Source organism: Vulpes vulpes, chromosome 4 (assembly GCF_048418805.1).
Source record: "Vulpes vulpes isolate BD-2025 chromosome 4, VulVul3, whole genome shotgun sequence".
NCBI lineage: Eukaryota > Metazoa > Chordata > Mammalia > Carnivora > Canidae > Vulpes > Vulpes vulpes.
The window spans coordinates 93011897-93137930 of record NC_132783.1 but is presented as its reverse complement, the minus strand read 5'-3'; the positions used below and the strand labels follow the sequence as shown (position 1 = coordinate 93137930).

The following is a 126034-nucleotide window of genomic DNA, read 5'->3' as shown; positions in this document are numbered from 1 at the left end:
CAGGTGCGCGGAGACGGACGCGGGTAAATGATTACACAGCCCCGGCCACGCGCTTTAGAAAGGCGGCTTTGGGGGCGCCCGGGCGGCTCAGCGGTTAGCGCCGCCCTCGGCCCAGGGCGTGACCCCGGGTCCGGGATGGAGTCCCGCGTCGGGTCCCCGCAGGGAGCCTGCTGCTCCCTCTGCCCGGGTCTCCGCCTCTCTCTGGGTCTCTCATGAGTAAATAAGAATCTTAAAAAAAAAAAAGCCGCTTTGTGCACCGACCCCAGGGCTTGGTGAAGTTCTCCCCACGCGAAGGCCCGGATTTGCACCCTCCAGCCCAGGGCCCGGGGGCGCCGCCCTCCGCTCGCGCCGGCGCAGAGGACCCGCGTGGCAGGTGGACGCGCGGCGCTCGGGGGGAGCCAAGGCCGGCCCGCCCAGGTGTCCCCCCGCCCCGATGACCCCCCACCGCCCCGCCCAGGTGTCCCCCAGGCCCCGCCCCGATGTCCCCCCGCCCCGCCCAGGTGTCCCCTCCCCTCCCCTCCCGCTCCCCCCCCCCGCCCGCAGCCCCGCAGCCCCGCAGCCCCGCAGCCCCGCAGCCCCACCGCCCGCGGCCGCCAGGGCTCCGGCCTCCCGCGGACCCCGACCCCGGCCACCGCGAGGCTGGATGTCTTGGACACGCAGGGCTGTCCAAGCAGGTGCTTCCCAAAAGTCTAGGCGTGCGTTTCCGTGTCCACAGGCGATAGTTTGTCGGGCTTCTTGCCCCAATACCGTGCAGTCGGATCGGCTGCCCAGCCCGCGCTGGCGGTGGCCACAGTCCCGGGCCCCGTGGGGCGCCCGCACCCGCGCGCAGCGTCCGCAGCCCACCAGGAGCAACCCGTGATGCCCAAGTCAGCGACGTGCTGCTCTCCAGAACCGGGGCATCGCGCGCTCTCCCCCTGTCCTCGCAGAGTGCAAGCAGACGGGATTTGGGGTCCCGGTTGTACAAGTAGGACGCCACGTGCCGCGGGCTCTGCTGGGCGGCCGGGGGCGCGGAGGTGACCTGGGCACCATCGTGGTCCTGGAACGCGGCCGGTGTCTGCACAATTCCCCAACTTCCGTACTTAATCCACTAAATCCTCCTCCCAGGCACAGCCTGGTCTTCCAAAAGCTTTTGCCCCAAGCTGGGAAAACCCAATAAAGGAATGATCATTTTTCAGCCAGGGGAGCCAGCCTCGCTCATACATAATGAAGCAAGTCACACAAAGGAAAGAATTCTTTCCCATTCTCCTGGGAGAGGCCCCTCAGCCCAGGGAATCTTCGGAGCTGCCCAATCACCCAAACTATGGGCCAGCCCCGGGGGCTAGAGGGGGGTGGAGGTTCACGGAGGAGCCCTCTTACCCCCTGCCCCCAAGACGGAGTTGTCACCTGAAGAAATGCCAGCCCAGGTTATTCATGAACATTTCTTACAAATCCCGATTCCTGCATTTTCTCTGCCCCAAGTGCCAGTTTCGGATTCCCTGGGCCAGCTGAGTGACACAAAGAAGGGACAAAGAACAGCTTAGAGGACCACCCCTCTGGATAACACCTGGATGCCGTCAGAGGACCTAGTGGACAGGGTGGGAAGAGGTTGCACATCAACCCCTTTGGCCTCGGACTGGTAAATAAGCCTGGCCTTGTACACACCCCTCTGCCCCTCTGCCCTCAGTGCTCACAGATACATGGTCTCCCAGGCTAGTTAGACCTTCCTGCAGGCACTAGACCATTCTAACTCCAACCCGGTCTCTTCCACTAAACACCCCTGGAGGCTCAACCAGATCCTTACTCCTCCAGGACCTCTGGCTGGAAAGGACAGCAAAAGAACAGGGTGGTGGTAAGCACCCAGGGGAGCTTCTGCTTCATGCCTGTGACCTGTGGAGGAAACCAGTCACCTATTAAGTAGCTGAGTGATCATGGGCAAGTCATTGATCTTTGTTCAGTATTCTTTGAGTTTCCCATTGGCAAAGTGGCCAGAAATAGAACATTCCTGGGATGTCTGGGTGGCCCAGTTGGTTAAGTGTCTGAGTCTTGATCTCAGGGTCATGAGTTGAAGCCCATGTTGGGCTCCACACTGGTCTTGGAACCTACTTTAAAAAATGATAATAATAAAATAAAAGGAAAGGAAAGAAATAGGAGCACCTGGGTGGCTCAGTGGTTGAGCATCTGCCTTTGGCTCAAGTCATGATCCCGGGGTCCAGGAATGGAGTCCTGCATCGGGTTCCCCACGGAGAGCCTGCTTCTCCCTCTGCCTCTCTCTCTCTCTGTCTCTCATGAGTAAATAAAATCTTAAAAAGAGAGAAAGAATAGAAGAGTCCTGGGAAGAAGGAGATGTGGGGAAACCTGCATTGTAAGCTCAGCATCTGGAAGCCTTCTCACACATTCTCCTGAGGCTCCACTATATGATGGTAGAGAGGGAACTGTCACCACCACACTGTCATCTGCCCTGGAAGTGAAATGCCTGAAACTAAATCACCTTGGCATCCTGACTTGGGTGAGCTGCAGTCACAGGCAGATTGGCTTTCAGAGCAGGTGACAGCCCAGGGGCCTTTCTCCTATCACTGGAGGCAGGCAGTCAGCTAACACTGCCTCACTGCTGGGATGGATCCTACTCCCAGCATGGCACCCCACGGCCGTCTGCCTGGGAGATGAACCCAAGCCGATCTTCACTGACATTAAATAGCCTTGTTCTGCTCCCACTGTTTCCATCTCAAGGATATCAATCCCTAGCCTGCCCGTGGCTATCAGACTTCTTTTTCAACATTTCCGTATCCATTTTCCAAACTTAGAAAGAGGCACAAAGCTCCAAGACGACTACTTTTATTTATTTAACTGACAGAGAGAGGGAGTGCGCGTATGGCTACAAGCTGGGAGGAGGGGCAGAGGGAGAAGGAGAGGGAGAAGCAGGAGCTGGGCAAAGTAGGGAGCCCAACGTGGGGCTCGATCCCAGGACCCTGGATCATGACCTGAGCTGAAGTCAGATGCTTAACCAACTGAGCCACCCAGTGCCCCTGTATCTACTTTTTAGATTTTTTTTTTAAGATTTTATTTATTTGAGATAGAGTCTGTGAGAGAGAGCATAAGCAGGGGAAGAGGCAGGTGAGGAGGGAGAGGAAGACTCCCACTGAGCAAGCCCAATGTGGGGCTCTATCCCAAGACCCTGAGATCATGACCTGAGCCGACAGTTCACTGGCAGAGCCACCCAGGTGCCCCTTAATTTAGAATTTATAGAAACAAGGAAAGGAGAATGATTGACTTACGTGGGAGGGGGTGTATGACTCACTGGGTTCCACAAAGTGGAGAGGGAGAAGGACTTTCCAGGTTGAGGGGGCTGCATGAGTCCAGCAGTGGAGGCCTAAGCCCATTGGCTAGTCTGGTACAGCTGGAGGGGAGATGGCATTGCCTACAGGGTGGAGGGGAAGTGGTAACAACTACAAACACCAAAGCCCATCCCAGTGGATGTGAAGTATCCCATAGATAGTGGGGAGTCACCAGACTTGTTTTAAAAGAGGAAACTGGTTTGCTGAATTTATGCTTTAAATCATTTTGGTAGCTGTGCAAGGGTGAAGTAATTTTTTAAAATAGATTTTTTAATAATAGTTTGAGGTTCACAGAAAAATTGAGCATATAATACAGAGAATTCCTATATACTTCCCTCCCCTTCCCATAGTTTATTATTTTTGTCTTGAATTAGTGTGGTATATTTGCTACAGTCAAAGAAGCAAGACTATGCATTAACTCAAGTCCATAGTTTATATTAGGCTTCACTCTTGTACACTTTTTTTTTTTTAAGATTTTATTTATTCATGAGAGACACAGAGAGAGAGGCAGAGACACAGGCAGAGGGAGAGGCAGGCTCCCTGCAGGGGGCTCAATGTGGGACTCGATCCCAGGACCCTAGGACCACGCCCTGAGCCAAAGGTAGACGCTAAACCGCTGAGCCCCCCTGGGGGCCCCTGTCTTGTACACTTCTATGGGTTTTGACAAATATGTAATATCATGTACCCACAATTATAGTATTAGAATCATTTCAAACCCCCTAAAAGTTCCCCCGCATTCCACTCCTGTTATTCCCAGTTGCGCCCTGTAAGCCCTTGGCAACCACCTACTGCGACACTGTTGCCTTTTCCAGAACACCATATGGTACATGGACTTTCCAGACTGGCTCCTTTCTCTTAGTCATATGTATTTAAGGTTCTTCTGTGTCTTTATGTGCCTTAATAGAGCAGTTCTTTCAGTAAGCCTTTAAAAAGTCTTTTCCTTTGATAAATATTTACTGTACTTCTGTATCAGTACTGATAGAAATATAATACGGGTCACAAACTTGCTTTTTCTAGTAGCCACTTTAAAAAGGCTAAAAAGAGGGCTCCCTGGGTGGCTCAGTGGTTGAGCATCTGCCTTTGGCTCAGGTCGTAATCCCCGGGTCCTGGGATCGAGTCCTGCATTGGGCTCCTGCAGGGAGTCTACTTCTCCCTCTGCCTGTGTCTCTGTTTCTGTGTCTCTCATGAATAAATAAAATCTTAAAAAACCTAAAGAGCAGAGCAGATGAAATTAATTTTAATAACACATTCTACTTAATATATTAAAAATACTGTCATTTCAGGATTTAATCAGTGTAAAAAGTATTGAGATATTTTATACATATATCTTTTGTACTCAGCCTTTTATTTTTTTATTTTTAAAGATTTTATTTATTTATTTATTTATTTATTTATTTATTTATTTATTTATTTATTTATGATAGACAGAAAGAGAGAGAGAGAGGGGCAGGGACACAGGCAGAAGGAGAAGCAGGCTCCATGCAGGGAGCCCGACATAGGACTCGATCCTGGGGCTCCAGGATCGCGCCCTGGGCCAAAGGCAGGTGCCATCCAGGGATCCCCTGCTCAGCCTTTTAGTATAAAATTCAGTGTGTTCTATTTTCAGCACGTCCCCACTTGGACGGGCCACATTTCCAGCGCTTAGCAGACACACGCAGCAGGACACAGCAGCACTGTGCTGGGTACTGAAGACAGAGCAGGGGACAAAAGGACAACGTCTCTGTCCTCACATAGTTGACAGTCTAGTCAATGATAGAGAAGTAAACACACCATTTTGGAGAGCGAGGTGTCCGTCTGTGGTATCATAGGCTGGGAAGCTGACTTAGTTTGCCGGGGCAGTCAGGGAGGCTTTTCCCAGGCTGGGAACCGAGGAGGAGGCATTAACCATCAATTATCTATTGCCACAATAATGTAGTATAACGAACCACTCCAAAATGCACAGGCTTAGCGTAATAACTATTCATCATCACTCCCGAGTCTAAAGTCACCTGGGCAGCTCGTCTGGCCCCGGGTGGGCTTGCACACGCGTCTGTGGGCAGCAGTGGGTCAGGTAGGTAGCGATGCCAATCCTGGCTTGGCTTGAGTGTTTGAGGCCTGCTGGCTGGACTGGCGTAGGATGACCTCAGCTCTTTTCCATGTGGCTTCTCAGGCTCCAGCAGGCTAGCCCAGGCCTGTTCTTACGGTAGAGGCGGGGACCCAAGAGAGAATGTGCAAGCGTTCAAGGTTTCCCAAGACTCCAGCTCAGAACTGTGTCACTTGGGCACGTTCCTCGGGCCGCGCCAAGCTACCAGGCCAGCCCGGATCCCGCGAGGAGCTGCGAAGTCCCATTACAAACGGTGTGCATTCGGGAGGGATGGAAAACTTAGGCGATTTCTGTCTTCCATCCTCTGTATTACTTAAAAGGCTTTCAATTCCACCAGGAAGTTATATGTAAAAAAGAATATTCTAAATTTGTATGTGACCAATAAAATGTCCTCAAAATATATAAACATGAAAATAGAACTACAGGAAGAAATGTACACGCTTGCTCCTGACGGTGGCTGGTTTCATGGGACCTTTCGCCATTATTGACAGGTCCAGCACACACAGACAGTTAGTGAGGACATAGAAGGGCCGAGCACATTCCCGAGGAATCCAGCGGACACATACAGCAGACGTTGTGTGTGAGGCTCCATTCTAGGTGTGCTGGGCATCTGGCAGTGAACAAGTCAACAATCCCTGTCCTCCTAGAGTTTATAGGCTGGTGGAAGCAAACAAATTATAAGCCAGTTAATAGGTAAGACAACTGTGAAGACTACCATCAAGAAAAACAAAGGGGGAAGGGGAGATGAATGCCAGGCTGGCAGGGAGAGGGACTTAATTTAAACGGCACAGTCAGGGTAGATACTACCGAGGAGACACCTGAGGCCTAAAAGCAGTGAGTCAGGTAGGTGCTTATCTCCAGGACTAGAGGAGGGAACAGCAGCACAGAGGCCCTGAGGAGGAGCTGGTTTGGCAGGTTCTAGCAGTAGGCACAGGCAGGCCTGGTAAGGTGTGTGCTCTGCCAGGAGTGCTCAGGGGCCCAATCACCCGTGGCTTCATAGTTCACAAGACTATTTTGGATTTTAGTCTTGGTGATGGGAAGCTCCAGGAGGGCTTTTGTTGGGAGTGGGGTGGGGAGGAAGGACATCGGGAGCATTGGGGTGAGAAGATGGCTGTTTGAAGACAATGGTCAGGTCGCCAGACCTTCAGAGGTTGCTGGGTACCAATCCTCGTCAGGCAACGCGTTCCCAGGGACCTTTCCTTGCTTTGCCTTTCAACTACTTAGACAGCAGTTTATTCCCCAAAGGATGTCACCATCTCAGGAGAAACATATTCCAATTATTCTGGAAAACAAGGTAATTGTGACTACAGTAGTGTTCATTTTCTCAATTCTCAGAATGAAAACCGATCCAAGGTGAGAACAAAGGGTAGCTGCAGGTAGCACTCCTCTTCCCCTTGGGAAAACCTAGTCAACTATTTATGGAGCTACAGGTTATGTGAAACTATTGTCAGTTCCAAGTCACTTTCAAGATACAATCTTACAACAAAGACAGAAGTAAATGGGGGAGCATTTAAGCAAATACTTACTGAGCACCTACTATGTGCTGATTTAGCAGGACAAAGATCCTTCCCCTCATTGGGAAGATAAACATGTAACATAAACACAAAAATATGTGATATGTTAGATGAGATGAAAATATAAAGTAGTGAGCATTAAGACTGGGGTGTTACAATTCAAAATGGCCTGCTTGGGAGGGGAGACTACTTGAAAAGTCCTTTCTACCTCCTATGGGCAGAACAAAGAGTAGGGTTGGGGAGTGTCAGGGAGGTAGGGGTAGGGCCTGGCCCTTACACAACCACTATAACATGCAAGGGTGGGATTTGTAATTTATAATTTTATTCCCCTTCCTAAGACAAGGAAACATTTCCTGTAACCAGTGTGATCATCTCTGACTTCTGGTTCTCTGAAGTGAATCGTGTAAATTGTGATACATTTTACTACGCACTATCAGAAAAAGTTTATAGGGCTCTATTTAGCAACTCCGGTTCTGACAGTTCCCATGCCTGGGCTAGAACAGAGACCCAACAATGGCAGAACAGATTGTTCTATTAGTTTTCTTTGCAGGATTTTATTTTTTCAGCCGAAACAAAGTATGAGTCCACCTGCGTGGCCCTGCCTGAAGAAGGCCCAGGGTTTGAATTTCCTCCAGGAGGGGCCTTAGAATATGCAGTCTTTATTTTTTTATTTTAAATATTTTATTTCTTTATTCATGAGACACACAGAGAAAGGGAGGCAGAGACACAGGCGGAGGGAGAAGCAGGCTCCATGCAGGGAGCCCGATGTGGGACTCCATCCTGGGTCTCCAGGATCACGCCCTGGGCTGAAGGCAGACGCTCCACCGCTGAGCCCCCTGGGCTTCCCAAATAGGCAGTCTTCAGTGTGAGATGCAGGAGAGCAGAGAGCCCTAGCACAGCTCCGTTCAGAATAGACTAAGCTTCCACAGACTAAACACACACGTATCATTTTGTATTAGATTCAACAGTGTCTGTAAGTAGTAATGGGTATCCCACGACCGGTACGAAAAGATTTGATTTCCTCATTAGCTACCAAGGGAGTAGCAAATGCCAACCTCTCAATTTCCTCACTTGTAAAACAGGGATAACAGGCAGGGATGCAAATGAAAAGCCTGGCATCATAGCTGTTGTATAATAGGTTCTCTCTCTCCCTTCCCCCATCTTAACAAAGATCAGAGATCAGGCATATCTATAGGCATCCTTTAAAAACTAGGGCTTCTCGATCCTTAATGTGTAGACCAGTTCCCTGGGGCATCCTGTTGAAAGTGCAGATTCTTTTTTTTTTTTTTTTTTAAGATTTTATTTATTCAGTTATAATAGACACAAAGCGGGGGGGGGGGGGGTGCAGAGGGAGAAGCAGGCTCCATGCTGGGAACCTGACATGGGACTTGACCCTGGGGCTCCAGAATCATACCCTGGGCCAAAGACAGGCGCTAAACCGCTGAGCCACCCAGGGATCCCCAAAAGTGCAGATTCTGCTTCAGTGGAGTTGGGGCCCGGGGTTCTGTATTCCCGACAAGCTTCCAGGGTAATGACATGCTGCTGAGCTGGGATCACTCTTTGAGTAGCAAGAATTTAACACAATGCAAATTCCAAAAACACAGTTACTGCACAAAAAGCCCCTCAGTGGGCTCCATGGTTTGTCTCTTTCTATAAAAAAATTAACTCTTCTACTGAATGCCTCATGTGGAATCACTTCCCCAACCAAGTAACCAGGCCAGGTCATAAAGAACACATCTTTTGGCGCAGGAGGGTTCACAGCACTACTTCTGCGGGAAGATCTTGCAATGGTCTCTCCACCGCTTCTGGCTTTTTGATCTTAGCCTTTTTCTCTGATGATAATTACCCCTTAATTAGCACCCACCACTCTGTCATCTGAGTAATTATAGTAAGTGCAGCTTGCACCTCTGCTGGCAATCTCTAAACGAAAAAATGATAAAATAAGATCCTGTATGCTGATGTTTTTTAAAAAGGCCCAAACTGACCCAAATACAAGTTCCTGCACACACTGCCCAACACAGACCCGCTATAATCCTGTAAGCCATCGAGAGCTGGTTTATTTTGAAACAACCAGGAGAAAGTATGGTCATGATATTTTGGAAAACTGTAGATGTCAGAATACAAATTTTGCCAGCTGCTGCAGCAGCAGCAACAGTGCAAAAGCAAAAACAATTCAGGCATTATAAAATCCACCTTAAATTCCTAGTGGGAAGGGCCGCAGGATCTCAGAAATTACTTTTTTTTCTTTATTCGGAGTTTCCCCGAATCTATTGGAGGAATCCGGTTAACTCAAAGCAGATTACCCACATTGGAGGGAGAAGGGGCGGGGTTTTCACTAGAAGCAATTAGTTTTCTAATTTCCCAGGTGCACTCTTCCATTCACCACCCACCCAACAGCAGGGCCGTCCAGGCCCGATGAATCATGCGCCTCTCTCAGCACGAACTGCCTGTACTACTTTCGAGAACGCTGTTTTCCCCACTGCAGTCTTAAAAGAAAAAAAAAAAAAAGACAGAAATCCTCCCCAAATTTCCAATTTCTGCATCGGGGATACACTGACACGGAAAAAAAAAAAAAAAAAAAAGAGCCCCAAGAGCACGGAGGAGCGCCCGGTGTAAGGGACATCCGAGGGGCTGGGGCCGCGGGCCGCGCAGGGATGGGAGGCGCGCCGCTGGCCTGCCTTGCCCCCTCGCCCCGCACCTGCAGGAGCCCTTTGCAAGTGCATCTCGGACTCCAAACGATCTTACAAAGCTGGCGAAACTTTTTTTTTTCCCTTTTTTTTTTTTTTAGTTCTTACGTAACCGCATCACCGTTATCACACCGCGCAAGGTCAACGGTGGTTCGTGTCGCCGGGGTCAGAGCCGGGGCGGCCCGGGCCGCAGCGGGAGCATCACCCGGCCGGGGTGACGTCACCCGCGGCCCCCGCCGTCGGGCCGCCGCCCGCCCGGCTCCCGAGCTCCCTGCTCCCGGGCAGGCCTGGCGCAGCTGCACCGCCCGCCGTCCCCAGGCTCCGGCGGGTCCCTGGGGGGGAAGCGATTGACACAGCTGCCTGCGCCGCGCCCCCGGGGCCTCTCCCGCAGCACCTGCGTCTGCCCGCGGGGGGCCGGGCGCTGCGAGCGGGCTGCGAGCCGCCTCCCGAGCCGCCGCCGCCCGCGCCTCCCGCGCCTCCCGCGCCTCCCGCCGCCGCCGCCGCCCGCGCCTCCCGTCGCCCGCTCCCGCGCCCCGCGCGCGCGCGCGCGCGGCGGCCTCGCGAACGCGGACTACAACTCCCGTCGGGTCCCGCGGCCGGGCCAATGGCGGGCGCCGGCGCATGCGGGGAGCGGCGCCTGCGCGGCGGGTTGAGTAAGCGGCCGCGTGATTGGCTGCGCGGCGCGCCGGCCGCGCGGGGCCTGTGGGAAGCGGAGTGACGGAGCGAGCGGCTGTTGGAGGAAGGAGGTGGGGGCCGGGAGCGCAAATGGCGTTGAGATGGTCCAGGGCCGCGTTCAAACTCCAGCGCTGACCACCCCCCGGCGGAAGCGGCGGCGCGGGAGGCGGCGGCGGCCTCGCGGGGGCCCGTAGCCGGCGCGGCGGCGGCCAGGGAGGCCTAGGCCCGGCGCGGCCGGCGGCGCTCGAGGCGGGGAGGGAAGTTGCGGGGCCGCCGCTCCCCCCCCCGCCGGGCTTCCTATTTACCCCGAGCCGCGGCGCGGGCTCCGACGGCGGCCGAGCGGCGCGCGGGCCGGGCTGCTCTGCCGCGCGGGGCCGCGGGGAGCGGGAGAGGCGGCGGCGGCCCGAGGCCCGAGCACCCGCCCGGCGCCGGGGTAAGTGGGGGGGCGCGGCGGGGCGGGCGGGGGCGGCCGTCGCTCGGGTGCCCGCGTTCCGAGTTGCTTCCGGGCCGGCGCTGCCCGCGGGGCCCGGCGGCGGGGGCTTCCGGGGCGCCGGGGGCCGCATCCAGGTCCCGGCGGGGCGCGGCGGGGGGGGCGCGGGGGGCGGGGAGGAAAGTTACGGCCCGGGGCGCCGGCCCCTCCGCGGCAACCCGGAGCCCGTGGGGGCCGCTGCGGACGCGGCCCTGCGCTGCGGGCGGACCTCGGCTGCCCCCCCCCCCCCCCCCCCGCCCTGCGGCCGCCGCCGCCGCCGCACTTGCCTGCACCTCGGACCCGGCCTGGGTCGGAAGCAAGGGCCCAGCGACCTGGGAAGACTTGGCCGCGAGTCCTGCGCCCCTCCCCGGGGCGGCGGAGCCTTGGGCGCCGTGCTCGGGTGCGGGCTCGCTCCACCCCCCCCCCCCCCGGGCTTGCACGCGCGCGGCCCGCCGGGCTCCCGCACATGCCATCAGCGCCGTCCCCGGAAAGACGGGGAGCCCTGGAGGGGGACCCGGGAGGACGGGGTGTTATGTAACGGGCGCCCGTGGCTCACGCTCAGCTCGGCGGCCGCCGGGTGCTCACCGAGCGTCGCCCCTGCGCGCCCTGCCCGTGTCCCCCCCCCCCCGCCCCCCTGCCTTTCCAAGCCGAAGCACCGCAGGCGCTGCTCTGTCCGCCTCCGAGCATCCAGGGCGCGCACAGGACGTGGAGTCTTAGGGGGACGGACGCGCGGTTGCTGCCACCTTCCACCGCCGTATGCCCAGGGCTGGTTTGCAGGCTCTGAACTCGCAGCAGGGCCGGTCCCGTGGCTCCTGGACCTCCCCCCCGCCCCCCTCCCCGGGCCCGAAGGAGCTTCAGTCTAGGTTTTTGGTCTGGCCTCTAGTCGACGTTTTTAGGCGATGACTGCTGTGTGAGCGTCTGCGAAAGGTTCCGGCTCCCGTGGTGTCTGCGCGCGGTGTGCGCGCCGGGGCCCCGCGCTCCCGCAGGACCGAGACGACCCGACTGCGTGGCCCCCACATGACCCCGGGTCCCCGGGCGGGTGGGGGCCGCACCCAACAGGCCATGCAGGCATCCCCCAGCCTGAGTCTGCCTTCTCTCAGGAAAAGGGTTTGCCACCTGCCTGAAAGGCCTGCACCACTGTTCTCGCTCCGCGCAGGTCTGTAGGACGACTCAACGGTCACTTTGTCAAGTTAGTTGGTCTCTCAAAAAAGGAGAGGGAAAGTCCTCCGCTGCACGCGTAGGAAACTCAGTTCACCAGCGACGGATGTTGTAAGAATTTAAGTTAGCAAAGGAAAAATGGGTTTACAGACCGAAATGTATTCCGTGTCATTCCTAGTGCTGTGTTTTAGATTTCAGAGTATGAAGAAGGTTGGCTTTTCAAGACCTACACAATGGTTTATTTTTCTCCCTAGATGATATTTAATATATGGATATTTAAACTTCAGAAGGTTGCAGTGTAGGAGATAGACAAGAATGGAGTGTTTAAAATGTACTGCAACTTGCTTTGAAAATGTTTTGCTCTTAATTTACTGTCCTGAAGTTTGTCATAGATGGGTTACTGTTCTGTAGACGCATCAGATGAGTACAATTTATCTTTTATAAAGCCGAGAGGGAAATAAACCTCTGCGTTTCTGTTGCTTCCTTTAATAGTCGGCAGGCCAGTGTAATTATGCTGCAGTTCACCAGCTTCAGTAACTCAGCAAGTGAGCACAGCACTAGAGGGACAAGGGAGACAGAACAAGTAGGGGTTCTTACCACAGGGAGAGGACCAGCTGGGGAATATTTTTCAAGTCACAGTTCAGACCACATGAGACAAAGAATCAGAATCTTTACGATTGTGTTAAAAAACTTCAGGTTCTAATAAATGAAAAATAATACATTTTTCTGGCTCCCCCCCCCCTTTTTTTTTTCCTTTATATGAATAAATGCTCTAAAGTTTCAAAGACCTGATTTAGTCAGTTATTTGATGTTTCTGAGATCCTGGAAAAAAATTTACATTTCGTGCTTAAGATTTTATGAGTAATAACCCTAGTCATATTATTATTTTTTTAAGGTAACAGTGATATTTATGAGAATTGTGCATAGATTAATTTTAAACTTAAAAAAATTGATGCTCTGTTACTAAGTTGGTACTGGGGATAAGTTGGTTAGTCATTATACTTGCTTACTTTGTCAATAGCATATGAATGTGTACTCTTTGAGATAAGGAGATTAAGATCTGGAAATCTATAGGATAAAAAAAATGAGTCCCTTTCTTTATATGCCCTTCCATATTTATTCAAGCATTTTTAAATGTTTGTATCTTGCATGTTGAAAAGCCCCATGGGGAGAATCCCTGGGTTCTTATTTTTACATTCAGTGTTAACATTTGTTAAGTATTTGGTGATTATATATATTCTTACTTTTTTTTTTCCCCCCCACAGAGAATATGAAACAGGTGTCAAAATGACATCCAGATTTGGGAAAACATACAGTAGGAAAGGAGGAAATGGCAGTTCAAAATTCGATGAAGTCTTTTCCAATAAACGGACCACCCTTAGCACAAAATGGGGAGAGACCACATTTATGGCTAAATTAGGGCAGAAGAGGCCCAATTTCAAACCAGATATCCAAGAAATTCCGAAGAAACCTAAGGTGGAAGAAGAAAATACTGGAGATCCTTTTGGATTTGATAGTGATGATGAGTCTCTACCAGTTTCTTCAAAGAATTTAGCCCAGGGTAAGGGTTCCTCTTACTCAGAATCTAGTGAAGCTGCTCAGCTGGAAGAGGTCACTTCTGTACTTGAAGCTAATAGCAAAATTAGTCATGCAGTGGGCGAAGACAGTGTTGTATCTGATAAATGCTTACTTTTGGAAGAAACTTTGGTTGGGAAAGAAAGGAGCACAAACCGAATCTTAGAAGATGATGCAAGCAGAAGTAGCTGTGCTAAATTAGCGACTTCAGGTAAGTTTTGAATTTCTTTATCCTGAGCCAGAAGAGCTTTGTGTAAGCTGTTTTGGTAAATGCTTTAAATTCTAAAATACCGTGCTTCTTGGGTTCTCTTTTTGCATTTATGATTAATGGGGACTATAGACACTCTTGTAGAAGAGACCTAAGAACTTTAAAGAAACCAATTGGGGGTTGAAATTTTACTTAAGCAACTTGGATATGAATATGAATCCAGACTGTTTACTCACCACATTTTGGGAACAGTTTTTCCTATGTCTCCAACTCTATTTCCATTAAGAAGCATCTCTTTTTGTTGTGTTAGCGTGACACAGTATCTCGTTTCTGCTACTGTGGAGGGTTTGTATTGTTACTGATAATGGAAATAAGATGAGCATTTACAATGAGGATTAAGTTTAGGAGTGTTAGGCTTTCCTTCAAACCTAGTTTGGAAAGATTAAGGGGGTATTGTGGAAACATTGAAGAATTGAACTTCATTGCAATTTGAGATTTATTTGGAGTCTGGTGCTGGTAGCAACTTGTATTAATAGATTTTAATCCACAAGATCAGTTGTAGTTTTAAAGTGTTAATTTGTAAATCCGGCATCTAGCGTTCATTCAAAAAAAAAAAAACCAGTATGTTTTGTCTGTTGTACCTCTACTCCTTTTGTAAAAGATTTGAGACTTAGAGTAAATGGTAAAAGTGCAATTAATTAAAAGACCGAAGAGCTAAGATCAGAGATAGCAGGAGAGATAGCCTGCTTGGTTTATTAGCAACAGGACAAGGATGGCACTGTAGTTGCAAACAGACCTTAGTTTTTGACTTCCTGGCAAAGTTTGGTGATACAAAAAGTTATGTAGATCTCCTATTTTGAAAGGAAGGAAGAACAAAACTTTCCTAGTACTGAATTCTCAGGAGTTTGCTCCCCTGAGGCTTAATGTAAGTGCTTCAAACAGTATAATAAAAGATGTTGCCTTGCATAGTTTTACGAAAAATGCTGAATGTTTTTCACTCTTTTTCTCACCCTTGGATGAGAGGATGAGCCAGCTGTTATTGTCATTCCCTTGATCCTCCCGGTTAATTTCGATTTGGCTGTCCTTATGCTTTGTCACAGTTCTTCTGAAACATTGTTCAAAACTTAAGGTTAGAATAAACTTTATTGAAAAAACAGATTAAAAACTGTTTCCCAGATCAGCTCCTAAAAACGTATCACAATCGTAGGACTGTTGAACCTAAATAAACTAACGCAGGTCTCCTTACTTTATAGATGAGGCTCAAAGAGGTCGAGTGACTCTCCAAGATTGGCTAGTGGCAGAATTGGAATGAGGTTCATTTATCGATTTTTAACGTGTTAAGCGCGTACTGCGTACCCTCCACTGTGATAGGCTGTGGGAGTGCCGTTGCACTTCAGTTATCCAGCGTTCCTACTGCTTGCTGTACCTTGTCCTCTGATAGTTAATCCACAGTGCGGGGCACGTAACCTGGAGGAAGGAAGGTGAGGGTGAGATAGTGGCGAAACTGGTCAAGGAAGGCAGACCCAGCTTCCTCAAGTGCGTTTTTTGAGAACAGGGTATCCCTGGCAGGCAGGGGGTCACAACAGCAGGATGAACATTTGGGTAGAGGGACAATACGAACTTAGAAGTTAAAAATACCTAGACAGCAGTTGCTTATGCGGTTTTGCCGATGTTACATCTGTACTGTGTCCCCACCGCCGTTTGAAGTTGTTTGGTGGGAACTGGAAACAGTTTTCTGTAGAAATGAGATATTAGATTCCCAGTCTGATATAGCTACCTTGTAGTTTTGCTGCTGATACCGTGGACTGAAGGGGAGCCCAAACTCCCGTTATAATAGTTTTGTGAGGAGAAAATGTGTGCTAGAGTACAGATAAATAGATATTTAAGAACATCTTGTCCCTCTTCCTCCTTCATGAGGTATATGTAGTGGAAAGGGCGTGGAGCAGCACTATGAATATTTTTTTGCCCTCTCTTTTCCCTTGACCACCTAGAGCTGCAGCAACCCACTTGTAGCATAAGAGGGAACTTTGAAGGAATGCTTTTAGTTCTCATGGTAGTCTTATTCTTTTTTTTTTTAATTTTTTATTTATTTATTTATGATAGTCACACACACACAGAGAGAGAGAGAGAGGGGGGGGGGGGAAGAGACACAGGTAGAGGGAGAAGCAGGCTCCATGCACCAGGAGCCCGACGTGGGATTCGATTCCGGGTCTCTAGGATCGCGCCCTGGGCCAAAGGCAGGCGCCAAATCGCTGCGCCACCCAGGGATCCCCCTGGTAGTCTTATTCTAAGTTCTTAAAAACCATTTATATGGGCAGCCCCGGGTGGCTCAGCGGTTTAGTGCTGCCTTCGGCCCAGGGCGTGATCTGGGGACCTGAGATTGAGTCCCACGTCGGGTTCCCTGCATGGAGCCTGCTTCTCCCTCTGCCTGCCTGCCTGCCTGTCTGTCTCTGTCTCTAAAAACAAACAAACAAAACAAAACAAAAAACAACACACATTTATAGATTTGTGTGTTTATAAGTTGGTTATAGTTTTGGAAATATTTCTGTATGTTATGGCTTTCCTTTTTTTTGCCCCTACTCTCTAACATCTGGGCATTTCCCTGTATCTAGACTCTTCTTGAATACGACTGTCAGCTTGTCATTGCCTTTACTCTCATTCAGAAAGCCTTCTGGTTTTAGTTGAAGTTTAGAAATCCAAATTTAAATTTCTGATAAAGGCGGTTTTCATAAATCTAAAGTGGTTCCTAACCTTTTTTGAGTTAAAGATCCTTTGAGAGTGATAAAATTTTGGACTTAGAAAAAAAAACGCTTGTATGTGTAATGTTTCAAATCTTTTGCAGGTCATTTTTGCACACTTTATTCAAGAGCCTTTGAGAAATTTTATGTTAACGTTTGTTCAAAGTGCACAAGCTAAATTCTGTAATAGCCTTTGAGAAATTTTATGTTAACGTTTGTTCAAAGTGCACAAGCTAAATTCTGTAATATCCTTTCAGTGGAATGTTCCTGCTCATTCAGATCATTTTCACTGTAGAATTATATCACATCAGTGAGAAGGGCTTATCCAAATTCAAATTTGCTGTATTATTTCTCCTGGTATTAAGTTTAAAGTGCATCTCTTTCTCTGTGCAGGAATATGTGGTTAATTTTTAACTACTATTAAGATTTTTTCATAAAAATGTATTATGTTTTATACCTGGTAGTACTTTTATTTTATTTTTTTTAAGATCGAGCCCAATCCCGGGACTCAATTCCACGACCCCAGAATCAAGAGTCAGATAGATGCTCAACCAACTGAGCCACCCAGGTGCCCATCAACTCACTTGATTCTTAAAACAACCTCACAAGATAGGTGCTATTATCATCTACATTTTTATTTTACTTATTTCTTAACGATTTTATTTATTTATTCATGAGAGACACAGAGAGAGGGAAAGAGGCAGAGGCACAGCCACAGGCAGAGGGAGAAGCAGGCTCCACGCAGGGAGCCCGACGTGGGACTCTGGGACTCGATCCCGGGTCTCCAGGATCACGCCCCGGGCTGAAGGCGGTGCTAAACCACTGAGCCACTAGGGCTGCCCTAACTTTGATTTTTAAAAAACAGAAAACTTAGGGGCACCTAGGTGGCTCAGTCAATTAAGCATCTGCCTTTGGCTCAGGTCATGATCTCAGAGTCCTGGAATGGAGCCCTGTGTGGGACTCCCTGCTCAGTGGGGAGTCTGCTTCTCTCTCTCCCTTGGCGCCCCCTTCCCTTGTGTGTGCACATACGCACTTTCTCTCTCTCTGATAAATAAAGTATTAAAAAAAACTTATACCAGCTTCAGCAGTTGTCAGTATATGAGAAATCTTGTTTCATTTGCTCTATACTCTACTTCCCATCCTCTACTCCCTGGATTATTTTAAAGATTTATTTATTTATTTATTTATTTGAGAAAGAGATTTGGAAAGGGAGGGAGAGAAAATGTGTGTATAGGTAGAGGGAGAGAAGCAGGCTTCCCTCTGAGAATGAAGCCCAATACAGGGCTTGGGGCTGATCTCCTGACCTTGAGGTCAAAATTCAAGCCAAAATCAAGAGTCAGATACTCAGCCTACTAAACTACCTGGGCACTCCTCCCTGGATGATGATGATGGTGATTATTATTATTATTATTAGAGATTTTATTTCTTTATCTGAGAGAGCACAACACGCAACAGAGGGAAGGAGCAAGAGAGAGAAGGAGACTCACTGCTGAGCCTGATGTAGGGCTTGATCTCAGGACCCTGAGATCATGACCCGAGCCAAAGGTAGATGGTTAACTAACTGAGCTATCCAGGCACCCCTCCCTGAATTATCTTTTTTTTAAAAGATTTTATTTATTTATTCATGAGACACACACAGAGAGAGAGAGGCAAGGACACAGGCAGAGACACAGGCAGAGGGAGAAGCAGGCTCCATGCAGGGAGCCCGATGTGGGACTTGATCCCAGGACCCCAGGACCACGCCCTGGGCCGAAGGCATGCGCCAAGCTGCTGAGCCACTCAGGCGTCCCTGCTCCCTGAATTATCTTACTGCAGATTCAGGACTTATATTTTTATCTGCAAGTACTTTAGTTGTAATTGCTGTTGAAGTGAGTTCTCAAAACAGGTGTGCCACTTAAAACTGACTGTTAGCAGGACCTAAAGGATTGCCTTTTTAAGAGGTCTTGGAATATTCTTTAAAGTGTGGAATCCAGGGCTGTGTGCATTAGGGGCAAAAGAAGGCTTCTCTTGCCTTTTGTATGAGGCTACTTCCATTTTCCATGTTTGTGCTTTCTGCTATACGTTTTTAATCTGGACTCTAGAATAAAGTATGCAAAGACTTATATTTCTACTTGGCACACTTTCCTTGCCAGCCAGCTGGGATTCAGTCTACACATCCTGCCAAATATTGAGATAACTACTGCATAGGCTCTTAATTTGCATGACTGGTTTTGTAGCCAATACATTTTTTCCATTTGCTTAAAGCTGTACTAAGTGTTTGTATGTTAGAGGGCTGTTATTGTCAGGAATTTAAGAACTTTGATTTGGAACTGAAGATGATTTTTAGCAAGGGATGCATTGTTCTATTCCTGAAAGCTTAAAGTAGGCCAGGAACTTGTGATGTGAGATGAGATTGTCATCTGCTTATTGGATAAAGTGGAGGTGATTAATTAGGATTATTAATTCTGAAAGTATAGTATCACCAATAATTCCTAGCCTTCATTTAGGTATTGAATGCATTTGTTTAGAATATAATCGAGTCATAACTGAAATCCTTTTAAGAGAAATAGATAAGAGACCTATTACTTATTTAGCTCCTACTTTATGTCGAACCCTGTATATATCAATTGATTCTTAATCACAACTATGTAAGTCAGGCTTTATTTCCATTTTATAGAGGTAGAGCACATTTCAGTGAATAATTTGAATTACTAATAGAAGATCTGAGAAACATCCAAAGTGTTCTTTTCATGAATGAACATAATTTTGTCATATTAAAAGACTTCTATTTAAAATAACAATGTTACTGGGGCACCTGGGTGGCAGAGTTGCTTAAGCGACTCTTGATTTTAGCTTAGGCTCGCTCAGGTCATGATCTCAGAGTCTCAGAGCAAGCCTGAGTCAGACTCTATGCTCAGTGGGGAGTCTGCTGGAGATTCCCCGCCCCCCACACCTTGTGTGTGTGCTCTCTCAAATCCTCTTAAAGTTTTTTTTTTTTTTTTTTTTTAGATTTTATTTATTTGACAGAGTGAGTGAGCAAGAGAGCGCAAGCAGAGGCAGAGGCAGAGAAACAGACTCCCCTCTGAGCAGGGCCTGGTGCGGGCTTAATCCCAGGACCTGATCATGACCTGACCTGAAGGCAGATGCTTAAGTGACTGAGCCATCCAGGCGCCTCGATAAAGAAATCTTTAAAAAAATATCAGTGTCACTGTATAATCAGTTTTATCTTGATGTTGGAAATGACTGATGGGAATGGATTCCCTCTTGCCGTTATTTAAATAGTTTTCTTTTTAATAGGAATTGTATCCTAAGTAATTATAACAGTGAATAAAACTGACCTTATTCCCAAAAAAAAAAAAAAAAAAAAAAACTGACCTTATTTTTATAAGTAATAAGTTTTTTTTTATTTTTTGTGTTGTGTACAAATGGAAATTCAATATGCAAATTCTGAAAGACTGTAATTTTAAGTTTCGTTTGTTTTAAAGTAGAATTTTTTTTTTTAAAACTTTATTTATTTAGGGATGCCTGGGTGTGGTTCAGCGGTTGAGCGTCTGCCTTCTGCTCAGGGCCTGCCTTCTGCTCGGGGCGTGATCCTGGAGTCCCGGGATCAAGTCCCACATTGGGCTCCCCGCAGGGAGCCTGGTTCTCCCTCTGCCTGTGTCTCTGCCCCTCTCTCTCTCTCTGTGTGTCTCTCATGACTAAATAAATAAAATACTAAAAAAAAAAACAAAACAAAACCAGATTTATTTATTTTTTTTTTCTAGTAATTTCTGTACCCAACATGGGGCTTGAACTCATAACCCTGAGATCAAGAGTTGCATGCTCTTCCACCTTAGTCAGTTAGGTGCCCCAGAACTTTAATTTCTTGTAAAATGTTTTTTAGTAAAAAAGAGAGTTAGTTTCAAGGTCTAAGTAATAACAAAAGTGCAGTTGGCCACTAACAAATTTCTTTTGGATCCAGGTTGAATATCAGCCAGGAGAGGGTAGGTAGTACATAGAAACTATAAGCATAGTCTCTGCCCTTTAGGAATGGAGCTGTTGATTTCTCCTGGTAATAATAAATAACTGTTTTTAAAAACAGTTACAGTACATTTGTATAATACTTGATACTTTTTAGAGATTTTCCATATGCCATATTTTTAAAATTTAAAGCCAGCCGATACATCCATTGTTTTGGTCCAATATCTGACTCCAGGAAGCGGTCTACAACTTTTCCAGATCCCTGATGGAGAGGAGAGTGGATTTGTTCATAAGAGGACCTAGGGGATGCCTTCTTTCCAACCATTCAGCAGTTATTTTAATGCCTCTGTATGCTGAGTACTCATGTATGTCAGTGAACAAGATCTTGTCTGATTCACATTTTTTTAAAAAATATTATATTTATTTACTCATGAGAGAGACACACACACACAAAGGCAGAGACACAGGCAGAGGGAGAAGCAGGCTCCATGCAGGGAGCCTGACGTGGGACTCGATCCCGGGTCCCCAAGACCACGTCCCATACTGAAGGTGGCGCTAAACCGCTGAGCTACTCGGGCTGCCCATGATTCACATTTTAGTAGGCAAGACAGTGATTGAATAGAGAATAAGAAGTATATGGGTTCTGAGGTCCCTGGCTGGCACGGTTGAAAGAGCCATGTGACTCTTGATTTCGGGGTTGTGAGTTGAAGCTCCATGTTGGGTGTAGAAATTACTTAAGTAAATAAACTTTTTTAAGAAGAAAATAGAGTCCTATGATAGTGTATAGTGGGCTGTTTGCCTGGTCTGAGTGAGGGGTAAGGGCAAGGCTAACATTTAACTTGGGGCCTTCTGCCGTACTGAGCAGGGATGAAAGTGGCAGAGCTTAGTGGCGTAGGTAGTAAGGAAAAAGGATACATTAAAAATGATTCTCAGGTATTTAATGTGAGCACCTGAGCAAATGGGTAGTATTACTCATTGAGATAAAGGGATATTTTGTGGGCAGCTTCATCAGTTCAGGTTTGGGCACATTGGATTTGAGGTGTTTGTGAAGGGTAGGATATACTAGTATGGAACTTAGATAAGAAACCTTGGTTGAAGATAATACTTTTGAGATTCAGCATGTAAGTGTTATTTGAGGGGTGCCTGGCTGGCTTAGTCAGTTGAGTGTCCAACTCTTGATCTTAGCTCAGGTCTTGATTTCAGGGTTATGAGTTCAAGCCCCGTGTTGGGCTCCGTGCTGGGTGTGGAGCCTACCTAAAATAAATGAATGAATGAGCAAGTGAATGAATGAATGAATAAGTAAATGCTATTTGAAATTACAGGATTAGATGAAGTCATTAAGGAGAATGTTATAGGAAAAAGCACTGAGCTATGAAGAACTTGCATTACTTAGTTGACAGAGAGAAGAGGAAGAAAAACTAGATGAGGAAATTGAATAAGAGCAGCTAGAGCACTAAGTAGGAACATTGAGCCAGTGCTGTGTTATAGAAGCCAGCAGAAAGGAGCTCATGAAGGATCAACTGAACTGTAATGCTATTACAAAGTTCATCAGAATGAGGATTGCAAAGCTGGTATTGGAGTGTGCAGCTTGGGTTGGAACAGTCTAAATAGTACATAGTGAGGATGTGAGGGTGGCAAGTATACACAACTCTTTAAAGATGTTTGAAGGAGAGGAGAGGTTCTGAAAAGTTACGAGGTGATGAGGAGTTTTGGAAGGTTTGATTGCATGGGAGAGCTTTGGAGCATAGGCTTCAAATCACAGAGGGAAAGTGGTCTTGGGAGAAGGGATGCCACATTTTCTGGACAGAGGAAAGGTGGATGAGAATGTGAGCTTACTGAGAGGTGGAAGATAAGGTGGTTTATGGAGGAAAGCATTATTTCCCCCCATGAAGTGATAGAAGAGGTTATCTCGGAAAGGGAGAAAGAAGGGTAAGGAAATGCAAGGGCTGGAATGAAGGAACAAGGGATTCAAACTGATGCAGGAAATGTTAGGAAGGAGCCATGTAGAGAGATTTTCTGAACATTAATGAGACCTTAGTAAAGTTTTATCGTAAAAACTCATGGTTATTTACTTCATTGTGTGAGTGGCCTCCCCTCCCCTTAGTAGGTCCTGTTAGCCAGAACCTGCACAGAATATAGAATAATTGGATAGTAAAATTGGATTATCTTGGATTGTCGTTTTTGTCTGACAAGATGTAGAGTGAACAGATAGAAAAGAAAGAATTTAGGGTATTGTCTAGAGAATGATTGAAATGATGGACTATGGAATTTAAAATGTTTAGGAACTGGACAAGGCTGGTGGATAGGAAAAAGAGAAGGGTCAGTATACTGAGTCTTATTAAATAGGTTAAGAGTGGGGGCACAGATGGGATATTTGGTAGGTTGTGATTGAGAAATGGGTTATCTCATTTTAATATTCAAGAGGTGAAGCCTTCTAGGACATGACAGGCTTCTGCATGAAACAGATTTGGTGTCTGAGCTGGAATGTAGAAGACTATGGATGAGAGAACGTTAAAGAACCGTGAGGTCAGGGGATTGGGATTTGGTGGAATTCAGCATGATAGGAAGACTGGCATGAAGGGTAGATTGTAAGTCCTGTGTAAAAACCCTTAAATGAAGAATAAGGTTGTTAAGAGACAGGTATGGGGAAGATTAGAAGGTAACTAGCTAAGTGGCACAAACCTCAAAAGAATGGGCTTTTATAAGAGGATGGAATAATAATAGTTTTATAAACAGGCTCTGGAGAGCCAGCATACCAGTGACCCCAAAGCATCCTTCTCTCAGATACTAAAAGGGGCTGCAGGAGAATAGGCACATGTAGTCAGGGTCCAGCTAGGGCATGGAAGTGGTAGAGGGAATGAACCCCCAGGTATATGTGAGTGTCTTGATCACTGAAGCCTGTGTACTTTGGATTTAAGGGTTTGGGTGGTGGTGGCGGCACTCAGTTGTTGGATTATGAGGTTGGAAAGAAGTACAGATACATTTTGAGTATTAGAGTTCAGGAGAAGGTAAATGGCAAGATGTGTTTACATTTTGGATCATGACCCAGAGGAACAGATGAGAAGCATGGTGGCTTTATTTATTTTTAATTTATTTTTAAAGATTTTATTTATTCATGAGAGACACAGAGAGAGAGAGAGAGAGAAGCAGACACATAGGCAGAGGGAGAAGCAGGCTCTCCATGGGGAACACAATGCGGAACTTGATCCCAGGACCCCAGGATCACAGCCCGAGCCTAGGGCAGACATCCAACTACTGAACCACCCAGGTGTCCTCCATGGTGGCTTTATTTTATTTTTATTTTTATTTTTATTTTTTAAAAAGATATTACTTATTCATGAGAGACAGAGAGGCTGAGACATAGGCAGAGGGAGAAGCAGGCTCCGTACAAGGAGCTGGATGCAGAACTTGATCCCAGGACCCCCGGGGTCACGACCTGAGCCAAGGACAGATGCTCAACCACTGAGCCACGCAGGTGCCCTATAGCATAATGCTTTTAAAGAGTATTCCATGTAATAGTAGTTAATTCCTTTTTGATTGCTGAGTAGTATTCTATTATACATGTACCATAATTCATTTATTAGTTGAAGGACATTTGGATTGTTTGCAGTTTGGGGCAATTATGAATGAAGCTGCTATCAACATTCACATTTAGGTTTTTGTTAGACATATGTCCTTATTTCTTTTAAGTACTTAGGTGTGGGATTGCTGGTCATGATAACATTGATCTTAAATTTATATGCTTGCAAAGGATATAATTTCCCATAAAATAATATAATTTTAAAATAAAACTAACATTTTTAACTGTTTTATTGTAAAATAAAACACAGATATAGAAAACCATGGAATATAATGTATAAAAATATGTTTAATGAATTATTTATATAACTAACACCCACATTAAGAAATAGCATTTTGGCAACCACTCTAGAATCTTTCCATCTGTCCCTTCCTTCACCCCAAGAATAACTGGTTTCCTATCTTTTATCATAATCCCCTTCTTACGTGCAAGTGCTGTAATTAGTGTTCACCTTCATATATTAAAAAAATTAATAAAAGAACAAATTGTTCTTTAACAGAAGATTTACAATACCTTTTTTTTAAGATTTATATATTAATGAGAGACACAGAGAGAGAGGCAGAGACATAGGCGGAGTAGGCTTCCTGTGGGGAGCCCGATGTGGGACTTGATCCCAAGATCACGACCTGAGCCAAAAGCAGATGCTCAACCACTGAGCCACCCAGTTGCCTCTCCCTTTTTCTTTTTGAGTTTGTGTTTCTTTTTTCTTTTTATTTTTAAAGATTTTTATTTATTTATTCATGAGAGATGCAGAGGCACAGACACAGGCAGAAGGAGAAGCAGGCTCCATTCCATGCAGGGAGCTGGACGTGGGACTGGATTCCAGGTCTCCAGGACCACACCGTGGGCTGAAGGTGGCACTAAACCACTGAGCCACCGGGCTGTCCTGAATTTGTATTTCTATTCCACTCCCCTTTCAGAATTTTATCCTAATGAACATATTTATGCTTAGTTTTTTAATGATCATCCTTTTCATAATTCTTTGTTCAAAAATGTGTGCGTGTATATATCTATCTATTTATTTGTTTAAGCTTAAGCTTCTACGAACTTTCTGTGATTGTAATACCCTGAGTATTTAAAAATTCTTCTAGATTATTATGAACACAGTTATTAGTGTGTATTTGATCAAATATGAATGCTATACATTTTAAAGGCAAATTTATTGGAAATGTAGGTTTGAATGATGATGGGTGGGGCTTTTTCCAGTTCATGTGTATGACTGTCATTGCTAGGCTAAGAAAAAGCTTTGGCATCAGTCTGTTCTAGGTTTTTTTTTTCTCTCTCTCTTTTTAAAAATATTTTATTTATTTATTCATGAGAGACACAGAGAGGCAGAGATACAGGCAGAGGGAGAATTAGGCTCCATGTAGGGAGCCTGATTTAGAAATGAATTTCCTTAAACCTCAGTTGTGCCTATGTATGTTTTGGAAGTTTTTAGTGTAACTCTAGGGGTCTGTATATTTAATTTGAAGAGTTAATTGTCATCTGGAAGGGAGGACCACTGCTTGAGGAGTGACTGGAGTATATAGTACATTTCCAGTTTCCTGGTGGTCAAGATGGCCAGCTTGAGCAGGAGCCATGGTAGGAAATAAGCTCCTTGACTTGCTGGTGGGTTGTCACAGTTAACACAGGCTGTTGATTTGGGGATGTGGGAGGTTGAGTTGATGTGGACTGCTCTGTGATTTAGACTGTGTAGTGGGCCCAGCAGAATAGGACTTTTTTTTTTTTTTTTTTTAAGATTTTTGTTTATTCATAGAGACAGAGAGAGAGGCAGAGACACAGGCAGAGGGAGAAGCAGGCTCCATGTAGGGAGCCCGACGCGGGACTTGGTCCCTGGTCTCCAGGATCACACCCTGGGCTGTAGTCGGCACTAAACCGCTGTGCCACCGGGGCTGCCCAGAATAGCACTTTTGAAGTTATTTTATGTTTACTGATTTGTTTGTTTTTTACTGTTTAAATTATATATAAATTTGGTATTTGATTGGTATGCAAAATATAAAAATGTTTTAAATTATTAAGAAAAGTTTTTCTTTTTTCCTTTTTTTTAAGTACCTTTTACCGTTCAAATCTTTGAGTAGAATTGAACCACTGAAGATGTGGCATCTTTTTTCCTTTGGCTTTTTGGGTGCCTCTGATAAATAGCCACATATTCTTGTTACAGTGAAAAAAATCCACTCCCTTCCACAGAAGCAAATGCTGTTGACAGTTCATTTCTTTCTCTCTCTCTCTCTCTCTCTCTTGATTTTGTTTATTTATTCATGAGAGACAGAAGCAGAGACGTAGGCAGAGGGAGAAGCAGGCTCCATGCTGGGAGCCTGATGTGGGACTTGATCCCAGGAGCCTGGGATCATGACCTGAGCTGAAGGCAGATGCTCAACCACTGAGCCACCCAGGCGCCCCTGTTGACAATTTCTTATATAGCTTTTCACAGTCTTCAGTATGCATAGCATATAAATCTATCTATCTATATATATTTAATTTATTCATGAGAGACACACACAGAGAGGCAGAGACACAGAGGGGGAAGCAGGCTCCTTGCGGGGAGTCTGATAAGGGACTCGATCCCTGGACCAGGATCATGCCCTGAGCTGAAGGCAGATGCTCAAACACTGAGCCCCCCAGGCATCCCAAAAATCTATATATTCTTAAACACACAGGCACATACAAATGATAATGCAATATAGATATAGATATATGTATGAATGTATGTATGGCATATTGTGCCTTAAAAAACTTAAATCTTTTAAGATGCACACTTACTAGTATTTATAGATCTACTTGTTTTTTTGTAGCAGTTCATGGTTTTCCATTGTATGAACATACCATACTTTAAAACTAGTCTGTTAGGATTATTTTGACTGTTTTCAGTCCTTTGTTGTTACAAATAATGGCTATATTGAACATCTCCACTTGTGTTTTTGATCATGTCTCAGTATAGTGGTCAAAGATGTTTCTAGAAGTAGAATGAAAGGGCGTATACATTTCAATTTTCAGTTGATCTTGCCAAATTTCCCATTACCAGTGTGGCGGCTTTTTTTTTTTCCTCCTCTTCCTATCAAACTTTGGACTTGGCCTAACTGAAAGAATACTGTTTATTTTGCAGGGGGGCGGGGGGGTGTTAAATTTTTTTCATTTTATAATAGAAATGGTTGAAAGCTTCCTAGCTCTTTTTCCCAGTCACCCCAGTTCTCCTTGGAGTGGCCATTTTTTGTTTGTTTCAGCCTTTCTGACATATACTGTACACATACAGTCAACACAAGTAGTGACGTGTATTTAAATCCACAAATGTTAACATGCTGTTTTGTACCTTGCTCTTTCTCTTAATGTATCTTGGGTGGTCGTGATGTGGGGATAATTCTTTTTTTTTTTTTTAATTTTTATTTATTTATGATAGTCACACACACACACACACACACAGAGGCAGAGACACAGGCAGAGGGAGAAGCAGGCTCCATGCACCAGGAGCCCGACGTGGGACTCGATCCCGGGTCTCCAGGATCGCACCCTGGGCCAAAGGCAGGCGCCAAACTGCTGCGCCACCCAGGGATCCCTGGGATAATTCTATTGTAATACATTAAAGGGTTCTTTCTGGCCTCTCTACCTTTTTTATTTAAAATACTGCTGCATGGTGGAGGGGTGCCTGGTTGGCTCAGTTGTTTGAGCGTCCGCCTGTCCGGCTCTTGATCTCAGCTCAGCTCTTGATCTCAGGGTCATGAGTTTGGGCCCTGCTTTGGGCTTGGCACTGGGCATGGAGCCTACTTAAGAAAAAAAAAGTACTGCTGCATGGTTATGTCAGTATCTGTGTGCTCTAAATTCCTTAAATGGTTCCTCGTTGATGTGAGACTTTGGTTTGCTTTTTGTCATCTAAGTTGCCTTATTTTTCAAATACCACTCTGTGACTGTCAACCAGTAACATATCTATTACGTTTCATCTGCAAAATGAGGTACAGTTTCACATTTCCTTATCTGAAACCTTAGGGGCCAGATTTGTCTTGGAATTTAGGATTATTTTGGAATAGAGAAAATATATATTTTACATTAATAACCCATCAAAGTCTGAGGTGGCACTCTACTCAAAGACAGTGTTTAGAAAAAGAAAATGCATTCCTAAGTAGGATAAATATTCTAAATAGCTTCATTTAGGTGAGGTCAGGTTTTGCTTCAGAATGTATTATGAAAAAAATTTAGTTTTCAGAGCTTCTTGGGTGTTGGAATTGTAGATAAAGGCTTATGAACTTCTAATAGTACCTACTTCACGTGGTTGCTATGAGATCAAATGAATTAATATGTGGAAAGTATTTAGAAGCCATTGGGGCACATACTGAGGGCTTAGTAAGTATAAATATTGTTCAGCTTTGTTTTACTTTTTTTTTCTCAACTTTATTGAGATGTAGTTAAACTATAACATTGTGTGCTTTTTTTGTTTTAAGATGCTGCAGGGCAGGGGTGTGGGAGGGGAGGGCAAAAGAAGAGGGAGAGAGAATTGCAAGCGGACTCCACACCCAGCATGGAGCCACACATTGGACTGGTCTGATCTCAGGACCATGAAATCATGACCTGGGCCAAAATCAGGAGCCCGGCTCTTAACTGACTGAGCTACCCAGGTGTCCCATGTACTTTATTAGTTTTTGATATTTTTTTAAAGATTTCATTTTTAAGTAATCTCTACATCCAACGTGGGAATTGAACTCACAACCCCAAGATCAAGAGTTGCATGCTCGTTGCTTGACTGACTGAGCCAGCCAGATGCCCTGTACTTGACTTTTTTTTCCTTTTTTTTTTTACTTTTGATATTTAATTGTGAATGAAATAAAGTTTCTTTTCATAAGTTATTTATTTATATTTCTTTTTCTATAAATTGCCTCTTTATGTCTCTAGCTTTTTTTTTTTTTTTTTTTTACTGAGATGATGGACTTACTGATGTGTAGGATTTTTTTTTAATTAAAAATTTTATTTATTTTTCGAGAGAGAGAGAGAGAGAGAGAGGCAGAGACCCATGCAGGGAGTCTGATGTGGGACTTGATCCCAGAACTCTGGGATCATGCCCTGAGCTGAAGGCAGACACTCAACCACTGAGCCACCCAGGCATCCCATAAGTTAACTAATTTTAATGAAGTACCATTTTATCAAATATTTCTTTTTATTTTTTTTATTTTTTTAATTTTTTTTTAATTTTTTTTATTTAATTATGATAGTCACAGAGAGAGAGAGAGAGGCAGAGACACAGGCAGAGGGAGAAGCAGGCTCCATGCACCGGGAGCCCGATGTGGGATTCGATCCCGGGTCTCCAGGATCGCGCCCCGGGCCAAAGGCAGGCGCCAAACCGCTGCGCGACCCAGGGATCCCAAATATTTCTTTTATAACAAAGGAATACACACTCTTCCCTAGGCATTCTTTTTGTTTGACAGTTCTAATTTAACTTTAATATTCTTGCTCTTAGCCCTTATAGTTTGTATAAATTGAATGATTTCTACATATCGAGTAAGTTTGTTCCCTTTCCTCATGACAACCACTCCAATATTTAAAGGCAGCTTGCATGTAATGGAAGTTCCTCCTTACCCTATAAATTAATTTTTTTAGTTACCTCCCTGTTATTTAATGAGTAATGATCTCCAGAAGCTGCTTCTGTATCTGTACAGTCAGTCTCCTTAGTCAGAAGTCAAAGGTTTTGTTTGTTTGTTTGTTTATTTATTTAAAAGATTTATTTGTTCGTGAGAAACACAGAGAGAGAGAGGGAGAGAGAGAAAGAGAGGCAGAGGGAGAAGCAGGCTTCATGCAGGGAGCCTGTCGTGGGACTCGATCCCAGGTCTCCAGGATCAGGCCCTGGACTGAAGGCGGCGCTAAACTGCTGAGCCACCCGGGCTGCGCAAAGGTTTTGTTTAAATTAAGGCCTCAGCACATCACGTGATAAATTTGTTGAAAATATTCAATATTTAACCTCTTCATCTGGACCTTTCTATTAATGTGTATTAAGATGATTTACCTGCTTTTAATATTTCAGTTTTTAGCAGCTATTACTATAGGTAGTATAATGTAATAGAGCTCAGTATGGGCCTTTTTATGAGGTCTTTTGGACATTGATTTAATTGGTAACTGTTGCTGTCATTGGCCTCTCTGGGCCTGTTTTTCCACATCTGTTGTTAACAGTAGGCTTGGTGAAAGTAAAAATATCTTCACTTTTTTTTTTTACAAGAAGGATGAAGGAAGTATATATGTTAGTATATACAGACTAGCATGCAATTGCACAGATGGGTATATCTGTATGTCTCTAGCTTGAGTAAACAATAATTCATAATCTTGTTTCATGTCTATCCCTACCTTCTTTTTTTATAATGTATTATTTTAAAGCAGATTCCACACATTGTATTTCATATGTAAATATAGTTCTTTAACTCACCTGAGATCATGACCTAAGCAGAAATCAAGACTCTGGCACTTAACCAATTGAGCCACCCAGGCACCCTGTACCATTGTTGTTACTCTTTAAGGTACTTAATATGTATCCTTGTCAGATTTTATAAGCTTTTGAACAGACTATTTTTTAAACAGTATTTAATCCAAGAGATAGGAAAGTCTTTTTTATCAACTCCATCCCTCTGTACATAATATAGACCTGCCTCATTCTTGAATAGCTACATAGTATTTACATATGTAGCTGTATGATAATTTAAGTAGTTTTTTGTTTTTTTTTAAGATTTTACTTTTTATTTGACAGAGCTACAGAGCAACAAGCAGGGGGGGGCCAGGGAGGGAGAGGGAGAAGTAGAAGTAGGCTCCCTGCACAGCAGGGAGCCCAGTGCGGGGCTCAATCCCAGGACTCTGGGATGATGACCTGAGCCAAAGGCAGATACTTAACCGACTAAGCCACCCAGGCATCACTAAGTAGTTTTTTTTTTTTTTTTTAAGATTTTATTTATTTATGAGATAGAGAGGCAGAGACACAAGCAGAGGGAGAAGCAGGCTCCATGAAGGGACCCTGACGTGGGACTCGATCCCGGGTCTCCAGGATCAGGCCCTGGGCTGAAGGCAGCACTAAACCGCTGAGCCACCGGGCTGCCCTAAGTAGTTCTTTACTGATAGGTGTTTTATTGTTTATAAAGGCAAAACCCAGGAAATTATAGTGAGTTTTCTTGTTTCTTACGTTATTTCACATTTATTGTTTGTAGAGTAAGTACATATAAAGCTGCTTGCTTCAAAAGGGTAAGTTCATTTCTTTGACATGGACATTTTTAATTGTGGAAGATACTACCCAAACGCTCTTTGTTAGTGGTTATAAGATATGCTCCTATAGAAAGGTAGTTTTTAAAATTTATTTTATTTATTTATTTTTAAAGATTTTATTTATTAGAGAGAGAGAAAGGCAGAGACACAGGTAGAGGAAGAATCAGGCTCCATGCAGGGAGCCTGACGTGGGACTCGATCCCAGGTCCCCAGGATCACGCCTTGGGCTGAAGGCGGCGCTAAACCGCTAAGCCCTCCGGGCTCCCCTGTAGTTTTATTTTTATTGCTCTGAAGTATTTCTTTGACCAGACCACTTTATTGACTGTCCCATTAATGAATATTTAGATTTCATTGGTTTGGAATGATGTTGCTATGAGCATACTTCTCATGCTGAACCATTTGGAATTGCCAATATTCAATTATTTTTATTTTTATTTACTTGAAATATTTATTTATTTTAGAGAGAGAGAACACACACAAGCGGGAGGGGGAGAGGGAGAGAGAATCCCAAGCAGATTCTGTGCTGAGTGTGGAGCCTGACTTAGGGCTCGAATCCATGACCATGAAATGATGACCTGAGCTGAAACCAAAAGTTGGACACTGAACTGACTGAGCCACCCAGGCACCTCTGTCTGTCTGTCTGTCTATCTATCTATATCTATCTATCAAATGCATGATTGGGGGTAAGGGAGAGGGAGAGAGAGAATCTTAAGCAGACCCCACACCCAGTGCAGAGCCCAGTGTGCTATGCTTGAACTCATGACCCTGACCTCAAGATCTGAACTGATATCAAGAGCCTGCCAGGTACCCTTATTGAATATCCTTTCTTATTAAGTGAATGGTCAAGTCTCTTGATCATTTTTTTATTGGGCATCTTTTTACTAGTGAGTTATATGCATTATTTATGTAGTGTCAGTACTTAGTGTTTTATGGACAGACTTAATTTTTGATGAAATTTCTTTTCGTTTATGGTTAATGGTTTTTGTATCTCTTTGAAGTAAACTTTCCCTCCCTGAGGTCATAAAGATATACTCAGATATTCTAAAAACGTTATATTTTTTCCATACTTAGGTTCTCTTAACTCATCTGGATGTGTAGGAGTTCTTTTAATGAAGGGAATTGACCTCTTTTTTGGTAATATTAATTGCAATTATGTTTTTTACATTTTATTGTTCCTTTAACTTGCTGAAATTTTAGATTTTATGTAAATTAATATGGATTGGGGATCCCTGGGTGGCGCAGTGGTTTGGCGACTGCCTTTGGCCCAGGGCACGATCCTGGAGACCCAGGATTGAATCCCACATCAGGCTCCCGGTGCATGGAGCCTACTTCTCCCTCTGCCTATGTCTCTGCCTCTCTCTCTCTCTCTCTCTCTCTCTGTGACTATCATAAAAATAAATAATAAATAAATAAATTAATTAATTAAAAAATAAATTAACATGGATTATGGGCTTTGTATTAGAGAACTTCCCCATTCCAGAGTAATGTATTTTTTTTTAAGATTTTATTTATTTATTCATGAGAGACACAGGGAGAGAGAGAGGCAGACACACAGGCAGAGGGAGAAGCAGGCTCCGTGCAGGGAACCTAATATGGGACTTGATCCTGGGACTCCAGGATCATGCCCTGGGCCGAAGGCAGGCACCAAACCACTGAGCCTCCCAGGGATCCCCCTAATGTATTTTTTAAAATTCTCTTTTATTTTATAATATGTATATAGTTTCATTTTCCATATGCAAGTCTTTGTTTAATCTAGAATATATTTTATTTTATTTTAAATTTATTTATTCATGAGAGACAGGCAGAGACCCAGGCAGAGGGAGAAGCAGGCTCCATGCAGGGAGCCTGATGTGGGACTTGATTCCGGGTCCTCAGGATCACGCCCTGGGCTGAAGGCAGCGCTAAACCGCTGAGCCACCCAGGCCGTCCTAGAATATATTTTAATATTCGGTTTATTTCCCTCAGATGTTTCACTACCCTTGATTGAATAATCCATTTTTCCCATAGACATTTGAAATTCTAGTCAATATACACTGATATCCTACATATATTTTCCTCCTTCTGTTTTTCCTTTAAACCAATAAAAGTATATTTTAGTTTGAAAACTTGCTGAAACTATACATACTATCCCTGAAAAATGTGTGCACATTTTCATACAGTTTCACAAAATATGAAGAACCTGTGAAACCCATTAATAAATCTCTGCTCACAAACTTACCTTTAAAATAAAAAAGATTTTATTTATTTATTTATTCATGTGAGAGAGAGAGAGAGAGAGAGAGAGAGAGAGAGGCAGATACACAGGCAGTGGGAGAAACAGGCTCCATGCAGGGAGCCTGATGTGGGACTCGATCCTGGGTCTCCAGGATCACGCCCTGAGCCGAAGGCAGGCGCTAAACCACTGAGCCACTGGGGCTGCCCTCAAAACATTTTTTTAAAATAAAGTTATATCTATAAGTTTCTTTAGCGGATATAATTTACTCATCTATTCAATTATATGGCAAAAATGGTCTTACAGATGAATGATTAAAGTACATTATGTATTTTTAAGTTTCTGAAATACATTACATAGATAAAAGCCAACGTAACCAATAGTTCTGCCTATGATGTCCAAGTTCTTTATAACCATATTCTAATACACAAAATAAACACTTTCCATAGTCCTTCATCATTTAGCTCTGAAACAAATATTTATAACTATACCTTCAGAAGAGAAAACAATACCTTACCCTGAAATGCAGAACTACTTTCAGCTGTCCTCCTCCCTCAAATACCCCAGCCTCTCTGTCACATAAATCCATTTAGCTTCTTAAAACATCAAGTAGCAAAGAACAAGGTTATTTTTTTGTAATTTTAAAAGATGTTATTTATTTATTCATGAGAGACACAGAGAGAGCCAGAGACCTAGGAGAGGGAAACAGACTCCTCGCAGGGAGCCTGATGTGGGACTCGATCCCGGGACCCCGGGATCACACCCTGAGCCGAAGACAGATACTCAACCACTGCTGAGCCTCCCAGGTATCCCATAAACTTTTTAAGTTAGAAGGAGGGACGCCTGGGGGCTCAACGGTTAAGCACCTGCCTTCAGCTCAGGGCGTGATCCTGGAGTCCTGGGATCGAGTCCCACTTCGGGCTCCCTGCATGGAGCCTGCTTCTCCCTCTGCCTGTGTCTCTGCCTCTCTCTCTTTGGGCCTCTCATGAATAAATAAATAAAATCTTTAAAAAAAAAAAGGATATTTATTACATAAAACAATTAGAAACAGCCTAAATTAGTTTTGTAACATTAAGACAATAGAATGCTCTACAATTATAAAAGTGATGTGTAGGGGTGACAGGGTGACTCAGTCGGTGAAGCATCCAAATCCAACTCTTGATTTCCACTCAGGTTGTGATCTCAGGACTGTGAGACTGAGCCAGCGCTCTGGCTGGTAATGGAGCCTGCTTAGTATTCTCTCTCTCCCTCTCCCTCTGTTCCACCTCTGTCTCTTAAAAAAAAGGAGGGGGGTAATACAATGTTTAATGACCTCCCAGAGACCTTCGTGTAGCTAAGCATACTAAGTACTCCCACAAGCTATTTATTAGGAAATAATTCCTTCAGTAATGCTGTAAAGTAGTCTAGGTCAGTGGCTTCCCTTTTGAACAGATGAGGAAGTTGAAGCCCTCAGGAAAACTCCCAAAGTTAGGGGTCTTGCCTGAGCTCTGATGAGCTCTGAAGAGCCAGGGCAACATAAGTCTCCAGACTCAGCTACCATGCTCTCTCTCCACTTGTTAGTAAAAGCAGTGGTGATATTTTTTCTGGTTTGGTTTTAGCCTTGGTTTTGTTTCTATCCCTTTTAAGATATCAGATGTCAGAGTTAGCTTTTAATTTTTAGCTTTTCAGTATTTTAGGCTTAGCAAATGGTACTTCTGAGATTATGAAAACTATAGATCTTTGCCTTCTGCTGGGGACTGTTTAAGAATAAAACAGGTCAGGTATTAGATGCCTTCTCTAAAGGTAAGTAAATATAAGTCTAACAAGTTAAATTATGTTTAAACCCATTGGGTAGCATTAACAGCTGTGCATTGAATTTATGTTATCATTCCTTTGCCTATACTTGATGGCTTGTTAGTTGAGATCTGTAATTGGCTTTTCTTAAATATAAGTGCACTTTTTAAGTACTTTTACTGCTTGGCATAAACGTTTTGCTAGTGTTTTTCTACCACTCAATGCTGGGAGAATTAATCATAATACCAATTCAAATCCTATTTTCATCTCTCATTTAGAAAGGTTAACGAAAATGTTTCTGATGATAAAAATTAAAGATAGCAGAAATGAATTCCTCAAGTTCAAAATGAATAGGAAGTTTAAGGTTTACTAAATTGCTGGGGTAGCCAGTTATCCACGAGAGCCACTGTTAAAAAAAGAAAAAAAAAATCTTTGAAGTTACATGGCATATAGGATTAGGAGAAAGACTGGAAAGCAGAAATAGTGAAAGAAATCTGACCCAGAGATGGGTTTCTTGACAGAGTGGCATGCCTTATGGGAGTTCTTACTCCAGAGAGATACATTGCCAGAATATTATAATTTATTGTGTTATACTGTTTATTATTATTATTTTTTTAATTTTATTTGAGAGAGAGCACAAGCAGAGGGAAGGGCAAAGGGAGAGGGAGAAAGAAGCAGACCTCTCCGCTGAGCAGGGAGCCCAATGCAGGGCTCCTGGGATCACGACCAGAGCCGAAGGCAGATGCTTAACTGACTGAGCTACCCAGGCACCCCTGTGTTATACTCTTTAGATTCTACTAAGTAAATTTCAATTTAAGCATTATTATTTGCAAAACCTCAGAAGATTTGGCTTAGTCATTTCTGAATTGATCTAGTTGCTTAACAATGTTGAAATCTCTTGAGTTAAGGGTCACAATTTTAAGGGACTTGAATGTCTAGGGAGAGTTCACTAAAAGGAGAGCTCTGTGCTTTAAAAAAAAAAAAAAAAAAAAAAGCCTGGGTGGCTCAGTCAGTTAAGCGTCCCAACTCTTGATTTCAGCTCAGGTCTTGATCTCAAGGTCCTGGAGATGGAGCCCTGTGTAGGCCTCCCGTGCTAGGCGTGGAGCCTGCTTAGGATTCTTTCCCTCTTCCTCGCGCCCCTCCCCCCCCTTAAAAATAAAAAAGGTGGAAGGGGAAATGTCAGATATGTAAATATCCATTAATTTCTTCATAATTTAATGTAACTGCCGTTATTTCAAGATTGATTCTGTACTGTGAAGTAGCCAGATATTCCTATTTGTTAACTTTGACATTGGTGTCACTTATGTTTTTACCCTTGACTTATTTTTAATTTTTATAGATAAAGTGGAGAATTTTAGTGAAGAATATGAAAAGAATAGTCACCATATTTACAAAAATGCTGAAGACAGTACTAAGAAACCCAGTGCAGAAACAACAGTAGCTTCTGTATACAAAGCTGATGAAATCAAGGAAACAAATGACACTTGGAACTCTCAACTTGGAAAAAGGTCAGAATCTCCATCAGAAACATCTCCCATTAAGGGATCTGTAAGAACTGGTTTGTATGAATGGGATAATGATTTTGAAGATATCAGATCAGAAGATTGTATTTTAAGTTTGGATAGTGATCCTCTTTTGGAGATGAAGGATGAGGATTTTAAAAACCGGTTGGAAAATCTAAATGAAGCCATTGAGGAAGACATCATGCAAAGTGTTCTTAGGCCAAGCAACTGTAGGACGTACTGTAGGGCCAATAAAGCAAAATCCTCACAAGGAGCTTCAAATTTTGATAAGCTAATGGACGGAACCAGTCAGGCCTTAGCCAAAGCAAACAGTGAATCAAGTAAGGATGGCCTGAATCAGGCAAAGAAAGGCAGTGTAAGTTCTGGGACCAGTTTTAGAGGGACAGTTGGACGGACTAGAGATTACACTGTTTTACATCCATCTTGCTTGTCAGTTTGTAATGTTACCATACAGGATACTATGGAACGGAGCATGGATGAATTCACTGCATCAACCCCTGCAGATTTGGGCGAAGCTGGCCGCCTAAGAAAAAAGGCAGATATTGCGACTTCTAAGACCACTACTAGATTTCGACCTAGTAATACTAAATCTAAAAAGGATGTTAAACTTGAATTTTTTGGTTTTGAAGATCATGATGAGACAGGAGGTGATGAAGGAGGTTCTGGAAGTTCTAATTACAAAATTAAGTATTTTGGTTTTGATGATCTCAGTGAAAGTGAAGATGATGATGAAGATGACTGTCCAGTGGAAAGAAAGACAAGCAAAAAAAGAACTAAAACAGCTCCATCCCCCTCCTTGCAGCCTCCTCCTGAAAGCATTGATAATTCCCAGGACAGTCAGTCTAGTGCTAACAATGCAGGTAAGACTTTAAAAAAAAAAAAAATTTAAGTAAATGCCTTTTAGGTTTAAATCAGCAGCTGCTTAGTTTCTACTTAGACACTTAATTTTAACTTATGTTCAATTTTAGTAGAAGTACTCTTTAGGACTACAGATTACCTTATCCAGATTTACAGCATTTTAAATGTTAATTCCACATTGTAAGGATCAATTTATAGATTTATAACTGATCCTTATATAATTGTGTTTTAATTTCATATTTGTGTTTTAATTCCCATTAGAGAATTTTAAGAGTGTGTGTGTATAGGAGTATTAGAGAACTTGATGTTTCCACTTTGAAAATCCAAATGCAGTGGAGACTTAAAGGTAGATTTTGGCAGTTTAGAACTACACTGATAGTGGAATGTAATAATGGAAAAATTGGAAAATTAAAATTGATAAAAGGCTTTGTATTTGGCTCAAAACTAATGAACTAATAAATGTTTAAAACATTCTCAAATCTTAAGTCTTAATCTTAAAAATTATCCTCTTGAGTTGATTTAATAAAATTGAAAAGTGCTAGTTAAGTATTTATTCACTCTTAACAGTGAAGTTTGTCTCTTAAAATAGGACGGCCAGTAATGACTAGAGGCTCTCAAAGAGTTGATAATCTACTGTGAGAGACAAACAAAAGAAGTAGGTTAGCTTTGCTGCAATTAAGTCATTACCTGACAAGGGCTTTGTGAGGAAGAGTAAGTGAAAGCCTCTGGGATATAGGAGCTATACTTATATATATTTAACCAAGTACATAGTTTCTTTGTATTGGTTTACTTGCTACATAAAGTTTTTGTACTGTGAAGTCATTATGGTGAATTAGAATTCTGATAGTATTCTTATGTATAGATTCTCTTGTACATCATCATACTTGAGACTACTCTACCATTTTGTTATATTTAGCCTAAAAATAGTTTTGTTAGAGTCGCTCTTCAAAACTAGAATTATATAGGAATAGTGCCTAAGGGCTCACTCCTTATTCCCAAAATAAATAGAAGCAATAAATAAAGGGTATTGTCAGAATTCATCCAGTGTTGTCTTGAATCTCTTCTGGAGCACTGAAGTTTGCAGCAGCCTTGCTAGTCACATGAGATCTGACTGGGCAGACAGTTTTACAGTTGGTTTCTTGGGAGGATGATAAAATAATGATGTATGAAACCTGAGTTTCTGTCTTCCCGCAGTTTACTTAGCTCTTATCATTTATTAACTTTGATAGCAAGTTATCTTAATCAGCAATTGAAAATCTCTGGCTGAAATTTACACTTTGGGGTAATATAACTTTTAAGCTTTGAAATGTGAAATCATCAGGTTCAGAAACTTCATGGTGATACCAAATAAAATTTAAAAATTAGACACCATTTGATAGATATAGCCAAAGTTGGAATTTGGGTCTTCATCTGATATATAAAATAGCAAACATTTTTAGGGATTGGGCTAGCAAAAGTCTTCCTGTTTTTCTTTTTTGTGTTTAGGCTAGAAAAAAAGTCATTTAGGAATTAATCTAATTCTTTGCTTATTTTTTGTATGAAGACCAACAAATCATTGAGCTACATTGTACTAGGTCATTTTCTATCTTTTGCTAAGGATAGCTTCTTTTTTCTTTTCTTTTCTTCTCTTTTCTTTTCTTTTCTTTTCTTTTCTTTCTTTTCTTTTCTTTTCTCTGTTTTTGTAGATGTAAGCAGACATACTTTGAAGGCCAGCATGATTCAGTTTTACTTAAGTTCTAGGAAAATGTTAAAGGTAGATACCACCTAATATAGTGTGTATGTGTTTAAATTAGACCATCCTAATGTCATTGTCCATAGATATTCAGTTATTTTACAGAAGAATTAATTTTTCCATTTACATAACATAAAACTGAAGCACGTACACTGTAACTAGATTTCTGATTTTCTCCTAGAGTAGGGATCTGATTTTTCTCCTAGAGCAGGGAGCAAACAGGAGGGTGAGAATGGCAAAATGGGACTTAATATTGTTAGGAATATTTTGTCAACTGAGTGGTGCTTTTATTCCTTTTATTCTTTTCCCTCCCAATAAATCACTCCCCCAAATGTTCATAGTTTGTTTGGTAGTTAATTTGAAGTATTAGAAAGCTAGCTAGTTTTGATTACCATTTCAGAAAACTTGGATTTTACAGAGGACTTGCCTGGTGTGCCTGAAAGTGTGAAGAAGCCCCCAAATAAACAAGGAGATAAATCAAAAGAAAACACCAGAAAGATTTTTAGTGGTCCCAAACGGGTAAGTAAAGCATTATCAGTGATGTGTGTTATTTATTATTACACTAGGGCACAGTTTTTACTTTTTCTATTTGAAAATTACTAACAAATTTCATCTTTTGAGGATGTAAGTCAATTTTTCAAACATTTTAAACCATTTTTTAAGTGTGAAAGATATACCTATTAAAATTTTTAGTATATATATAGTTCAGTAACATTAAATACATTCACAGTGTTTTGTAACCATCCCATTATCTATATCCAAAACATTTCATCATCACCAGCAAAAACTCTGTACCCATTAAACAATAATAACTCACCCTTTGTCCTTCCAGCCCCAGCTCCTGGTAAACACTGTTTTACTTTTTGTCTCTATGAATTTGCCTCTTCTGGTTAACTCCTGTAAGTGGAATCATACAATACTTACCTATCTGTGTCTTTATTTCACTAAGCATAGCGTGGTCAGGGTCCATCTGTATCATAGCACATATCAAAATTTCATTCCTTTTTTTATGGCTGAAAAACATTGTATTGTTGGTATATACTATATTTATTGTTGTTCAAGGGTATTCTGTTGATGAGAAGACCCTGCTCTGCCATCCACTGGTACAACTCCTCTATTAGCTGATACTTCAAAAAATACTGTTTGTATTAGTTTAAGCCCTAAACTGGCTGATTTAAAAACGTATTTATTCTCTTACAGTTCAACATGCCAGAGGTCCAAAATCAAGATGCTGGGAGGGCTATGCTTTTTCAAAGACTATAGGGGGAAATCCTTCCTTACCTCTTCCAGCTTCTAGTGACTCTGGGTATTTGGTTTGTGCTGCATAACTGCAGTGTATCCCTCTGTCACATGGCCTTCTCGTCCTTTTCCCTGTGTCGTCTTTTAGAAGAACATTTTGTATATACCACATTTTGTTTATTCATCATTAGAGTTGTTTTCACCTTTTGGCTATTTGAGTCCCTGCCTTCAATACTTTTGGATATATATACCTAAGAGTAGAATTTCTGTTTTAAGTGTCAAACTCTTTTCCACCGTGACTGAACCATTTTACATTTCCACCAGCAGTGCTCAAGGGTTCCATTTTCTCTATCTTCACCAGCACTTATTTTCTGTTTTTGTTTTGTTTTTAAAGATTTATCTATTTGAGAGAACATGGGGGAAGGGGCAGAAAGAGGGGGATAAGCAGACTCCCTGCCAACATAAGGGTTGAACTCATGACCCTGAGAGCAAGACCTGAGTTGGCATCAAGTTGGAGCCTAACCAGTTGAGCCACTGAGGAGCCCCTGTGGGGTTTTTTGTTTATTTTTTTAATAATAGCTATTCTAATGGGTATGAAATGGTATTTTATTTCCCTAGCTAGAGATATTTAGCATCTTTTTTTGTACTTATTGGTTATTCATATATCTTTTTTTGGATAAACAGCTATTCGAGTCCTTTGTGCATATTTGAATCAAGTCATTTATCTTTTTGTTGTTGAGTTATAGGGATTCTTTACATATTAATCCCGTATTAGAGAAATAATTTGCACATTGATACCTCATTCTGTGACTTGTCTCTTCATTCTCTCTCTCTCTCTTTTTTTTTTTTAAAAAAAAACATTTTATTTATTTATTCATGAGGGACACACAGAGAGGCAGAGACACAGGCAGAGGGAAAAGCAGGCTCCATGCAAGGAGCCTGATGCGGGACTCGATCCTGGAAATCCGGGATCACACCCTGAGCCAAAGGCAGATGCTCAACTGCTGAGCCACCCAGGCATCCCAGATTGAATGTTTATAAACAGCAAAAGGATAAGCGTGTCTAAGAATGAGTAAGGCTAAGTCATACAGCCTCATTTTATTTTTATTCTTTTATCTCTGTAAAGAGCTAATTGGGAATCATTTCAGAATAATTGTGCTATACTTTTGTACCTCTATATGGCCACCTCCTCACCAAAAAAAAAAAAGTGCTTAATGCTAATTTTAATAAGCTCAAGTTGTTCTGGGGCCAGGGCAGTGTGGAACATAGTGTGTATGGCCTGTATAGACTTTAGTCATTAATGCTGAGATGATGTTTTTGACTTATATGAGATTGTGTATGGCATATATTGGTTTGCAGAGCAATAGTTACCAATTTCTTTGGTCTCGGGACCACTTTACAATCTTTAAAAATTTACTGAGAATCACAAAGAACTTTTTTATTTTTAAGATTTTATTTATTTGACAGCACAAGCAGGGAGAGCAGGAGAGGGAAAAGCAGGCTCCCCACTGAACAGGGAGCCCAGTATGGGGCTCCATCCCAGGATCCTGGGATCATGACCTGGGCCAAAGGCAGATGCTTAACTAAGCCACCCAGATGCCCCCCAAATAACTTTTTTTTTTTTTAAAGATTTTATTTGTTTATTCATAAGAGACACAGAGAGAGGCAGAGACATGGGCAGAGGGAAAAGCAGGCTCGACGCAGGACTTGATCCCAGGACCCTGGGGTCTCGGCCTGAGCAGAAGGCAGAAGCTTAACCATCGAGCCACCCAGACATCTCTAAAGAACTTGTTGGGCAGCCCCGGTGGCTTAGCGGTTTAGTGCCGCATTCAGCCCGGGGTGTAAGCCTGGCCTATTTAACTATTTTAATTTTTTAAAATTTTTATTTATTTTTATTTTTTTAAAGTACAAGCTTTTTTGTTTTTTGTTTTTTTTTTGAGAATTTATTTATTAATGAGACAGAGAGAGGCAGAGACACAGGCAGAGGGAGAAGCAGGCCCCATGCAGGGAGCCCGATGTGGGACTCGATCCTTAGACTTCAGGATCACGCCCTGGGTCCAAGGCAAGCGCTCAACCGCTGAGCCACCCAGGTGTCCCCATTTACCTATTTTTATTTTATTTTATTTTATTATTTATTTTTTTTATTTATTTATGATAGTCATACAGAGAGAGAGAGAGGCAGAGACATAGGCAGAGGGAGAAGCAGGCTCCATGCACCGGGAGCCCGACGTGGGATTCGATCCCGGGTCTCCAGGATCGCGCCCTGGGCCAAAGACAGGCGCCAAACCGCTGCGCCACCCAGGGATCCCTACCTATTTTTAAATAAACAAAATCTTTTTAAAAAAAGGAATTGTCTAAAGAACTTTTGATTATATGTGCAGAGACAATATCAAGTTAGAGATAAAAACTAGAAAAAAACTGAGAAAAAGTGAGAAAAATAGGGACTGTTGGGTGGCTCAGCGGTTGAGCATCTGCCTTTGGCTCAGGGCATGATCCAGGGTCCGGAGATCGAGTCTCGCATTGGGATCACTGTGAGGAGCCTGCTTCTCCCTCTGTGTCTGTGTTTGTCTCATGAATAAATAAATAAAATCTTAAGAAAGTAGTAAGAAAAATAACATTGCTTTACATTTTTTGCAAATCTTTTAAAAGTTTGGCTTAATGAAAGACAGCTGGATTCTCAGCCTCCTGCATTCAGTATATTTCATTATGATGTTTTAATTAAAATATATGAAGAAAATTCAGCTTCACACAGATATGTGGACATATTTTAAATAGCCTTTTCAGGTAATTGTGAATGTTCTTTGGTACTACACCAAAACTCAACAAATGGGCATTTTTTAAAGATTAGTTGCAATTGGAATCTAAAACCATGCCAATGAACCTTTCATTCTGTTATATTAAAATCTGTTGGTCTTTTACTTTTATTTTTTTTATTATTTATTCCTGAGAGACACAGAGTGAGGCAGAGAGAGAAGCAGGCTCCCTGTGGGGAACCGGATGCAGGGTTTGATCCCAGGATCCTGGGATCATGACTGAGCCACCCAGGCATCCCTGTTGTTGCTTTCTTCTTTTTTGGTCTTTGATGTTGAGTGGATTTTTTACACATACATGCTTTGTGACATCATACATTGGGTCATTTGGAAAATATTGGTTACACTGATTTATGTGCATATCTTTCAAATGGTGACACATCTCATTATATGGTATCAAAAAATCACATTAGTATCACTGCCAAACTCCTTAGAAAAGTCTTTTTTTTTAAATTATTTTTAAGCAATCTCTACACCCAGTGTGGGGTTAAACTCATGACCCCAAGATCAAGAGTCTCATGCTCCACCAGCCAGGTGCCCCAAGATAGCATATGTCTTTTAAGCATACATAACCAATTGCAGTTATATGACTACAGTGCTTAAAAACACTAGCCATTCTTTTATATGGTGTGATGTCTAGTCCATATTCTGTTTCCCCCAAATATCTCTGAATTGTCTTTTAGTGTTTTGTTTTTCTTCCAAACCATAATCATTTAGTTACATCTTTTAAGTCTTGAACAGTCCCCTTGTCTTTTAAAAATTCTCGTGGCACTGATTTATTTTGAAGAACTCATGATATTTGTCTTGTAGAATATTCCACATTCAGAATATATCTGATTTTTTTTTTCCTGATGGTGTCCTTTACTATATTAAAGTAGTATAGTGGCATAAAACACTGGAAATTAAGTCTATAAGGCTGATTAGGTTCAGGTTAAACATATTTTGGCAAGAATAAGTCTAAGTGATAATTGTGTATGTTGCTTTGCATTAGAAGCTACGTAGTACCTGGTTATTCTGCTCAATATTGTTTGACTACCAAATGAAGGTTGTGATCACCAACTCTCCAATAAGGGCATATTTTTCCTTTTGTAATTTAGTTAGCTAAATTGGAAGTGAACTTCTAGGTACTACTGTGGCACCATGTGAATATCCTGTTCCCCGTTATTGTTTCACTTCATCATTTTAGCATCCATTGTTGATCTTTGCATCATTTATTACATTGACAGTTGCAGAATGGTGAGTTTTCTAATTGCTGTTGCTTCCGCATTTAATAACTGGAATTCTGTAAAAAGTTGTCTTCCTCCTTTCCCCACTCGTTGCTTTTTCTCTCTCCTACACTACAGACTCAATAATTTTTATTTTTTAAATATATTTACAGGGGCACCTGGTTGGCTCAGTTGTTTGGGGGTCCAACTCTTAATTATGGCTCCAGTCATGATCTCAGGGTCAAGAGCTCAAACCCCATTTCAACTTCCATGCTAGGCATAGAGCCTGCTTAGGATTCTCTCTCTCCCTCTGCCGCTCTCCTCAACCTAGAATGGCGCGCGCGCGTGCTCGCGCGCGCACACACACACACACACACACACACAAGTGTTCTCTCTTTCGCTCCCTCTCTCAAAAAAAAAAAAAAAGTATTTACAATAGATTGGGCCATTGTGAACCATTTCAGCATATCACTTGTGTCCTATTGCTGTTACTGCATCATCTTTTTTTCCCCTTAGGATTTTATCATGTTTTTTTAAGTAATTTCTGCACCTGGCATGAGGCTCAAACTCACAATCCTGAGATCAAGAGTTGCTTGCTCCATCAGCTGAGCCAGCCAGGTGCCCCAACCCCATCATCTTTGAGTGTTTCCCTTGTATTCTGCACAAAAGATGACTGGGACTCACCTTGTATTTTACCTCTTTCAGTCGTGGAACCATTCATTTATGCAAGGCTCCTTGGTTCTTTTGGTGGGGATAGTACTTAGAAACCCAGATCTGGGTGCTGGGTGTCTTTGTTGCTTCTAGGTTCTGTTGTTGGACAGAGCTATGAAACATGTTGAAAAATAAACTGAGTTCATATTGTGATAGTTTCATTTCAAATTTAAGATTACAGAATTTTGTACTAGTTTACTTGCTTTATCCTACAGTGCATATTACTTTTAAAATTATAATACCAATATTACTATGAACAGTAAATATACCGAGTGAAGTTTAAGATTTTTCCAGTTCTTTTTTGTCTTTAGATTATTTCACTGACTGGGTGCCTGGTTGGCTCAGTTGGTTGAGTGGGTGCCTTTGGGCTCAGGTCCTAGGATCTAGTCCCGCATTGGGCACCCTGCTCAGTGGAGAATCTGCTTCTCCCTCTGCCCCTCCCTCTGCTTGTGCTTACACGTGTGTGCTCTCTCTCAAATAAATAAAATAAAATCTTAAAAAAAATTATTTCACTGATGATGAAGTAATGAAGTAACGTGTTCATAAATTCTGAACTCATTTTATCCTATGTGCTTATGTTACTTGATACTCATTTACGTTCATTTATATTCCTTAGTGTTCAGTTTTTAAACTTAGTTTTTAAACTTAACATTGGAGTCATTTCTTTGCTACTAATGTGGCTTAGAAGACAGCAGTGTACATGTACTTGACCTGATTATGAAGCAGTCTCTCTGGCCTAAAGTAAATAGGTCATACCAACCTAGTATGCAGAAGACCTACTTACTGTTGATGGATAGTGTCTGAGAAAAATTGAGAAAGTGATTGCTAATTTATAAAACCAAGAGAGCTATGAAATTGAACTTACTTGAAAAATGTAATATGGGTAGAGCCCTGCCTTAAAACAATAGTCCTAGATAACATTTATTCCCTGAAGAGGCTCAACTTCAGTAAGTGTTGTTTTAACTTCCTTTTTAACCTCCTACTGAAATATTTGCCAAAGCCCTTTTTTAAAGTGGGATTGTGTCAGAATCTTTTTACATATATTAGTACTATTTAGTTGGATCAGTAATTTTCAAAAATGAAACTTATCCATGTGTTATTGTACTTTTGTACTTTTAAAAATAATAAAAAATGCTTTAGATCCAGTGGAAGATATGTATCCTTTCAGAGGTATCTAGGTAAAGAATTTAGAAGTCTACTTCAGGACGAGAGCAACAAGAAGTTAAGCAGTATAAAATAGCTCATAGGAAATAGGTCATCCATTTGCCTTCAAGACACTAAAAGACTACTTCAGAGTTGTTAAAAAGGAGAAAGCCATTGAGAAATAGAAATAAGGGATATTTTACCTGTCAAGTTTTGATGAGTGTAAAGGAATAGAGGAAATAAATGGATCAAAATTTTAAGCATTTTAGATTATATGTATAAAGTAATACAATGATAATGATAGATTTTTATATATAAGAAATTAGGATTCATGTTGTCTTTGCCAAAAAAAAAAAAAAATAGAGAAACTCAAGTCTCAAAGGAATTTTTATGTAGGTTACCCCCAAATCTCCAGAGAGAAAAGAAGGGGGGGGTAAGTAGGTAGGTGTAAGAAATGTTCTCAGCAGTTGTTCCAGTTCTCCTGGAACTGATAGGTCAAGTGGGAGTATCTGGGTCTTCTCTAATCTGATTAAAGACTCTAATGACCTCATTTCGGAGCAAAGAGGTAGTAGCCCATGGCTTGTGGTGGCAAGAGTTTCCCTCCCTACCTTTTGGGAGAGAATACTGTAGATATTTTGGACTGAATAAATCTTTATTTTGGGGTTGGCCCTAGTAAATTGGAGGCTATTTAGCAACACACCTGGCCTCTACCCATTAGATGCTGGTAGAACCTGTCCCCCCACCCCCGCCCCCAGTTATTTCAACCAAAAATGTCTGCAGATGTTGTCAAATGGCTTGTGAGGGTCAAAGTGGACGTCCCTCCCATTGGGGGTGTGTGTGTCTTGAGAATAAGTTGCAGACCTGATGCTCATTACTCCTAAATCCTTTAGTTTGTACTTTCTTTTTTTCTTTTCTTTCTTTTTTTTTTTTTTTTAAAGATTTTATTTATTCATGAGAGGGGCAGAGACACAGGCAGAGGGAGGAGCAGGCTCCTTGCTGGGAGCCTGATGTGTGAGACTCAATCCTGGGACTCCGGGATCATGCCCTACACTTAGTCTGTACTTTCTAAACACAAGAGCACTCTATAGCTGCAGCATTCCCATCAAAACCAGGGGTTTGTTTTGAAATTAATAAAGTAATAGAGATCCCATTCAGATTTTACTAATTGTCTCAGTAATGGCTTTATGGCAAAACAAATACACTCCTCCCTCCCAAAGAAAGAGCTCATGATCCAGTCCAGAATCACATGTTGTGTTTAGTTGTGACAAGTTGCTACTCCTTCAGTGTGGAACATCTGTGTCTTTCCTGGTCTTTCCATCGCTTTGACATCTTTGAAGAGTTAAGATCAGTTATTTGTTGTGTTGTGACTTAGTTATTTGTATTTGGTGGAAATACCACAGAAGAGGTACTATGTTCTCATTGCTCCATATCAGGTGGCACACAGTTGTCGCTTTGTACCATTACTATTGATGTTAACTGATCCCTTGATATCTGTCAGGTTCTTCAGCTTTCCTCATCAAACTTTTCACCCACTAATTTTAGCATTCATTCTTACCCATGTCAGTTGTTTACTATGGTGGTTGTTGAATGTTTTTTTCTAATTTGCATCATTCCTTCTACGGTTATTAGCAGTTGGCCCTTCTATTTTAAGGGAAATTTTTCTTACCTTCCTGTAAGACTATGTGTATTTATATATTCATTTCTTTGTGTCGGTATGAACAAGGATTCCTGTTTTATTTAATCATTTATTGTTGTTATTTAAATAATAATACTATTGATACCTCAGTGCCCAGATTAGATTTGGCATGTGGATGTTCCTTCAAACTTCTTTTTAATGCGTCTAAGTCTTGTTTATTTCTTTACTTAATGACATACTGAGATGTTCAAGACTCATAGTGGGGCACCTGGGTGGCTAGGTGGTTCAGTGTTTGCCTTTGGCTCAGGTTGTGATCCCAGGGTCCTGGGATCAAGTCCCACATCTGGCTCCTTGCATGGAGCCTGCTTCTCCCTCTCTCTGTGTCTCTCATGAATAAATAAATAAAATCTTAAAAAAAAAGACTCATCATATTACTTTCTCAGCCCTGGAATCAACCATTTACCCTAGGACCCCTGTTTTCTTCTTCTTTTTTAATATTTTATTTATTTATTCATGAGAGACAGAGCGAGAGAGGCAGAGACACAGGCAGAGGGAGAAGCAGGCCCCATGCAGGGAGCCTGACCACGTGGGACTCAATCCGGGGTCTCCAGGATCATGCCCTGGGCTGAAGGCGGGGCACTAAACTGCTGAGCCACCCAGGCTGCCCCCTTGTTTTCTTTTAGTGGAAAATGGTATTTAGAAATAAAGACTTGGTAGGGGTGCCTGGGTGGTTTAGTTGGTTAGGTGTCTAACTCTTGTTCTCAGCTTAGGTCTTGATCGTAGGGTCCTGAATTTGAGCCCCACGTTGGGCATAGAGATGACTTGAATAAATAAAACAAAAAAAGTTAAAAACAAAGAAAGTCTGGTGATTAGGTATGGTCATTTCTTTTGCATTGTCATTGCTTTGAGGAGGACTTTGAATTAAAAGGTAGGAAACATAAATATATGCATCTCCCACCCCCCCCCCACCCTCCACTTACTTTGTATCTATATTTAGAACCATGAGTTCACACAGATACCTAATTCAGGTTCAGTGCCATGTTTTATTCTAGGCTTTCCACATTTTGTTTCACTTTGCTGAGAAATCTGGTTTCCATTATCTTCAACATATTTATGTATTTTTTCAGTCTCATGTATATAACCAGTTTCCTGACCACACAGGCCATCTCCTCGGCTTTAGTGCAACTAGCCAAGAGGTCCCTCTTGCCTCTCCCTGCCTCCCCATGTTAGAGAACATTACCTTTTTTAAGGATGCTACTCTGGTAATCTTCCCCAGCACTTAACCAGGGATGCCAAAAAGGGTTGTTTGTAACAGACTAGGGGAACACATGTGGCAGAAAGATGAGAAGGGTGAGGAAAACTTCTGGTAAGAATGTAGTTGAAGACACCTGGCTGGCTCAGTTGGTTAAGCATCCCAACTCTTGATTTCAGCTCAGGTCATGATCTCTCAGGGTCGTGAGTTTGAGCCCTACATCAGGCTCTGTGCTAAGCACAGAGTCTGCTCGTCCCTCTCCCTCTGCTTCTCCCCCTGCGCTCACTCTCTCTCATTCTCATGAATGAATGAATGAAAATTTTTTTAAGATTTTATTTATTTATTCATGAGAGACACAGAGAGAAGGTAGAGACCTAGGCAGAGGGAGAAGCAGGCTCCATGCAGGGAGCCCAATGTGGGACTCCACCCTGAGCCAAAGACAGATGCTCAACTGCTTAGCCACCCGGGCATCCATAATTTTTTTTTTTTTTTAAGGAATGTAAAGATGATTTTAAAGAACGTTGAGATGATTACTCAGAAAAATTTTAACTCGCTAGGGAGAAAATTAGAATTTGAGGGATTAGGTTGGAACATATCGGTATTTAAGTGCCTGTTTCTCCTTATGGTTTTATTGGTCATTTGATGCCTTTTTAAAAAAGTGCCATCCTATTTTTGATAGTTGGGTATAGTTTCCCTCAATTCTGTTATTTGCAGTTGTCATATATGTGCTGAAATACTTAAATCATTTCTTTTGCCTTCCCTGCTTTTTGCTTTATTTCTAGCTTCCATTCAGCTGCTGCCTTTCTCCTCTCTTTCTTAAGGGATTATCTGTGTGACCCTCACTGCTTGGAGGGTTATATTTTACCAGAGACTTGGGTCAACTTACTTTGCTAATTAAGACTGCTGCTGGGTCACTGATGAAACTAATAACCGTATTTGTCAATCTCTGTTTCAATTCCCAAATACTTGTATCTTCATTTTTATCATTTTCCTATAGTTCAGTGTTGGGCCCATCTGACATTATCTTTTGTCTGACTCTCATAGGAACATTCTGGACTTTAGTTTTTTCTACCTATCATTAAATACGACACTGGATTGCAGGCTTCTGGATAATTGAATTAAAATTTGCGTATCATTGTAAATTACTTGTTATTACATATTTATTATATTAAGATTACATGAAGCTGCAGTTTCACAGTTCTGTGTAATTTTATAGTTTTATAAACTCATTATTTTGTTCCATAAAATGAATTTAAATGGGTTGTCAAAAACAGAATCTTACAATTGAAGAGATTTTAAAGGACAAGTAGTCCCACCTCCTACCCAAGAGCAGATGTTCCTTAACAGTATCCATCATTAGCAGTTAACTCATGAAGCAGCTTATTTTTTTGTCAGATTATTTTACCCACGATTACCTTTGTTGTTTGGAAATTCACTGACCATCCTGGGACCCAGTCATCAAGATGGCAGTGTGAGATTTACTGTATTCTCATGGACTAGAAACCTGAGATAACAGATGGATGTGCAGCCTTAAAAAAAAAAAAAAAAAAACAAGAGACTGGCCATTGATTTGCAAATCTGGGATACTGGCCAAAGTATAGGAGTAAAAAGCCATAGCTGCCCATTTATAGTTCCTAAGGTGCTGATCCAAAGAGTTGTTGAAGCTGAGCATATTCTGGCTGAGCCAGGCTGTGGTAGAGGGTCAGTTGTAGCTGGCTTTCTTTAGGATTGGTTTTATTCAGTATATACTACTTGGCTTTCCCAGGGCTAGGTGCTGAGAATTTAAGAGACTAAGCATCTTTAAGAGGCTGTCCAGTGAGGAAGAATATTTTTCTCCCTATGGAAGCTTTTTGGTAGTCTTAATATTTCCTCAAATGCGTTATTTCAAAGCAGAAGCATCTGTCATATTTTTTGTTTTGTTTTTTAAACATTATTTATTTGAGAGCGTGGGCCTGAACCAGCGAGCGGAGAGGCAGAGGGAGAGGGACAAGCAGACTCCCTGCTGAGCATGGGAGCCAGGATCACAAGATTATGACAGCCGAAGTCTATCGCTCAGCTGAGCCACCCCACCCCGGTGCCCCTGTTATCTTTTTATGTAGATAGAATTTAACTTAAATAGTAAATCAGGTACTTAAATTGTTGATCTGATATACATAAAGGTTTAGGGAAGTGTGAATTCTTTTCTTGATTAATTCTTGAGAGGCTTTTTCTTGTAATATTTTTAAAAGATTTTTTAAAATGATTTTAGTTGAGAGGGAGAGCATGCAAGCAAGAGAGAGTGAGAGAGTACAAGCGGGGGGAGTAGCAGAGGGGGAGGGAGAAGCAGACTCCCCACTGAGCAGGGAGCCCAACATGGGGCTTGATCCCAGGACTCCGAGATCCGAGATCATGACCTGAGTCGGAAGGCAAATGCTTAACCAACTGAGCTCCTTAGGTACCCTATGGGATTTTTAAAAAGATTTATTAGGGTACTTGGAGTACCTTTAAAGTTTGAAAGTTCAAAATATTTTTCCATAACTTACTTCCCAGAAAATGAAGTTTGAAATGAGGAAATGAAACCATAGGTCAGTCAAACCTGACTCTCAATCAAACCTGAGAACTTGGGCAGCCCGGGTGGTTCAGCGGTTTAGTGCCGCCTGCAGCCCAGGGTGTGATCCTGGAGACTCGGGATCAAGTGTCGGGCTCACTGCATGGAGCCTGCTTCTCCCTCTGCCTGTGTCTCTGCCTCTCTCTCTCTCTCTCTCTCTCTCTCTGTGTCTCATGAATAAATAAATAAAATCTTTAAAAAAGAAAAAACTGAGAACTTTGGCATATATTTGAAACTCTGCTAAAGCATGTGTACCTGAGTATATTAGGGTGCTTAGATTTTGGATTTTGTTTTTCCATTTCATGATATATTTTAGTTAGAGTTTATTCAGAAATACAGAAAACTCACTAGGCTTTCTTTCCTTTTTCTTTTCTTTTCTTTTTTTTAAGATTTATTTATTTGTTTTGTTTTAAAGATTTATTTATTCATGAGAGAGGCAGAGACACAGGCAGAGGGAGAAGCAGGCTCCATGCAGGGAGCCCGACGTGGGACTCGATCCCTGGTCTCCAGGATCAGGCCCTGGGCTGAAGGTGGCGCTAAACCGCTGAGCCACCTGGGCTGCCCTTATTTATTTGGGAGAGTGAGAGCATGCACATGTTGGGTGGGGAGGAACAGAGAGAGAGAGAGAGAGAGAATGAATATCTCAAGCAGATTCCCTGCTGAGCCCAACACAGAGCTGTATCCCAAAACCCAAAGATCATGATATGATCATTATTAAGAGTCAGATGTGTAACTGAGCTACCCAAGTGCCCTTAGACTTTCTTCTCTTGATACTTTGATGACTTCATGCTAATGATTACTTCAAATAAACATAAGGTGTGTACTTTTTTGAGGATGGTGACCCTATATATATTATTTTTACCTTCATATTCTCTGAGATAAGGAGGAGTTCATAAATGTTTATTTCTGGGATTCTTAGAAGTATCTTTCAGCAAAGAATATGTATTTAGTACTAAATATATATATAATATTTATGGTTGCCAACCCTATCAAATTTGGAAAAATTTCAACCAGTATTCTTCAGATACTTTTGTCTCTCTGTTAATCTTTTGGTACTGCAGTGACTCTTGTCCTACCTCAGTCAGCCAAAAATCAACTGGTAAAACCTGTCGTCTGACAGAAACAGGCTTATTGACTTAACTGCAGTAAAGCATACTGCGTAACAGAGGAATGATGAGACCTCTTACCAAGTAAAAGTTTTTGTAGGACAGGGGAGCTTGAGTGAAATTTAAATGAAACACTGAGAGGCTCAGGGCAAAGCGGTGTTATCTACAGAGGGATTGGTATCAGGTCTGGGCTGCAAAATGGACTAGGGTCCGGTTTACTTGAAACTATGAAGTTGGGCAGCCCGGGTGGCTCAGTGGTTTAGCGCTGCCCTCAGTCCAGGGCCTGATCCTGGAGACCTGGGATCGAGTCCCACGTCAGGCTCCCTGCATGGGGCCTGCTTCTCCTGCTTCTCCCTCTGCCTGTGTCTCTGCCTCTCTCTGTCTGTCTGTCTGTCTCTCGTAAATAAATAAATAAATAAATAAATAAATAAATAAATAAATAAATAAATAAAATATTAAAAAAAGAAACTATGAAGTTAAAGTAATTAGGGATGTTGTGTCCAGAAACTCTGTTTGAAGCTGTGTCTCTCTTCAAAGTAGCTTAATTCTCCAAGTGAAAATGGGATATTTTTAAAAATTTTTTAAAAATGTTAATATTTATTTACTCAGAGAGAGAGAGAGAGAGAGAGAGAGAGAGAGAGGCAGAGACACAGGCAGAGGGAGAAGCAGGCTCCACACAGGAGCCCAATGTGGGACTCAATCCCAGGACTCCAGGATCACGCCCTGTGCCAAAGGGAGATGCCCAACCACTGAGCCACCCAAGCGTCACTTTTTAAAAATTTTTTTTAAAGATTTTATTTATTTGAGAAAGAGCATGAACGGGGGAGGGGCAGAGGGAGAAGCTGACTTCCCCCTGGGCTAGGAGCCTCAAGTGGGGCTCAATTCCAGGACCCTGGGATCATGACATGAGCCTATGTCATATGCTTAATTGATTGAGCCACCCAGATGCCCCCATCTTTTTTTTTCTTAGTGAATCAACAGTCTATTGCCTTTTTAGTTTTAATTTCCTTATAGCTAACATACAGTGTTTTATCAGTTTTGGGTGTATAGTATAGTGATTCAACAATCCTGTATGTTACTCAGTGCTCATCGTGAGAAGTGAGCACTTATCCCCCTTGCCTATTTTACCCACTCCCCACCACTTCTCTTCTGGTAGCCATAATTTCTCTGTAGTCTTTTGTCCATTGTTTTTTGGTTTGTTTTGGTTTTGGGGTTTTGTTTTTTGTTTTGTTTTTTTTCTGTTTTATTTTGGATGGTTTCTCTTATTACATTTTGAAGTTGTTCTGCAGTATATAGTCAACTATTAATCTCAACCATTAAAATTTTCATCTTGGGGATCCCTGGGTAGCTCAGTGGTTTAGTACCTGCCTTCAGCCCAGGGCTTGATACTGGAGTCCTGAGATCGAGTCCCACATCAGGCTCCCTGCATGGAGCCTGCTTCTCCTTCTGCCTATGTCTCTCTTTCTCTCTCTCATAAAATTAAAATAAAATAAAATAATAAAATAAAATAAAATAAAATAATAAAGTAATAAAATAAAATAAAATAGAAAAGAAAAACAAAACAAAATAAAATGAAATAAAAATAAATAAAATACAGACCACAAAAATTTATAAAAAAGAAGTTTCATCTTTATAAATTTAGGTCTGTTTTATGTCTTCATTGTTTCAGTGTTTCCTCTACCTTAAAAATGTGGAATATAGTTAGTTATTTTTAATGTTCTTGTCTGCTCATTCTGTCATCTGTATTGTTTCTGGGTCTGTTTCTGTGGATTGGTTTTTCTTATGGATTGTATTTTCCTACTTTGCATGCCGGTTAATTTTTAATTGAATCCTAGTCATTTAGGCTTTTACTTTGTTGGGTGTTGGATGTTTCTGTATAAGATTTGACTTATTCTGAGATGCATCTAAGTTATATTTGATCCTTAAGAAGGTTTTAAATTTTAGGTGAGTGAGAGCCTTTAGGGATCACCCCTCCTCCCCCCAACATAGATCACCTGATTCCCCTGAATTACAAGGTTTTCCACTATGGCTAGTGGGACCGTGAACTTTTTCTAGCTCTGGGAAAGAACAGTCTGGGGATTATTTCCTTGCTCTTCTGGAGGAAGTTCATTCCCTGCTTCAGGTCCTTTTTTCACGCATTCGCTCATCATTACTCAGCTACGTATTTGATGGGGACCCTCTGTATGTCCAAAGTACTTTGAGCAGCTCTCTCCTCTGGTACTGTGCTCTACAAACTAGCCACCTTCGTCTTTCTGGTTCTGTCTCAGTAAGAGAGAATGCTACTGGTTGAACTGTACTCCCTTCTTGGGGCATTGCCTGGAAACTCAGGCAATTATAGGATTTAGTTCATATTTTTGCCTTCTCAGGGATCATTGTGCTGTGCTGTCTGATGTCCATTTTCCAAAAACGGTTTCATAAATTTTGCCCAGTTTGTTATTTTCAGATGAAAAAGTGAATTTGGTCCCTGTTTCAGCATCAAATCCAGAAATGGAAACCCTAGATTCATGTATGTGTTAATGATAATCATTACATTTTTGTACCCTTGTAGTCTAATCATTTTTTTTCTTCATGAGGACTTAAGAATATAAGGATTACCTCCAAAACTAATGGTCCATTCTTGTTTCTTTCTCTTATGTTTTTTTTTTTCTCTTTTATCCTTTTAACTGGACTTGATCTGGAATTTTGTATTAAGTTGAAATACAGTTGTATCTATTTATGCTTAGCTATGATTTCTGTGTTGCCCATATAAAAAACATTTGAGAAAGTATACAGATAGAAATTTGGTAGAACCAGGTTGAAAATAAATGAGGAAACTGTTAAGAAATAGTAAGGAATAGAATGAGGTGAAGTCTGAATTCAAGCCTTTTTGTCTTAATGGATTTCTCAAGGCCTACCACGAATAAAACCTTGAGAGTCTTAGAAGCTGGGGCAGAGATGGTTGTCAGTGGCCCCTTTACTTTTTAGGAAGAACCATTAAAAATAGAAAACCCTTACCATCCTTGGGTCAAGTATGTGGGTTATGTTTTAATCATCTTTTTATTACTCTTTGGTTTTTAGTTGTCTTATCTAAACTTTGTCCTTTTTAGTTGTCTTATCTTGTTTGCATTTGTTACAGTTGCTTCATGGAAATTAAAATATTAACTGATAGAATGATAAAAGACTTCTATCTTTTCAATTTTTTAAGTTTTCTAAGAGAACTTAAATTTTTAAAAACTGCTTTTATCTGGAAATACTTTGAAAATTACAGGAGAATTGCAAAAATAAACTAATACAAAGCACAGTCCTTATCCTGATTATCTTAGTATTGGGTTTTTCATTTATTTTTTCTGTCTCTTCTTGTGTGTATGTATACTCATACGTGCATACTTGATTTTTTCCCCTGAATATTTAAAGGTAAATTACATATATCATAGTTTTTAACCCTTAAATATAGTGTGTATTTCCTAGTCAGGTATAGGTCTCCATCTGTAGTAATCAAACTGCAGTAGTAAATTTAACATCGTTCCAATATTTTTACCTAATCTGCTGTTTCAGTTTGGTCATTTGACACAGTAACGTCCTTTATAACATTTTCTTCCCTCCTGGTACAGGGTCCAGTCTAGGGTGCGGTATTTTATTTAACTGCTAAATCTCTTTAGTCTCCTCTAACCTGGAATATTTCTATAATCTCTGTCTTTTATAACATTGGCATCCCCTGATCCCATTAAAAAAAGCATCTCATTTTGGTTTAGTCTCAAGTTTCTCTTGATTAGATTCAAGTTATTCATTCTAGGCCCGGTTACTGTATAAGTGATGATGTGTTCTTTTTTTTTTTCAGTGTATCACATCTGGAGGATATTCATTATGATCATCCAGTCAAGGGGTTGTCTCTTTATATATAAACTTTTTTTTTCCCTTGCAACTCAAAAGCAGTCTTTGAAGAGATACTTTAAAACTATTGAAATACCCTATTTTTCATTAGACTATACTTTTAGATTTAGTATATGTGAGGATTCTTTCATGATCCAGTGTTTACTGTGCTGGTTGCAAAATAATCATTTTTCATCTCTCATACTCCCTCCACATTCACCAGTCAGTTCTTAGTACTGCTATAAGCCTGAGCCAACCCTTCTCCCTACTTTTTCTTTTATCAGTATGGACTCATGAATCTCTGTCCCTCTTTTTAAAGGTTGTATTTATTTGAGAGAGATAAAGTGCATGCACAAGTTGGGGGAGGGTGGGCAGCCCAGGTGGCTCAGCAGTTTAGTGCCACCTTCAGCCCAGGGCCTGATCCTGGAGACCCTGGATTGAGTCCCACGTCGGGGTCCCTGCATGGAGCCTGCTTCTCCCTCTGCTGTGTCTCTGCTCCCCCCCCCCCCCCGCCCCCGTGTATTCTCATGAATAAATAAATAAAATCTTTAAAAAAAAAAAAAACAAGTTGGGGGAGGGGTAGAGGAGAGGGAGAGAATCTCAAGCTGACTGCAGTGAGTGCGGAGCCCAGTGTGGGACTTGATCTCACAGCTCCCAAGATGTTGACCTAGGCCACAATCAGGAGTCAGATCCTTAACTGACTGAGCCACCCAGGTATCCCTCTCTCTCTTTTTTAATGGCTCATAATTCATTACTTATTTTGGAGCTAATTTATCTCGATTTGGCCGGTTAAAAGCTGGAACTCTTGTATCTGTGACATGCCATCTTCTGTGAGCACTTCCTTATTTTCTGGCAGAACACAATGTTCCAGGTTCATCTTGTACCTCTGCTCCATCCCTGGAATCAGGCCCATTCTCTGATGAGTCTCTCCATTCCCTCTGGGGAATGGTATTAGAGGCCAAGATCTGGGCACTAAATGTGCTCTCATTGCTTCTTGACCCTTTTAGCAGATGACAGTAGGAAGCATGAATGTATATGCATATATGTTCACATACATGTATAGGTTTCTGCATGTGCACATACCTGTTCTAGAAATCATGAGTTCACAGTATCTCGAAACTGAACTATCTCCACAGGGTTCTTTCTTGCTTTCTCTCTAACCTTGACTCCCAGCAACATCAACACATTCACTCAAACCTATAATAACCTAAAATAGTTCAGAATTGCTTTGTTCATTCTGTTACAATAAATCTCATGTGTTCAGGATTTTGTTTTACTTTTTTGTTTTTGTAATCCTGTACTTGCCCCACCCTATGTTGCTACCTACCGACTAAGGGTATGAAGTGTAATACTGTGTTCATAAGTTGCTTAGATTAGTTCTGTCTGCCTGCCTCTTTGTCTTTCTGTCTTTTCTTCAGTGTTTGCTATTCATTTGAATTATGAATAAGTTTATTTGTTCTGGCTTGCTTTCAGTTTTAGGGTTTTTCCCCCTTTCGTTCTTTCTAATTTGTTTTTTGAATATTTACAGCATTAATATGCTTCTAAAAATCACAAATACACAAAAAGTTCAGTGAAGAGTCACTTCATTGAAGTATGTTCCAGCCCATCACCCACCCCTTGTAGGGAACCAATTGCATTGTTATCTCCTTTATCCTTTTTGTGTTTCCTTTCTTATTTTAGGTATGTGTGTGTGTGTGTGTGTGTGTATTTCTTAAAAGTAGGCTCCACACCCAGTGTGGAGCTTGAACTCACAACTCTGAGATCAAGAGTCTCATGCTGTATCAACTGAGCAAGCCAAGTGCTTGTGTTTCCTTTTTAAAAATAAACATGAGGGATCCCTGGGTGGCGCAGCGGTTTGGCGCCTGCCTTTGGCCCAGGGCGTGATCCTGGAGACTCGGGATCGAATCCCACATCAGGCTCCCGATGCACGGAGCCTGCTTCTCCCTCTGCCTATGTCTCTGCCTCTCTCTCTCTCACTGTGTGCCTATCATAAATAAATAAAATAATTTAAAAAAATAAATAAATAAATAAAAATAAACATGAATTTTCTTATTTTTTTTCCTTTTTTTTTTTTTTTTTAAAGATTTTATTTATTTATTCATAGAGACACAGAGAGAGAATGAGAGGCAGAGACACAGGCAGAGGGAGAAGCAGGCTTCATCCAGAGAGCCCGATGTGGGACTTGATCCAGGGTCTCCAGGATCATGCCCTGGGCCGCAGGCGGCGCTAAACCGCTGCGCCACCGGGGCTGCCCCTTTTTTTTCCTTTTTATATAAAAAGTAGTATCTATATGTGCTCTTCTGTACTTTGCTTTTTTAAATTTAGTAATATAATAACTCTTGGAAATCACTCTATAGGTTTATCATATATATATTTATAATTTTTTTGAAAATTGGATTTGGATTATATTTTTTCCTTAGTTTCTTTCTTCCTCCATTTTCTTACATGTTGTATATGTCCTTTAAATTGTAGTTATATATGTATGGGTTATGTAAATAAACAAATACAATGTTGGGAAAATTTTGTATATTCACATTCTTAAAATTATATGTTTTTTTTTTTTAATGATATGGTTCTAATTTCAGTTGCAGATTTTATTTACATGTTGCTTTCTTAGCATTGGGCTTAGCTACTATAAAAGAAATCCTAAATAAGTTTTTAAACAGGTAGCTTCTTTTTCTCAGGCTTACCAATCCTTGGCTATTTATCTCCAGACTGATTTCAAGTTGCTCAGTTGTTAAGAGTCCAGCTTCCTCTATGGTGGTGGTCTATCATCTCTACACTATTAAAGAGTATAGAAGGAGTGGAGAGATGAGGCAGCGATCCATCTCTAGGAGGCCAGGACCCATAAGGTGTACTGTACTTCTGTTCACACATCATTGACTAGGACTTAGTCATGTGCCCACATAAGCAGCAAGAGATGTTGGAAAATCGGGACAAGCTTGTGTCCAGCTTAATATTTTTAAGAAAAAGAAGAGGAGAATGAATATTCTCTAACCATGGGTATTTCAAGATATTTACAGCTTCTCTTTGCAACTGGTCCATTACATACTTAATGGCATTTTTAGTTGTAAAACCTGATACCTATTTTAGCTGATATTTTCACTGTGGCTCATTCTAGCATTTTTAATAGTTGCTGAATTGCAGGCTAAGATATATTAGTTTTCATAAAGTGCCAAATATTGAATTTATCTTTTATCTGGATGTTTTATAGTTTATGCTCAAATTTTCATTTTGAATTCTGATGTGATAATGGCTTGCTTCTATAAAATCATTGCTACCAATCATACTTTTGAAGTTACACTCACAACAACCGATTAGTAGTATGTATTGTTCTTCATGTAGATAGGAGTTAACACAATTTTTTTATAAAAATAGCCTATTTCTTTAAAAGGTTTATTTGTGGAGTTTAATTGAATGAGGCAGAAAAGATCTTGAGCTCTTTCCCCCTTGTATCTGTGGATTACATTCTCTGCATAGTGCTCTGTATTAACCTATTCTAAATGTCTTGTTCTTAGTTCATTCTTGATTTTAGTTTAGGGGCATGCTTGCACTTTCCCCTTTAAGTAATTTAATAATTTGAATATTTAACAAATTATGAAGATTTACTTAAGGATTTTATTTGGTCATAGGGTGGGGCAATTTGAGATTATATAATTATGTTTCAAAGAAATTTCTTAAAGAACTAAAAGTTCTTCTAATCTTGGCAAAACTTTCTCCCTTGAACTCCTTCTCCTTCTCCCATCCATCTTTTAAAAAATTCTTGTAACTTTTTTTTAAGTCAATAAAGTTATTTTAAAGATGTATTTATTTATTCATGAGAGACACAGAGAGGCAGAGACATAGGTAGAGGAGAAGTAGGCTCCCCATAGGGAGCCTGATACGGAATTTGATCCCAGGACCCCCGGGATCATGCCATGAGCTGAAGGATACACTCAACTACTAAGTAAGTCACTCAGGCGTCCCAAGTCAATAAATTTTTATTTAAGGAACTTTACATATGATTCCTTTCACTACTCATCACTGATCACCATAGTTCCTCCAAATTAGAATCATAATCTTCAAAATAGCCCTTTTAAAAAGAACTTTAATTCAGTCCAGTTGTCACTGTCAGTCCAGAGTTCTTCTGGTTAGGCTTCTTTGATCTCCACTTGAATATGGACAGACTTTAAACATTCTCCACCTGTGATCTTCGGGATCCAGTTGCTTTACTTTAGCGCCCTAGAAATCAAACTGTAGAAGTACATGGATTGCTATTTTGGCAAGTGATCTCAAATTATTAGTCCTTAATTGTTTCTAATATTGAAAAGTCTTGTCATTTCTGCTCTACTCCATGAGCCTAACAGTAAATGCTACAGGTCTCATTGTCATTACTGCAGTAACTTGTGTCTCAGTGTAGCCACATTAACAATTTCTGGACACTGGGACGCCTGGGTGGCTCAGTGGTTGAACACCTGCCTTGAGCTCAGGTTGTGATCCTGGGGTCCTGGGATCGAGTTCCGGATCAGGCTCCCAACAGTGAGCCTGCTTCTTCTGCCTCAGACTCTGCCTCTCTCTCTGTGTCTCTCATGAATAAATAAATAAAATATAATAAAAAACAACAAAGAGCAATTTCTGGACACTTTAATTTTTTTTTAAAGCCAAATTTAAATTAATTTTCTGCCTTTTTGAATTGCCACTAAAGCCCTGCATATGCACTTTGATTTTTTGGAACTCATTTAGTTGTAGAGCATGCTGATTGAATTACTTGTGAGAGTGCAATTCTGTTATGATATCCTTGTGTGGGTAAGGCTAGATGAATTCTAATCAACTTACTATATTTGTCTTCATTTAGTACATAGTCTTCTTTAAAACTCAGAAATAGATTTGGTACTGTTAAAAAAATTCATATGGCTTAAAAGCAGTTATTTCAATTTTTTTTTTTTCCTTTTAGGAGCCAGCTCAATGAAAGATAGCATAATATTATAATTTCTTCTTAGCTTTTGATGAAGGAGTTCTTTCCTCTGCTTTATAATTGTGATTCAATAAGCCAATCTGTTAAGCATGGTCTTGGCATTAAAATTGTAAAACCCAATTTTATTCATTATTCTCTTAGAAACTGGGTTCTCTGTCATGGATAAATGCTCCATAGGTTTGTTACTGGCATGTTTTTCCTTTCACTGTAATAGAGTGTTGTACTTAGGTTTTTTTCTTTTTTGTTAGGCCCCTGGAGAATTAAATAGAAGAGAATAGTATGTTTAAGATTACTAGGACTGAAATATGCTAAAATGATTCGAAATCATTTTTTAGACTGTTATTCAGGAGCTTTCTTATTTTGTTCTAAATATTCTTCTCATTAGGTTAGATCAGAACAAACAGAATCCACAAATATTTTAAAACTGAGAAAAGTTCAGGAATTTGGTTAATGTGATATGTATGCTTTTTAAACCAGAACAGAATTAACCAGATTAAAAAGGTAAGCCTAGTGCAATCTGGATGACCTGGTTAAAACTTAGCTAGGTTGCTGAATGATAAGGATGATTTTCATCTCCCTTGAAAAGTTGATTGCTATATTGTGTATTTACAGATACCGTACAGTGATTTTTACTAAGTGACCATAGCATGTGACATAGTATTTTTGTGGAGTCTCCATATACAAATCACTTAGGTGTATGTGGAATTTGGAGTGATGTAAAGAGCTCAAGAATTAATATCCTTCTTATCCACCCCCATCTCTTGTGTATGCGAGTGCATACTACATCCAAATGTTATTTTTTATTTTAATTTTTAATTAGTAGTATGTATCTTCATCTCCTCCCTCTCCTTATAATAAACCCTATATTAACCATGTAGAACTTTGAAGTAATAGTCAAGGAACAGTTCTAATTGGATCCACTTTCTTTTGGATGAGCATTAATATGAAAAAACATCAAAACCTTTTAAAATAACAGTATTACTAAATTGCTTTACTCAACAGAGTAAACGAAGTTCATTGAATATGTCCTTTTAACATAAGTTATTTGGTCATTCTATGTACTGTTAGGCTAAATCCATTTTGAGTTGATTTTTGTGTATAGTGTAAGATAATGGTCCAGTTTCATTCTTTTGTGTATGAGACCTAGTTTTCCCAGCATCATCTGTTGAAGAGACTATCCCCATTGTGTGTGTAGGTTTGGCACCCTTGGTGAAGATCATTAGACTATGTATATTTATTTCTGAGCTCTCTGTTTTGTTCCATTGGTCTTTATATCTGTTTGTGCCAGTACCTCACTGTTTTGCTGGCAGAGACACAGGCAGAGGGAGAAGCAGGCTCCATTCTGGGAGCCCGACATGGGTTTTGGTCCCGGGACTCCAGGATCATGCACTGGGCCAAAGGCAGGCGCTAAACTGCTGAGCCACCAAGGGATCCCCTCCATCAATCCTTTTTAAAAAGAAGTAAAGCACTTGCACTCTGAGGCATCTGTTCTTTCCAAATGTCCTTTATCTTTCTGGGCTCATGACTGTGCTTTGGGTATTAAAGTTGCTTAAATGAGGGATCTAACAACTAGTAGGCATATATAGCTGATGTTTGAGAGAAAAACAGTAAGGAATAAAGAGCCGGGTTTTAAAATTTATGTTGAGTCTGTTCTATGTGGTTGTGTCGTAAGAGGCCTGATCAAGTCATTGCCTGGATATATAAATAACGTTAGATTACTATTGTATCCTCACTTTATGTAAACGTGGTATGTAAGAAAAATGGGTTTATATACATAATACAGGTGAGAGACTTTATGCTCCTACTTTCATAGTAGGATTCCTTTTAGTATTAAGCATCTTCTAACATTTAATATGCAAATCAATTTAAACTTTTAGCTTTTAATAAACCAGTTCTTATGGAGCTTATGCTATTATCTTCATGTCACAAGGTGGTTATTTAAAGATAATATTTGAAAAAAGATAACTTTGATGCTTAATTCTAGTTTGTTAACTGCAGCTGGTAAGGGAAGATGGTTACATTTTTGACGCAGACCTTTTTTTTAAAGTTAGTTTGTTTGTTTGTTTGTTTATTTATTTATTTATTTATTTATTATCAACATAGAGAGAGGGAGAGAGGCAGAGACACAGGAGGAGAGAGAAGCAGGCTCCATGCCGGGAGCCTGATGTGGGACTTGATCCCAGGACTCCAGGATAGCGCCCTGGGCCAAAGGCAGGCGCAAAACTGCTGAGCCACCCAGGGATCCCCTTGACGTAGACTTTTGGCCTATCTTAAAGTATGTTTCCCCACTTGTACTCTTATTTTTTTGTAGTACTGAAAATGTGAAGATTATTATAGTCTTATAATCAGAAAATCTCTAGGGGCACCATTTCTTTGAAGCTTGAAGGATAAAATTTTTGTTTAAAGATTTTATTTATTGGGGGGGGGGGGGAGAGCGAGCACAAGCATCGTGAGAGGGAGAAGCAGGCTCCTTGGCTGAGCCTGAGAGCCTGACTTGGGGCTTGATTCCAGGACCCTGGGATCATGACCTGAGCCTAAGGCAGGTGCTTCACTGTCTGAGCCACTCAGGCGCCTCTTAAAGGACAAAATTTAACATTACTTTTGTAAAGGATAGAAAAAAAAAAATGTTCTCCATTGTTGTTTAATCAGTCCTCTTTGGAAAGTGAGGATTTTTTGTGGTTTTTATACAGATTTAATTCTTTGGATTTGGTTATAAAGGTTCATGGTTCTTTATTCTCAATTCTGAAATTCAGAGTGTTAAAACTGAAAATTATTTTCATTAAGTTTGCATTAAATTGATTTGCTAGTACACTGACCTGAACTGAGGTGGAGCAGTTTACATCTTTATCACACTTCATGGGAATATACATACATTTTGCTGCAGGAATCATATATGTTATTACATAGTACTGCTTTAGATTCCCCTGTGTTATGTAATATATGCTGTATATATACCATAACTACTTTTTAAAACTTTGAAAACTTCTTAGTAATGTTACTCATCTGGCCCCAACAGTTTCACTGAAAAATGAATAATATGGATCTTTGTTACTTTTCATAAGCTGCCTTAACATTATTGGAAGAATAAACAGCATGAATCAGTAGTATGTGGAATAAAGTATATGTTGAATTAACTATCTTTTTTTTTTTTTTTTCTTAAGATTTTATTCATGAGAGAGAGAGAGGCAGAGACACAGGTAGAGGGAGAAGCAGGCTTCCTGTGGGGAGCCTGATATAGGACTCAATCCCAAGACCCTGGGATCACGCCCTGAGCCAAAGGCAGATGCTCAACCACTGAGCCACCCAGGGATCCCGAATTAACTATCTTGATTAGTAAGTTAGTACAGGCTGGTAATAGTTGCCCACAGCACCAATTGTTGATGTGATAGAACAGTGATTCCATAGGCGTGGGGGCACATGCGAATACAAGCCAGCTATTGTCTATCCTGCTCTGTCTAGGATACGTGTTTAAGTATTTAAGTTATTCTTTGTGATTTTATTTTGTTTAGATGAGACACTTATATAAGGATGCAAAATGAGAAGGAAACAGTTAATCTTTTTCTCATTTCTCTAGTCTCCTACAAAAGCTGTATATAATGCCAGACATTGGAACCATCCAGACTCTGAAGAGCTGCCTGGGCCACCAATAGTAAAACCTCAGAGTGCCACAGTAAGTGAACTAAAATTTTTAATTTCATTTTTTTTAAAACTGTTGCTGTTTTATTTACAGTTTGAAAATCTTTGACTTTAACAGTTCATTTTGGACTCCTCATTAAAATTGAGCAGCTTCAGTTTAATTCATGGGAAAAGTGAGGGTTGTTTACATGATTACTGAAGTTCTGATGCTACTAGTTTATAGATAAAAGCCTTAAAAACATTGGACCACGTTTTTCTCCTGACCCAGATCTTATGGAATTACTGTACTTAGTGTTTTAAGGGTAAATTATTCCATATTTGAAGTTTGTGTTAGCTATTAAGACTATTATAAATTATATCCTATGTAGCTTTGAGTGGTTAATTTACTTTTTGGAGGAGAACTTTTTCCTGCATTCCAGTAATAGTTTTCAATTCAAAGCACATATGAAAAATTCTTATCAAGTTATTTTCTTTAGAATAACTGGAAGAACCATAGATTAATACTTTTAAATTATTGGTAATACCTCAGTCACAGTATGTCAAGGAATGAATCTTTATAATGACAAAAGAATTAGGGATAGAGCTCTTTCTAAAATACAATAATATACAGTTCCCTGTCTTCTTAAATTTGAATATATTAAACTCTGTATACTAGTATAAAATCATCCTTGTGTATATTAGTAATTATATACCAGGCTTTTATTATGATTATTTATACCCTACATTACAGATTCTTTATTTTAAAAGTTCTCTTGTCTATCTGTTGTGATTTTCTTGTCCCATTCCTAGCCTTTTATCAATGCTATTTGTGTAATTGTGGTTCTTTATTCCTTCTAATGGTCTTGGAGACAAGTAACAAATCATGTCATGAGGTTCAAAAAGACCAAAAGGAATTCCTGAGTGGTTCTTTTATGAGTCTTACCTAGCAGTGCACAGAATTTTAAAGTAGCCCTTATGACCTTTCAGAGGCCTCCTTTTTTTAAATTTTTAAGCCAAATTTGCTAGGTAGATGAGATGTTACTATTTTTATATATTTAGAACAATAATTTAATACCTTTATTAATAGGTGAGGCTGTCTTCAAAGGAACCAAATCAAAAAGATGATGGAGTTTTTAAGGCTCCTGCACCACCACCCAAAGTGATAAAAACTGTGACAATACCTACTCAGCCCTACCAAGATATAGTTACTGCACTGAAATGCAGAAAAGAAGACAAAGAAGTAAGCAGCTATATACAGTTTTACTGCACGTGGATAGATTTTTGTATGTAACATTTAGCCTTTAAAAATGTCTTGAACAGATATCCACGAACTTACCTTTCCTAGTACTATCAGTGTTTTTAAAACATTTCTTTTAGTTGCCATATAATGAACTCTTCTATACACTTCTAAATGAAATACAGCTCATAGATTTTAATGTGCTGGTTCATGGTTACCAAAGAAGTGGACTTATTTTTTCTTTGCAGTTGTATACTGTTGTTCAGCATGTGAAGCACTTCAATGATGTGGTGGAATTTGGTGAGAATCAAGAATTCACTGATGACATTGAGTACCTGTTAAGTGGCTTAAAGAGCACTCAGCCTCTAAACACACGTTGCCTTAGGTGAGGTCTTATTTTTATATTTGATTAAGTATGCATGCTCTCACTAAAATTTTCCAACCAAAGAGCCAAACATTTGTGATTTTGTTATCATGAATATAGTTTATAGCCCATGGTAGTAAGTTAAAAGTGGCTGATTTTTTATAAGGGACTTGATTCTGCATGGACAGAGGAAAGTTGAATGATTGTACCCTATTAGCATAGTACAGGCTTTAGTTTAGAGATGCTTAAAATAAGTGTTAGGCTAAAAAAATCTTTTTCAGTCCCAAATTTTAGACAAATGATAAATATGTTTGATTTAAGCATGTTTTGATTTGGATCATCCTTCACATACTATAATGGATTGAATATCTTAATTTGATTGAATTATCCAGTCAGTTGGAATATATCCTTTCAAGTATTACCTATAGTCTTCATGTATCAGAAGCATTATGAAAGGTAGTTGAGACTTTTTGCTTTTAATGGTAGTAGTAGTGTAAGGAATACAATGATGATCATGTGTTATTTATACTAATCACTTAACTATGTATGATTTTTAATAATTAGGTTTGCCCGTGTGTTTTATATTGCTATCTATTTGGGCAAGTGGCTTGACACCCCTTCCCTTCCCCATTTGCTTCTCTTGGTATTGTGCTAACAAAAAACTAATGACTAGCTATTTTCAATACCTCCTAACCTGGTCTGTTTTCTCCTAGTGTTATTAGCTTGGCTACTAAATGTGCCATGCCCAGTTTCCGAATGCACCTGAGAGCACATGGAATGGTAGCAATGGTCTTTAAAACCTTGGATGATTCCCAGCACCATCAGGTATTTTTAAGTTTCTGGTTTTAGGAAGCATTATTTAAAAATTTTTAGTCTATTTGGCGGCACCTGGTGGCTCAGTCAGTTACGTGCTTGACTCTTGATTTTGCTTGGGTCATGATCTCTTCTTGGTTGTGGGATTGAGCCATCCTAGCTTTATATTTTTGACACAAATTTAGCTGTGTTTATTTTATAGAAAAAATAGCTAAGTGTCTGATGCAGACTTTAAGACATTATTGATTTAAGATTAAAATTCAACTTTATTAACTATATCATGAGGTAGAGTATAAAAAATTTTGTGTGTATATGCAAAGCTGGAACAATGGTCTATAAATTCAGCATAGAATGGCTAAAGAAAAATGTATTGCACTCACATTCTTCTAGTTTGGGAGTTTTGATATGGGGAAGATGTCTAAAAAGGAAAATTTTAAGTAACAGCTTTATTAAATTCATATTTTCCTAGAGTATTCTAAAGGAGGGGGGGCATTTTCATTGAATAAAACATTTTCAAGGCTTCCAACATGTGAACAAATGTCAAAACAGTGTCATTAACTGAAATGTCACCAATTACTCACATTAACTTTTATTTTTATCTTTTGAAGAATCTGTCCCTTTGTACAGCTGCCCTCATGTACATACTGAGTAGAGATCGTCTGAACATGGATCTTGATAGAGCTAGCCTAGATCTAATGATTCGACTTCTAGAACTGGAACAAGATGCTTCTTCAGCTAAGCTACTGAATGAAAAAGACATGAACAAAATCAAAGAAAAAATTCGAAGGCTCTGTGAAACCGTACACAACAAGCATCTTGATCTAGAAAATATAACGGTGGGTTCCTTCCTTCCACTGTAAAATCTAAAATTACTTTCAGAAATTTTATATTAGTCACAGTAGGTGTGTGACTTTGAGAAATCATTTAACCTCTTGGTCAAAATTGGGAAGCTCTTCTAAAGTTTAGCTCTGAGCATAATTCTGTTCCTAAATTCCTAAACTATCCCGTGTATATTTAGATGGTTTGCTAGTAAATTTTCTTACATTTTGTCTATCCTTTCTCTTGTGTGTGTGTATATATTAACTATATTTAGGCTATTAGGGATTTTAATTCTCAGTCTCTGGGTTTCGGGAATAAAGATTCAGAGGATTTGCAAGGGCCATTTAAATGAGTAATCACTCCAGAGTATCTCAAGGTGTCTGGTTAACTCCTCCAGGGTCCAAGACCCAGAAGGAAGTTTTGTAGGCACCTGCCTTCCCTGGAACAGTGTTTGTCATAATACTGGGGTCTCTTAGGCTCAGCCCACTTCCTGAAGTTTAATCTGGCTGTCTTGCTTCTGGTTGATTCCAATTCTCCTTTCCTCTGGCTTTTTTTACTTATAGAATCAGTAATATCCCCACAGGTTACTAGCCAGTAGAAGATGATTTGCCTTGTCATTTTGAAAAGATAAGATTATTTATTTATATATAACCTGACTTTCAGATATTTCCAACATCAAAACTGTATAAGCATTGTTTTTTCTACTGCCTCGTAAACTGAAGATTGCAGCATTTGCTTCAAAATTTATAGAATGCTTTGTGCTAGCCAACTATGACTTAGGGATATTGGTCTGTTTAATTAAGGTAGAGTAAGATATTTGTATAAAACAGGCTTGAGGGAGAGAAGAGCAGGTTAACATTAAAAGGCAAGATACTGAATTGAATGTACTCAGTACTTATTAAAGTTGAAAAAATACCTGCTAAGCTCAGGTGGTGTATAAAGATGCCTCTATCTCACTAGACTATTTGTATACTCTGTTTAAAATATATTTCTAGAGCAGCCCGTGTGGCTCAGTGGTTTAGCGCCGCCTTCAGCCCAGGATGTGATCCTGGAGACCTGGGATGAGTCCCACGCTTCTCCCTCTGCCTGTGTCTCTGCCTTTCTCTGTGTGTGCCTCTCATGAATAAATAAATAAAATCTTTAAAAATATATATTTCTAATTTTTAACACTTTTGCTACCTATACAGATTTTTGTTTAATGATATGAAAGAATAAGTTTGAGATAATTTTTATTTGCTGCATCATTGAATAAATGTACCTTTTTTGCAGAGGTTTCCCATGTTGTTCAACATTTTAGATTCTTCCCAGGCATTTGCTGTTAAAATAACATGATGATAAACTTGTTCACTGAGTTTTCTCCATGGTTTGTTGAATTTATTAGGATGGTAAATAGTGATATAATAACTTTCTAATATCATGTTAAGTAATTTACTTACTTGATTAAAATGAGAACACAGTTGCTAATTGCCTCTTTTTCCTCCCAATTTCGGTTTTCTTGAATATTGTATTTGTTTTAAATCTTACAACAGATGTTATTTTCTATAGTGATTATCCCTCTACTCATTAGGGGTTTTTTTTTATTAATTTTTCCTTGATATATGCTATTTTTGATGTGCCATGGAAGATAATTTAAAATAGTTTTCTCATATAGAATTCATGTAACTGAGAGCTAACAATTGCTGATTAGTATTCTGATTAATGATTTGACTATGCTTTAACTCTCTGAGGACTAGTCCAGTTTTCATATAAATTGAATTGTAGGTTATTTTTAATTGCTACCTTACGAGTAGGCTATATCAATATAGCCTAAAACATCAGACACTTCTTTTTATGTCTATAGGAGACAAACTGAAATCCCTTTTTAACATACAAACTTTATGATTTTTTGCTATTTTAACATCAAATTACTGTCCCCTTTCTATAACAAAGAAAGCCTCATTAGGCTTCAGCTTTATTATTACTGTGAGTTAGTATACCTGAATTGATCTCATTAAATTACTTTTTCCGGGACTTAGAATAAGAATTGGGCAAAATAGAATCTTTTTATAGTGACGTTTTCTAATTCTTTGTCACTTTGGACAGCATCAACTTTTTTTTTTTTTTTTTTTTTTTAAGGAATAGACTAAAATAGTCTAGCTCTCTTCTAAGTCTATAATACTAAGATTTTTGCTGGTAAGCTCTGGTTTTTACATTTCTCTCTAATCTATCTTTTAAATAGGCCAGGAGGACTTAATGTAAACTTGTATCTTTGAAAGGAAAGAAGGTTTGGAAAGAAAACCAGGTCTTATCAGCTTTGCTAATTTTGTTATGCTGTTGTTCCTTATTGCAACAGGAACCAGATTGTTCTTTGTTGGAGGGTGGCCATATGCTTTTAAAAGGAAACACAATGAGAAAGAAAAATAATAATTAAAGGCAAATCAAGAGGAAGAAAACCTCTAGTCCAGTTGTAACTTACTGTTCTGTGTTTCCTCTAGTAGTAGTTCACAATCATTATTTACATATACTTTTGTCATAATAACTACAAGCTGCTAAGCCTGCATATAAAGTTAACGATTGGTGAATCTGAAACCCTAAAAGTAACAGGGTTTTTATTTAGAATAGATAAGAAAATCTACAGAAAAATAAGAACAAAACAAGTAGCTTTACAAGGAAAATAATGATTGATAGGGGACTCACTTGTAGTAGGAGAAATACAGTTAGTTTATAAATATGTGGAAAAATATACAAGTTTACTGTAGTTAGAAAAATTCAAACCAAAGCAAGAAGAGATCATTGTTTAGCCTTTGGCAAAAATGTAGTGATAATGAGTGCTTTTGAGGATTTGGAGCCACTGACATACCTACAGTTTGCTCCTGGATTTAAGTGTTACAGCTTTTGTGGTGAATTAATCCAATATAGTGATTTATAGTCAATATACATTTGCACTTTGATTCAACAGTCCTATTTTTGTGCCTCTATACCAAAAAAATAACAGCACCAATTATTTTATTGGATTGACAAATGATAGTCTACTTTAAATAAGGGGTTTCCCTGTGAAAACAAGCCAGTGGTTAAAAATGTTTCTTCAACTTAGACTATTCTGATAAAAATTAGTTCCATTTTGCTTATAAAAGTACTTACTGTATTATAAAGAATACTATGGGCTGGTCGCGTGCAGTGAACTTGTCTAAAAACAATCTCCAGAAGTGTTGCCTCAGAATTATTGCTAAAAGTCAATATTCATTAATGGTGCCTCTCATTTTAGACTGGGCATTTAGCTATGGAGACCTTGCTGTCCCTTACTTCTAAACGAGCAGGAGACTGGTTTAAAGAAGAACTCCGGCTTTTGGGTGGTCTGGATCATATTGTAGATAAAGGTATGACATAAACACATATAACATTTTTATATGTTATTTAAAGCCTGAAGAAAATATTCTGTGTACATACTTCAAAAAAATTACTGCATTAGTTTTAAAAGATCTGTTCTTTTTAGTAGCATCTTGTAAAATTCGAACTTTTAAAGGAAAAGCCATTAGATTAGCACTGTGATATTGGGGAATTATGGAAATAATTACAATAAAAGGCTCATATATTTCAGCATGTTAGAGTTTTATGAAAGTTAGAATAAATAATGTTCAGAGAGGTTCTTGCATACTCACATGTATACAGATATCTTTTAATGTTAAGGGGGCAAATATTGTGATGAGACATACTAATTTTATATCCATTTCATTTCTCCTAGTGAAAGAATGTGTGGATCATTTAAGTAGAGATGAAGATGAAGAGAAACTGGTAGCCTCATTATGGGGAGCAGAGAGATGTTTACGAGTTTTAGAAAGTGTAAGTATGGACAACTGTGTTGGGAAAATTATTTAATTTTAACTGTGTGTGGGACACTGTCAAATATTTTATATTAAATGTACCCAAAGTTAGTTTTACTTCTGTAATCCAAATTGAAATTATTATGCATTCTTTGAGCAGCCAATGTTAATGAACAAGTTAAACAACCAGTTTAGTTTAAGAACATGTATATTGTCACTCTTTGGGAAGCCTTGCATATTCAGGTTTCGTTTTTTTACTTCAGAATGTTACTGTTCTTCCTTAATGTGGAATTCTGCTTACATATATTAACTTGTTTGTGGAAAATGATAGTTAAGAGGTGTCAGGTTTTTGTTTTTTAATTAATAAGGATTTCCTTAACTTAGCTATTTGGGTCACATTGTAATCACAGCTTATATTTGGCTTTGAAGAATGATACTTTTAAACCGTGTGTGCCGTAAGGATATTTGTCCTTTGGCTTTTATGAGTGATTTAACCTAGTTCAGTGTAGGTTACAGTTTATGCTGCCAGTACATTTCAGAATGAATAGATTGGATTAGCTAGGTACTTTTTAAACCTCTGGGAAAATAACCTAGTGTACATTAAAAGTTCCTGGTGTGGGCAAACTAGAAATTGTTCTTCTCACTTTTAGAGTGCTTCAGGTGAATTAAGCCGGTAGTATTTTTTTTATTCTAAATGAATCCACTTAGGAGTTTATTAGTTATAAATTAGAGACTGCTCTTTTCTGACGTTTGGAGTGATTGGTAATTCGTTACAATGAATGTGTAGTGCAAAATTTGTTACATAACGAGGAAGCAATTATAACAGTGTTTTAATTTTGTAATAAAGGAATAGCTCTCTACTTTAAATTTGGAACATGCTGGTTATTTCCTTAGATGACAAGGGCTGATTCTTTCCTATCTTTGTCTTTTACAGTATAGGGGATAGTATATTGTATGTGAATGAATGATAGCTATGGATTGCCACAGTTATTTCACATTTTCCCCTTTTAGGTAACAGTGCATAATCCAGAGAATCAAAGCTACTTGATAGCATATAAAGATTCACAACTCATTGTTTCTTCAGCTAAGTAAGTTTTTCTTAAATATCATGCTATTTACTTTGATGCCTGAGTGGTGCAGCTGGTTAAGTGTCCAGTTCGGCTCAGGTCATGATCTCAGGGTCCTGGGACCAAGCCCCTGTCCGGCTCCGTGTTCAGCAGGGAGTCTGCTTGAGATTATCTCTCCCTCTGTCCCTTCTGTTGTGTGCTCATTCTCTCACTCTCTAAAATAAATACATTTTAAAAAATAATAAATCTTGCTGTTTATTTAAGGCATTTGAGTTGACCATAAAGGTTTCTACTTCGTAAAATACTTCTGTCAAGTTCTGTGAACCAGAAGTAGTATAGTGTAGCACAAAAGTTAGGAATACACATTCTGGAGCCAGAATGACTAAACGTAGTTCCCAGCTTCATGACTTCAGCCCTGTCACTTTGGGCAAGTCATTTACTGGGCTACACGTTCTCCAGAAGTGGGGGTAATAATTGCATCTACCTACCTGGTTGTTTTTTTTTTTTAAGATTTTATGTATTTATTGATGAAAGACAAAGAGAGGCAGAGACACAGGCAGAGGGTGAAGCAGGCTCCCTGCAGGGAACCTGATGTGGGACTCGATCCCGGGACCCCAGGGTCACACCCTGAGCCAAAGGCAGACACTCAACCACTAAGCCACCTAGGCATCCCTACCTACCTGGTTGTAACAATAAAAAGAAATTTTATATATATGCTTAATATGTGTTAAACTATATACATTTTCAAAAATATGTGTATTAAATATGTGTATATGTAAAATATTTTAAGTGATTTTTAAATGTCTCATATACTGTGTACAATATGTATTAAGGTGTTAAAGTATATGTAAAGGCCTAAACAATTCTTAGCATATGGTAAAAACTACATATTAATCCTCATTTTTAATGTATATGGTCTTTTTCTAACCCTCTTCATCCTTCGTACCTGTTCTTGCAGATCTCTATTGCAGCTCCCCCTCTTTCACACTCTCTGTCCAGTTTATATGACATCAGGCTAATGCTATCCACCTCAGTTCACGTAAAATTGCCAGTTTTTCTCCAGCCTTGGTTCAGGCTTACTACAACAGTCTCTTCCTAATATCTCCGTCCTAGTTCTTGGTATCTCTGCCCTAGTTCTCTGGCCTCCAGCATGTCCGACATGATACCACAGGGGCTCCACTTTTTAAAAATAATCCCAAATTCCAAATCTCTGATTCCTTATTGTCTTTCAGTGTGTGTCCATAGTCCTTGGAATAATATCAGAGGCCCAGTGTTGCCTGACTCAAGTTCGTCTGTTTTTTAATCTCTTATTTTGGTGCATTTCAAACATAGACAAAAATAGACAAAATAGTATGATAAATCCTGATGCACATGCTATTCAGCTTGAATAATCATCACCTATGGGCAGTCTTGTTTCCATCTGTAAACCCTATTTCTATATTATTTTGAAGCAAATTACAGATTTCATATAATTTAATCCATTAAAAACTTGAGTATAATTTCTTAAAAGATGACTCTTTAAAAGATGTAACCACAGCACTATTTTCATACCCTATAAATGACTGATTGCTTAATATGATCATATGTTTAGTCAGTATCCAGATTTCCAATAGTCTCAAATTTCTGGTAGTCTTTAGTTTTCATTAGATCTATAGGTTTCCCCTCTCTTTTTTGGCCATATATTTATAAATTTTGTATCACACGTAGTACCCTAACACTCCTCTCTCTGGCTTTTTAACTTTTCAGTAGGAACCTGATAAATGCAGGGATAGCATATTGAAAGATTAATATACACCCCCACTGTTCTCCTCTCATTTACCAACCCAAACTGTGACAATAACAACATGGTAGTTCCGGTTAATATCTTCAAACATCTGAACAACAAATTATTTTAGATTAGATGTGAGGAACACCTTCCTAACCCTATGGTCTGTTTTAAAGAGAAGCCTCTTAGAGAGGGATTAGATAACACCACAATTTTCTTTAAGGGTTTTGTATAGTATATATAGCACATGAGGAATCAACTGACAGCTTACTTCATCTCTCAGAGACTTTTTTAAATTAATGGACTTGATGATTTAAAGAGAGGCTTCAGAAATACTACACTCACTTAAGGATTACATTTCCTTGTTATTTTGGATAGCATCTTGAGAATCTTTGGGATGCAGCTGATACCCTTATATGGCTGGCAGGAGACATGTCAGTTAAATGACTTCATGTTAAAAAATACGATTTGCTCTAATGTTTATGAACTATTTAATACCATCTATGCAGGATTATTTATTATGTATTATTTACCTGCTAAGAGCTTGCATCCTAAATAAAGAACATCTGAATGAAATTCAGAAATGTCCAGTGTTAGCTTTTAGAGGTTTTACCTTGTTTGGGGAGGCATTGTTTATTGTGTTGGAGAGATTGGTAAAATGGGGACTTTAGTACAAATGTAAACTTTTGCATTGACTTTATAATTTTAGCTCTACTTAGAAAAATTTAAATTAATTGAGTTTTCTTAAAATTTAATGCTTAGTATGGTATTAATATATGACTAAATAGTTAATACATTATAACTTCTGGAGTAGAAAGAGAAATTAATTTGGCAGCATTTATGACATTTAAAATATTTAAGGTACAAGTAGTAGTTCTTAGCGTATAACTAAATTTGTTTTCTCTTAAGAGCATTACAGCATTGTGAAGGATTGATTCAGCAGTATAACCGTGCTGAGAACAGTATATGCTTACCTGACAGTAAGCCTCTGCCTCACCAGAATGTAACCAACCATGTGGGCAAAGCTGTAGAAGACTGCATGAGGGCCATCATTGGGGTATTGCTCAATTTAACTAATGATAATGGTAAGTAATATTTTCTACACATATTCTCACTGGAATATTGTATATTACATGTAAAAACAGGTTATTACCCTTGTTTCTTTTTTTAATGTAGTGATTTTTTTTTTTTTTTTTTAAATCTCCATCATGTAATTCACTTATGTATATCGGTAGAGCTACTTATAGGGGTGATACTGTCAGGACTGGCCCAGTAGCTTGGTTTGGAAATAGTACAGCCAAAAATATATTTCAATAAAGAAATAGCTATACATTTCTAATTTTTAATATCGATGTTAATGAATATTGTTTAGTAGTGTCATATAGAAGAATCACGTTGTATAATTTTTACGTTGTAACCATCTTTATTGCAGAATGGGGCAGCACCAAAACGGGAGAACAGGATGGCTTGATTGGCACAGCAATGAACTGTGTGCTTCAGGTTCCAAAGTACCTACCTCAGGAGCAGAGATTTGATATTCGAGTGCTGGTGAGTTAGAGGGACTGTTCCAGAAAGGAACATTTGATCTATTAAAATGATAAAAACATCATCTTAGTTTTGGGTTTAAGAACCAGCTGTTTGATATATTGTGGATTTCACTGGTTCCTTGTGAACATAACTCATATCGTACAAAAGGGAGCCATGAGGAGCTCTGTAAAAAGTAAAACTGTAAGAACTAAAAGTGGCAATTTTTAAAAAGTGGTTAAATCATCGGGAGCACCATTCTCTTCCATACTGGTTTTTAACCTTTAGTGGATGGTAGAGTACTGATTAGTTTTTTAGCTGAACAAAAATTATGTGTGTTGTGTTGCTATGCTTTTAATTCTCACCTGTAGTAATGTGCATGTTTTGATTTTTGTAGGGCTTAGGTCTACTGATAAATCTAGTGGAGTATAGTGCTCGGAATCGGCACTGTCTTGTCAACATGGAAACATCATGTTCTTTTGATTCTTCCCTCTGTAGTGGAGAAGGAGATGATAGTTTAAGGATAGCTGGACAAATTCATGCCGTTCAGGCCTTAGTGCAGGTAAGCAGCAACTTCAAAAAAAAGCTAACATCTTCAGGTTGTTGTATTGTCCAACTTGTTCATCAGCTGCACCTCTCCTCCTTCGTCCTCTCCCCCTCCTGTGTGTGTGTGTGTGTGTGTGTCTCACCATTACCAGTTCACTGAGAGGTACACTGGGTTAAAGTGTATACCCTTCCTTACTTTATTCCACTGACAGTTCAACTGTAATAATCACTCCTTAGGCATTGTTAGTGAAAAGTAGAAACAAGGTGTATTTGTTGATGAATCAAAAGTTTATTTTTTTCAGATTTTATTTACTCATGAGAGACATAGAGAGGCAGAGACATACATAGGCAGAGAGAGAAGCAGGCTCCCTATGGGAGCTCAATCCTAGGACCCTGGGATTAATGATTAACTCACTGAGCCACACAGGTCCCCTAAAAAAAGATCATTAATGACAAATTGTGAATCAAGTCTCAGCCCTGATCCCATCCAGTTTCAAGTCCTTCAGCATTTATTTCCTGGTCTGATCTAGGTCTAGTACTTTGTGTTCCTGAATATCGGGCCATACCTTTCTGCTTCTTTGGGCAGTGAGAGGGGAGTTACTTTTCAAAGTATGTCTGTGGAGTAATATCCTGGCTTAAGAATTATGTCAGAGGGCACCTGGGTGGCCCAGTCAGTTAAGTGTCTGCCTTTAGTTCAGGTCATGATTCCAGAGTCCTGGGATCAAGCCCAGGAATGGGCTCTCTGCTCAGTGGAGAGCCTCCTTCTTCCTCCCCCTGTCCTCATCCTGCTCACCACCCCCTTGTGCATACATGCACTCTCCCCCACCCCAAATACATAAATAAAATCTTTTTATTTATTTTTATTTTTGAAAGATTTTATTTATTTATTCATGAGAGATAGAGGCAGAGACACAGGCAGAGGGAGAAGCAGGCTCCATGCAGGGAGCCCGACGCAGGACTTGATCCGAGGTCTCCAGGATCAGGTCCTGGGCGGAAGGCAGGCGTCAAACCGCTAAGCTACCCAGGCATCCTGAATAAAATCTCTTTAAAAAAGAATTGTGTCAGAATATGTATATTTAAAAATTGATGTCTCTGTTGGGTGTTTGGATGCCTCGGTTGGAAGAGCATGTGGCACTTGATTGCAGAGTCATGAGCTCAGGCCCCACGTTGAGTACAGAGATTAATAAATAAACGTAAAAAAAAATAAAATTAATGTCCCCAATTCACCTGATCCCAGCCACTAAACATACTCCCTCTCCTCAATTTACATGTCAGTTTTTGTTTCTTAACAGTGGTGGTCATTGCAGTTTTTACTTCTTTTCCAACCTAATAGGTTCCTAACTACCTTTGTTATTTCTTTCCTTAAATAACAATTGGCTCATGTTCAGAACTGATAATAAACTATTTCATTGTTTCTGAAACCTTTGCCATCTTGTTAATCCTTTTGGCCTTTTTTCAAACTAGTAATACTTGAAAGAAGGTAATCCACAACAGTTTGATCTTTCCCAGAGTCGTAACTAGGACTCCTCATTCTCTTCTCAAATATTTTAATCTCAGGAGTCCTTTTACACTCTTGAAAATTATTGAGGACTCCAGAGAATTTTAGTTTATGTGTGTTCGATCAATTGATATTTACTGAATTTGAAATCAAAACAAAATTACAAAACAAAGGCACTTGTTCCATTAGCCATCAGAGCAATATCAATCACACAGTATGTAGATCCTGGAAAACACTGTACATTCATGAGAGAATGAAAGAGGTCAGTTGACCTCTCAGTATTATTATGAATATGATTTTGACCTCATAGTTTTTCCAGAGGGGTTTTGGGGACCACTAAATTTTTAAAGAAATTTAAAAACTACTTTCATATAAGCTCAGATTTTATTTTCTTAGGGGGTTAATAGGTTAAAATCCACTCTTCCATATACTCAGCAAATTTTTGAGATCTACTTGGCATTTGATTTTTGGTAGTTGTTTTTAGTAACTTGGAGTTTTTCTCAAATCGTAATAGTAAATGCTTTATATTCACTCAGAGCACTGTACCAGCACAAGGAAGATAAAGCACATGAAAGCAAGGAATTCAGTGTGTTACCTTTTGACTTAAAAGCTTTCACTGTGTACTTTAATGTTAATAATATTAGTTGGGGTCCAGTTCTGAGTCTGAGACCTTTTGCTTTTTAATTTACTGATGCTTATTTGTCTCTGTTTTTATTTAATTTTTAAATTTTTATCTATTTCCGTTAGAGAAAGAGCAAGCAGGCGGGGCGGGGGTAGTGATGGTGGGGAGGGGTAGAGGGAGAGAGAGAATCTTAAGCAGGCCCCACACCTAGTGCAGAGCCTGACACGGAGCTTGATATCATAACCCTGAGGTCATGATCTGAGCCAAAATCAAGAGTCCAACACTTAACCAACTGAGCCACCCAGGCATCCCTTGTTTATCTCTTATCTTCTTTCTTTTTAAAGAAGTTATGTTGCTTTTCCCCAATATTATGTAGTTTTATTTAGTGTCCTTTCTTAATTTATTCAGTCTGCTTAGGCTTTAAAAACATTGTTTTACATCATTCGTATTTTTTGCTTGGTATATCCGGTCATTATTATCCAATTTAAAGGCAAGTGTCAAGATTTGCATTCTTTAAAACAGAATGTCTGTATTATTAGATACATTTAATTTAATTGATTGACTCCCAGTAGCATTTTTTTTTAAAGATTTTATTTATTTATTCATGAGAGACACAGAGAGAGGCAGAGACACAGGCAGAGGGAGAAGCAGGCTCCATGCAGGGAGCCTGACGTGGGACTTGATCCCGGGTCTCCAGGATCAGGCCCTGGGCGAAAGGCGGTGCTAAACTGCTGAGCCACCCGGGCTGCCCCCCAGTATCATTTATACTTCCTTTTTGCCTTCAGTTGGATGTAGAGTAAAACTTTTTATTGTAACTTACCCCTTTTAACCAGATAGCATGCTTCTTAGGGTTAGTGATTGTAAAAGCAAACAGACTTTGTATTTGAGTACATCCATGTTAGTTGGTATTCTTTTAATGATCTTCAAAAATAATTTTTATCAGCTATTCCTTGAGCGAGAACGAGCAGCCCAGTTGGCAGAAAGTAAAACAGATGAATTGATCAAAGATGCTCCCACCACTCAGCATGATAAGAGTGGAGAGTGGCAAGAGACAAGTGGAGAAATACAGTGGGTATCAACTGAAAAGACTGATGGTACAGAAGAGAAACATAAGAAGGAAGAGGACGATGAAGAACTTGACCTCAATAAAGGTACATTTATTTTAAGTAGTGTATTCGAATTGAAAATGTTTTCTCCCTCTTCAACATATTTTTAATTCGTGTGTTGTCCTAATCTTGAAATTATTTTCTGGTCTCTCTAGCTCAGTGCAGACAAGCTTTAGTATCTCAGTGCACATAGGAATTCTTCGCCAGCTCCCTTGCAGTGAGGAAGGCACACTGTAGTGCAGGAAAGGTCTGCCTTTCCTTCTTGCTCTGGCCTTTCTTTACTCACCTGAAAAGAGAGTGGTGGAACAATAGGATTCCTAAAGGTTTTCACGGTTTTGACATTTTGAGATTCTTTTATGAGCCTCACTTTATAAATTGAGATCTGTTATCATAAATTACAGTAATAGTTCTCAAATGATATGTAGAAGCTTGCAAGCACAGTAAGGAAAACACTGACGGAGACATTACATTTATTATCTGTTGTCAGCAACTGGTATTGGATTTCTGTTTATGCAAGTACTGCAGGATAGCCATTTGTAACCTTGTCACTCAAGTTATGAAATTAAATAATATGTTTAGCCTCACCAAATTAGGAAGCAAGTCCCAGCAAATGTCTTTTTCTGAGCCTAGTCTCTTTCTCTTATGCCCACTGTTCCACTAATGCCATTAGTTCTAATATTGTAAGAAATTGCCATTCTATTTTCTTATCAAGTGTTCATGTTTTCTTTGGCATAATATTTTTGGTTGCTTAGCAGTCTTTTATACTAACAGTTTTATTGGGGTGTTAGCTTGTGAGGACTGCTATAACAAAGTACTGTAGACTGAGTGGCTTAAACAACACAAATGGATTTCCTCACAGTGTCAGGGTTGGTCTCAGGCTTGTCTCTCCTTGGAGTGTAGATGGATATCTTTGGCCTTTTTAGATGGCCTTCCCTCTGTGTATATCTTTGTTCTAATCTCCAGTTATGAGGATAGCAGACAGATTAGGACCCACCCCAGTGACCTCATTTAAACTACCTCTTGAATTAAACACCCTAGCCAAATGTGGTCATACCCTGAGGTACTAGGGGTTAGGAGCTCAACATATGCAGGGGGTGGGGCCATTGTTCAGCCCATAACAAGGTCAGATTCACCCTTTTAAAGTGAACAATTCAGTAGTTTTCAGTACATTCACAAGATTGTGCAACCAAAAACACTGTCTAGTTTCAGAACATTTTATCCACCCCACCCCCCACCCCCACCCCCCCGCCAGAGAAAACCCCTACCTGTTCAGCGGCCATCACCCCCTGTTCTCCCTTCCCCAGCCAGTGGCAACCACTAATTCTGTCTCTGGATTTGCCTATACTGGACATTTCATGTAAGTGGAATAATCTGTAGCCCTTTGTGACTGGCTTCTTTCACTTAGCCTAATGTTTTTCAAGGTTCATTCATGTTATAACATGTTATTAGTACTTAATTCCTTTTTATAGCCAAATAATGGTCCATTGTTGGTACGTACCACACTTTGTTTAGTCATCAATTGATGGATGTTTGGGTTGTGTCCACCTGTGGCACTTAGGATGCTGCTGTGACATGGCATGCATGTACAAATTTTTGTGTAAACATATTTTCACTTCTCTTGGGTATATACTTAAGAGTGGAAGTGTTGGATTATTTCTTTCTTAACTCAGGATTTAGCGTTTTAAGGAACTACCAAACACTTTTCCAAAATGACTGCTTCATTTAACATTCCTGCTGGCCACGTATAAGGGTTCTGGTTTCTCCAAATCCTTACAAATAGTTATTTGTCTTTTTTATTTTAGCCATCTTAGTGGGTGTGAAGGTATATGTCACTTGATTTGCAGTTCCCTGTTGAATAAATGGTATCAATATCAAGCATGTTTTCACGTGCTTATTGGTCATTTACATGTCTATCTACGTTGTCTCTTCATTTTCTTGATGGTGTCTTTTGAAACACAAAAATTTTAAGTTCGATGAAGTTCAGTTTATCTTATTTTGTCACTTTTGGTTTTGGTATGGTATCTAAACAGCCATTTCCTAACCTAAGGTCATAAAAAGTGAGTCCTGTATTTTTGTCTAAGAGTTTTATGGTTTTTGTGCTTATATTAAGATCTTTCTTCCCATTTCAGTAATTTTTTGTTAATTTGTTTGGAAATCCCACTTTCTTAGTACCATCTATCAGTGTTTAAGCAGTTCTGAAGAAAAGATAGCTAACAGAATTTTTGGTGTTATGGGGTGGAATTGGTTTTTTATTTGTTTAGGTGGTATACTGTTATAGTTTTTTGTTTAAATATTCTCAGCCCTTCAGCATGCTGGCAAACACATGGAGGATTGCATTGTGGCCTCATATACAGCACTACTTCTCGGGTGTCTCTGCCAGGAGAGTCCAGTAAGTAATAGTTCCATGTTGTTTTATGTGTCTTAATAAGATTCCATTGTGACTTCATACCATTACCTAATTAACTTACATTTTATGTATTTTCCGCCCTCATGTTAAAACTTTCACATATTTGGTGAATTTTTAAAAATGTATTTAATTATTTGGTAAATTTTAGAAGTACATTCCAAAATAATAATTTGGTTTATTTATATATATTTTTTAAAGATTTTATTTGTTCATTCATGAGAGAGAGAGAGAGGCAGAGACACAGGCAGAGGGAGAAGCAGGCTCCATGCACATGCACCGGGAGCCCGATGTGGGACTCGATCCCGGGTCTCCAGGATCGTACCCTGGGCCAAAGACAGGTGCCAAACCACTGCGCCACCCAGGGATCTCGGTTTAATGAGAAAATTGATTGATGGATGAATCCATTTACATGGCTTCAGTTGAAGTAAAAACATAATATAAAACCTGTGCTCATCTGGCTTAAGATGAAAAAGTCTAGCAGTCTCAGTGATACTGTCAAGGAGTCAGAAAATTGGTCTTTAAACCCTACTCTGGGGGCGCCTGGGGGCTTAGTTGTTAAGTGTCTGCCTTCGGCTCAGGTCATGATCTCAGGGTCCTAGGATCTAGCCCCACATCAGACTCCCTGCTCAGGGAGTCTGCTTCTCCCTTCCCCCTGCCCCTTCCTTGTGCCCACATTCTCTGTCCTAAATAAATAAATAAAATCTGTAAAAAACAAAACAAAAACATTCTCTGATTGTTGTCTTGTGCTAGGTCTCCTTCTGGCCCCATGCTGGCTCTGGCTACATGTCTCATCTAGTTAAATAATGTCCAACAGATGAAAGTGGCCTCCTCTTGTCTTTCTTTTTAAGAGCAGTGCTTTTTTTTCTCCCTAGAATCCCTCCACACCCACTGTGCCAAGTAGACTTTCCCCTTATCTTGGCCAGCATTTGCTCACCTGGCTTTTGTTTAAACCACTTACTGGCAAGGAAAATGGGATTACTATGTGAGATTTAGATTATGATGATTTAACTAGATGTATTAGTGTCCAGATGGTGAGGCTGAGTCAGCATGAAAGTGGATAGCTCTGGCTACTGGGACAGTCATTGGGAAGGCTTTTTTTTTTTTTTAAAGATTTTATTTATTTATTCATGAGAGACACACAGAGAGGGGAAGAGACACAGGCAGAGAGAGAAGCAGGCTCCATGCAGGGAGCCCGTTGTGGAACTTGATCCTGGTTCTCCAGGATCACACCCTGGGCCTAAGGCAGGCGCTAAACCACTGAGCCACCCAGGGATCCCCTAGGAGGACTTTTTATGGGAAAGGTCTAATGGAAGAGCCAAAATTTAAAATGTAAAGGAGGTTCTTTTCCTTAGGAGCCAAGAGTATTCAGGAGGCAAGAATGGAACTCTATTCTATAGTGAAAGGGTTAGCTTCTCTTCTGTGTTTTTTTCTTTTTGTCTCTTCCATATTTATATTATAGTCAAGCTCTGATCAAATGCATAGTAGCCTGCTCCATTGTGGCCCTTGCTGATACCATCGCCTTCAAGAACAAGACCAAATTTCTCATCATGATTATGGAGGGCCCTGCAGGATCTTTATCCCCTTTCCTGGAATCTTTTCAGTTCAGTCCTTTTCCTTAAATTCAGAGACCTTTTTCTTTTTCTTTTTTTTTTTTTAAGGTTTTATTTATTTAGTCATGAGAGAGACAGAAAGAGGTGGAGAAGTAGGCTCCCTGTGGGGAGCCCAATGCGGGACTCATCCCAGGACCTGGAATCATGCCCTGAGCCGAAGGAAGATGCTCAACTGCTGAGCCACCCAGGTGGCCTAAATTCAGAGATTTTAAGGGCAAATGAGAAGCACACATCAAGCAAAGGGGAAAGAGGAAGAGGCAGGTGTCCAAAAAAAACCAATAGGCATACTATTTAAATTTAATGATTTTTAGATACTCTGTTTTGCACACACCCTAGTTTCAGTTCTGTTCTTTCTTAAATATTGGGTCTAGACATTAACTTGTGATTTTAGCACATGTGATTTATTTTTGGTCATTTTTCTAATGTTAATAAATTCCTATTCGTCTGTATCTCTTTAAAGAGATCATAAATTGTCTAAGTTCTGGGCAATGTGAATTCATAGAACTCTAATGTCTTTATTGCCTTGGGGGGGAATCATTATGATTAACCCCAGAAAAACTAGCTGATACACAAAATGGAAAGGAAATTGATCTGCCAAATGTATAAGTGGAAGAGAGATGAGACAAGAAAGCAGGTGGTTGGGGATCCCTGGGTGGCTCAGCAGTTTAGCGCCTGCCTTCGTCCCAGGGCGCAGTCCCGGAGTCCCGGGATCAAGTCCCACGTCGGGCTCCCAGAATGGAGCCTGCTTCTCCCTCTGCCTGTGTCTCTGCCTCTCTCTCTCTGTCTATCATAAATAAATAAATAAATCTTAAAAAAAAAAAAAAGCAGGTGGTTGTACTATAGTAAATGCTTTATTGTAAAGGGCTGCATGCTTACACCCAGGATTCCCTGTGTCATCTTCCATTGCACATCATGGATCTGGTGCATTGCATTGGTCAGTCTCTTCACTGATCTTTGTCTTTTTTGCTTTCTTGACTCCGTTCCTAAAATCTTGGGGACACTGCCACCATAGATAACTTCCTTAAGAGCACATCTGACCACTACTCTTCCCAGTCTTTCTTAGCTGACCATCATTTAGGGAATCATGAACCTTGTTTTAGTACTACAAGTAAAACTTCCCAAATAGGCCATGCCATTTCTCATTTTTCTTTTTCCTAAGTTTATTTATTTAAGTAATCTCTATACCCAACATGGGGCTCAAACTCACAATTCTGAGATTGAGTTGCATGCTTTTCTGAAAGAGCCTCTCTCTTTTTTTTTTTTTAACCCGCTGCTGTTTAAAAACACGTGCTATGACTGCCTTTCCCATGCCAGCCACTATATGCTGCATCCTGTAGAGTATTGATAGGAAAAGGGTTTGCTTATTGAGGATTTCACTCAAAACCTAGGGTCTAATTTATTCTGTATCATAGCAATATACTTTTCTACTGAGCAGCCTCCATGGTCACCATAGCTACTGCTCTGCTGTCATGCTGCCTTCCTGGAAATTGGTTAAAGACATTCTTAAGCCCAACTTTCCTTGAGCTCTGTAGTTTTCATTGGGACTGCCCTTATTACATTCACCTCTTTGGCATAATTTTTAAAGCATTTTGTAAAATCTGTGTGCTTGGGGCACCTAGGTGGCTCAGTCAGTTGAGTATATCTCCCTTTGGCTCAGGTCATGATCTCAGGGTCCGGGGATCGAGCCCCCTGTCTGGCTCCCTGCTCAGTGGGAAGCCTGCCTCTCTCCCTCTCTCTCTGCCTGATGCTCCCTCTGCTCGTTTTCTGTCAAATAAATAAATCTTATATATATATATATACACTCTGTTTTAGCTGCAAGATTAACTCTGTAGGAATAAATTTGTACTCCAGCTCACAGCTAGGGACTGGTAGTGGCTAAGTGGGTCACTTAGAATATGGGTGATTCATATTGCATAATGTAGTGTATGGTTACTTTAGTAACGTTGATTAGGTCTTTTCTGAAACTGTATTCTTACTATTATTTTGTTTCTTTATAATTTCAAAAGTTACCTGACAATTTTTTTTTTTAAAGGTATAGAATGGGCGCTTGGGTAGCTCAGTCGGTTAAGCATCTGCCTTCAGCTCTCAGATTATGATCCCAAGGTCCTAAAATAATAAAATCCTAAAAAAAAAAAAAGAAAAAGTGAGGCAGGGAGAGGTGCCTGGGTGGCTTAGTCATTTGAGCATCCAACTCTTGATTTTGTCTCAGGTCATGATCTCAGGTGTAGATCAAGCCCCTTGTTGGGGCTTGATCGGCTCTGTGTATGGAGCCTGATTAAGATTTTCTCTCTTACCCTCCTCCCACCCCACCCCACTCCCTGTCATAAATAAATAAGTAAAAAGGGAGAGAGGGGACTGGTGGCAAATTTCTTAAAAGCATAATATGTTATCTTCTTCCATGCCCCTATCAACAACAATCCAAAACTCCTCTCACCTTGTGGCCTGAAACTCGGGATAAATTTTCTTTTGTGCTTTTTGTTGTAGGTGAACATGCTTAAAAGAGCCTTTCATTTTATTGTTTATGAACCTTTAAAACATTGAAAAAATATACAGAAATAGAAGAGGTTTTTTAAAGCAAGTTCTATATTTTCCTTTAGCAGATTGGTTATAGATGTAGTTTGGCTGCTCCTCCTTAACCATGAAGGGCAACACCTAATGTCCTTTATTGGCATTGCTGACTTTCTCTCATGAAACTAGTGTATCTTTGAAAATACCTAGTTAATTCCTAGCCTACATAGGAACATGAGAAGTCCATAAGCACCTGAGTACATCTCAGTTTCCAAAACACATGCACTTAACAGTGCATTTTCTGATCTCAGGCATTTTTCTGTATATTTACAAAAATAAATATGGACACAAGTGTATCTTTTGCCGGTTTTACCTTTCTGAGGATGGGATGGGACAGAGAATGGACACACACACTTGTAGAGTTTGGGAGGGTGGAAAGGGAAATGACATGTTAACCAAGGAGTTCAAGGACCTCATAGAAGTTTGAAACAGGGTATGTGCCCAAACCAGCCACATTGTGCAGGGTGCAAACTCCTGTTTCCTGCCTCCTGACCAATATTTCTTTCATCTATTTCCTCAGATCAATGTGACCACTGTGCGAGAATATCTGCCAGAAGGCGACTTTTCAATAATGACAGAGATGCTCAAAAAATTCCTGAGCTTCATGAATCTTACTGTAAGTAACTTCTATTGCAGTTTCTGTGGTCATAAATAGGATACATTAGTGACCGTAGAAATTAAAATACTGTGTGGCCTTCGTGACTAGAAGCAAAAACAGGATTCTCTTTTGATATGTTCTTTTTAAGATAATTTTTGTTTAAGATTTTATTTATTTATTCATGAGAGACACAGGCAGAGGGAGAAGCAGGCTCCATGCAGGGAGCCCGACACAGGACTTGATCCTGGGTCTCTAAGAGCATGCCCTGGGCTGAAGGCGGCGCTAAACCACTGAGCCACCCGGGCTGCCCTCTTTTTAAGATATTTTTTAATACAATATCACTATATATGACCATAGTAATTATCAAAGCCACAATTTAATCTTAGTGTGTTTTGATTCATAGTGTTCAGTTTAGTGAAGCTAAAGAATTTAAGCTTTGATTTGATGCTTGTTAAAATTTGTTAAATATTAACTGTTACTTCCTCTCTACCCCCTCCCCCCCCCCCCCCCCCCCCCTTCAGTGTGCTGTTGGAACCACAGGCCAGAAATCTATCTCTAGAGTGATTGAATACTTGGAACATTGCTAGCTGCTTGCTTTACCTTTGCTTCAGGTGCTCGGTAATGCTGGAGCTATTCTTAGACAAAGAAAAGTCATGAAAGAAGTCCTTGAAGATATACCAAGAACATTCATCAGTATCATTCATGTTTGGATTTTTAAGGCCACCTGATTTCTTCGTCATGCATTCTGCATTTGCTAAATGACAGTTACTACATCAATCTGCAACTATCAAAAATGAGGGAAAAGGTTCAGGCTGTTAACAATTCCATGCAGTATTTAAATACACTTACTTTGGCAGAGTTTATACTCTCCCCTTGTTCTCTTGCTTTATTCTGGGCAAGTTGTAAGGGGAAAATTTGTGCTGCTGTTAGTGCAACTGCTGTGTATGTTGAGCCACTGTTGTCATGCCAGCCAGGTGCAGAGGCAGCTTAGCTACTGAGGTATCGAATGTTTTGAGGACATTCTAGACAACAGCTTAGTTCCTTTTTCAGGCTCATTTGCTTTTGCTTTTTGTTGAATGATTCCAATCGTAAATAAAGCTTTTAATAATTTTGTGAATTTTTTTTCGTTGTTGTTCCCTGAACTACTGTCTATATTTAAAATTAGATGGAATCCAAAGACACAAGGGATTAATAGTATATTTTTTTATTTTTGATTTGGTTTGGGTTGTTGAACTATTTTTCACTTTTGAGACCATGACCATATTATCATGCCATGATGAGTCATAGCTGTAGACACAAGAAAACCAACAACAGTTTGAGGGAATATTACATAAGATGATGTGCCCTGTTTAAAGGATGAAGCAAAATAGACAAACCCAGGGTAGTTTCAGCTTAATGCTAGAGGAGGCTCTTGAAACATTGTGTTGAGGGAGGACCCTCTAGATATATTTTCTAATGTTCAGTACAGTAAATATAAGGAAGCTAAAACACCAATGTGGAATTCATGTTTCCAGAAAATGTGTATATTCTTCTATAGAGTGACAGGATCAAATGCAAAAACGCAAAGCCTTAAATTGCTGGTTCAGAGAAAATCCTTTTTTTTTCCCCCATTCAGATTCTTAGTTCATAGAACACTGTGTTTGGAAAACAGTCATGGAACACACAAAACACATTTTATATATTTAATTTCACAACATTGCAAGTGTTTCTTGTGTTAATTATTGTTCAGACCACTGGTAAAACTTTTCTTTTTTTGTTGATTGGGCCTGAATACAGGCTTTCCAGAGATCTCTTTCATTAATACTTTTAAATAGCTTTCGGGTAGTTATGTCATGTTTCTTCATTGGATTTGTAAAACTTGAAGCCATAAAAATATTAGTTTGGTGTGTATTGAGGAAAATAGCTAAAAGTCTAATTGTTACTCATTTAGACTTTGTTATTTCCTTGTATAAAGTGACAAATCGGGGCTCTTGTATCAGTGCCAGCTGTAATGTTTTTTAAATGCAGTGGCTGCCTTCTATTGTCTTCCTATTTTTGATAATGCAGATTGTTGGGAAATCTATAAGGAAGTAACTGATTCCAGGCAAATTGTTTTCTTCCTCCTACCCACCCAACCCCCACCCATCACCTTCTAACAGCATAGTTATGCCAGTGTAACTTGGGAAAGATTGAGGTCTTATTTGCCCTGAGTATAAAAGCTAGCTTAGCAAACTATTTTAAAAGTATATCAGTAAATGATATTCATAAAGTTGAATTAGATATATTTTGTTTAAAAAATTTAAAGTGCATTGATATTTATTAATCATTGGATTTAGGAAAAGGAACAGATTTCTGGTAAAACTGACATGCGGCAGATGGTAAAGAATATTATAAAATGGATGAGAACAATCAGGGCGAACTACATTTTTCTGTTACACTGGTAATCATTTGAGAATTGATTTACCTCAGTGTTTAACAGTTTTTTGTTTTGTTTTGTTTTTTAAATAATAACTAATTGTCAAGCACTGATAGAGATGCAGACTTTGGTGGGGGGTGGTGGGGGGAGAAATCACCTCACCAGCTGCAGTGCATTTGTGTGTTTTTAACCCTCAGAGAACTCTGCATTTTAGGGTACTTGAGGCTGACTTGCAAATTAAAGTTTAAAGTAACCTTTTTTTCCATTGTAAATATTTCTGTAAATACTACCAATTGGAAATTAGAACAGTAGAGTACTTTTCTGAATCCAATCCTATTTTTATTTTATACAGTATTTCTCAGCTGTGATCTTTGGAGCAAAAGCCAACGGCAGGAAAAAAAAAATAGTTTGTACCAGTTTCATGAAGTATGTCTTTGGGTTTTTGTAAATAATTTTAACTCAAATAAAATTGCTACTTTCAATACACATGTTGTCTTTAACATAATCTATTGAACTGTTTTTGATGAAGAAATCTCACGAACTTGATATAAATGAGGGGAAACGTGATGTGTATGTGAATTTCCCTTCAACATATACATAAAAACCAATTTTTGTTAAATGTTATGTACTTCTCCATGTTTTTAATACTTCTCTGAATATGTTGACTCTCAGAAACTCAGGTTTATTAAGGATGGTGATTTTCTGCTTGTATAGTTATGCCCTTGATGTGTTAAGTTAGTTGCCTTAGTCTTTTTGCCCCTCTGAATATGACCCAAGACTTCTTTGTTTTTTATTTTTTTTTACAGCTGCTTTTTAGTTTTTCACTTTTCTTGTCAGACTCTTAAGTTTCCCGCACGGAATACAAGTACATTCCTCGACCTCTCCTCACTGCTTTTAATCATAAAACTAGATTGAAGGGCGTCTCCTGTGAGTTCCCCTCCACTCTCCCTTCTTCCAGACGTAAACACAGTGTATCACCGTGTTTAAGAGTGCAGGCTGTGGATTTACAAAGACCTAAACCACACATACATTTGGAAAGCAAGTGCCGATGTGTTAGAGCAATTTCCCAAACTAACTTTTAACCTGCCTACTCAGCTAGAAGATGGGGCTCCTGCTTGCTTCAGGGTTGTGAAGACTCAGTGAAACTATGCGTGAGAAGCAGTAGCATCGTGTTCCAAATGCAGGTCTTGGTAAATGTTAGCTTTCACCAAACAATTGTTTGGACTCTAAGTAGTCTATACTTGGTAGACTAATAATTCAGAGATAAACATAATCCCTAGAGCCAGTTAAAAAAAATGCAAAGATGTATAGGTAGAGTTACTTAGAATAAAAATGGGACAGTGACAAATATTTCATTCACAAAAGGAAGATGGGGCAAGAGTAACAATGAGAAAAATATAAAACAAAAGTAGCAAGAGCAAATAGATTTTAAAAGAAAAAAAACTTTCCTGCAAGACACAAACAATATCCACTAAATCCAACAATACCAATAATTATATTAAATGTAGGTATACCAAATACTCCAATTACAAGGCAGAGATAATCAAACTGAAAAAGAGACCTGCTGCATACAAGTAGTTTGAAAGAAAAAGGATGGGGAGAAAAAGACCATACAAACACTAATCACAAGTTGGAGTGACTATTTAAGACAAAAGATGAATATTAGGCCTAAAAAGCATTTCGTAATAATTATGCACCTAGTGGAATTTTAAAAATACAGCAAAAACTAAAAGAACTAGACAAGGTCACAATCAGATATTTTAACTCTCCACCCCACCCCCCACGGCCCCTGGGAATTGCTAGGATATATATATTTTTAAGTCTGTAGGAAACAGTCATCTGAATGATCACCTACCTTGATATAACTGAAATTTATGGGACACTATTCCACAGTTCTTGGGATGTACCTGAAGCTTTCAGCAACACAAACTGCATGGTGAGTCCTAAAGCAAATCTTGATGTATGTATTTCAGATGACTGGAGCCTTGACCACAAGGACTTATAGGAGACATGTCAACGTGTAGTACAATACGTAGAAAATAACATTTGAAAATCAAGTATACGTCTAAATAACCTATGACTCGATCACAAAGGAAATTAGTAGTTTGAGTCAAATGACAAAATACAAATTAAATCTATGGGATGCAGGTGAAACTGCTTAGAAGAAAATTAGCTTTAATGCTTAGGAAGAAGGCTTAAAATCTAAATACCTGAGGAAACTAGGGGGAGGAAAAAACAATTACACCCAAGTAAGCTGAAGGGAAAATATATAAGTGGAAAGCAATAAAAAAAGTTAAAAGAAAACCCAGAAATTTTGGGCGCCTTGGGTGGCTCAGTCAGTTAAACATCTGCCTTCGGCTGAGATCATGATCTCGGGGTCCTGGGGGCCCTCTGTTGGCTCCCTGCGCGACAAGGAGTCTGCTCCTCCCTCTGGCTCTCCACCCTGCTTATGCTCTATCACTGTGTCTCTCAAATAAATAATATAAGTCTTTAAAAAAAAAACAAATTTTACCAAAGCCAATATTCAGTTCTTTGAAAAATTAAATGGATAAACACTTAGCAGGACCAATCAAGAAAGAGAAGTCCCAAATTGCCAGCGTCAGGAATGAAAGATGCAATATCAGTATAAACTCTATAGAGACATTTATTATTTAAAAAATATATATTTTAGAGCAGAGCAATGGGGGAGGGGCAAAGGACAAGGGATGGGATCTCAAGCCAACTCCTGCTGCCGAGGGCTGAACCCATCGGGCTGCTGGGTTGGATCTCACCAGCCTGAGCCGAAATCACGAGTCAGAAGCTCCACTGAGCCTTCCAGGTGCCCTGATCTACAGACATTTAAAAGGATAATATTCTGAGTTAAGCAATCAAGTTTTACAACTTAGACAAAATGAGCAAACTCCTTGAAAAACAAAATTTGCTAAGACTGACTTAAAGAACCTGGGGTGCCAGGGTAGCTCAGTTGGTTGAACTGACTGGGTTTCAACTCATGGGTCCTGGGATCAAGCCCACCTGGGGCTCTGTACTCAGTGGGGTGTCTGCTTGATGTTCTCTCCCTCTGCTCCACCCCCACTTGCAATGTACTCACTCCTTGAGTGAATAAACCTAAAAAAAAAAAAAGAAAGGATGAGCAGCCCTGGGGGGCTCGGGGTTTAGCGCCACCTTCAGCCCAGGGCGTGGTCCTGGAGACCCCAGATCGAGTCCCACATCTGGCTGCCTGGAGCCTGCTTCTCCCTCTGCCTGTGTTTCTGCCTCTCTCTCTTTCTCTCTCTCTCATAAATAAAAAAAATATTTTTTTTAAAAAAAGGGAAACCTGACTTGCCCAATATCTTAAAAAAAAAAAAAACAAACTTAAATTTTAAAACAAACAAAAAAAGCAAAAACAAAATAAATTTTAAAACATACAAATAGAAGTTGTCAGATCAGTGACACATTGTAAAACATTTAAGAAAAATTATGAAAAAAAAATTATTATGAATCTTACATAGACTTATTGAGAAAGCGTACAAAGGATACCAAATCATGGTATAAGGCTTACCCATAAAACCCCTAATATTAAAGGAAAAGGGGAAAAAACATACAGACCAACATTCCATGACTTTAACAAAATATTTTTAAAAAATATTTAAAAATATTAAAAATATTTAAAAATAAAATCCTTTAGTGTATATACAAAACAATACATCACAACCAAGTGAGATTTATCAAAGGAGTACAAAGTTGGTTTAACAGTCAGAATCAATGTAATAAATTATATCAACAAATTACTAAAATCTACGTGATCATGTTTACATAGAGAAAAGGTATGACAATGCAGTACCCACTTATGATCCTAAAACCTCAGCAAACTAGTATATTGAAATTAAGATAAAAATCTAAAAACCATTTAAAAAAATCTAAAGACCAAACTGGGATTATAGGAGAACTACTAATCAGATAAAGAACATATATAAAAAGTGCTATTATATAATGTATAACATTTTACTCCTAAGATCAAGGCAGAGATATTCAATCTCAACACTTCTATTCTTTGGTTTTCTTAGACTAGAATTGAGAAACTGACCTAAAATTCACATGGAAATGCAAAGGGCCTAAAGTAATCAAAATAATCTTTAAGAATAACAAAGCTGTGGGGCACCTGGGTGAACCCAGGATCAGATGAGTTCCCCATGAGCCCCCCCCCCCTCCGCAGGGAGCCTGCTTCTCCCTCCGCCTGTGTCTCTGCCTCTCTCTCTGTCTCTCATTCATACACACATACTGATTTTTGGCAGAGGCACCAAAGCACTTTAATGTAGAAACTATTCTAATACATGGTTCTGAAGGAACTGGATGTCAACTAAAACAAAAACGAAACAAAACCCTGACCCCCTACACCTCGTGCCAAACACAAACGTTAATAGCAGATGGATCATACAAACCTAAATGTAAAAGCTAAAACCATGGTTTCTGGAAGAAAGGATGAAGGACATATTTATTCATGATTCGGGGATCGGCAAAGATTTTTTTCAGATAACCAATAAAGGAAACAATGGGTTAGACTTCATCCAAATCAAAAACTTCTGCTTTTCAAAATACACCATTAAGAAATGAAAGGGCAAACCTCAGACTGGGAGAAAATACTCACAGATTGATTGTATGTTTGACAAAGGACCTGCGCCCAGGAGAAAGAACCACAACTCAATAATAAAAACCAAACAATCCAATTTTAAAATGGGCAAAAATCCTGAGGAGGTGCCTCACCAAGGATGATATATGAATGACCAATAAGTACGTGTAAAAGGGCAAAACATCTTTAGTCATCATTGGAATGCAAATTTAAATTAGAAGATGCTACTTATAAGAACAGATTTCAAAAAATATTAATACTGAATGTTGGCACGAACCAGCAATTGAAACTTTGGTGGGAACGTAAAATAACACCATTTTGGAAAAAATTTGGCAATTCCTTGTAAAATTAAAGATGCAACTGTCCCTCAATCCAGCATTTCCGTTTTGTCCTGAAGAAATGAAAACATTCAGTGGAAAAACTTGTGAAAAAATATTGATATCTACCATATTAACAATACCTACCACTAGAGGGGCACCTGGCTGGCCCTCAGTAGAACAGGTGACTCTTCATCTCAGGGTCATGAGTTCGAGCACCATGTCAGGTGTAGAGATCGCTTAAAAGCATATGGCTAACACTGGAGGAAAAAAAACCAAATATCCGTCGACAGGCAATGTATAAACAAATTGTGATATATTCAAGCAATTGAATACTACTTAGCAATAAAAAGGAATAAACTCCTCTTTCAATCAGCAGCATGGATAAATATTTATAATGCTGAAGGGAAGATAAGTAAGAAAGTGAATATGCTTACAGTCTGAATCAATTGAGGCAAAGTTGTAGCGTAGCCAAAACTAGTCTAAGGGGAAAACATTCACAAGTTTATTTAGTAGATAAAAAGTTTGGTGGAAAATATTACATGTTTAGAAATTTTAAAACCCATCTTAATAATTCATAGGTTAAAATGAAATTTTTTAAAGATGTAGAACTCAATAATCGCACAAATAAAAAGGATAAAAAATTACAGGATACAGCAAAACAGGACCTAACAATAGATGTTAACATCTATATTTGAAAAACAGAGGAGCTGAAAAAGTCTAAAATACAAACGCTCCATTTTAAAGAGAGAATAAACCATTGATGAGTAGAAAGAAGGTAATAGAAATATTTTAAAATTTAGCCTCAAATTGATTATTTGAAAAGGATAACCTAACTTTGAAGACACTGACCAAGAAAGAAGAAATCAAGTATAATTTAAAAATTAAATATAAAAATGCATAAGTGCAGGGACAAATTAAAAAGACATTAACTAAATGGTACCTGGCTGGCTCAGTTGGTGGAGTGTGTGACTCTTGATCTCAGTGTCCTCATTTCAAGCTCCACATTGGGTGTGGGGCCTACTTAAAATTAAAATTAAAATTAAAATTAAAATTAAAAAAAAAAAGAAGAAGAAGAGGGACATCCGGGTGGTATAGTTAAGTGACTGATTCATGGTTTCAACTCAGGTTGTGATCTCAGGGTCATGACCCACATCAGGCTCCAGGCTCAGTGTGGCATCTGCTTCAGATTCTCTCTCCCTTTCCCTCTGCCCCTCCCACCTATTCTCTTTCTAATAAATAAATCAATTTTTATAAAAGATATTAACTGAAATAACAAAGATTAGAGGAGAAATAAATGAAACAGAGACTTTGCTTAGGGTTTTCTCTTTCATTGTAAGTAGGCTCCATGCCCAACATGGGGCTTGAACTCAGGACTCTGAGATTAAGAGTTACATGCTCTACTAGCTGAGCCAGCCAGGTGCCCCTGAAACAGACTTTTGTTTTAATTCATTAACTAAGAAGATTTATTTATTTTAGAGAGAAAGAGAGAATGAGTGAAGGGAAGCGGCAGAGGGAGAGGGAGAGAATCTATGGTAGACTCCCTGAGTACAGAGCCTGACACCGTGTTTGCCATGGTGCTCAATCCCACAGCCCCAAGCTCACTGCCCAAGCCAAAATCCAGGGTCAGATGCTAAACGGACTGAGCTACTCAGGCACCCCTGAAGTAGAGACTTTAAAAAAAATAGAAAAGATCAATGAATCTAGGAGTTTGTTCTCTGAAAGGATAAACAAACAAATAAAAAAAAGGACTTGAATAAATAAAATCAACTATGGAGGAGGAATAAGCACCAACACCACAGAAATGTAAATTATTATAAAAGAATACTCTGAAAAATTATATGCCAACAAATTGAACATAGAAGAAATGCATAAATTCCTAGAAACCTATAAACTACCAAGAGTAATCAGGAAGAAATAGAAAATTGGAAGAGACTGATTATCAGCATTGAAATTGAATCAGTAATCAAGACCAGGACCAGATAGATGGCTTCACAGGTGACTCCTACCAAACATTTAAAGAAGAGTTAATACCTACTTTTTTTTTTTTTTTAAGATTTATTTATTTGAGAGAAAGCATGCATGCACACAAGGAGGGAGGGGCTGTGGGAGAGAGAGAATCTCAAGCAGACTCTTTGCTGAGCATGGAGCCCAATGCAGGCCTCAATCTCATGACCCATGAGATCATGATCTGAGCTGAAATCAAGAGTTGGATGCTTAACTGACTGAGCCACCCAGGTGCCCTGAGTTAATATCTATTCTTAAACTATTCCAAAAAAAATGGAAGAGGAAGGAGACCTTCCAAATTCATTCTTCAAGACTAGCATTACCCTGATACAAAACCAGTAAAGGAAACTACAAAAAAAGAAAACTATAGATTAATATCTTTGAACATAAATGCAAAAATCCTCAACAACATATTGGCAAACCAAATCCAATAATACATTAAAAAAATTGTTCACCATGATCAAGTATGATTTATTCCAGAGATGCGAGGGTACTTCAATATTTACAATCAACATGATACACTGCGTTAGCAATAGAAAGGATAAAAAACATATGATCATCCCAATAGACGCAAAGGAAGCATGTGACAAAATACAACACCCATTTGTGATTAAACACTCTCAGCAAAATAGGCTTAGAGGGAACGTATCTCAACATAATAAAGGCCATTTATAAAAAACCCACAGATAACATACTTAATAGTGACCAGGAACAAGACAGGGATGTACACTGTCACCACTTTTATTTAACAAAATACTGGAAGTCTAAGCTGCAGCAATAAGACAGGAAAAGAAAAGGCACTCTTTTTTTTTTTTTTTTTTTTTTTTTTTTTTCAGAAATAGGTGAAACTGTCACTATTTGCAGATGACATGACCCTTTATATAGGAAACCCTAAGGGCAGCCCGGGTGGCTCAGCGGTTTAGTGCCGCCTTCGGCCTAGGGCCTAATCCTGGAGACCTGGGATCAAGTCTCACATCGGGCTCCCTGCATGGAGCCTGCTTCTCCCTCTGCCTGTGTCTCTGCCTCTCTGCCTCTCTGTGTCTCTCATGAATAAATAAATAAAATATATATATAAAAAAAGAAAACCCTAAAGACTCCACCAAAAAAAACTATCAGAACTGATGAATGAATTCAGTAAACTTGTGGGATGCAGAATTAATACATAGAAATCTGTTGCATTTGTACACACTAATAACAAAGTAGCAGAAAGGGAAATTAAGAAAGCAATCCCATTTACAATTGTGCCAAGAATAATAAAATACCTAGGAATAAAGTTAACCAAGGTGGTGAAAGACCTGTACTCTGAAAGCTAAAAGGTCCCAATGATGGAAATTAAAGATGGCACTAACAAATACAAATCCATGATTATGGATTGGAAGAATTAATATTGTTAAAAAGTCTGTACTACTCAAACCAATCTACAGATTCAATGTAATTGCCATCAAAATACCAATAGCATTTTTCACTTAACTAGAACAAAAATACTAAAATTTGTATGGAACCACAAAAGACCCTAGATAGCCAGTTTTAAAGTTATTTATTGATTTGTTTGACAGAGAGCGAGAGCAAGCGCGCACAAGCAGAGGGAGTGGGAGAAGGAGAAGTAGGCTCCCCACTGAGCAGGGAGCCTGATGTGGGGCTTGATCCCAGAATCCTGGGACCATGACCTCATCCAAAGGCAGATGCTTAACTGACGGAGCCATCCAGGTGCCCCACAGCCAAAGCAATCTTGAGAAAAAAATAACAAAGGTGGAGGTATCACAATCCCAGATTTTGATCACTGCTCGGCCTTTTGGCTAAGATCGAGTGTACAAGTTTATTTGAGATCTACTGCACAGATGTAGTCATCAAAGCACACAAACAGACACATAGATCAATGGAACAGAACAGAGAGCTCAGAAATAAAGGCACACTTATATGGTCACTTAATGTACGACAGAGAAGGCAAAAACATACAACAGGGCAAAGACGGTCTCTTCCTAAATGGTGCTGGGAAAACTACGTGTAAAAGAAGGAAACTGGACCACTTTCTTTCTTTTTTTTTTCTTTTTAATTTTTATTTATTTATGATAGTCACACACAGAGAGAGAGAGAGAGAGAGAGAGAGAGGCAGAGACATAGGCAGAGGGAGAAGCAAACTCCATGCACCGGGAGCCCGACGTGGGATTCGATCCCGGGTCTCCAGGATCGCGCCCTGGGCCAAAGGCAGGTGCCAAACCGCTGCGCCACCCAGGGATCCCCTGGACCACTTTCTTACACTATATAGAAAACGTATACACTATACCCAAAAATAATCTCAAAATGGATTATACACATAAACTTGAGACCTGAAATCATAAAATTCCTAGAAGAAAACACAGGCAGTAATTTCTCTGACATTGGCCATAGCAACACTTTTCTAGATACATCTCCTTGGGCAAGGGAGACAAAAGCAAAAATAAACTATTGAGACTACAGTTAAACAAAAAAAGCTTTTGCACTGCAAAGGAAACCATTGGCATAATGAAAAGGCAACCTTTTCCATCCTGAGTGGTAAAGATATTTGCAATTGATATATCTAATAAGGGGTTAATATCCAAAATATTTAAAGAGCTTACACAAATCGACACCAAAGAAACAAAGAATCTGACTTAAAAATGGGCAAAAGGGGATCCCTGAGTGGCTCAGCGGTTTAGCGCCTGCCTTTGGCCCAGAGCACGATCCTGGAGTCCCGGGATCGAGTCCCGGGATCGAGTCCCACATCAGGCTACTGGCACGGAGCCTGTTTCTCCCTCTGCCTGTGTCTCTGCCTCTCTCTCTCTCTATCATCAATCAATCAATCAATCCATCTATCTATCTTTAAAAATAAAAATAAATAAAAATGGGCAAAGGCCCAGAATAGTCGTTTTCCAGAGAAGACATACAGATGGCCAACAGACACGTGACAATATTCTCAAAATCACTGATCATCAGAGAAATGTAAATCAAAATTACAATGAGATAGCACCTGTCAGAATGGCCACAATCAAAAAGACAAGGAATAACAAGTGTTGGTGAACATATGGAGCAAAAAAAAAAAAAGCCCACCTTTGCACTGCTGGTGGGAGTGCAAACTGGTGCAGCCCCTGCAGAAAACAGTGTGAAGGTTCCTCAAAAATATTAAAAATTGAAATACCACAGGATCCAGTAATTCTACTACTGGGTATTTACCCAAAGAGAATGAAAACACGAATTCAAAAAGATCCCTGTACCCCTATGCTGATTGCGCATTATTTACAATAGCCAAGACGTGGAAGCCGCCGAGGTCGGCTGAGAGAGGACTGTCTAATGGGGGTAAGTCACACAGTGGGCTGTTCTGTGGCCATGAAAAAGAATGGGATCTTGCCATTTGCGGCAACACGGATGGACCCGGAGGGCATTATGCTAAATTAAAGAGAGACGGTCAATTGCCACAGGATCTCACGTGCAGAATCTAGAAAACAAAACAAATAAAACCAGACCCTTAAATACAAGGAGCAAACTGACGGTTGCCAGAGGGAAGGTGGGTGGGTGGGGGGAGGGGATGAATAAAATAACGGGGATTAGGAGGTGTAAGCTTCAGGTTACAAAATAAGCAGTGGAGATAAAAAATACAGCACAGGGAATAGAGTCGATAATTTGTAATAATGTTTCTCGGTGACACATGGAGACTGAATTTACGGTGAGTAATGAATAATATATAGAATTGTTGAATCATTATATTGTACATCTGAATATAGATGTTGTTGGTTATGGCCGAGCAGTGATCAACCTATGACATTGTAGGTTAATTATACTTCAGTAAAATATATCAATAATATAAAAGCACTGAGTCATATAAAATCACTGACTGAGTCATATTTCCACCATAGGTGGACTCTGGAAATAAAGGGATAATAAAGAAATTATAGGGGGTCCAGCTTATACTAAGTCTTTTCCAACTTTCACTGGCAATACTGGTTTCCTGGTAAGACTGTTTAAACTGCAGTCATTCCTTTCTTTTTTTTTTTTTTTAAGATTGTATTTATTTATTCATGAGAGACACAGAGAGAGAGGGAGAGACACAGGCAGAGGGAGAAGCAGGCTCCCTGTGGGTAACTCAATGCGGGACTCGATTCTAGGACCCCGGGGTCACGACCTGAGCCTGAGCTGAAGGCAGTGGCTCAATCCCTGAGCCACCCAGGCATCCCTGCAGTCATCTCTTTCAATTGTTAAAATGAAACCAATACTTTCCTCGCAACAGCAGAATTATGCAAATGTATTTGAAGTACTTTCTGGAGCTATTTATTGTTCAGATATTGCCAGAAACTGTAGCAAAGTAATTTGGTAGCTCTCTACTGAAAGCTCTTACTGGGTGGGAGGAGAAAAAAAAAAATTAACCGATTACTCCAAGTAAATATATGCTAATGAATTCAATAACTTACATGAGGTGAATAAATTTCTAGAACAATAAAGTGAACAAAAATTGACACAAAAAGAAATGGAAAGAAGAGTTCTTTGACTTCTAAAGAAATTTAATTAGCATTAAAAAAATTCCATAATGCATATAATGGAAAGTTCATGGTTTTGAAAGTTGTTACCAATTTTCAAGATGTGGGTAATCTCAAATTTATGCAAATTATTCTGGAGCACTGAAAAAGAGAGAAATCCTCTACATACTCAATGAAGCCTACGTAAGGTGGATAACAAAACAAGACAAGGACGATAGGGAAAAAAATGGTAAGGTTATCCCACTCACAACCACAGGCACTAAATTCTTTTAAAATATGCTAGCAAATTGAGTACAGCAATTTTATAAAATGTATGAAAAAATACAACATGTCCACGTAGGAGTTGTCACAGGAATGCAATGATAAATTAGCATCAGAAAAACCAGTAACTAACTCACCACATTAACAGAGTAAAGGAAGGACACTCATGGGTTCTTCTCAGTGGATGTACAAAAGGCATTCAATTGAATTCAAGTAACAGTCAAAGATCAATATTCAGAATAAACCAAAAGAGCAGCTAAAAGAAATCTTTTAAGATTTGATATCAATAAATCAAATGCAAGGATATATGTATATATATTTCTATTATATATAGATCTATATTTAAGGTTTTAATTCCAGTTAACATACAGTGTTCTCTCAGTTGCAGGCGTACAACATAGTAACTTTTTTTTTTTAAGATTTTATTTATTGATTCATGAGACACACACAGAGAGAGGCAGAGACACAGGCCGAGGGAGAAGCAGGCTCCATGCAGGGGGCCCTACATGGGACTTGATCCGGGGACTCCAGGATCATGCCCTGGGCCGAAGGCGGGGCTAAAACCCTGAGCCACCTGGGGATCCCATAACTTAACACTTCATATATCACTTGGTCCTCGTCACATACTCGCACTCCTTAATCTCCATCACCTATTTTATTTAACCTATCCCCTCTACCCCCCCAAAAGCAAAGATTTTTAAAGAAAAAAAAATCTTTTAACAAAACAGGAATGGGATTTCTTTGAAACATTTGAAGGTATTTAGTAAAAACCTACAGAAATTGACGTTAATAGTAAGATCCTAGAGGCATTTGCTTTAAATGTAGGGACAAAACAAGGATTTTTTTAATGTTAATACTTCTTTTCAATATTACATTAGAGGTCCTAACTAGTGTGAAAGGACAAGAGAAATTGTTATAGATGCAAAAGTTTGAAAGGAATAAATAAAGCCTAAAAACTATTTGTAGATGATATGGTTACCTACAAAGAACATCCAAATATCTATAGATGATTGTTTTAGAAATAAAAAGAGTGGCGCCTGGGTGACTCAGTCAGTTGAGTGTCAGAAACTCTTCATTTTGGCTCAGGTCACCATCTCAGGGTCGTGATCTCAGGGTCTTGAGATCAAGCCCCCCGGTTAGTCTCCTTGCTTGCCATGAAACCTGCTTAAGACCCTCTCTGCCCCCCTCCCTCTACCCTGCTCCACACCGGTCATGCACATGCTCTTTCTCTCTCAAAAAAATCTTATACAAAAGCATTGAAGAGGCGACAGGATGAGAGGTCATGGGCCTGAGAGGTGGGGAGGAGGCTGCCAGCACTCACGATCACTTTTGCCCTGAGGGATTTGCTAGTCCAGAAGGAACAACAGTGAAACGTCAAAGCAAAAAAAAACAAACAAACAAAAAAAAAAAACATCACAAATCATAAGCATTAGATTGTCACTTCCTAATGATAAAAATGGTCAATTGACAAGATACAAAAATTTAAAAATTGGTTTTTTACCTAATATGACCTCAAAATATAAGTACTGATTTCCATAATTCTAATGATAAATTGATAAGCTAGACTTTATAAAAAATTAAGGACTTCTATTCTTAAAGCATATTTATTCTTTTTACATTATCTCTACACCCAACGTGGGGTTCAAACTCACAACCCCGAGATTGAGAGCCTCACAGTCCTTTGACCAAGTCAGCCAGTTGCCCCAAGAACTTCCGTTCTCACAGGGACCGTGCTCGGAGAACCGGCATACAAAACCCACCGACTGAGAAAATATTAGCAAATCTCCCATCAGATAAAAGATTTGAGTCCATAATATATAAAGAACTCTTAAAACTCAATAAGGAAACAAAGAACTCAATTACAAATGGACAAGGTATTTCAATGGAACTTTGAATTAAAGTTTAGTATTTAGTATTTAGAATGTCGGAAAGCATGAGGAGCAGGGATGTGACCCAAAGCCACTCGCCGCGGGTGGGAGGACAGGCCCACACCTGCAGGAGGAAAGCAGGGGCAGGAGGAGAGCCCAGCCCAGGGAGGAGCCAGAGGGGCCTCACACCTTCAGAACTGCTCCTTCAGTTTAGAGCGATTCTAGTTGAAAGTGTCTCCTTCCCAGGGCACCGGGCTGGCTTGGTCAGTAGAGCGTGCTACCCTTGACCTCAAGGTTGTGGGCTCCAGCCCCGCACTGAGTGTAGAGGTGACTTAAAAATCTTAAAAAAGTCTTTATTTTTAAAGATTTTATTTATTTATTTATCCATGAGAGACACACAGAGAGAGGCAGAGAGCCAGGCAGAGGGAGAAGCAGGATCCCTGCAGGGAGCCCCATGCGGGACTCGATCCCAGGACCCAGGGTCACGGCCTGAGCTGAAGGCAGATGCTCAACCATCAAGCGCCCCCCAAAAAATCTTTAAAAAGAAGTGTATTCTTCCCTTAGAACATGAAACACCAGGATTTTTTTTTTTTTTTTTTTTTTTTTTTTTTTTTTAACTGGGGCCGGTTTTCCCAGCCACTGCGAGGAGTTCCTGACGTACAAAATTTGGGTCGAGCTCTGACCTGGGCACAAACTGAAATGAATCATCACCTTCCAGCAAAATTCAGCTCATCTCTCCCCCAGCCACAAAGCTGTAAAAGTGCACAACAACGTCGCGGTGACCTTGGGGAGGAGGCCGGCCGATGTGGGGAAACCCTAAGCAGTAAGGGACCGAGTCCCACGGGGCGGCCTTGTGGTGCTTCGGGGGAACAGGCTCAGAGTGTATGGAGGAGGATGAAAGGAGCTGGTGTTTCTCATAGTAAGCTTTCTCACTTTAAAAAATTTTTTAAGGGGATTCCTGGGTGGCTCAGTGGTTGAACACCTGCCTTCGGCCCAGGACGTGACCCCAGGGTCCTGGGATTGAGTCCTGCATCGGGCTCCCTGCATGGAGCCTGCTTCTCCCTCTGCCTCTCTCTCTCTCTCATGAATAAATAAATAAAATCTTAAAAAATATATAAATTTTTTAAAGATTTTATTTTTAAGCAACCTCTTCACCCACCGTGGGGCTTGAACTCACAACCCCGCGATGGAGAGTTGTTTGCTCCCCCAACCGAGCCCACCGGGCACCCGTCACTGTGAAACCTTTGACTTTTTAAAGTACCTGCACATATTGCTCTGGGAGGGAGGAAATCTAAATTGTGAAAGCGAGTGGCAGCCGAGCCTGGCTTCCGCGTGGAAACCACATCCTGAGTCGACCCTTTAGACCATGGAACAGTTTCTAAAGTACTTGAGCATGAATTCTTGCATGATGGGCCACAGGGAAAAAATAAAAGGGTCAGGGTCTCCATACTGTAGCGCCTGCACTCCAGCTGTACAGCGCATCACGGAATAAAGTCACGTAGAGCACACAGCCCTTCGGCATATATCGCGGCTCCGACTCTGTTTTCTGCCGCTGCCATCCGAGGGGGAAACATAGGCGTGTCTTCGTAAAAACAGCCCACCTGCACGGAGCGCTCACTATGTACGTGCCAGACCCCGCCCCACCACATCCTGCCCGAAACCTTGGGATCCCTCAACAGTTTCTGAAGTCGTGAGCGTGAGCTGCTGCACGGTCTACCGTGGCCAGCCAGAAATAGTTTCGGTGGACTAATATCAAACACAACATTTATTTTTAGGGTTTTAGGAGTGAGTGACATAGCAAAATCACATACAAGAGAAACTAAAATAGCATAAAGTAAACCATCTATTTAAAGCACCTGTTATTTTTTTTTGCAAGCACTACCTCCTCTTCCCTTCCAACCGGGGATGCTATTTTGGAGGATATTTTATTTTTAAAAGGATTTATTTATTTATTTTGGGGGAGGGGGAGAGGGAGGGAAGGTCTCAAGCAGACTCCGCATTGAACTCACAGCTCCGTGCGGGACTCGATCTCAGGACCCTGACACCGTGATCTGAGGCGAAACTAAGAGCCGGAGGGTCGGCCAGCTGAGCGCCCCTGGGGCGCCCCTGGAGGAGCATTTTTAATAGGGACTGCTAATGTCTGCCCAGCATCTAGGAAGGGTCTGGCGCGGCTTTTCAATTTTTAGAGGCTTTCAGAAGAGCTGACGAGCCAGTGCTGGTGCTCGGGTCTGTGCCTGAGGAATTCATAAAGCGTGGACAAGCTATCTTTTAACGAATTTTCAAGGCAATGTAAAGAGAAAAAAGGAAGGAGGAGGCACCTGGCTGGCTCGGTCAGTAGAGCATGTAACTCTCCACCTTGGGGCTGTGAGGTCAAGCCCCACGTTGGGCATAGAGCTTACATTAAAAAAAAAAAAAGAAGAAAGGAAAATTTAAAAAAAAAGAAAAAAAGCTCTATTTTGAGCCTGGCCTGGAAGCTGATGAGGTGTTTATGATGCAGGGTGCACATCTCGTCCACACATCACATTCATGCAATAGTTTAACCAAGTCTTGGAGCTGGTCAGACGGCTGGAGGGAGCCGCGCACGCTGGCCAGGGTGTGGAGGGGGTGGGAGCCCCAGGTACAGGGTGGGGGCCGCGGGACCGGGCCGCTCCACGTGGCCCCTGGAAGCCAGCGTTTTCTGGGCACCTGTGAGGTGCTCGGGAGGGTGCTCGGGGCTTGGTGGGCGCCGTGGGGGCCACGGCGTAGGGGCCCAGTTCGGCCGTGACCCTGTTCCCAGGCTTGTCCTGCAACAGCGGCCACTCCCGGGGCTGCGAGCTTCGGCTCGGCTCCGCGGGTGTTTCCTGAAATAAGCGGCTGCATCAGAAGGCCCGGGCCCCCTGCTCTGCGCGGCTGCCACACACGCCGCCGTCTTGCTCCACCCACGTTTGCACCGAAGCTTTATTTTATGAGGATCCAACGGGCAGAGCAGCCGAGGAAGCGGCTGGGTCCAGGGCAAGAGCCTCGAGGGGGGCCTGACTGGGGTTTGCCCAAGACAGTCTCGGCTCTTTCTTAAAAGAGAGAAAAGGAAATCTTTTTAGGCCCTTCTGAGTGTCCTCACCATGGGACGGGCAGGGTCTCGGGCGTCCCAGGTGGGTGGCTCAGCACACACATCGGCGCGGGGCCAGCCTGGAGCCCTGGGGTGCGTCCGCGTGCCCGTGGGCCCCTGCAGCCACTGGTGGGTGTACTGGAGCCGGTGGGCCCCGAGCCCAGCTGCTGCCTTAGGTGCTGCCCTAGGTGCTGCCCAGGGCGGCCAAGGCCCTCCGCTTCAGCTGGGAGGTGGCTCGGGTGCCCAGCCTGACCCCGCAGGGTGCGCGTGAGGCTGAAAGGGCAGGTGCAGGTGCGCACGGCCCAGGCCCAGGTTCAGGGAGTCTGGCGCCTGGACCAGTGACTCCATGGGCAACGGGCTCTCCCCTCCGCATGTCCCCATGCCTCTCCACAGGCCGCACCGTCGGGGCTCCAATGACACCCACTCGCGTTGCTGTGCTGGCGGTGGGCACGGGGCATGCGGGCTGGAGAATCCGGCTGGAAGGAGACCCTGGATGATTTTTGAAAAAAAGGTTTTACCTGGACACAGACTGAATTTAAGCGTCTGCCGATGACTATACCGGATGACCACCACTCAGACCCAATCTGGAACATTTCCACAGCCAGCAGCGCCCTGCGTGCAGTGCCCTGCCCTGGGCACCACATGGCCCGCCCTCACCTCCATCCTCACCTCCATCCTCACCTCCATTCTCACGGCCTTGGACTGTATATACACGGGCTCCCACAGTACGCGTCTGACTTCTGCTCAAGTGAGGCCAGAGGCCCATCGCATGGCTGCACCAGCTCTTTCCCGGGACACGCGTGCCCAGATCCAGCCCGATGGCAACACGTGGGTTGTCAGCAGAGGTGCGGCCCAGGCCCTTGGCTGCACGTCCAGGGGCGGGCTGCGGGCCCGTGAGCTCCACCGCTGCCCTCGCCTCCAGAGGTAGCACCCACCGGTCTTCGGAAGCGGGGGGACCCCTCGCTCATGCCCCCTGGGGCCCCTGCCCAAGTGCCTCTGGTCCTTCGCCCATTTCCAGTGGAGTTGTCGGCCCTCCTGGGGGCCTGTAGCTGTCCTAGTCCCATAAGCGCCTCGTGAACCCCCCGGTGCGGTTGCGGGCGGGCTGGCTGGGAAGGGGGTCTCTGGCTTCACGGAAGCCCTTAACTTTAACAATCTAGGACCTCAGAAACCAGACCACGTATATGTACATTATAATGATAATAAAACGAACACCTACACACTGCCCCCAAGTAGAACATGGGCGGGCTCCCTCAGAGATCTCCTGCTTCCGCCTTCATGCTTTAAAAACAGTGTTAGGTATGAATCCGTCTTTAGACAATCTGTTGCTCAGTCTTGCTTCTTTTTGGGATTTATAAAAATAGTGCCTTACAGTGTTTTTTGTTTTTTTTGCCTTCTGAGGCCTTCTTTTTTTCCACTCACTTTTTGCTTTCTAGGATCCATCTTTATTGCTGCAGACAGGAGTAGGTCCATTCCCACAGCTGGAAAATATTCTATTACACGGATTTTTTGCTTTTGTACATTAGCGCATCCTTGGAAACAGCAGTTGTTCTCAGTATTTTTTTTTTAATTTCAAAGAATGCAAAAAAAAATTTTTTCAAAGATTGCTGTTGTGATCCATCTTGCAAATATCTCCTCATTCACCTGTGCAAGACTTCCTCTAAAGTACATCCCTGAATGGAAAATCCTGCTCATGGGATACATACATATTGGGTCTTACAAAATAGTGAATTTTCCAGAGCGGTTTTCCAAATGTCTCTGAATGTTTTCCAAAATCCTTTATACTTCCACCTGCACTTAACAGTTGCTCCCACGGCCCCATGTTTCCCCCAACACTGTGAACTATCAGATTTAAAATTGTTTTTCTGATTTTGTGGGTATAGAATGCCATCTCATCATCTTTTAAAGAAATATTATCTGCTTTTATTTATTTTATTTGGGATGATTTATCTTTTATTGGGCTAAGCATGGAGCCCAATGCAGGACACGAACCCACAACTCTGAGATCAAGGCTTGAGCTGAGATCAAGAGTCAGCTGCTTAACCAACAGAGACACCAAGACACCCGTTTTTATTTTTTAAAAAAACTGTCTTACGTAAGCTCTACACCCAACATGAGACTTGAACTCATGGCCTCATCAAGAGTCCTACACTCTACCAACTGAGCCCACCAAGTGCCCTGCCCTCTCGTCATCTGAACCTCCATTTTCCTCATGACTAACGAGGTGGAGCATGTTTATGGACCACTGGTCTCATGTCTGTATTTCTGTTGGGTTATGTTTTCCTTGCTGGCATTATAGTTACTTGTCCTCAGTACTGTTCCTTTGTTGGTTATGTGTGTGGTGAATATCTCCTCCCAGTTTGGGGCTGGACCTTCCACTTTCTTTACAGTATCTTCCAACAAACAGAAGTTCTTAATTTTAATGTAGTTGTGTTTGCTAATCTTTTCTTTCATGATTATGACTTTTTAATATTATTTAATGCAGGCATGTTTAGGATATATTGGGGGTTCAGTTCCAGACCACCACAATAAAGTGAGTCAAATGAATGTTTGGGGTTCCCAGGGCACATAAAAGATATGCTTATGCTATACTGTAGTCTATTTCGTGTGTGACAGCGTTGGGTCTAAAAAATGTGCCTACCTGAATTAAATACTTCACACTTGCTTTCAGCAAATCGTAATCTTTTTGCTTGTAGAGGGTCCCACCCCCATGTTCATGGCTGCTGAGTCCCCAGGTGGTGGCTGCTGAGGGCGGGGGCAGCTGGGGCATCTCTTACAATAGGACAACAGTGAAAGGTGCTGCACCGGTTGGCTCTTTCACAATTTCTGTGCAGCAAGCGGTGCTGTTTGACAGTATTTTACCCACCGTAGGGCTCCTTTCAGAACTGGAGTCAGTTCCCTCAAACCTTGCCACTGCTTTGTCAAATAAGTTTCTGTCATATTCTAAGTTTTTTGTCATCATTTCAACGATCTTCACAGCATCTTCCCGAGGAGTGGATTCCCCCTCAAGAGACCATGTGCTCTATGAGGCTGGAGCCGTTCAGTTGCACCTTCAGCCTCCGCTTCTCATTCTAGGTCTCGGGCCGTTTCCAGCTCATCTGCAGGTACTTCCTCCACTGAAGTCTCGGCTCCCTCAAAGTCATCCAGGAGGGTTGTGAGTTTTGTGAATGTTGAACTTTGGCCTCTTCCCAAGGATCGTGAATATTTTTAATGGCTTCTAGAATGGCGAATCCTCTGCAGAAGGTTTTCGATGTACTTCTCCCCAAGCCCTTAGAGGAATCACTACCCATGGCAGCTGCAGCCGTACGAAATGTATTTCTTAAATAATAAGACCTGAAAGTTGAAGTTGCTCCATTGTCCCCAGGGTGCAGAATTGGTGCTGTTAGCAGGCATGAAAACATTAGCCTCACTGTACATCGCCAGAGCTCTTGGGTGACCGGGTGCCTTGTCAGTGAGCAGTAGTATTTTGAAAGGAATCTTTTTTTCTGAGCCCCATGTCTCAACAATGGGCTTAAAACACTCAGTAAACCATGTTGCAAACAGATGTGCCATCACCAGGCTTGTGCTTCTGTTCACACGGCACAGAGTGGGTGTAATGGGATTCTTCTAGAGCCTGAGGGCCCGCAGGTGGCCAATGAGTGCTGCCTTCAGCTCAAAGGCAACAGCTGCACCAGTACCTACAGAGGGACCCGGCCTGTCCTTTGAAGCCAAGCGTGGACTTCTCTCTAGCTCTGAAAGTCCTAGAAGGGATCTTCTTCCAATTTAAGGCTCTTTTCTCCATATCGAAAATCTGTTGCTGAGGGTAGCTACCTTTGTCTATTATCTTGGCTAGATCTTCCGGATTATGGGTGCTTCACCTGCGCTTGCACATTCTGCAGGTGGCCTCTTTCCTTATGCCTCAGAATCAGCCTCTGCAGCTTCCTCACCTCTCCCAGCCTTCATGCAACGGGAGAAAGCTAAGGCCTCTCCTTGGCCTAATCCATGAAGGAATGTTGTGGCTGGTTTGATCTCTCCAGCCCAATGTTGTGGCTGGTTTGACCGCTCTAACTTTCTCCGTTTCACTCTCTTATCATGTACATGTCGCTGGAGTGTACTTTTAATTTCCTTCACAGACTTTGCCTTTGCAGTTACAACCTGGCTGTTTGGTGCAAGAGGCTGAACCTTGGCCTGTCTTAGCTTTCGACATGCCTTCCTCACTAAGCTATGTCATTTCCAGCTTTTGATTTTTTTTTTTTAATTTTTATTTATTTATGATAGTCACAGAGAGAGAGAGAGAGGCAGAGACACAGGCAGAGGGAGAAGCAGGCTCCATGCACCGGGAGCCCGATGTGGGATTCGATCCCGGGTCTTCAGGATCGCGCCCTGGGCCAAAGGCAGGCGCCAAACCGCTGCGCCACCCAGGGATCCCTCCAGCTTTTGATTTAAAGTAAGAGACACGCGACTCTTTCTTTCCCTTGACACTTAGAGGCCATTGTAGGGTTATTAACGGGCCTAATTTCAATATCGCTGGGTCTCTAGGAATAGGGAAGCCGAGGGAGAGGGAGACAGATCGGGGAATGGTCAGTAAGGGGAGCAGTCAGAAGATACACAACATCTGTCAATTGAGTTTACAGCCTTAGATAGACGCGGTTGTGGCATCCCAAAACAATTACAGTAACATCAAAGATCACCAATCACAGATCATCACAATAATGAAAAAATCTGAACTATTGTAAGAATTACCAAAACGTGACACAGACACAAAAGTGAGCAAATGCTCTTGGGAAAATTGCACCGATAGACTTGCTGGATGCAAGGTTGCCACAAAATTTTAATTTCTAAAAAACACAATTTCTGCAAAGCACAATAAAGCAAGGCACAGGATATGATGGAATATGCCTGTAAATCCTTCTCGACCTAAGCTGATAGACATTCTTCTATATTATCTTCTAAAAATATTAAGCTTTCCTTTCCACATTAAAAAAAAAAAAGATTTTAGAGTACGCCAGCCCATGTAGGGGGAAGGACAGACTTCCTACTAAGTCCACAGCCTCACGTGGGGCTTGATCCCATGACCCATGAAATCATGACTTGAGCCAAAACTAAGAGTCCATCTCGCACGACCAACTGAGCCAGCCAGGTGCCCCCTTTTTCACATTTAAGGATGTGATCTCTTTGGGATTGATTTTGTGTCACGAAGATCAGTTTCATTTTTCTGTACGAATAACCGACGACCTCGGCTCCATTTCTGCCCTCGCTCTGTCCGTCTCTGTGATCGGCTGAGTAATGGGTCCCCAGAGATGTCCGCTTCCTAATCCTTGAGACCTGCGAGCATGTTACCTGATACTGCAGAAGGGAATTGGCAGGTATAATTACGGGTAGTTGGGACCCCCGGGTGGCTCAGTGGTTGAGTGCCAGCCTTCGGCCCAGGGCGTGGTCCTGGGGTCCCAGGATCGAGTCCCACGTCAGGCTCCCTGCAGGGAGCCTGCTTCTCCCTCTGCCTGTGTCTCTGCCTCTCTCTGTGTGTCTCTCATGAATAAATAAATAAAATCTTAAAAAAAAAGGGGGTGGCGAGGATGGGAGATGATCTTGGATTATGTGGGTGAGGCCCATGCAGCCAGGAGGGCCCACCAAGGAGGGAGGAGTTAGCACAATGCTGTGCTCTGGAGAACAAGGAAGAGGTCACGGGCCAAGGGCGGGGGCAGCCTCTGGAAGCTAGAAAAGCCGTAAGACCACATTCTGCCCGAGAGCCTCCAAAAGGAACACAGCCCTGTGGACACACGGAGAGCCCTGCCTTCCAGAACCATCTGACTCAGTGTTGCTTTAACCGCGCAGTGGGTGGCGATTTGTTGCAGCGGTAACGGGAACTATGCAGTGTTCAGTGTCCCCTTCTGTCCTATGCTAAGGGTTCACACTCCTCGGAGGCTGTTGTGGGCTCTTAATCTGCCCCGTTAGCCGTTAACTGTTCCTCCTGCTCACAACCCACCGTTCTAGTCAGCAGCAGCTTTATAATAGATACTGATGCCTGGTAAAGCAGATTCTTCCTTTGCCGCCTTCATATGTCTGGGCCACTTGACTCTCTTAGGCCCCCGCATTTCCAGATAAATTTCAGAATCTGCTTGTCAAGGTCCCTCAAAAGACACTACTGGGGTTCTGTTCAGAATAACATTAGCTCTACAGTCAATCTGGGGAAATGGATCTCTTTAAATATTGAGTTTTCCTAAGAATATGATATATTCTTTTAAAAAAAATATTTATTTGACAGAGAGCAAGTGAGTGAGGACAAGCAGTGGGAGTGGCAGACAGAGGGAGAGGGACAAGTGGGCTCCCCACTGAGCAGGGGCTGGATCCCAGGACCCCGGGATCATGACCTGAGCCGAAGGCAGATGCTTAACCAACTGAGCCACCCAGGCGCCCCTGTATTTCTAGCTTTAAAAGAATTTCACCATTTTCTCATGACAATAACATCTGATGTGGATTCTTTTTAAACTACGGCCTGCTGTTGAACATCATCAAATCGTCCTCCACATGCTTTCCTTTTCAGTGAAATATAGCAACGTTTTCCAGTAAGAACGGACTGTCCCTGCTGTTGTCTTTGATGGCTCTCCCTGTCATCTCTATGAGACACGCTGTTCAACTTCTGACCTCATCTGCTTTGCCAAAGCTCAGGAAGGGGCAGCCCTGGGTGACCTCAGCCAAGAGTAGACCTATGACCCTACGTACCCGTGGCTCAGTGCCAGCCAGGTATTCCAATGTCAAGCCCCCAGCCCGTGTTCAAAAGTAGGGAGCGTGGGAGCTTCCAAAGCACAGAGATGAGGAGTCAGAATTGGTCACGGCAACCCTGGATCGTTGCAGGATGAAGTCACAGGGAGCAGAAACCTGGAACTGTGGGACATGGGGTGGAGCCACAGAGAGGAGATACGGGGACCCCACACACATGCAAAGAGCTGCCTCCTCTGGGGGCGCCCGGGGGCTTAGTCTGTTAGGCATCTGTCTTGGGATCAGGTCGTGATCTCGGGTCTTGGGACTGAGTGCCAGGTCCGGGTCCTGCTCAGCAGGAAGGTTGCTTTTCCCTTTCCCTCTGCGCCTCCTGCCCCAGCCCCCACCCCGCCCCCGGTGATCCTGCCTGTGCTCTGATAAATAAATAAAATCTAAAAAAAAAAAAGCTGCCTGCTCTGTCTGATCTTAATGATTCCTGTCCCCCCGCCCTCGTCCTCCCACCTGGTACTCCCGCCCAGTCCTCCAGCCTCCATCCCCCCACTCCGTCTTCCCACCTGATCCTCCTGCCACCGTCCTCCCACCCGGTCCTCCTGCCGCCATCCTCCCACTCGGTCCTCCCGCCGCCGTCCTCCCACCCGGTGCTTCCACTCGGTCCTACCACCGCCATCCTCCCACCTGGTCCTCCCACCCGGTCCTCCCACCCGGTTCTCTAGCCGCCATCCCCCTACCCGGTCCTCCCTCCCAGTCCCCCCACCCGGTCCTCCCATCACCATCCTCCCACCGCCATCCTCCCACCTGGTCCTTCTGCCCACGGTGTCCACAGCGTCCCCCGCGCGAGGCAAGGCCCAACACAGTCCCAGCCGCGGGGAGGCAGCCGCAGGGCCTCCCCCTACCTCCCCCTGCATCCTACCCGCAGCTCCCGGCTCTCACTGTGGATCCGACCTCCAACCCCCAATATATAGGGAACAACACCAAGACCAAGGTGAAGCCTAGAAGTTGTGATAAAACGAACGACCTCGCCGTCCCCATCCGGGCCAGGCGATAGGACTTCTCCAGCCTCTCCGGAGCCGCCACCCTAGGCCCCCTCCTGGCCTCAATCACCTCCCTTCCTCCGAAGGTACCCACTGGCCTGACCTATAGTAGTCACTCTCCTTGAGTTTCTTTAGAGGGTCTCCATTTATTATTATTATTCATGAGAGACACAGAGAGAGAGGCAGAGACACAGGCAGAGGGAGAAGTAGGCTCCCTGTGGGGAGCCCCATGTGGGACTCGATCCCGGGACTCCGGGGTGTCACGGCTTGAGCTGAAGGTAGACGCTCAAAGGCTGAGCCCCCCAGGTGCCCCCCACCTTCCTAAAATTCATTCCCGTGTGCCTCTCTAGGTGCTACAGGTTAGTCTTGCTCAGATGTCTTTCAGGCCTTTGAACCTGCAGGTTCCTTATGCATCTCTTTTCTTTACAACATATCCCTGGGGAGACAGTGAGCCATTCCCCCTGCAGAGTTTTCCAGGCCAAATTTTGCAGACTGCATTCCCCGTGCGGTTTAGCACAGCCCTGTGTTCCCTACAGTTCCTGTCGATTGACCCCTGGAACCAGAGGCTTCATGGGACTCAGGATCAAGATTTTTTGATGATGTTCTAGGTGTTGATGTGCTTTCATCAGGGGCACAAAGCGCCTGCTTGTCTCTCTTTTTCTAAGATGCTAGCAGAGAGGATATTCAACTGTTCGACGCTTATATTCATTAACTCGTTGTGAAAAACAGTCAAATTCTAATTACATCATTTCCTTTTCATCTAGAAGCTGGATTGATTTTATAAGGACGACACCTCCTTTCATCCGCTACTTGGTTACCCAGTGAAGCAGTTCATAGAGGAGAGGCAGGACAGAGGTTTCTTTTCATTTATTTACCCATTTTCAAGATAATCAATTGCCACAGTCTCATCCTCCAAAGATGATAAATTAGTTTTTAACAATACCATGAGGGGGTGCCTGCGTGGCTCCATCCGTTAAGCTTCCAACTCTCGGTTTGGCTCAGGTCATGACCTTGTGGGTGGGGAGATAGAGCCCCATATGGGTGGGGAGTCCCCTTGAAGATTCTCTCCCTCAACCCTCCCCTTGCTCAGGCTCTCTCAAATATATAAACACCATGAGAACCTTGAGGATTTAAATATAATTGACGAATTTCAGTAAATTCCAGTTATTATTGTTACTGATGTTCAAAATATCCCATCTCTGGCCAATTGGAGCCTCTTCAGGTTAACTTCTAAGTCCTTCTGACACGACCTTCACGGACTGAGTATTTCCTTGCTATTTGGTTTGGCAAGATTTTTTCCCAGCTCATCTTGTGTATTTTCTGCCCAAGGCTAGGAACAGTCATTTCTCCAAGAAGCCTTGATTTCTTTTAGTGGAGAAATAATAGTGAAGACCATGACTGGGATGTTAGAAATCTTCCTCACTTCTGGGTGGATCATTTCTAGGTCTTTTCAGTGGGAAAAGCTAGAAATGACATATATGACAAAATACTCTGGGAGTTTAGGCTGCTCCATCTAATTCCAGCTGAGGACTGCAGGGTTTTTACTTAACCTCTTTGTGAAATGTGATTTCCTCTCTTCCACAGTGGGATACCTGGTTCTCAAGGACACAGTGAATAACTGCATTAGAATATGCAATTAGTCATTTGTTTTTATCTCATCTTATGCACACATGGGTTTAGAATAACAGTATCAATAATATCACAGAAGACATTGATGATGAAAGAAATTAAAGAAGACACAAATAAGAGAAAAGATATTTCATGGAAGAATATTATTAAAATGTTCATTTTAGGGACGCCTGGGTCACTTGGCAGTTGAGCATCTGCCTTGGGCCCAGGGCGTGACCCCGGGGTCCTGGGATCGAGTCCTGAGTCGGGCTCCCTGCATGGAGCCTGCTTCTCCCTCTGCCTGTGTCTCTGCCTCTCTCTCTGTGTCTCTCATGAATAAATAAAATCTTTTTTAAATGTTCATTATACCCAGAGAAATCTACAGATTCAATACAATCCCTATCAAAACTCCAATGGAATTTTTCCATAGAACGAATAATCTCAACATTTTATGGGAATATGAAACACCCTGAATAGCCAAAGCAATCTTAAGAAAGAGACACAATTTCAAACTGCATCACAAAGCTGCAGTAGTCAAAACAGTATGGTATCAGCATTAAAACAGACCCTTTCATCAGTGGAACAGAATAGAAAGCCCAGAAATAAACCCCTGCATATACAGTCATTTAATTTACAACACAGGTGCCAAGAACATACAATGGGAAAGACAGTCTCTTTAATAAAATGGTGCTGGGAAAACTGAAGAGCCGCACATAAAAAATGAAATTGGATCACCAGCTTGCACTATTCACAAAAATTAACTCAAAATAGATGAAAAAATTGGATGTAATACCTGAAACCATAAAGCTCTGAGAGGAAAACATAGGCCATACACTCCATGACATTGGCCTTGGTGAAGATTTTTTTGGGTCTGACTCCAAAAGCAAAGTAAATAAAAGCAAAAAAAAAAAAAAAAAAAATCAGACTACATCAAACTAAAAAGCTTCTGCAATGGCAAATGAAACCATCAACAAAATGAAGGGGTAACCTGACAAACAGGAGAAAATACTTGCAAATGATAAGTGGTTAATATCGGTGATACATAAAGAATCCATATGAACAACTCAATAGCAAAAAGAAAAACATTCAACTAGTGGGAAGAAGATCTGAATAGATATTTTCCCCCAAAAAAGGCACACAGATGGCCAGCGGACACACAAAAAGATGCTCAGCATCACTCATCATCAGGGAGATGCAAATGAGACACAATGAGATGTCACCTCGCACCTGTTTGGAAGGGCTGTTACCAAACAGACAAGAAATAACAAGCGTTGGGATGTGGAGAAAAGAGGACCCTTGTGTGCAGTCAGTGGGAATGTAAATTGGTGCAGCCACAGTGGAAAACAGTACGGAGGTTCCTCAAAAAATTAAAAATAGAGGCATTAGATGATCCAACGATTCTAATTCTGGGTATTCATTGTGAAGAAAACAAAAACGCTAAGTCAAAATGATCCCCACACCCCCATGTCCACTGCAGCATTATTTACAACAGCCACGATATGGAGGCCACTGAGTGTCCACAGATGGATGAAGGCTTTACAAAAATGGTGTGTGTACACACACACACACACACACACACACACACACACACACCAACATACCAACACACAATGGCGTATTATTCAGTTGTAAAAAAAGAATGAAATCTTCCCATTCGCTATAACGGAGGTGGAAGTTCAGGGCATTCTGCTGAGTGGAACAAGGGAGATGGAGAATGACAAACACCGCACCAGCTCGCTTGTGTGCGGCAAGTAAATAAAACACAACAGAACACCGAGCTCACAGATACAGGCCATAGGCTGGTCGTGCCAGAAGCGGGGAGGGTGGGGTGTCGATAGAATGAGTGAAGGTGGGCAAAGTACAAACTCCCGGGCAGCTGGGGGGCTCAGCGGTTCAGCGCCGCCTTCGGCCCAGGCCGTGACCCCGGGGTCCCGGGATCGAGTCCCGCGTCGGGCTCCCTGCATGGAGCCTGCTTCTCCCTCTGCCTGTGGCTCTGCCTCTCTGTGTCTCTCATGAATAAATAAATAAGATTTTTTTTTTTAAGATTTTTTTTTAAAAAAAGTACCAACTCCCATTCATAAACCGGTAAGCCGGGGCGCACGGTACACAGCACAGTGACTACAGTTACGGATATTGTCAGGCGTTTCTGAAACATGAGGAGGGTAGATATGCAAAGTTCCCATTTCTGAATCTAGCAGAACAGTATATGTCAATAAAAAAAGTTCCTGTCCCAGGATAACAAGAATTCTGGCAACTGTGAGGTAGCGGGTGTTCACTGGATGCCCTATCGCGATCATTTTGCATCATGCTGCACCCCGGAGACTAGCGTGGGTTAGGGGCCACTTATACCTCGACTAAGACAAGACAGACTGCAACATCTTAGGAAAAAAAAATACCAGAACTACTTAGACTCCCGGAAACAGTTAAGACGTTTTTCACACACGATTTAAATTCCACCCATTTTTTGCGTGTGTGTCTGTGGCACGTCTCCATGCCCGGCACGCACGGCTGTTCATCCATCATCTCCCCTCCCCTCCCCTCGTTCGACCTGGACCCCACAAGTAACAGCACAGACTTCCTGCTCGCCACCAGCCCTGACCGCGGGGTCACTTCCGTTATTTTGGTTCTCAAGCTGGCTCTTTGGTGCCTTCCTCGGGCAGGGCGGCGGGGGGGGGGGGGGGGGGGGGGCATGTTTTTCTAGAACACTACGGTAAAGGCAGGGTCAGTACTACTGACTTTCCCCTTGCTCTCAGGCTTCCACCAGGCCCAGCACACGATGTGGATGATTCTCTCCTCATGTAAAAGTTTGATATTTTGCTCATCAAGAATTTTTGGCATTAAATTTGCTTCTTAAAACATTATTGCAGGGGCACCTGGGGGGCTCCGTGGTTGAGTGTCTGCCTTCGGCTCAGGCCGTGACCCCGGGGTCCCGGGATCGAGTCCTGCTTCGGGGTCCCTACAGGGAGCCTGCTTCTCCCTGTGTTATTAAAAATAAAATATTTTTAAAAAAACTATTGCAGTAAAATCTCACTTACCTTGATTACTGAGTTGTTTGATGTTCCGTAAATGCTGTGCCCGAGGCTCATGCCTTCCCCCTCACTCCGGTTCCAGCCTCAAGCGGGACACTGTCCTTGTCTCCATCGTCCCCATCCTAGTTTCCATCTCCCTCTGGCCACTTGCTGTCTCGTGTGAGGCCCACTGCCAGGGCGGCTCAGGCCGGGCAGGGTGCAGGGTGACAATCCCCAGGCCTTTGGACCCTGCCCCTTGCCTCCCCTTGCTGGCTGGCTGGCGAGCCCCCCGGGGCGGTGGCAGGTCCCCACTCGGCTTCCATGCTGTGCCCAGGGGGCTCTGCCGTGGGGGGGGGGCTCCCTGTGCTCCCCGCAGAGCATGTACAGGGCCCTCCCAGTGACGCATCCTGCTGCTTCCCCCAGTCCTCACGGGGAGGACAGGTGTCCTGGCTGTCGCCTACCCACCTCTATTTTGTGGTGACAGGGTCACCTTACCACCTAGTTCCATAAAGACTGTCCACGTGTTTCGGTTTTAATGTTTCACTACTCAGGTGCGTGGGTGGCTCGGTCAGTTGAGCACGTGCCATTGGCTCAGGTCGTGGTCTCAGGTGTCCCTGCTGGCGGGGGTCTGCATTTCCCTCTGCCCTTCCCCACCTGCTCATGATCTATTTTTTAAAAATTTTATTTATTCATGAGAGACACAGAGAGAGGCAGAGACACAGGCAGAGGGAGAAGCAGGCTCCCTGCAGGGAGCCCGATGTGGGACTCGATACCAGGGCCCCGGGGTCATGCCCTAAGCCAAAGGCAGATGCTCAACCGGTGAGCCCCCCAGGAGTCCCTGTCTCTTTCTCTCTCTCAAATTAAAAAAAAAAAAATCTTACTGCTCTGTGTTTATGTGCAAATTCTGGAAGGCGCAAAACTATATTTCCACTACCACTGCCATCTTCCTACAATTCTTATATATTTTTATTTTTTTATTTTTTGTTTTTTAAAAATTTTTATTTATTTATTTATGATTGTCAGAGAGAGAGAGAGAGAGAGAGAGAGAGAGAGGCAGAGACATAGGCAGAGGGAGAAGCAGACTCCATGCACTGGGAGCCTGACGCGGGACTCGATCCCGGGTCTCTAGGATTGCACCCTGGGCCAAAGGCAGGCGCCAAACCTCTGCGCCACCCAGGGATCCCCAATTCTTATATATTTTTTTAAAAAAATTATCCATTTTTTTATTTGGGAGAGACAGAGAGCCAGAAAGCACAGTCTGGAGGAGGAGCACAGGGAGAGGGATAAGCAGACTCTGCCCTGAGCCTGGTTCGGGGCTCCATCTCACGACCCCCAAATCATGATTTGAACTGAAATCACAAGTTGGACGCTCAACTCACTGAGCCACCCAGACGCCCTGAGAATGCTTTTATTTTTAAGGGGATACTTTACAAGAGAACAATGGAGAGCCAGGATTATCTTTTCATGTACAGAAAGCATTAAAAAAAAAAATAACTATGTAAAAAACCAGACAGCCGTCTGCTCAAGGCCTAGGTCTGGTCTCACTGCTAGGAAGGGCACAGCAGTTCCGAGGGACGTCCGGGGTCCTGGGCCGGGCCGCCCAGTCCCGGCACCCTTGTGCCACAGACACGCAGACACGGGACGGCCTGGCTAAGCTCAGATGAGAGAAGAGCAAAGGCCCCTTGAGTGAAGAGCAAGGGGAAAAGCCAGGGTGCAGGTGTGCGATCCAGCATCTCGGCTGTCGGGGGGGCTCCTGCACCGGTCTACGGAGCCAGGTGACCAGGCTTCATTGCCTTGTGATGGGAGGGTGGACAGGGCCTGGGGACGGAGGGACACACACTGCCAGGTGCCTGGGTGCCCCGTGCTCCTAACATGGGGTCGGCCAGACAGCATTCTGCTCCCCGAGGAAGTGTATTGTCTGGGCTCCGGGTAAGGAAAAGGCCCCCCCCCGCCCCCATGGGGGTAAAATTCCTGGGCCTGTGTCACGGGCTGAATATCCCCCAATTCACATGCTGGAGCCCTAACCCCTCTGGTGGTGACGGAAGAATGAGGGGCCTTTGGGGCGTGATTAGGCGGTGAGGGTGAGTCCTCACGAGTGGGGTGAGCGCCCCTGTCCCCCACCCCGCGAGCCCAGCAGGACGATGGCTCTCCGCGCACAGAAGGCGGGCCTTCCAGACTCCGAGTCTGCAGGCACCTTGATTTCGCATTTCTGAGCCTCCAGAACTGTGAGAAATACATTTATTTTGGTTTATATGCCACCCAGTCTGGTGGTTTGTTAGAGCAGCCCCAAGGGAGAGAGCCTGTGATTTGGACGGCTAGTGTCTGGGAAGTGTCATGGATATAAATAAAACACAGGAAGGAGGTGGGGGACATTTTATTTCAACTAGGGTGAGAAGTGAAGCCTCTGTGTCAGGAAGAATATAAAGGAAATATTTAAGAAGAATACTACTTGTTCGCCTCCCTGGGGCCTAGACACGCATTTGAGAAGGTTCAATATCCTTTTTCTGATTGAAACCCCTTTAAGGAAATGTCAAGAGGGAGGATTAGATCCGCACCCCCCCCCCCAATTTTCAGAAATAGAATAATCTGATAAAACCATAAACTACATTGCTCTAAATCTGACCTCAAGGATTGCGGAAAACCACAAGTGAATAAGATAATACAAGAAGCCAACAGGAAAATGGAAAAATATAAACAATAGAAAAAGAATTTCTAAAACTCTCCTCTGCCCCCCAGAAAAGCCCGGGAAGGAGGACACCATGGCGGGATGGGGGAGAACCAGATTGGCCACGACTGAGGAGAGAGTCAGGAAACCGGAACGCCACGGGCTGTGGAGGGACAAAGTGGTGAAAAATAGAAAGAGATCACTCAGGAGAAGGACAGAATAAGAACATTTTTAGACAAGGAAAGACCGAGTTTGCCACGGCCAGGTTCCCACTGCGAGGCCGAAGGCACCTGCTGGGAAGGAGCCGGAGAGGCCCGGGGGAGGAGCAGAGGCCAGGACGCGGAGGCAAGGGGTGGATGAGCGAACGCCCGGCCCCCCGGCCCATCGAGGCCAGAGTCACTGTCGAAAACACCAACCACAGTAGTAATAAATAGCGGTTCACTTAGAAGGCGTAAAAATAACTCCTTACTCACATGTTTTCTTTGTTCAGCATTTTTAGTTCTACTTCATTTCTATACCTTCTCAATTAGTCCCTGTTCTTGTATTACTCCTCCTTTTATTGTTGTTTTGCACAGTCAGAGCCGAGTGGGAAGGGGAATGCCAGCCAGACAGCACGTGGGAAGAGTGAGCGGTGCTGAGGCTGAAGCTCTCCTCAAGCCGTGGAATCGTGTGGGCAGCTAGAAATGCTGTGGACTTTCAGGCTTTGCTACCTGCACGTGTTTAAAGTTTAAGGACAATCACTACAGGATAGGAATATAATGTACAACCCTCATGAAACATAAAAACTCATCACATATGACCTGACCAAGCAAATCTCAACAAATCCCAAAGGACTGAGATCATGAAGATTATGTAATGCCAATAAAAATTAAAAACACAAGGGAATCCTGGGTGGCTCAGTGGTTGAGCATCTGCCTTCAGCCCAGGGCATGACCCCGGGGTCCCGGGATCGAGTCCCACGTCCAGCTCCCTGCGTGGAGCCTGCTTCTCCCTCTGCCTGTGTCTCTGCCTCTCTCTGTGTCTCTCTCATGAATAAATAAATATTTTTTAAAAAATAAAAAATATGAAGTTGTAAAAAATTCCCATACATTTGGAAATTCAAAACTTATTTCTAGAGGGGAAGACAGCAGAAGAGGAAGACGCTGAGCTTACCTCCTCCCATGGATGCACCAAGGCTGCAACTACATACAGTGCAATTCATTCTAGAATCATCTGAAGACTAGCAGAATAGTTCTTCCATGGCCAAAGGTAGAGGGGGAAAAAACCCGACATCGAGGCCAGGAGGGGCAGAGATGAGGTGAGGAACGAAATCCCTGGTGTGTTAGCCCTTAAGATTCCATGGCAGAGATCCTCTGTGAGGCATGGGGGCTCTAAGGTCCATATTGAGCGCTCCTGCTACCGGGCATCTGCACTGGGAAGACAAGCCCCACAGTGTCTGGCATGAAAACCGGTGGGACTTGGCTCCAGGAGCGCCAGACTACGGAGGGACAATATGGCTCACTCCAGACTCAGCACGGAGCCACAGCTGGAAAAGCACTTGGACTCTACGTGAAGGAGATTTGCCGACTGATTGTAAGGCATGTGCCGAAGGGTCAAGGACCTGTGGGAACTGTCTCTGAGAATGGAAGTACTGGAAGGTGCCACCCCTTCAGCCTAGCCGGCGTGACGCTGGTGGCTGATGGTTCTGACGCCACCTGGCTAGGACCGCTTGCTCTGCCCTGCTGTGCTGCTTCAAATCTACGCCCCCCAACCTGCCCACCCCATCAGGTGTCCATCCAAAGTGGCTCCCACATGGCCACACCTGGTAGACAGCCTAAATCAGGACTCCTGTCCCCACAAAGCAACTAGCACCTTGCCACACCTGGTTGGGAGCCCTCGCTGGGACGGGCACCCCGCCAATGTGACTTCTGCCTTAGGGACAAAGGGGCCAGCCCCACCTACTAGTGTATATATACCATGGCTACAGATAGAGAGGGCTTATCACCTGGAACTTTAAAAATCTGCAGGCTTAGGGGGCCTGGATGGCTCATTCAGTTAAATGTCCAACTCTTGGTTTCAGCTCAGGTCGTGGTCTCATGGGTCGTGGGACTGGGCCCCATGTCAGGCTCCCTGCTCAGCAGAGAGTCCGCTTGAAGATTCTCTCCCTCTCCCCCTCCCCCCACTCATGCAGGTGTGGGCATGTGCACATGCTCGCTCGCTCTCAAATAAAATGAATCTTAAAAATCAGCAGGCTCTGCTCTGGGAGAGCTGGAGGGTGATAGGAAATGGGAGTCTCTGCCCTTAAAGGGACAGCATAACAAACAGCTCTGCTGAGATACAGCATCGAAGCATCGGTTTGAGAAATGCCTGTAGTATACAGAAGGGAGATTTGTGTACTAATCTCAGAGCATGTGCTGGAGGGGCAGAGAACCTGGGAATCTTCTCCAGGCATAAAGGCTGGTGGGTGCCATTTCCCTCATCTGCCCTCTAGCTTAGATTCATGGACACCTGTAAGAACCAACTCAGCTCGAACATTCTCCACCTAACTTGCTAACAGAGGTTCCTCTCCCATGCTCTCAGATGGATTTGCCCCCTCCAACCCGGCCTCTATAGTTTTCCAAAGTGATGCCAGTGTGCAAGCAGTCCCTACTGGGGTCAGCACCATTCCAAGTCGCTCCTAGCCCAGGAAGAGAGGAAGATAATCACACAGAGCAGTCAGACTGTGGCTTCAGCCATGGGCTAGAACCAGATATCTACTCTGACTGCAGGCCCCATCCACCAATGAAAGCTTCTCAGGGGACAACACAGGGAGAGCATCCTGCAGCTCAGTGCTGTTGCAGCTTGGGCAAATGGCAGGTTTGACCCAACTCAAGCCCACAGTGGCCCCTGACCAGCCCACTAACAACATAGGGACCAAATCCTGCCTATAATAGGCAAAGAGAGTCATTGCAGATGGCTGGATGAGGGCAAACACAGCTTAATCACAACAGCAGGATGCACACAACACATAGGAGAGATGCCCCTGAAGTGCCAGATTCTGGTGAACAGGCAACACTGTGGGGCACTATAAGGCCACTACTGGGACACCTGAGTAGCTCAGTGGTTGAGCTCAGGGCGTGATCTCAGAGTCCTCGGATCGAGTCCCACATCGGGCTCCCCGCAGGGAGCCCACTTCTCCCTCCTGCCTATGTCTCTGCCTCTCTCTGTGTGTCTCTCATGAATAAATGAATAAAAAAAAAGGCCACTACTTAAAAAAAAAAAAAAAAGGGCCACTACTTTCAAGAGCAAGACATGCAGCTGACTTTCACAACATATGGAAACAGACACGACAGGTAAACAAAATGAGAAGACAGAGGAATATGTCTCAAATGAAAGAACAGGACAAAACTACACTGAGAGAGCTAAATGAAACAGAGATAATATGCCTGATAGAGAATTTAAAGTATTGATCGTAAAGATAATCACTGAACCTGAGAAAGAATTGAGAACCCCCAGTGAGACTCTCAAAAAAGAAATTGAAAACATAAAAAAGAATCAATCAGAGGTGAAGAACTCAATAACTGAAATTAAAAATATGCTAGCGGAAGTAAATAGACTAGAGGAAGCAGAACAAATCAGTAATGTGGAGGTCAGAGTAATTGAGTTATGAGCTTTTATTTAAAGAGGGCAGAATAACTGAAAGCAATCAAGCTGAACAGGAGAAAGAAAAAATAATAAAAAATGAGAATAGGGATCCCTGGGTGGCGCAGCGGTTTAGCGCCTGCCTTTGGCCCAGGGCGCGATCCTGGAGACCCGGGATTGATTCCCACGTTGGGCTCCCGGTACATGGAGCCTGCTTCTCCCTCTGCCTGTGTCTCTGCCTCTCTCTCTCTCTGTGACTATCATAAATAAAAAAAAGAAGAGAATATATTAAGGGAATTCAGTGACACCATCAAACATAGTAACATTTGCATTATAGGGATCCCAGAAAGAGAAAAACAAAAAGGGGACAGAAATAATAGCCAAAAACTTCCTGGATCTGAGGAAGGAAACAGATATCCAGATTCAGAAGGCAGTGAGAGTCCCCAACAAAGTCAACCCAAGGAAGTCCACCAAGACACATGGTAAGTAAAATGGCAAAAAGCAGTGATAAAGAGAGAAAAAAATTTTTTTGACAAGTTTTATTTATTCATGAGAGACACATAGAAAGGCAGAGACAAAGGCAAAGGGAGAGGCAGGCTCCCTGCAAGTAACCTGTGATGTGGGATTCGATCCTGGGACCCCAGGATCACACCCTGAGCCAGAGGCAGATGCTCAACCACTGAGCCACCCAGG

General features: G+C 41.6%; 1 protein-coding gene and 1 long non-coding RNA gene across 7 annotated transcripts; one reads left to right on the top strand and one right to left on the bottom strand.

Moving 5' to 3' along the window:
- Positions 1-5583: 5583 nt before the first annotated feature.
- On the bottom strand, positions 5584-7057 carry LOC140598634 (uncharacterized). Its single transcript, XR_012001140.1, has 3 exons — positions 6921-7057; positions 6537-6676; positions 5584-6051 (listed from the first exon to the last, which is right to left on the bottom strand). It is a non-coding gene; the product is annotated as an uncharacterized lncRNA (long non-coding RNA).
- A 3141-nt stretch (positions 7058-10198) lies between these two features.
- Positions 10199-90588, top strand: WAPL (WAPL cohesin release factor). 6 transcript variants are annotated; one of them, XM_026005802.2, is made up of 19 exons: positions 10199-10341; positions 13163-13683; positions 36483-37526; positions 39657-39775; positions 65323-65418; positions 66451-66603; positions 66849-66985; positions 67678-67789; positions 68386-68613; positions 71841-71952; positions 72318-72415; positions 73408-73484; positions 76138-76313; positions 76661-76776; positions 77150-77314; positions 80362-80569; positions 82825-82913; positions 87630-87725; positions 88229-90588. In XM_026005802.2, the coding sequence occupies exons 2-19, from the start codon at positions 13185-13187 to the stop codon at positions 88292-88294; spliced, it is 3591 nt and encodes a 1196-aa protein (XP_025861587.1). In that variant the 5' UTR covers positions 10199-10341; positions 13163-13184; the 3' UTR covers positions 88295-90588. The 6 variants fall into 6 exon arrangements, with proteins under 6 accessions (XP_025861587.1, XP_072612513.1, XP_072612514.1 ...); XM_072756412.1 differs by having other exon boundaries at positions 10255-10341; positions 39675-39775; XM_072756413.1 differs by lacking the exon at positions 10199-10341 and adding an exon at positions 10350-10703 and having other exon boundaries at positions 39675-39775.
- The last annotated feature ends 35446 nt before the right edge of the window (positions 90589-126034 follow it).

Excerpts from the sequence above, each read along its gene's own strand:
- WAPL (XM_026005802.2), top strand. The coding sequence starts at position 13,185 with ATGACATCCAGATTTGGGAAAACATACAGTAGGAAAGGAGGAAATGGC. Across the intron at positions 67,790-68,385 it reads ATGATTCCCAGCACCATCAG|AATCTGTCCCTTTGTACAGC; the intron begins GTATTTTTAAGT and ends TATCTTTTGAAG. Across the intron at positions 80,570-82,824 it reads AGAACTTGACCTCAATAAAG|CCCTTCAGCATGCTGGCAAA; the intron begins GTACATTTATTT and ends AAATATTCTCAG.